Source organism: Punica granatum, chromosome 6 (genome assembly GCF_007655135.1).
Source record: "Punica granatum isolate Tunisia-2019 chromosome 6, ASM765513v2, whole genome shotgun sequence".
NCBI classification, from domain to species: domain Eukaryota; kingdom Viridiplantae; phylum Streptophyta; class Magnoliopsida; order Myrtales; family Lythraceae; genus Punica; species Punica granatum.
Window position 1 is genome coordinate 3,662,661 of NC_045132.1, and position 144,179 is coordinate 3,806,839.

At 38.5% G+C, this 144,179-nt stretch overlaps 6 protein-coding genes and 5 long non-coding RNA genes across 12 annotated transcripts in view; 8 read left to right on the forward strand and 3 right to left on the reverse strand.

The window, feature by feature from the left end:
* LOC116211448 (cytochrome P450 87A3-like) overlaps window positions 1-1,085 on the forward strand; it is a gene marked incomplete at its 5' end in the record, with an annotated part of 1,482 nt that extends 397 nt beyond the window's left edge. The window contains 6 exon segments of the mRNA XM_031545844.1: window positions 1-171; window positions 262-351; window positions 452-530; window positions 645-751; window positions 846-887; window positions 890-1,085. The exon segment at window positions 1-171 is cut by the window's left edge and continues 78 nt beyond it. Coding sequence (XP_031401704.1) covers window positions 1-171; window positions 262-351; window positions 452-530; window positions 645-751; window positions 846-887; window positions 890-982 — 582 coding nt within the window.
* A 7,457-nt stretch (window positions 1,086-8,542) lies between these two features.
* LOC116211450 lies at window positions 8,543-10,337 on the forward strand. The gene is made up of 4 exons (XR_004157678.1): window positions 8,543-8,860; window positions 9,456-9,523; window positions 9,739-9,823; window positions 10,109-10,337. It is a non-coding gene; the product is annotated as an uncharacterized LOC116211450 (long non-coding RNA).
* Window positions 10,338-31,129: 20,792 nt separating this feature from the next.
* LOC116211451 lies at window positions 31,130-35,219 on the reverse strand. The gene is made up of 2 exons (XR_004157679.1): window positions 33,625-35,219; window positions 31,130-33,471 (listed from the first exon to the last, which is right to left on the reverse strand). It is a non-coding gene; the product is annotated as an uncharacterized LOC116211451 (long non-coding RNA).
* A 1,463-nt stretch (window positions 35,220-36,682) lies between these two features.
* LOC116211452 lies at window positions 36,683-42,467 on the forward strand. The gene is made up of 2 exons (XR_004157680.1): window positions 36,683-36,971; window positions 42,173-42,467. It is a non-coding gene; the product is annotated as an uncharacterized LOC116211452 (long non-coding RNA).
* Window positions 42,468-44,700: 2,233 nt separating this feature from the next.
* LOC116211454 (cytochrome P450 87A3-like) lies at window positions 44,701-47,582 on the forward strand. Its single transcript, XM_031545845.1, has 9 exons — window positions 44,701-44,985; window positions 45,183-45,531; window positions 45,622-45,774; window positions 45,976-46,224; window positions 46,320-46,409; window positions 46,509-46,587; window positions 46,701-46,807; window positions 46,902-47,029; window positions 47,143-47,582. Exons 1-9 carry the CDS (start codon window positions 44,777-44,779, stop codon window positions 47,237-47,239), a joined length of 1,461 nt encoding a protein of 486 aa, XP_031401705.1. The 5' UTR covers window positions 44,701-44,776; the 3' UTR covers window positions 47,240-47,582.
* Window positions 47,583-50,766: 3,184 nt separating this feature from the next.
* Window positions 50,767-54,254, reverse strand: LOC116211455. Its single transcript, XR_004157681.1, has 2 exons — window positions 54,168-54,254; window positions 50,767-54,049 (listed from the first exon to the last, which is right to left on the reverse strand). It is a non-coding gene; the product is annotated as an uncharacterized LOC116211455 (long non-coding RNA).
* A 610-nt stretch (window positions 54,255-54,864) lies between these two features.
* Window positions 54,865-57,293, forward strand: LOC116211970. The gene is made up of 3 exons (XR_004157788.1): window positions 54,865-55,029; window positions 55,774-55,841; window positions 56,511-57,293. It is a non-coding gene; the product is annotated as an uncharacterized LOC116211970 (long non-coding RNA).
* Window positions 57,294-73,335: 16,042 nt separating this feature from the next.
* LOC116211075 (cytochrome P450 87A3-like) lies at window positions 73,336-76,631 on the forward strand. Its single transcript, XM_031545276.1, has 11 exons — window positions 73,336-73,553; window positions 73,755-74,103; window positions 74,223-74,369; window positions 74,578-74,826; window positions 74,916-75,005; window positions 75,231-75,276; window positions 75,418-75,524; window positions 75,620-75,747; window positions 75,989-76,065; window positions 76,171-76,181; window positions 76,401-76,631. The coding sequence occupies exons 1-11, from the start codon at window positions 73,336-73,338 to the stop codon at window positions 76,629-76,631; spliced, it is 1,653 nt and encodes a 550-aa protein (XP_031401136.1).
* Window positions 76,632-89,133: 12,502 nt separating this feature from the next.
* On the forward strand, window positions 89,134-92,953 carry LOC116210133 (cytochrome P450 87A3-like). Of its 2 annotated transcripts, none has more exons than XM_031543947.1 (9): window positions 89,134-89,419; window positions 89,792-90,140; window positions 90,247-90,387; window positions 91,193-91,441; window positions 91,533-91,622; window positions 91,980-92,058; window positions 92,177-92,283; window positions 92,383-92,510; window positions 92,655-92,953. In XM_031543947.1, the coding sequence occupies exons 1-9, from the start codon at window positions 89,211-89,213 to the stop codon at window positions 92,740-92,742; spliced, it is 1,440 nt and encodes a 479-aa protein (XP_031399807.1). In that variant the 5' UTR covers window positions 89,134-89,210; the 3' UTR covers window positions 92,743-92,953. The 2 variants fall into 2 exon arrangements, with proteins under 2 accessions (XP_031399807.1, XP_031399808.1); XM_031543948.1 differs by having other exon boundaries at window positions 89,279-89,419; window positions 89,751-90,140.
* Window positions 92,954-110,775: 17,822 nt separating this feature from the next.
* Window positions 110,776-114,496, forward strand: LOC116210134 (cytochrome P450 87A3-like). The gene is made up of 9 exons (XM_031543949.1): window positions 110,776-110,851; window positions 111,230-111,578; window positions 111,685-111,825; window positions 112,588-112,836; window positions 112,928-113,017; window positions 113,361-113,439; window positions 113,552-113,658; window positions 113,759-113,886; window positions 114,019-114,496. Exons 1-9 carry the CDS (start codon window positions 110,847-110,849, stop codon window positions 114,104-114,106), a joined length of 1,236 nt encoding a protein of 411 aa, XP_031399809.1. The 5' UTR covers window positions 110,776-110,846; the 3' UTR covers window positions 114,107-114,496.
* A 21,478-nt stretch (window positions 114,497-135,974) lies between these two features.
* LOC116211077 (zinc finger BED domain-containing protein RICESLEEPER 2-like) lies at window positions 135,975-139,657 on the reverse strand. Its single transcript, XM_031545277.1, has 5 exons — window positions 138,654-139,657; window positions 137,964-138,387; window positions 137,546-137,858; window positions 136,098-136,174; window positions 135,975-135,986 (listed from the first exon to the last, which is right to left on the reverse strand). The coding sequence occupies exons 1-5, from the start codon at window positions 139,655-139,657 to the stop codon at window positions 135,975-135,977; spliced, it is 1,830 nt and encodes a 609-aa protein (XP_031401137.1).
* Window positions 139,658-144,179: the final 4,522 nt, after the last annotated feature.

A 144,179-nucleotide genomic window follows, 5' to 3' on the forward strand; every position in this document is an offset into this window, starting at 1 on the left:
TTCATAGATCAAATGATTGATGGCATGAAGACTGAGAGCTTCTTGTCCGATGATTTTGTCATGCACGTGATGTTCGGGGTCCTCCTTGCAAGTTTCGAGACGATATCATCTACTTTAACCCTTGCCGTTATGTTTCTAATTGAACATCCTATGGTTGTAAAAGAACTAGAGGTATTTTTTTTCTCCTGCTCTCTTTTACATTCCAGTAATGATAAAAGTGGGGATCTTTTCAAGTTTCTTTTTTTGTTTATTATTTGACAGAGAGAACATGAGGAAATACTTCAAAACAGAGAAAAGAGGGAAGGCAAGGTGACTTGGAATGAGTACAAATCAATGAAATACACAATGCAGGTGAGTCCTATTACCGGATATTTTTTGTGTGAGATCTCTGCATACAATGGAGACTCTTTACACAAATTCTCGTGTTGTTGATGAGTCCTTAAAATTGCAGGTTGTGAATGAATCTTTGAGAATGGCAAGTGTGGCACCAGGAATCTTGAGGAGAGCAATCCAAGATATTCACATTAATGGTAATGCATTTCAAAATTAAATGGTACAAAAGGTTCCAGATAGTTGAAACGTTGACAATATTGTTATCAGAATTATCTCTTGTTTGAAATTCTAAAAGTCGAAATATGGCATAGGATATACAATTCCTAAAGGATGGACAATCTTCGTCGTTCCATCCGCTCTGCAGCTCAACCCGGATACATATGAGGACCCGCTTGCCTTCAATCCATCGCGATGGAAGGTAAATTTACAAACTTGACCCAAAACCTTTCTTGAATGAGAAAGAAATCACAAACTAGTTCAATTTCTTAATTTACCCCTTTCATGCTCAACAGGATATTGAACCGAGTGCTATGGCAAAAAATTTCATCCCTTCGGCGGGGGCGGGGGGACAAGAATGTGTGCTGGCGCCGAATTCACTAAGGCATTCATCGCAGTTTTTCTTCACGTCTTAGTCTCAAATTACAGGTGATATATATATTTGTAGTTAATGTCTCCTTCGCAGTATCATTTGCGAAATGTGAGTAAAATTCAGTAAAAATCCAGTGATATGATTTATGATGAGTTTTCCTTTTCCAGGTTGGTGAGAGAAGATGAAGGGAGGAGAGATTACCAGGTCTCCAGTTCTAGGGTTTGGGAATGGGTTTTACGTCAAGATATATAACAAAGATCGTATCTGAGATACATACGAGACGAGAACTTTACAGTTTTTTTTCTTTTTTTGGTTATATAGATGCCTGTGATTTTATACAATTATAGCGAAAGTTAAACAAATGGGCATGAAAGTCCTACTGTTTAGAAACAAACCCGCGTCATGGTTTTGAGTTGGTGAATTGTGCCACCGTAACAAACCCCTTCCTCAACTATGACCTACTTAATATGAGTCTTGTGCACAAATAATGATAATTAGAGGGTCAGCAAGCCGTTTTAGTCATACTTATTTGTAGTACTATATATACATGCATAAGAACGTAATCCTTTCGACCATTTATGAAGTTTGGCTCCATCTTGGCATGTTGGCCCGAGATGCGTTTGATTGTGATCATTTCCATTGGAAACTGTAAGACCCGTGACGCAGCATACAACGCGAGTAACCGTCACAGACCCGTTGATTCGCGCACGAATATCGGAACTACGATCTTCTATACCTGTTGATTATACGAATACCAGGAAATAAGCATCAAACTCGAATCGATCCGAGATTGGACAAAGCACGAAAGCTCTGAATTTTATTGATAATTCAAAAGATGACTCCTTCAGCCCTAGGGCTTACACAAAACTTAAATAGGGTTTAAGAAAACCTAAATTGCATAAAAAGAACTAAACTTTCCTAAAATTGCAAAAAAACACCCTAATTAACATAAATTACCTGTTTGAGACCCTAAACGAAGGAATTTTCCTTAAATATCGAAAAAATCACGGCAAAGCTGTGAGTTTTGCTCCGGAGGCCATTTCCTTCAAAATAGGGTCGTCAGAACCTAATTTTAAGGTACCACGTACCGACTTACCAGGTTTCTGCCGTATCATTCTCCCCCGGATGGAGAGAATTCGCCCTCGAGTCGTCATCGTCCGAACTATCACCTGTGTAAGGAATCAAGTACTTAACATTAAACACATCAGCAGTACGAATGTGGCTGGAAGTTTAAGCCGATAGGCGTTCGAATTGATCTTCTCAACGACCTCTACAGGACCAATCTTTCTAACAGCGAGCTTGTGGTAGTCACTAGCAGAAAATCGATCATTCGTAAGGACAGCCCAAATAAAATCGCCAACTTCAAACTCCGCGTGCTTTCTCCTTCGGTCAGCAACAACCTTGTATTTCATGGCAGCATTCTTCAAATTATTTGCAGAGCTTCATGAATCTCTTGCAGCCCGTGAATGAAGTCAACCGCCTTACCATGAACCCTAGTCTTATCCGGCATGGGGTAACAGATCAAGGGGACCCCGGAGAGTAACATAATATACCACTTGGAAGGGACTGAAACAAGTGCTGCGATTAACAGCGTGGTTGTGCGCAAACTCCACCGGACTTAACTTTTGATCCCAGCTCTTCACGTGCTCCCCTACTAAACCTCTCAACAGATTGCCCAATGACCTATTAACCACTTCTGTTTGTCCATCTATCTGAGGGTGATACGCCGTACTACTAAAGTTCAACTGGGTGTTCACCATCTTCCAAAGGCTCCACCAGAAATGACTCAAGAAGTGGGTGTCCCTATTGGAGACAATAGAGACTGGCAGACCATGCAGACGGTATACCTCCCGAAAATACAACTGAGCAACTCGCACAACATCAGTGGTCTTCTTGCACGGAATAAAGTGTGCCATCTTGGAGAACCTGTCGACGACCATATATATAGAATCATTTCCTCTTTGGGTACTGGGCAAGCCGAGGATGAAATCTATATTGATATCCACCCATGGTTGCGAGGGAATCGGCAGGGGCATGTACAACCCCGCGTTAGTTGCTGTACCCTTGGACACTTGACAAACCTTACAGCGTTGCACGTACTTCTCCACTTTTTTACGAATTGTAGGCCAGAAATACGATGACTGGACCAGCTGCAAGGTCCTGTCTCTCCCCACATGACCTTCTCCGTGTAGCTGTCAGCACCCCATTTTGGTCCACTGGCTCTAGGCTATGACATCAACAAGGCTTCCGACTAGGGTTCCACAACTCTAACAAAAAATGACGAGGGCAACATATGGAATTTTGCAGCATACACAATTGATCCCGAAGAGTAAGGCACGAATTATCAATATTCGAACCGAAGGCAGTGGACAAAGGGGAAATCACGTCTCTGTATCATTTTCTTCGGTGAGAACGACTATCTTCGTGGATCCTAGAACTAAGTTCGATATTTTTAGATCAAGGTTTGGTGAGTTGGGGACATTTCAATGCAAAAATCACATCGAGAGCCCTTTCGAGCAAAAAGATAAAATTCGTGGGAGCTGGGGTGCCCAAACAGTGAATACAGCAGCTCGAGCATGGGATTCGACGCATCAATCATGGTCAATCCTGAACCTAAAAGGGTGAATTCCATATGCTTTACCTAGGAAATCGAGTTAGGTTCAATTTGATGGGTCGTTCATTCCAATATTCAATACGGAGAGAGAGTTATGAATTTTTGAGCACACCATGCCCGAAACTGTTAAACCGGGACAGACTCTACCAATCGGAGGGAGAAAATCCATAAACAATTCAATTCTTCGCGTTTTCGAGCATGGCCAACGGCATTGGATTCCCAATTCACTGGAGATTCAGAAAATCAAGAAAAAGGGGATGCATTTTTGGCTAGATTAGTACAGAATTAAGGGTCTCTTCACAGATAAGGACCAAATTTCCCGGTTCGGGCCCATTGCTAGAAGAAAAATTGTTTCGAGAACTTCCCGAGATCGAACGATCTTCAAATGTTACAAGGATGTGCCCAGCTCATGTATGGATCAAGGAAAAATATCACATAGACCGAAAGGTTCATGAGAAATTCAGGAAAATTCCGGATGTTCGGGTCATCCCATGGACCAATGGTCACAGCTCTGCCCCTCCTGCCCTTTTTCCCCGCTGCCCCCATTTCCTCTTCGGGTTCTTCTTCTCTTTTCTTTTCTTTTCTTTTTTTCGGTGGGTCCAAAAAAAGAAAAAAACCTCCAGCTCACTCTCAGCTGAGGCTCCCTTAGCTGGAAACGAAAAAAAAACCCTAAGGCTGGAGAGAAAAGAAAGATAAAAGAAAACCCTAGAGGCTCCTCCAGCTCGCTCACGCCGCCTCGAGCTCCCTCGGACGACCCCCAACACCCTCACAGAGAAATCAGAGAGCAGCAATCCCCTCTTCTTCAATCTCTCTCTCTCTCGAGCCTTTCCACCATGGCACCGAGCAACAACTTTCCTAGAGCATAAGAGGAGTTAGGTGAACTTCTTTAATCTCAAATGAATTGTTCATGCTTGGGTTGTGTTGTGGAGTGATTATTCGGAATATTGAAGTAGCCTAGCTCAATGTTGACGGTTACATATTAAGCCCGAAGGTGAGGCCGAACTTCAGGATTTTTTTTTTCTCACTCGAATCGGGATGCGTGGGAACGAATTTTAGAACCTGCTGTGACACTTGAGGGTATGGCTGAGATTGCATTAAAGTTTCATTCAATTCATGGCCGATGCACTTGTTTTTGGCTTGGGTGAAATGATGCTGGAGTTATGGGCTGACTTAAGTGATGATCCATGGATGTGTATTAGCATGTTCAACATGATTTTCCGTGATTTAATGCTGCGCGCGTGTATGAGGCTGAGTTATCTGCTGATTGTTCCATTGATTGTGAGTTATTTCATGCAATCTTGAGAATCTTGGAACATATGCATCATATGGGCTGAGTTACGTGGCTCTATGTTGATTATTTCGAGTGTGTTTGACATGGTTTGATGAGATCGTCCCATCTGAATGCTGGATAGAGTTGTGGGTTGATCCTTGGTCCGCACGAGGTGATTCTAACTTGACTTTTGATGTTTAAAGACCAAGCGTGAGTTAGTGACTTAATTGCATGACAATTCTTGTATGAGTCAGATTTTTTTTTAGTACGACCTTGAAATCGTTGTATTATATGCAAGCACGTGGCTGATTAAATTTTTATAGTTACTTGGTGGGGTCATCCTTAATCACTTGAAGTGGGCCTCTGTTGAAGCTAGATGCCTTTGGATTTTCTTTTCTCATGTTCCATGACTTAATAGTCTCTTGAAGGTCGATGTGAAGGACATTTACATGCTGATCATCCTCTGTTGAGGGCCTTAAAGGCTCGATTTGGCTGCTTTCGAGTCACTGGATGAGTCGTTATCATGCTTGGATGTCAAAGTATCGATTTTTTTGGCATTTCATGCCATTTTGGATGTTATGAGGACTTTAAAGTCATGATCACATTTGAATTGTGGTCTTGGAGCTCTTCTTGTTTGTTTCATTCTCGATCTCGTTCATAGACCGAACATTTGGTTTTGCTTCGATTCTCCCGTGTTCGTTTCTTGTTTACATATCCCTTCGAGTCTTGGAGTGAAGAGAAGAAAATTGAAGAGACGAGAATACAATAAGCCGATGTCGATGGGGCTCGAAGACGGTGTGGAGGTCGATCTAGGCTTAGATCGATCCCGACTTGAAGGCCACCTAGGTCCGTGGTTGTCGCGGGATCTTCCGAGCTGATCAATCCCAGGAATCTCCTAGGATAAGGTATAATTCTTCAATCCTAGTGGCATGTCTAGGACTCCCATTTGATGTGATTGCGTGATACCTCGGGAAATGAATAATAAAGTGGGTCCTATGAACTGTGATGATGAGCGGGGCCATTTCAAACTTGGTTTAATAAACTTTTCAAGTTGTCTTAGATCAGTCCTCGAGATTTTTAGCCAAATTTCCAAATCAGTCCCTGTACTTTCAAAATTACTTTAATTCGATTCTTGAGCAATTTATGAGATGTGTGTTATGATCGTGAGTGATATATGATCATATGCGACCGTATTTCATTTTTGGTTTTGATTGAATGATAAATCGTAAGTCAAATGCTTTAGACTTAAAGAAATCGCTCATAGATCCATAATTTCTAATGCAAAGGATACATCAAATGGTTTAATTAATCACTTGGACTTAAAGTCGAAAAATTAATTCTATTGTGATTTTGTCCATATTCGTGTTCTTGGAATATTTAAAATGTGTCTTTGATCAAAATCTCACATGAATCGGTTTAATAATGCAAACTCGGCCTAAAAATAAAAAATTTTAAATTTCAAGACGGTCGGAAATTAGAGTTTACTGGGCGGCCCACTAATGGCTAGTCCGATGACTGGAAATCCGCAAACTAAAGCATTCAACAAATTTCTAATTAACCCAAAATTCTACATATGGGATAATCGAGATGTTAAATTTGGCTAAATTAAATCACTTGACTCCTTTAATGAATTGTACGAACCGATTAACAATCTGTAATCACGTTGACAGTTCAAGAACTGTTAGCCATGCCCTTTTCAAATTCACAATTTCAAAAGCACCGAGATACGTGCAACGTAATCTTGATTTTCATATACACACATATTTACCGATTCGAGAGCGTGACTATCGGTTCTTGTCCTGCCGTAATCTTAGTGTAGGTTTGTGTATAGAATTGGTCAAAACATGGAAAAACAAATTAATCACAAACTCGGCTTAATCAAGCATGGGCAAATAGTCAAGTAGAGGGTTAGGTTCGGTGGGTTTTAGGTGAAAATACTCTTAATATGTAAAAGCCATATTGTCACGATACAAAATAATTTAAAAATATCCCACACATTCAGAACTTGACTACATACATCATGTCTGTCGAGTCCGTTAAAGTAATGCCGAATGGTACATACCCTATCCATCATCCATTTTGTTTGTTTAAGGTAGGAATTGTATGCCAAGATATCTCGGTTAATAATTAGTTAATTCACGTAAATTCGACGATAACAAGAAACTCCATTGTTTGTTTATTTGAGCTTGCTTGTTACATTTTTGCACATGTTTGTTATGCGGATCGAGCCCGATCCTTTAGGACTCGATTCACATTGGGTCCAACGCCCATAACCATCGATCACGGGGTCCAATGCCCCCATACATCGAGTACGCATTTAATTTAATTTTCGGTCTTTTCCAAAACCATACGGTGAGCATGAGTGAAATCATGGCTGAATGCGAACCGACCGGGATTTAGTCATTGTAGCTTGTCATTTATTTATTTGAGAGAACAATGTAAGGGTTTATGATGTTTGTCCTCTTTTAACTTTCATAATATTCGAGAATTTCTTATCCCAAAAAATAATAATAAAAAAAATTCCAGAAATGACACGAGCTGCTGTTGTTTTTGCAAATTTATTCTTAGATTGATTGAAGTAATTCGTTTTGGGCCGTTCGAACGATGGAGCATCGGGCCACAGTGGTCTCTCCAACCAAGCCTCTCCCTTTGTTATTCCCAACTTATTGCATCAGATGCATTCAGCCTTATTTGGACTTAGGTCCGTCAGAAGAACAGGCAGGATTCCGAGCTGTGGTCATGAGTCGCTGTGCTACCGATCTCCTGAACACCACCGACTGATGATTTTCGAGCACTTAGCTCTTAAATAAGCAAGCAAAGCCACCAATCTCACCAAGCATTCAGGTGCTCTGGCTAAACTGCGTTCAGACTCAGATCTGTCAAACGCCTTGTGGGAGTTGTCACAACCCGCAATAACTGCAGCATGCCCTTTTCAAGCGGAGGCTCTTTTGACTATAAGGTCGATACGATCATGTTTCCGACATCGCATCAATCCTCTCGTAAGTGTTGAATAGAGCATGAGAATACAAGCTAACCAACATTGGTTGATTAGTCAAATTCCCATGTCATGAGGAAATTTTCCCGCTGCCATCAATTCAGCATCAGTTTCTGTGTAGCAAAAGGAAAAAAACGACGAAGGAAATTGGTCACTTCCAAAACTCATTCGATGCAATTTATAAACTGTGCTTCATGTGAGTGAATTTAATCTGATTAGAAACTCATTGAAAAAAGTCTAGTGCGAAATTCCAGCAGGAATTAATTTCAATGTAGTCAATATAAGTTAAAAATACCTTGATTAAAAAAAGAAGAAGAAGGGAAAATCGTTCCAAGAGCTGGACCACTATTGACCAAACCTCATTCAAAGCCGTCCCATGATTCAAACTGCTACTTTCAGGTCATTACCTGGTCGAGTAGTATAAAGGGTCGAATTAGTGACTGGTGCCTTAGCTCACTGGTTCAGGTCCCATTGTCGTATCGCTTAGTAAGTCTGTTTGTGCTCCTAGTATGTTACCGTTATTGGCTAAGCACATGTTTCTATCATTTTTCTTCACAAAGGATTTCTTAGCGATTGTGCCATGATATGATGGTATATATGGAGGTTGGTGGGAGACCCGGTATTTTTATTACAAACATGCATATATACTTACATATGCTTTTTTATATATATATATATATATAATACACTTTAGATTGCTGGAGCATGGCATGGACTCCACGTGTGATTTCTTTCCTTTCTTCCTTATTTCTGTTTTGCTTTCTTCCTTTGCTCTGTTTTTGGTTGAGGAAAACGAAAAGAAACAGAGAGAGAGAGAGAGAGAGAGAGGAACATAGTAGAAGGGAAGAGGTGAGAACTCGATCGAGAGTTTGGACTGGATTACGGTAGAGGAGGAAGGAACAAAACCGAGAGGACGACAGGGGAGCGAGAGTTTCGGGGTGACAACAACGAAGAACCAAAGGGATGACGGGCTATGCCGAGAGTATAGGGGTTGGGAAATTTGAACTTATTCCAAGGGTAGAGTTTAGATTGCAATTGGGTAATTAACGAGCTTGCTAGGTATGTATTGTTGAGCTGACGTTGTTCGATTTTCTTCCTTTCCATTCTTTCCCTTGAAATTTGGTAGTAAACGTGGTGTGGAGCAGAGCAAGGATAGGTGATATGCATGAGAATAGAAGGGCATGTATGCTTAGTATATATAGATGGCCTTACATGTACGGTTTTTTTTTTTAGTTGATTGCATTTTCATGTTGTGAATTTAATGGAAATGGGTAGTGGGCTCTTTTAAATCGGAGCAGGAAATAGGATGGACATGTTTGTTAAGCTTGCATTTGTTTCGACAGTTGTTACGTTGTGGAGATTTGGATATCTTTCGCCGGGATATGTACACATGTAAATACATGTATATCTCCTGCTCTTGACTTTTGTTATATATACGTGTATGTCATTTCTTCTCAGGAGTCGGTTTGCTACCTTGCACTAATCTTGATTGGATTAAGATTTTCTATTTTTGTGTGAATTATGCTTGTTAAGTTGAATTTCATCTCGAGAAATTCTTGGATAGATTAAGTTGAAAATAATAAGCACACACACATATATATATATATATATATTTATTTATACTGGATGTTCTAATTATGTATATAATTTATAGGAGCCGAGGAGAATGAGACTATACACCCGGAAGGCTCTACTCGTTGAGTTATCATTTTAGGGGTTTTTGTGTATTTGTAGTATTTTATTTCACTATAGAATGAAACTAAATCTTAAATTAATATATCAATTGTTTGAGTGAGATAAGTTGAATGAAGATAGTATGAGGATTTATTGTAAATGAATTCGATTAATAGTGGTGTGGTGATATTACTGTTTATGGCCATGGGACCACTGATTCGATGAGATACAAAAGAGAGATGTCTAGATTGCTAATTTGGCAGGATACAAAAAGGGACGTCTAGACTTCTACTACCGGAGGATAACGGGCAACCCCCGCTTATGAAAAATCAAATGAAGATTTTTTAGGTATGAGTGTAGTGTCACGGTACCGTCGAAACTTTATTGCAAGAATTGTAACCCTATAGCTATTATTTGTTGCTTAAGAATGAATGTTTTGACTTGTGTAATATTGAATTGGCTGATAAGAGAAAGGCTCAAGGCTGAAAAGTAGTATATATATCATTACAAATTTAGAAGTAAATGATATGATTGTAATTGTTGATTTGAATGCATACTCAAGCTTGATACTTCATTTTATTGTGAAGTTTAATACTCACTGAGATGCAGTTCATCCATGCATATATTTTTCAGATGAGCTAGGAGCTAGACTAGCAGTACGGGAAAATCGTTTTGGACATCGGGGATCAACGTGAAGAATATTGTAGCTAGACCCACTCGTAACATATGTAGTAAGTTCATGTAGTGTGTTATAAATATGTTATAACCTGAAACTTTTATTTAGTAGGTTTATTGAGGATGGTGAAAAGAGTACTATCTTGATATGTATATAGATAATAGAGTTTATTGGATTTGTTACATATATTTTGACTTAACTTTTGATCCCAGCTCTTCACGTGCTCCCCTACTAAACCTCTCAACAGATTGCCCAATGACCTATTAACCACTTCTGTTTGTCCATCTATCTGAGGGTGATACGCCGTACTAAAGTTCAACTGGGTGTTCACCATCTTCCAAAGGCTCCACCAGAAATGACTCAAGAAGTGGGTGTCCCTATTGGAGACAATAGAGACTGGCAGACCATGCAGACGGTATACCTCCCGAAAATACAACTGAGCAACTCGCACAACATCAGTGGTCTTCTTGCACGGAATAAAGTGTGCCATCTTGGAGAACCTGTCGACGACCATATATATAGAATCATTTCCTCTTTGGGTACTGGGCAAGCCGAGGATGAAACCTATATTGATATCCACCCATGGTTGCGAGGGAATCGGCAGGGGCATGTACAACCCCGCGTTAGTTGCTGTACCCTTGGACACTTGACAAACCTTACAGCGTTGCACGTACTTCTCCACTTTTTTACGAATTGTAGGCCAGAAATACGATGACTGGACCAGCTGCAAGGTCCTGTCTCTCCCCACATGACCTTCTCCGTGTAGCTGTCAGCACCCCATTTTGGTCCACTGGCTCTAGGCTATGACATCAACAAGGCTTCCGACTAGGGTTCCACAACTCTAACAAAAAATGACGAGGGCAACATATGGAATTTTGCAGCATACACAATTGATCCCGAAGAGTAAGGCACGAATTATCAATATTCGAACCGAAGGCAGTGGACAAAGGGGAAATCACGTCTCTGTATCATTTTCTTCGGTGAGAACGACTATCTTCGTGGATCCTAGAACTAAGTTCGATATTTTTAGATCAAGGTTTGGTGAGTTGGGGACATTTCAATGCAAAAATCACATCGAGAGCCCTTTCGAGCAAAAAGATAAAATTCGTGGGAGCTGGGGTGCCCAAACAGTGAATACAGCAGCTCGAGCATGGGATTCGACGCATCAATCATGGTCAATCCTGAACCTAAAAGGGTGAATTCCATATGCTTTACCTAGGAAATCGAGTTAGGTTCAATTTGATGGGTCGTTCATTCCAATATTCAATACGGAGAGAGAGTTATGAATTTTTGAGCACACCATGCCCGAAACTGTTAAACCGGGACAGACTCTACCAATCGAGGGAGAAAATCCATAAACAATTCAATTCTTCGCGTTTTCGAGCATGGCCAACGGCATTGGATTCCCAATTCACTGGAGATTCAGAAAATCAAGAAAAAGGGGATGCATTTTTGGCTAGATTAGTACAGAATTAAGGGTCTCTTCACAGATAAGGACCAAATTCCCGGTTCGGGCCAGCTATTGAAGAAAAATTGTTTCGAGAACTTCCCGAGATCGAACGATCTTCAAATGTTACAAGGATGTGCCCAGCTCATGTATGGATCAAGGAAAAATATCACATAGACCGAAAGGTTCATGAGAAATTCAGGAAATTCCGGATGTTCGGGTCATCCCATGGACCAATGGTCACAGCTCTGCCCCTCCTGCCCTTTTTCCCCGCTGCCCCCATTTCCTCTTCGGGTTCTTCTTCTCTTTTCTTTTCTTTTCTTTTTTCGGTGGGTCCAAAAAAAGAAAAAAACCTCCAGCTCACTCTCAGCTGAGGCTCCCTTAGCTGGAAACGAAAAAAAAACCCTAAGGCTGGAGAGAAAAGAAAGATAAAAGAAAACCCTAGAGGCTCCTCCAGCTCGCTCACGCCGCCTCGAGCTCCCTCGGACGACTCCCCCAACACCCTCACAGAGAAATCAGAGAGCAGCAATCCCCTTCTTCTTCAATCTCTCTCTCTCTCGAGCCTTTCCACCATGGCACCGAGCAACAACTTTCCTAGAGCATAAGAGGAGTTAGGTGAACTTCTTTAATCTCAAATGAATTGTTCATGCTTGGGTTGTGTTGTGGAGTGATTATTCGGAATATTGAAGTAGCCTAGCTCAATGTTGACGGTTACATATTAAGCCCGAAGGTGAGGCCGAACTTCAGGATTTTTTTTTTCTCACTCGAATCGGGATGCGTGGGAACGAATTTTAGAACCTGCTGTGACACTTGAGGGTATGGCTGAGATTGCATTAAAGTTTCATTCAATTCATGGCCGATGCACTTGGTTTTGGCTTGGGTGAAATGATGCTGGAGTTATGGGCTGACTTAAGTGATGATCCATGGATGTGTATTAGCATGTTCAACATGATTTTCCGTGATTTAATGCTGCGCGCGTGTATGAGGCTGAGTTATCTGCTGATTGTTCCATTGATTGTGAGTTATTTCATGCAATCTTGAGAATCTTGGAACATATGCATCATATGGGCTGAGTTACGTGGCTCTATGTTGATTATTTCGAGTGTGTTTGACATGGTTTTGATGAGATCGTCCCATCTGAATGCTGGATAGAGTTGTGGGTTGATCCTTGGTCCGCACGAGGTGATTCTAACTTGACTTTTGATGTTTAAAGACCAAGCGTGAGTTAGTGACTTAATTGCATGACAATTCTTGTATGAGTCAGATTTTTTTTTTAGTACGACCTTGAAATCGTTGTATTATATGCAAGCACGTGGCTGATTAAATTTTTATAGTTACTTGGTGGGGTCATCCTTAATCACTTGAAGTGGGCCTCTGTTGAAGCTAGATGCCTTTGGATTTTCTTTTCTCATGTTCCATGACTTAATAGTCTCTTGAAGGTCGATGTGAAGGACATTTACATGCTGATCATCCTCTGTTGAGGGCCTTAAAGGCTCGATTTGGCTGCTTTCGAGTCACTGGATGAGTCGTTATCATGCTTGGATGTCAAAGTATCGATTTTCTTGGCATTTCATGCCATTTTGGATGTTATGAGGACTTTAAAGTCATGATCACATTTGAATTGTGGTCTTGGAGCTCTTCTTGTTTGTTTCATTCTCGATCTCGTTCATAGACCGAACATTTGGTTTTGCTTCGATTCTCCCGTGTTCGTTTCTTGTTTACATATCCCTTCGAGTCTTGGAGTGAAGAGAAGAAATTGAAGAGACGAGAATACAATAAGCCGATGTCGATGGGGCTCGAAGACGGTGTGGAGGTCGATCTAGGCTTAGATCGATCCCGACTTGAAGGCCACCTAGGTCCGTGGTTGTCGCGGGATCTTCCGAGCTGATCAATCCCAGGAATCTCCTAGGATAAGGTATAATTCTTCAATCCTAGTGGCATGTCTAGGACTCCCATTTGATGTGATTGCGTGATACCTCGGGAAATGAATAATAAAGTGGGTCCTATGAACTGTGATGATGAGCGGGGCCATTTCAAACTTGGTTTAATAAACTTTTCAAGTTGTCTTAGATCAGTCCTCGAGATTTTTAGCCAAATTTCCAAATCAGTCCCTGTACTTTCAAAATTACTTTAATTCGATTCTTGAGCAATTTATGAGATGTGTGTTATGATCGTGAGTGATATATGATCATATGCGACCGTATTTCATTTTTGGTTTTGATTGAATGATAAATCGTAAGTCAAATGCTTTAGACTTAAAGAAATCGCTCATAGATCCATAATTTCTAATGCAAAGGATACATCAAATGGTTTAATTAATCACTTGGACTTAAAGTCGAAAAATTAATTCTATTGTGATTTTGTCCATATTCGTGTTCTTGGAATATTTAAAATGTGTCTTTGATCAAAATCTCACATGAATCGGTTTAATAATGCAAACTCGGCCTAAAAATAAAAAATTTTAAATTTCAAGACGGTCGGAAATTAGAGTTTACTGGGCGGCCCACTAATGGCTAGTCCGATGACTGGAAATCCGCAAACTAAAGCATTCAACAAATTTCTAATTAACCCAAAATTCTACATATGGGATAATCGAGATGTTAAATTTGGCTAAATTAAATCACTTGACTCCTTTAATGAATTGTACGAACCGATTAACAATCTGTAATCACGTTGACAGTTCAAGAACTGTTAGCCATGCCCTTTTCAAATTCACAATTTCAAAAGCACCGAGATACGTGCAACGTAATCTTGATTTTCATATACACACATATTTACCGATTCGAGAGCGTGACTATCGGTTCTTGTCCTGCCGTAATCTTAGTGTAGGTTTGTGTATAGAATTGGTCAAAACATGGAAAAACAAATTAATCACAAACTCGGCTTAATCAAGCATGGGCAAATAGTCAAGTAGAGGGTTAGGTTCTGGGTTTTAGGTGAAAATACTCTTAATATGTAAAAGCCATATTGTCACGATACAAAATAATTTAAAAATATCCCACACATTCAGAACTTGACTACATACATCATGTCTGTCGAGTCCGTTAAAGTAATGCCGAATGGTACATACCCTATCCATCATCCATTTTGTTTGTTTAAGGTAGGAATTGTATGCCAAGATATCTCGGTTAATAATTAGTTAATTCACGTAAATTCGACGATAACAAGAAACTCCATTGTTTGTTTATTTGAGCTTGCTTGTTACATTTTTGCACATGTTTGTTATGCGGATCGAGCCCGATCCTTTAGGACTCGATTCACATTGGGTCCAACGCCCATAACCATCGATCACGGGGTCCAATGCCCCCATACATCGAGTACGCATTTAATTTAATTTTCGGTCTTTTCCAAAACCATACGGTGAGCATGAGTGAAATCATGGCTGAATGCGAACCGACCGGGATTTAGTCATTGTAGCTTGTCATTTATTTATTTGAGAGAACAATGTAAGGGTTTATGATGTATATTTATTCATGTAATAATCCCGGTCGGAGAGTGGACGGTTCAAGTGTCTCTTCGAATTTACGGTGTCAAAACGGGCGAGTCGAGTGCAACTCTAAATCATGCGGTAAATAAATAAGATGGCAAGCCTAGAAAGCTAGAGTACCGAAAGGGCGTGTGGGATATAGGCCCACACGTAATAGAACCCCCGAATTCAGAATTTCTGATTCCGTACAAGACCATTGCCTTAGCATACTAGGTGTATCCATACCCCTAGACCCAGGCGACTCACTGGCCCTCGACCTTCGGGTCGTAAACAGATAGTGGCGACTCCTTCTCACGTGCGTCCGCCGCGCGTCCCCGAGAAGGTGGACACTCCCAAGCCGCGTTGCATTTAGGCACGCGCATGCGTGTCCCGACGAGACGAAATTCGGGTGCGCACAGTAGCTGCTGAATAATGTGGGCTCGCAAACTACAATCAGGAATACAGAGCTGATTTCCCCTGAAAAGAAAACCGTCCTGCAACACGTATTCTGTTCTTTCTCCAGCCCGAACTTTAGCTAGCGTCACAGAAAAATAGAGGTCAACTTCAAGCAACTCAGCAAAAGAACTACAACCAGGTACCTCAACCGTCATCTTGCTCAGAATGCTACGCCTCCGACTAAGAGCATCTGCAACGCGATTAATGACTCCGCTCTTGTGCTTTACCACGAATGTAAAATGTTCCAGGTAAGCCACCCATGATGCATGACGAGCTGACACCTTATCTTGGCTATGGAGGTGCTTCAGGGCCTCGTGGTCGATATACAAAATGAACTCCTTGTGAAAAAGGTAATGTCGCCAATGCTTCACCGCCTGCACTACAACATAGAATTCCACGTCGTAGGTGTTGTATCTCACCTTCGCCCCCGTCAGCTTCTCGTTGAAGAAAGCAATTGGCCTACTGTTTTGGCTCAAGACTACTCCAATCCCCACCTTTGATGCATCAGAATGCAACTCAAAGGGCTGCTGAAAATCAGGCAGGACAAGAATCGAGGCGGTTGTCAAACGTTCCTTAATCTTCTGGAATGCCGTTTCTGCCCCCTCAGTCCACTCGAATTTGCCTCCCTTCATGCAGTCAGTTAAGGAAGCCATAATACTACTGAAATGAGGAATAAACCGCCTGTAGAAAGAGGCTAACCCATGGGCCTGACTTCAGTAATGCTTGTTGGTCTAGGCCACTGCTTGACTGCCTCGACCTTGGACGAGTCAACCGTCAAACTATCAGCAGCAACAACATAACCAAGAAAAAGAACTTCTGAACTCATAAAAACACATTTCTTCAACGCCGTATATAGTTTCTCGCGTCGAAGGACAGAGAGGACTTCTCGCAAGTGGGCCAAGTGTTGCTCGGGTTCGGCGCTGTAGATCAAGATATCATCAAAATACACAACCACACACCGACTAATGAAAGGCCGCAGAATCTGGTTCATCACTCTCATGAACGTACTCGGTGCATTCGACAGCCCAAATGGCATTACTAGCCATTCATATAACCCCTCCCTAGTCTTGAATGCGATCTTCCATTCATCTCCAACACGAATCCGAATCTGGTGATAGCTGTTCTTCAAGTCCAGCTTCGTAAAAATCCTGGCACCACTCAGCTGGTCAAGCAGATCATCCAAGCGAGGAATGGGAAAACGATACCTGACCGTTATCTTATTGATGACTCGACTGTCTACACACATACACCATGATCCATCCTTCTTAGGCATTAGAAGTGCTGGGATAGCACACGGGCTCATACTCTCCCGAATAAACCCTTTCGATATCAGCTCCTTCACCTGTCTCCTTAACTCTTCATGTTCAGCCGGGCTCATCCTGTAGTGTGGTTTGTTCGGAAGGGCTGCACCAGGCTGCAGGACGATATGGTGCTGGATGTCCCGCAAGGGTGGTAGACCATTTGGCAGCTCCTCAAGAAAGACATCCTAAAATTCTTTCAGGATCGGTAAGGACTCACAAGACGTAAGACCCTCCTCCACAACCTCCTTGCCCACGAGAGCAAACATAAACTCTGCATCATGCAACTCCTCCTGAAATCGGGCAAGGGACAGCAAGTTGGTTGTGGTAACCGGATTCGCAGGTCCGGGCTCGATAGCATCCCTACCTCTGTTCGGTACTAGTACAATCTTTAATCCCTTATGCGTGAAGCTGTATTTATTGGTCCATTCATCATGGTTCACGCTCCTATCAAAATGCCAGGGCCTTCCCAACAACAAGTGACACGCGTCCATCATGACAACATCGCACCACACAGAGTCCCTATACCGAGGGCCAATAGAGAAGGTAACCAGCGCGTGCTTCAACACACTCACTTCACCTCCTTTCTTCAGCCATGCTAGCTTGTAAGGTTTAGGATGTGGCTCACTTCGTAGGCTCAACTTCTGCACGGCCTCAGTAGATACGATGTTCTCGCAGCTGCCTGAGTCTATCATGAAACGACAGACTTTATTCCCGATGGTGCAGGTGGACTGGAAGATGTTGTTACGCAGCCAGTCTTCGTCCGTAGCTCTCGAGGTCATACAAGACCTCCTTACCACCAGATTGGGCACTCCATTTCCAGTCACAATTTCTTCCTCCTCGTCAAACTCGACCTCTCCATCGCCTCCAGCTACATAAACTGCGTCATCAGACAATTCCTCTTCAATAAACATCGCCCCCATTTTCCCCTTTTCTGCACTCAGATTATCGATGCCCGGGCTCTCCACACTTGAAGCATTTCGCCCCGCTACTGCTCGGCCCAATGTTGGCAGGCCTCATCGGACGTCCAGGAGCAGCACTACTACCGCCAGCTCGGACGGCCCCACCGGTTCCTGCAACGGCAACACCTCCATCGAACACCCCGCTGCCCGCTCGCTTTTGCTGTCTTTCGATAATCAAGGCCTTCTGATGGGCGAAAGACACGTTAATAGGGTCGAACAAATTAACCATGTCCTGTAGCTGCACTCTCAGCCCGCCAATATATCTCGCCACCAGTTGATCTTCGGTTTCCTGAAGCTCGTTACGAGCGACCAATTGGTAGAGCTCGTTAGTGTAATTATCCACCGACCTACTACCCTGCCTCAAGTTCTGCAGGCGTTGGTACATGATCCTTTGAAAATTATAGGGTAGAAAGGTAGCCTTCATCTTTTTCTTCATCTTTTCCCACGACGTGATCTTCGGTTTGCCCATCCTACTACAGATAAGTTTCACCTGTTGCCACCATGCCGACGCCCTACCACGCAACCGAGTCGCCACAAGCTATACCTGCTTGGTCTCAGGTACCCCCTTGAACTCCAAAACCTCTGCTACCGTTGCTACCCAATCTAGAAACTCTTATGGCTGCAAACCCCCTTGGAATTCAGGAATATCGGTCCGAATGCTCGTCTCCTATCGCTGCCTGTCTTCCTCGATTGGGCCTCTTTGCTGTCTTCGTGGAATATCAGCAAAAAAATTCTCCCTTTTCGACTCTGCTTCAGTTTCCTTTCGATCAAGGTCAGAATTCGGATTAGAGTTTATCCGATTCTGATTCTCCATAAGTGCAGCCATCTGCTGTGTTAGCTGCTCCACCATACGATCCAGCCTCCGATCCCTCTGCTGATCCCTCTGATCCAGCTGATCCAGCCTCTGCTCCAGATGTCGCAGATTTTCACGATCATGACCATCTTCCACACGATCCCTCCTCCTAGGCGGCATCGTTGATCCAAGAATGAATGCAGCTTTGATACCAATTGACGCAGCGTACAACGCAAGTAACCGTCATAGACCCGTTGATTCGCGCACGAATACCGGAACTATGACCTTCTATATCTGTTGATTCTACGAATACCAAGAAATAGGCATCAAACTCGAATCGATCCGAGATTGAACAAAGCACGAAAGTTCTGAATTTTATTGATAATCCAAAAGATGACTCCTTCAGCCCTCACAAAACTTAAATAGGGTTTAAGAAAACCTAAATTGCATAAAAAGAACTAAAATTTCCTAAAATTGCAAAATCACCCTAATTAACATAAATTGCCTGTTTGGGGCCCTGAACGAAGGAATTTGCCTTAAATATCGAAAAATCACAGCAAAGCTGTATGTTTTGCTCCGGATGCCATTTCCTTCAAAATAGGGTCGTCAGAACATAATTTTCTCCAGGTACCGACTTGCCAGGTCTTCTGCCGCATCAACTCGACACTTTTTCGAATATATGTACCTATACATACATATGCTATTATATATATATATATATATATATATATATATATTATATACGCGGTTGAAGAAGGAACCAAAAAAAAAAAGGGCCCCATGTGGCTCTCTTCCTCCCCAAGCAACCCATTTCCACCGCCATTGACTTCTCCTTTTCTTTCTTGCTCTGTTTTGAGAGGGAGAAAGAGAGGAAGAAAGAGAGAAAAAAAAAGAGAACGAGAGAATGAGAGAGAGAGAGGAGTGAGTGGAGTTGAGGAGACCCATTAGAGAAGAAGAAGAGGAAGAAGACTAAGTTTGGAGTTCTTCATTTGTAAGTTGATTGTCTATGATTTAAATATTCATATTCACTAGGTTTGGCATAGGTTATGGCTCTCCTTGCATTCATCTCAGCTTGTTCAGGTTTGAGAAGTGTAGTTGCTATAATTTGGTTAGTTTTCTCCTAGCTGATGTCAATTGAGTTGGACATATTGGGAGTTAGTCCTATTTGTTTGTTGGAATGAGTTTGGTCACCCATATGAGCTTAATAATTAAGTCTTGAGGCAGGGGGCAAATGTATTGATTGAATTAGTAGGTTTCTAATGCATATATATGTCTTAGTGAAAATGGATCGTACTAACGGAAATTTGTATGCTCTTTGGCTAAGTTGACTTGTTGTGATTGAGAATCGGGTATGTATGAAATTGATTTGAGAATTTATCTATTGCTTTATTCCGATTCGCTTGTAATTTTGAGTCCCTTGTATTTATATTATTATATGCATGCATGGTGGAAGGTGTATGAGCGTGCTGGGAAAAACACTTTAGAATCCTTTGATTTGTTTTACTTGCTTGAGGATGAGTTCTTTGAATTTCATTTCCAGCCTTTTTACTAACTAGAAGATAGGACAACATCTTTGAAAAACTGATTTTTGTTGGATCTCGAAGTCTTGGTGAGATATTTCATCTTGGGTAGATTTATAGAATTTTAACATGATAAATTATAGAATAAGGTTAGTTATTGTTAAGAAAAAGCTAGCCACTACCCCAGGATTATTTTTTAGCTTAAATAACTTATTTATTACACATTAATAACAGTTGAAACTAGTTAGGTTCCAAGGTTTTCAAGGGTAGTTAAGTCTGAATGAATTTCTTCCTTTCGGGTTCAAATACGATATTGTTTGTCATGAGGAATATATGAAGAAAAAGAATATATGTTATAATTGTTTTCTTGCTACGATTGTGACTTGTAGGAGCTGAAGAGACTGAAACTTTGTGTCTTGAAAGATCAATTTCATTAAATATTTTGGTAGTTTGGTGAGTACTTCATTCCATTGTGAAATGACATATATGCATATATATATATATATATATATATGTTATGTGAGTACTCTAATCCCTTGTAAAATGATGTATTATATTTATATAAATTATATAAGAAACATATTGTGATAATTAGAGATTAAGACATTGGTCTTGCTATGTTGTGTGAATTGATTTGAGAAATATTGCACATTTTATGTTTCATTTTGATTTGAGATATGCAGTGTGATTGTGTATGCTGATTGTGTATGAGATATGTGATGATAACATGCTACCATTGTAATGTGATTGGGATTGTGTTTGTGTATGATGATATATGAGGTGAAATGGCATGGTTGCAATTGATTATGCTTATGTTGTTGTTTAACTATAACCATAGGCCGCTGGACCCAGCGGAATAGAAATGGGGCTCGAACGACTGCTAGACCCGGCGAAATAGAAAATGGGGCTTGAACAGCCGCTGGACCCGGCGTAATAAAAAATGGGGCTCGAATGGCCGTTGGACCCGGCGGAATAGAAAATGGGGTCCGAATGGCCGCTGGACCCGGCGGAATAGAAACATGGGCCTGAATGAGATGTGCAGGGTCACGGTACCGTCCTAACTTGTCGCAAGAAAATGCGACCCTATGGTTATATTGATTGGTTGGGTTGTATATTGTTTGTCTGGTCTGATTGTTGGAGATATGATGATTATGCAATTGTCTGATGTTGTTTTGTGAAAGTCATGTTGTTGTTAAAATTTGATATGTCAAGTGATTGTGTAGTGATTTGTTATGAAACGCTAAATGAATGCATATTTGATGTTTATGCGATATTGACTATTAGAGAAATGGTTGGAAGAGTTGTGTGTATTTGTTAGTAGGACTTAAATTTAGTTACTATATTGAATATAATGATTGTTATAGTATGTATATATATATCAATTAAATATTTATTTAATAATAATTCATTTTGCTTTGGATTAAAGTACTCACTGAGATGCAGCTCACACACTGCATATATTTTTCAGATGAGCCAGGAGAATTATTTTTTGACATTGAGGATCAGTTCGGAGGACTAGGTAGGGATCTTAGTTATTTGATAAGTATTCTTTTTGTATAGAATGTATTTAAATATGTTATGACCTGAAATTTTTATTTAGTTTTGTTAGTGATGTGGTTGAGAAAAGGAAATTGCTCTCTTCTGAGATGTATATACATATTAGAGCTTGCTGGATTAGTTATATATATATATATATATATATATATTTTGGGAGTTTATAGAAAGTTGATTTTAAGTGAATAGTTATGTGATAATAGATATTGAGAAAATATATGGGAAATTCTGCTGAAATTTCGGGTCGTGACAGAGACTATCAGTCGTTCCAGCTAACAACATGTCTCTTATCTAGAGCAACCAAGAATTCTCTTAATTTTTATGGTTATAAGTGGGTCCATGGGCCTAGTATAATGAAATAGAAATCACAATATAACTATTAAAGAGGCACGAGCAGTTCACTGAGTATCGAACCTAAAACTTCTTGGTTATTAGGCGGGGCGTATACCTCTGCGCTACACTATTTTTTGATAGAATTCCCTTAATTTTGATTTGTGCATGTAGGAATGTTACTTCTTTTAGGGACATAATTAAGGAGACCCATGAGCCTAAAATGGAATAAGTTGGTTAAAAAAAAAGTTCCAGGGAATTTGAACGGAAAAAATCGAAATCAAGATGTCTTGATTACAGGTGAGGGTGGTGCTACTGCACAAAACCCTCTTGATTTCTTACATTCATTAACCTCGAAACCTCTTGCAAATTCTGAATACGATATGACCGATTAATATCATAAATTTCGTATGTCAATATATACAACAAAGATCACATCTGAAATATATGAAAGAAGAGAAGTTCACTAGTTATGTAGACTGTTGCATATATTTAAAATTGAGTCTTGAGTAAGGAATAACAGGGTTATGTGAACAAGTCCGTTCTGGTTCACTTGTTCATAAGTAATATACATAGGGGGATGTACGTAATCCTTCCAACCGTTGATGAAGTTTGTCTTCTTCTTTGGCACATAGGATAAATGGTTCTAATTTTGATCAAGTTCCATCCGAAATAGATGCTCTAACAACATATGCCTTTCTCAAAGCAACAAATATTTCCGTACGGTTTCATTCTGAATATGATGTGATTGGATTAAGATCATACCTTCCAATCCGCTGAAAAAGAAAAGTCATACATTTCAATCATTTCCATCAGAAATAGACGTTCTAACAACATATGCCTTTCTCAAAGCAACAAGTATCTCCGTCCGGTTTAAATCTGAATATGATGTGACTGGATTAAGATCATACCATCCAATCTGCTGAAAAAGAGAAGTCACACATTTCAATCCTTTCCATCCGAAATAGACGTTCTAACAACATATGCCTTTCTCAGAGCAACAAATATTTCCGTCCGATTTAATTCTGAATATGATGTGACTGGATTAAGATCATACCTTCCAATCCGCTGGAAAAGAAAAGTCATACATTTCAATCCTTTCCATCCGAAATAGACGTGGCAATGAGAAATGGACGCACGGAATTGAGGATTAATTTAATTTCAAGAAAAATTAGAGAACATCATTGATTGACTTTCAAGGCAATTCTTATTGCCTTTCGCAGGTACTTAGGGTTCTTTAGACCCGAACACTTCAATCGGACACATCCACAAGTACTTGTGAAATTCGATATTGAATCAATTTGGCGTGGAAGCTATACGAGAAAGGATCCTCCCAGCTGATATGGAATAATTTTCCCGGAAAGCATTGCTAGATTGGTTCACCCAAGACTCGCTGACTTCAAAAAGTGCAACTTCTTCGGTATGGTTATTGATTTGATACTCAAGCGCATCCTGATTGAAAGGTTTTAATTTATGTGATTGATTTGCATTGTTTCTGCTTCTCTTCATAGATCAATGTCATCCACTTTTAACTCTTGTTTTCACGCTTCTACCCAGAGATAGACGAGGACCCGCTATATCCTTCAGTCCGTGGCGATAAAAAGTAATTTACGAAAGGACCGACTGTCGTGGCAAAAAATTTCATCCCCTTTGATGGGGGGCACAAACAAGAATGTGTGCTGGCGCTGAATGCACAAAGGCATGCATTTCTGGCGGTCTTTTTGCATCGGGTGAATTATGGGGCGGACCCCTCTTTTTTTTTCATGTCCTTTTTTTGTTTTTGAAGTTATTGCACTTCTTATTCTTTAACTACAGGTAGCATATCTATATCCATGTAAATCTATGCGAATATAAATATAAATACTATATACTTGTATTTTAAAAAAAAATTGTCAAGGAGAGTATGAAACGTTTTCACAATCTCGCAAATTTTAATTTTATGCTATTTTCATAATTTGATTTATTATATTATATATTTTACACAATTTTAATGAATAGGAAAAAAGAAAAAGAAAAAGATTCCATCCATTTATATATTTTTATTAAGCAATTCCAAATTTAAAACTACATTGATTATTCAATTCATAAAAAGAAAAAAGAATCAAACCCTCCCATCTTTAGTTAATTCATTGAGATTGTAATCACTATATCTTTTAAGTGCATTATTAATGTCCGACCTTAAGAAAAAATTTCTTTGAATATTATTTTTTAGTTATTGTTAATATTTTGTTAAATCTTCTTCGTAAAAACATTGGGCTATTTCTTACACTGGTCCCATTTTATATCAACTTTATGATTAATTAAACCAGTCCACCGGCCATTTGGACCTCTTAGAAGTAAGCTCTTGACTTTGAGCTTCACACAATTAAGTTGTATCAAAGGGTAACTTAAATACACCAACATGCGAATATACAAACAAGTACCATAAAGTGTATAAATAATATATTTTTTTCACCCACAAATTTTTCCATTTTTAATAGATCCAACTTTGCCTGACTGAGTGCATTAAATAAATAATTAAGATTCAGGAGCGAATTCTGTAAATTTTTAAAGCATGTATTTTCGATCTACGAAGTTTTTATTTAATATCAACAAAAAATTTATTTTTCACCGTGCATGTGTGACTCGATCGGGTGCTGAGTCGACTCAGAGCCGGACTTAACTCATTCGATGCGCACTATGGTACGCCACTGGCAATTTCAGAGTGGAGCCGTGGCCTTCCCACCCCCTCCCCCACCCCCCAACTCCTTTTTTTGGCTAAGAAAAGGAGACCTCGTCGCTAATATAAAAGGCTTTAAACGGTTATAGTAATCTGAAAATATCTTAGGAAATATATTTTTGCTCAAGACCTATAATGTTATATTTAAGGCGATAGCATGACATATTAAAAATAAGTGCATGAATGAAGAATGAATCAAAAGAGGATGTAGTGCAGTAGCGCATACTTTCGTCTATTGACCTAGAGGTCGCAAGTTCAATACCCAGTGAGACTACCCGTACTTCTTTATTAGTTATTTAGAATTTTTCTTCCATTATATTAGACCTTGAGCCTCCTTTGTAATCGAGTTACAAAAATGAAGAAGAATGAGCTAGCAAAGCCGGCTTCGACTTCCCTAATGGGCATGCTCTCCCTTCATGGTATGGCAATCAAAGTGATTGCTGTAGATGGGAAGGTATTACCTGCAACAATATCAGTATGCTTTTCACGACCCGAAATTTCAGCACCATTTTTCCTAAAATTTCAATAATCCAAAACTTGCTAATATTTCAATATGCTAGACCTGCAATTCTCAAGTAATTATTCCATCAAATAAATCACACATCAAACATCCCAATAGATTATTAATGATTTCCAATTACCAAAAGAATAATTATGCAAAAATTTCAGGTCGTAACGTACTTTCAAGCTTCTCTCACAATAAATTAATTATCTATAAAATATAAAACAAGCAAAACTATTTAGGAAGTCCTCCAAGCTGATCCCCGCTGTAAAAAAATATTTCTCCAGCTCAGCCAAGCTAATCTCTAATTGACGCAGCGAAACTAAAGAACAATTGTAATCTGTTGATTCGCGTACGAATGCCAGAAAATAATCTTCTATAACATGTTGATTATACGAATACCAGAGAATAAGCATAAACTTAATTGATTCAATCAATACCGAATTTGGAAAAATAGAGAAAATATTATCTCGAAATTTTATTCATAAAAAAAACTACTGTCTTTAGTCCTATGGCTTACAACGCTTAAACAGGCTTAAATGAAATTATAGCGAAGGAAATAAACTATTCCGTAAAATAAAATATTTCCTAAAATAAACTATTAAGTAAAATAAACTATTTCTTAAAATAAACTATTCCCTAAAAATTGCAAAAAGCCCAAATAACATAAAATTACAAAAACACCCAAATAACATAAAATTGCCCATTTTCCTCCGCATCATTCTCCCCTGGATGGAGAGAATTCACCCTCGAATCCTCATCGTTCGAACTATTACCTTGATCTTCACGATTAGAGAGATTGATACACTTTTGCTGCTTTCTCACTTGCCACTTGAATGCCTTCTTCTCTTTGCGAACTCTTTCTCTTAATTCTTCGTACATAAAATTTCGTACACCTCTTAGCCAATAAACACTTTCATTGAATCTTTGCTTTCTTGATCGAGTCGCGTGCACTTCGACCAACTTTGGCAACTTAATAACCTCCGAAATCAGCACCGTAAGCATCCATGCATCTTTCTTTACATTGAAAATTTCTTCATCTAGAATATTCTCAATCTGAGCACAATAATGAAAAAGTTTATCACCTCCAATATCCTTTAATACGGATTTGTTGGCAACGAATGTTGGTTTTCCTTGATAATCAAATACAAATTCTGTAACTTCTTCTTGATCTTCATCTAGATATATATCGAAAACTGGATTGGCTTCATCATATGATATGTTTTTGATCCTCCGATCCAATTCGTCCTCCTCCGCAGCATGACATTGATTAGCCGTTCTTTGGGGCAGCATCGCTGATCCAAAAGCGAACATGGCTCTGATACCAACTGACGCAGCGAAACTAAAGAACAATTGTAATCTGTTGATTTGCGCACGAATGCCAGAAAACTATCTTCTATAACATGTTGATTCTACGAATACTTAGGAATATGCATCAAATTCGTTGATTCAATCAATGCTGAATTTGGAAAAATAGAGAAAATATTCTCTTGAAATTTTATTCATCTAAAAAAACTACTGTCTTTAGCCCTAGGACTTACAACGCTTAAATGTGGGAAGAATGGTCATGAGAGGGCTGAATGTTATCGTTTAATGTCTTGTAGTTACTGTGGGAAGAATGGGCATGAAAGAACAGATTGCTATCGGTTGAATGGCTATCCAGCTGATAAGGGAAAAAGAAGAAATGGTGTTGGCAGGAAAGACACAAACTATCAAGGAAGAAGGCAAGATGGATGGAAGCAATCAAAGGCAGACAACCAGCAGAGAGAAGGGGCACGGTCTACTGGATACCTGGCCAATGATAATCCTCTGGTAAGCTCATGGAAAGGGGGAGCTGCAGCCACCATCACTGAAGAACAAGTCCAATAGATTCAACATGTACTGGCCATGCTAGGACAGAACAGAAAGACTACTCTTGAACAAATCTCTGGTATGTCCTTTAACTTGGCTGTGGGAGGCTCAAATTGGATACTAGATATAGGAGCTACACAACACATCACAGGAAATATAAATTGTATGACTGAATCATTCCCAGTTGAAAAGCCATACCCGATATGGGTTGCGGATGGAAGGTCTGTTTACGCTAAGAGAGTTGGGACAGTTCGACTAGGACTTGACTTTCTCTTGAAGGATGTGCTCTACATACCTGAGTTCACTTTCAACCTTATTTCCATTGGGCGTTTGGTTAAGGATATGAGTTGTATTGTCACTTTTTCTTCTGATTTTTGCATGGTGCAGGACCAAACCATGAGGAAGGTGATTGGAGTGGCTAAATTACTTGGGGGACTCTACTGTTTCGGGTGTGTGGCAACTCACTCAGCTCTGGCATCTTTCGAAGAACAAGACTTCGAGAAGTGGCATATGCGTTTGGGACACCCGTCACGGAAGGCAACGTCTTTAATCCCTGCAATAAAACTACTTAGTGCTGAGAATAAGGCTTGTGATGTTTGTTTTAGAGCCAAACAAACTCGAGCTGTCTTTCCTTATAGTTCAAATAAAGCCAAGCAGATATTTGATCTTATTCATTGCGATATATGGGGACCATATCATACCCCTTCTCTATCAGGAGCACATTTTTTCTTGACAATAGTTGATGATTATAGTCAAGCCACATGGGTGTTCTTAATGTGCGAGAAGGCTAAAACACAGCGCAAATTATTCGAATTTCATCGTATGGTGGCAACACAGTTTGAAAAGTCGATTAAGGTGATAAGGACAGATAATGGAACTGAATTCCTTTCAAGAGCAATGCAAAAATTTTATGTTGACAATGGCATTCTCTATCAGACCACATGTGTTGAGACCCCACAACAAAATGGCAGGGTAGAGCGCAAGCATAGACATGTACTGAATGTAGCCAGGGCTTTGCGGTTTCAAGCACAGCTTCCTACAACATTTTGGGGAGAGTGTGTGCTGACTGCAAGCTATTTAATCAATTATACACCCACATCAGTGTTAGGAGGTAGAAGTCCGTATGAGTTATTGTTTGGTCGATGTCCTAACATTGGACACTTGCGTGTCTTTGGATCTTTATGCTCTGCATTATACAAACCGAGGAATAAAGACAAGTTTGCAGATCGGTCCAGAAAGTGTATGTTTCTTGGATATCCCTATGGAAAGAAGGGATGGAAAGTATACGATTTAGCCACGAAAGAAGTGTTTGTTTCACGGGATGTAATTTTTTATGAAGATGTATTTCCTTTTGCTACAAAGGTCAAGGAAAGTAAAGAGAGTTCAGCAAGACCAGTTCCTACAACTGATGGTGGAGATGAGTATTTTTATTTTCAAGCTGAAAGTGGACACCATGACAGTTATAATGATGAGCAAGAAACTGAGTTCAACGAGAGGGGGAGTGATGGTGGTACAACTCAACCGGGGGGTAACTCAAGCAGGGAGTCACAGTTCAATATTGGTGCGCTCTCTGATCAACAATCACAGGAGAGAGTTCAGCCTGCAGACTGTACAGGAAGCAATAGCTCTTCTCATACTGATCAGCTTGGTGGTCAACCATCTCAGCAAGTATTTCAGCATGGAGAACAATTGCAGGAGTCTGTGGAACCTGATGGCACAAGGCAACTGTTGAGGAGGTCAGGAAGGGTAACAAAGATTTCCACTCGGTTGAAGGGCTTGCTGCAACTTTGGGAAGGTTCAGGTACGTGTCCACGTACCCAGTATTGCGGGCATCATACTTCATATCCTGGTCCAATCATCATTTATTTAAGTCTACACCGCAATATATAAGTGACGTTCTGGTAATTAGGATCGATCGAGAAATTTCTTCAAATATATATGGGTGAAATTAGGGTATATATATATATATATATATATATTAACTAGTCAGTGTGGATGGAGTCGGGCTTACGGAAGCCTTCTTGGGTCTCAAAGTGAAGTTGGTCTTGCCGCACAAAGGAGCATAAATGTTGTCGAGGTTAATGCCTTGCATGATATTTGATCTAGCCTCGTGGAGTGATGCATTGCATTGAGGGGATGCATCTTTATTAAGAAATCTGACTACTGAGAAGTTGCAGTACTATGCATGAATTGCAATCCACAAGTTTTACTTTTACCTCCATTGAGCCAGAGGAGAAGGGGCAAAGAGTTCTTCGAATTCTCAGCTTCGACAAAGTAATAGAACAAGGCGCGGCCCTTGGTATGCATCGCCCTTGACATAACCACTATACTGATTAAACTTAACTGGCGGTTGACCAGGCAGACTCACGATCTGGTCATTCTCCTTTAGCCCCGCATTGTTACTAGAAGATCCAATTTCATGGAAGTCAAAGGTGATGTCGTCCACAAGTAATTCCGAGGTGGCTCCGGAACCAGTTATGTCGATATACGTGGACTAGTCAAATAACTTGGCCTCGTGTAAGCTACCGAGATCTCGGTTGGTCCTTGATCCCATGGCCCTTGCCCACAAAAAGAAAGAAAGATAATAAAATTGGAAGGAATAGAATCCTCCTCGTGTTGCTCGTTTGCTCCATTAGAATGTATAGATTTCTTATCTTTATGGTATCGGAGATGGAGAGCAAGAGAAGGAGAGCCCGAGAGGGATCGATTGAGTCGTAGAGGTCTGGGGAGAGTGTAATTTATTGTACTTTGGATGGTGATATATATGGCGATTCCCATTTTATCCTACACATTTTTATTTAGGGAATCCTTATAAGATATGGGTCGATCGCACATGTTAAGTACCAATTTACCATTAACGGATTGTTCTGTAATCCGGATTTGGGGTGTATCCCGTGAAGATCAGCAGTCAAAGGACAGAACATCCTGTCCTATACGTGTGCGGTCTTAATCTGATGAATGCACAAATGGAGCTTGAAATAGTCTCGACATTAATATTCGAAGAAGTATGCATGTATTACAGCTAATATCTTCGGAAAACTCTTCTCAACTTGCTTCATTTGTCACTCTATCCGCCCAATAACAGTGCGAACATTCATTCCATTCTTTTAGTATGATCATTATCATCCATGCCATCATCTTGTGTTCAATGAAAGTATGAACATAACGGGTGAACCTAGATTAATCAGGATCAAGGTGGTGCTCATCGAAAAATCTGAACATCAATTTATGATCTCTATTTAGTGCAATTATTCCCATATTGCAAAAGACTCTGCATTGGATATATATATAACAGGTGAACGTCTATTAGTCGGGATCAAGGTGGCGCTCATCGAAAAGTATGAACATAAATTTATGATCTCTATTTAGTGCAATGATTTCTAGATTGCAAAAGACTCCGCATCGGATATATCTTGGCCGGGAGAATTTATCATGGTTTCCTTTCCCGCTGGCTCTTACGCCGGTGCTTGATCATCGTATCATTGCCCTGGTGGGAGTCCCGACTCACCACACTTGATCCTCTAATCTATTGTAGGAGCTGTGATACCACTTCTAGGTGCTCCAATACCACTTATAGGAGCTCTCCCGAATACTAACTAGTATACTTTGGTTCGAGTGTGGTGAGCCTAACAACAAACTTTTATTAATCACAGAAATATTACACAAATATATACGCAATCACCCACACACACACTCACCCACGCACTCTTTAACTCTTACACTCTCTGCCACTCTCTCTTCCGTGGGTGAATGTCTATGCTTGTGAATACTTACACACATGCACCGGACCCATATATAGGTGTTAATGTTGGCTCCTCACCGACTCAAGAAGGTCTTGTGTGTAACGAATATATCTGTAGGATTATGTCAAAAGACAAATAGAAAATATTATTTTTATCGACAATGAATTATTTTTATCAACAGTGAATTATTCTTATTTTTGTTTACATACTAAAAACAATTGACATATGACATTGTCACGTGATATACATGTTATATACGAGACTTTCTCCTCCCCAGGCTGCTTCTATCTTCTCTAGTTCTAGACTTTTCTTTTCTTCAATTTCTTCTAGATATTTCTAAGTTATTCTACTTTGGTCCTTATACTATATCTAGATTTCTGCCCCTAGATTTTTCCATACAATCCTAGACCCTAATGTATCTATATAGAATCTTGAAGAGTAATAAAAAGTCTAGATAATAATCACTCTAAAGAACTCTCGATTAGTGTCGATTTCTAACACTCCTCTCAACACTAACTCTTTATGTCGAGGTATTCTGCGCTGATGGTCATTTGCTTGAACAAGAGCCACACTAACGTATTTGGGATTCGACTTCCTTAGTCTGCTTGATCTTCTTAGCTGCAGTTGGGGCTGTTCCTTTAACTCCTCTTCTCGCGAAGTCTCTGGTTCTTGTGACCTTCGATACACACCAGTTTTCCAAGGAATCGCCTTCCTTTTAGGCGACCGAATTGGTGGTTATGAATCTTGAACTTCCTCTTCTTCTAGTTGCTCCCCCATCTTCTCTTCTTCCGAATCCTGTCTTGCCTCGGACTCGGGGAAGAATACATGCTTCGAGACCCACCAAGATGAGGATTCATCAAATATCACGTTCCTTGAGACATAGATTTTGTTCGTGTTTGGGTCATAACATCTACATCTTTTTCTCTCGCTGTCATAAAGCGTGAATATTCATTTGACCGCTTTCTTGTCAAACTTGCTCCTCAAATGATCAGACACGAATACATAGCAAACGTACCCAAAAACTCGAAAATGACTCACTGTGGTTTGACCTTCCATAACTTCTGATATGCGAGACGAATCCCAACTTCGGTTGAGGAAGCCTGTTCATGATGTGCGCAGCTGTCTTCATGCACTCCGCCTATAATTTGCTGGGTACATGCTTGGCATGCAACAATTTTTCGGCATACTTCTGCAAGATGCCGATTCTTCTTTTCTGCCACCCCATTTTTCTTTGGGGTACTTGGTTTCGTCAATTGCCCGCGGCTCTTATACTGGCATAGATAATCCGTGAACTCCTGGGATGTATATTCACTCCCGTTGTCTGTCTGCCAAACACTTTATCTTCCTACCAGTCTCCCCTCGACCTTCTCCTTAAACTCCTTAAACTTTGTCAGAGTCTCAGACTTTTCTTTCATAAAGTAAACCCAAACGTACCTGGACAGTTGAATGGATAAGCTCATGCCTCCGATAGATGGTTCATTCACTCGTTTGAACACATTTGAGTGGATAAGCTCCAACGGTTCCTTTGCTATGGCCAAGACTCCTTGTAGGGCAGTTGATGGGCCTTCCGGTACTAGCATCCTGGATAGACTATATCTTCATGCACCTTGAGTTGAGGCAATCCCTCAGCATCGACTTATTCATCATCACCTTCAACTTACGATAATTTACATGTTCGAGACATGCATGTATAAGTCTGCAGTTTTATTTTTCTATACATTGTGTACGTAACTCTTCTCTGCTGACATAACATAGACAGAATTCTTCCGCCTACCTTCCATAATTGGTGTACCGAAAAATCTCATATTCCGATACACTTTCACATCCTTTGTGCCAAACTCCACATAATTGCCGATTGATGTCAATTGTGCCACTGAAAGTAGATTCTTTTCTAGGGACATGGTAGGCATTCCGTAGCTGCAACTTCATAGAGTTGAGCTTTGGAGAAATCTCAGCCTTTCCAATGTTGGCAATTGGTAGCTTGGTGTTGTCTGCCAACACGATGACATTGTTTCCTCTATAGGTTGATGTACTCCGAAGCTTTCTTTCGTCGCTGGTCATGTGGTTGGAACACCCATAGTCGATGATCCAATCTTCGTTGTAATCGACTCCATTGGACTTCGGCACTGCTAGTGCAAGCTGCTCTGTGTCCTTCGCTGCTATAGTTGACGCTGTAATTACCTCCTTTTCCTGGAATTACTCCATCTCATCCTCATCCCAATATTCATTATCTTTATGGGCCTTTATTGCCGTGTTACCTTAAGTAACTTTCTTCATCAATCTACAATCCCAAGCGTAATGCCCTCACTTGTTGCAATTATAGCAGATTAAGTTGGGCCTCCTAGACCCGTACTCTTGGCCTTCACTTTCTTGGCCTCTGTGGTCTTGGTCCCGACGAGCTCCCCCTACTTGGAAGCTCTTCTCATGGAGCGTCTGTCTGTCGTTTCTCTTCTTACTGCTATATAAAGCTTTCTCCTCGCTTTTCAAAGAAATTCCGGCCATTTATTGTCCTAGAGTCTCCTGATTAGCAGGAAGATTCTCCAGGTCCTCCACGGATGGTTGGACTGGCCACCCCTGAACTGCGACAATAAAACTCCTATACTCGGGCCTTAATCCATGAATAATTATCTTTCGCATCCTTCCTTCATTAATTTTTGACTCGGGACCCAACTCCAATATCTTGCAACAAATTGACTTAATCTCAGTGAAATATTGCCATATCTCCTATTAAGGCCCATTAACTCATTCTCTAATAACTGCAATCTCATATCATTCTTCTTCACAAATTTTGCAGCTAGAATATCCCATGCTTCTTTAGGTGTAGTGGCGTACCTGCTATGTTCCAGCATGTCCTCCTCGACTGAGACCTTAATCGCGAACATGGCCTTCCCGGCCTTGATCTTCTATTTCCTAAGAGCGGCGGTATCATCAGTGGGTGGTCTCACTGTCGCCAACGATCTCCCAGATATCTTGGCCCAACAAGTATGACTCCATACACGTTTTTCACGTGCTGTAATCCAAGTTGTTTAATTTCTTTATATTGGCGATTGTATTGTGATGCGAACCCCACGAGACCTGCTGCAAGACCCGACAACAAAGATTGAAAATTGAACCCGGATCGCCAATAGAGGTTAAGAGAGATGGAATACTAACCCGATGGTTATAGAAAACCAAGAACCAATATTATAAAGAAATGGAATATTGACCCGATGATTATAGAAAACCAAGAACCAATATTATAATAAGCTGAGAATTACAAGCATCCAAGCTTACAATCTCGAAAAGTTGCCCAAGAACAACTTAGAGAAAATTCTCACAATATTCTAAAAAAAATAATCCCCTCACCCTAATGACCTAATGGAGTTTATGTAAAGCTCTTCACCATCAGATAATTCCTAGAGAATAAAAGTCAAAACAACAATTCCCAAGCATGGGAAAGAGAAAACAACATAGAAAAGAGAAGACTATTAAATGAAGGTAGTTGGGAGTCTTCTTGTTATTGCATGAGAAGAAATCTGTCACATTCCTCCAAAATTCGTCCAAAATGTAGGTGGCAATAAATGAAGTACCCACTCAAGTCAAATCAGGTATTTTACCACCGAATTTATGCACTTAAGTGTGGTAGTGGGACCCGGCACTTGTTCCTCCATGATTCTCGGGCTCAAACTTGTGATCTGGTCATATTCGAGCTGGACTTGTATAATGTTCACATTCCTGACATGTATCCCCGTCGATGGTTCATCGAGAATGCGTAGCACCAATCCTTGCATGGTCTGTTGAAGTTGCTGGGCACGTGCTCTCGTAATCGGTCTGGTTAGAATGTGCAATTCATCATCACTGGTTCGAAGTCCTTCCGACCTAAGCTTGTTAGTTTGACCCGGAGTCGTATCATATTGAACTCCACCATACTTGTCACTTAGCCTCCTCACATGCTCGCGATGGTCCCATACCAATAACTCATAGTCCCTGACTTGGTTGCTCGCAACATCTCCCCTCGATCTCTGACCGATTTCTTGACTTTGACAGAACCTCATTTGAGTCTCGTTCCTCACCGACTCAACTCCGGTGGAGTCTCCCCTTAGCAGCGATCCCTGACCGTCCTCACTTCAGTTGCACCTCGGTCCCTGACGGAACTCACACTAAGACTAACGTTGACCCTTCCGCGGTATCTCGGTCCCTAATCGACCCGCTCCAATACCAATTGTAGGAGCCGTGGTACCACTTATAGGTGCTCCAATACCACTTATAGGAGCTCTCCTGAACACTAACTCGTATACTTTGATTTGGGTGAGATAGGCCGAACTTTTATTAATTTCAGAAATATTACACAAGTATGCGCACTCTCACTCACACTCACCCACACATTCACACTCTCACACTCTCACACTCTTAACTCTTACTCTCTCTGCCACTCCCTCTTCTCTGTGTGTATGTCTATGCTTGTGCTTACACATATGCACCACACCCATATATATAGGTGTAATTGTCGGTGGCTCTTCACCACCTCAGGTTGCTTCTATCTTCTCTAATTCTAGACTTCTCTTTTCTTCAATTTCTTCTAGATATTTCTAGGTTATTCTACTTTGTCCTTATACTAAATTTGTCCCTAGATTTTTCCTTACAATCTCGTAGACCCTAATGTATCTATCTAGAATATGAAAGACTAATACAAAATCTAGATAATAATCTCTCTAGAAAACTCTAGAGTTAGTGTTGACATCTATCGCATGGCCCGTTTTTCTCATAAACTATTTTTTCGGTGCATTCGCCCCATCAACTATGGAGAAGGGAAGAGATGCCCTCACGGTCGAAAAGCTTTCTTGGGGAGCACGCATTTTCTATATTGCATGACTTGTCCGTCTATCTCGACGGGTTTCCTGACGGTGAGCATACATTTTCTCTCACCATAGTTGAGGGGCCATTTCACCGGGAAGGGAGGAGTGGGTGGGGGCTGGCGTTACTAAAGTTATTTTTCTATTTTTTGATTAAGGACTTTCTACTTCAATTAAGTTTAGATCAAAAATTCATAAGAAAATGTTTAGATTCAAATTATTTTGTAGATGATCTTTTGTTATTTATGATGCATCATGTATATATGATGTTACCTGACATTTTCAGTAAATAAAATTGGTCTGAGATATGGTCCAATATGATAATTAAATCGCGCATAATATATTAATAATTATGGGTAACATCCGGCCTAAAGAGTATCAATTATTCGGTTAACTGAATTGAAAAAATCGAATATCATACTGGTTTTATGTTAAAAACGTGGTTTGAACATATATATGCATACACACACACATATATATATATATAGGATTTTCAATTTTTTTTGAACTAAACCGAATTTATAATTGGGTTATGGTTCCAAAAGAAAATGACGATAAACTCCTCATAATTATCCTGTAAGAAGACGGAATCACCCATGGGAGGAGAGACATCGATCATCGTACCACCGTATGGGCCACATCAATAAGATATCTAAGCATATATACAGAGATCATACGAGGCATATTATCAGGAAAGTGTAGAATATCATCCAGCATCCTCAACAGAACTCATCATAAAAGAAATATTGAAGGTCATCAAGTATATATGATGAAGTGCAAAAGATGAGTACAAATAAAATCATGTAAAACTGTCAAGTATGAAATTACTTCATGACCGGATAACGCTACAATTTGATAGTTATTTGTATATATTGTAACATCCCGAAAATTTTCTTTTATATATATATATATATATATATATAGATTTCATCTATTGTTTATTAAGTTGAAAATTTTACATACATGCACACACGTGTATGTATATGGATGTGTGGGCCATTTAATTTGATTTTGTCACCTCCTCATATTTTATTATCATTATCAATTTTAATGTAATTAATAATTTATTAATGCATATTTATTTGGAAGATAAGTTTTAAGTTGGCTTTGCATGTGTTGGTTTCCTTCAACCATCTCTTTCCACGCGGCTGCTCAATCTTCATCACTTTCCATCGCCTCCCCTTTGCTGCCCTTTATATTCGGCCTCCTTGGTTTACATTTCATTCCATTCTGCCATTGTTTGAAATGAGAGGCAGGCCGAAAGTTTTGAGTAACGGCAACAGAAAATAAAAAAAGAAAAAAAGATTATCATTGTTACGGTGTTTCAACGTTCGGGGATTTGTAACGGTGAGTAATCTATTCTTATATTAGTATTTTTATTATCATTTTGTTGGTATTTTTAGAACTGTATTGTTATGGTTATGTCAGTGTTATGGATTATGCATGTATTTTGTGCGACCCATTACGATATTTGAAAATGAGTAGTGAGATTTTGAGTTGTGTAACTGAGATTGATGGAAGTTGGTGAGTCCCGTGGCATCCTGAGCCAATCGTAAGCTAAGCAGTAGGAAAGAGCTGCCTGAGGTAGAGAGGCTGCCAGTGTAGAGCAGTCACTGTGGTTGGGAGTTGGGAAGGGGCACAGAGACGATATGAGTTCTGGAGGTCTCAACGATATTTTTACGATATTACTGAACCTATGTCATGTCCAGCCAGTTTAGATTGTGGTTAATCACTGGGCATCAAGCTTACCCCCAAAATATATTCTCAACTATTTACAAGTTAAAAATGGCAGTGAATCGTGATATTTTATTGGGACTTTTACTCATTCGGTCGAAATTCTAATTTTTTTAATATTCCTCATTTGTATGGAAATTGATCCATATTAATCGTTTTCCATCTAATAAAAATTTGGGATCTTACAAATGATATCAGAGCTTAGATTTTCGATCTCTTGAGAATGTGAGTTATAAACTTGTTTTTGATAACTTGAATTTCGAGGACAAAATTCTTTAAAAGTAGGGAGTTTGTAACATTCCAAAAATTTTCTTCAATAAAAAAGATTTCAATTTATAATATAAGTTTTAGTAAAATAAAATAGTTAAATAAATCTAGTGTTGATTATAAAGCAATATTAATTATTAAAAAGGTCAATGACAAAAAAAAGCATGAACTTTGACCACTTTTTTCAATTTTGACACGAACTTTATTTTTTGACAAAAAAAGCATGAACTTTGATTTTCTTATATCAAGTTAGGCATCTGTGTCATTTGTCATCAATTTTGCTGACATGGCGGAAAATGGTGAGTACCTGGCAAACGATATCATACTCTGTTAGCAAAAATAATAAAAAATTTCAATAAAATTTAAAAAATGAGAGGGGGTGGTGATCGGAATCGAAGCCCTAACCATCGCAATCCGAATAATCCCCAAGAGTGGTGACCGGGATCGAGGCCCCACCCGTCAAAATAGGGAGAACCTCCAATTTGAGGATTCTCTCTATTCCGCCTATCTACGACTCCCCTGATTAGGTTTGTCGGTGCCCTTTAGGGTCATCGGTGACTCCAATCAGGGGGTGGTGATCGGGATCAAAGCCTTAACCATCGCAATCCGAAGAATCCCCAAGAGTGGTGACCGGGATCGAGGCCCCACTCGTCAAAATAGGGAGAACCTCCAATTTGAGGATTCTCTCTATTCCGCCTATGGACGACTCCCCTGATTAGGTTTGTCGGTACCCTTTAGGGTCATCGGCGACTCCAATCAGGGGGCGATGGCTCGCCCATTCTCCAATCAATGCCTTTCACTTTTTTTCCTCTAATTTTTTAAAATTTTTTGCTAAAGTGACATGACACCATTTACCGCGTAGATACCATTTTCCTCTAAGTCAGCAAAATGGATGAAAAATGACACAAATGCCTAATGTGACAAGAAAATCAAAGTTCGTATCTTTTTTTGTAAAAAAATAAAATTCATGGAAAAATTAAAAAGAAGGGATCAAAGTTTATATTTTTTTGAATCATTAACTCATTATTAAAAGATACATTTGAGTAAATTACACTCTTATTCTTTGAGGTTTTCTCATGTGACGCTCATTCCTATTCTTAGGAAACATGACACTCCTGCAATTTGACTATATTGGCTAACGCTGTTAGCATATTCCATGGGATATTCCGTTAAAAAGAGATGTGTTATTCCCAACCATGCCTCTCCCCTCCTTGTTATTCCCTAATTATTGCACATCTGATAGGTTCTGCTTTTGTTGGAGTTAGTCCATCAGGCAGGGGCGGCTGAACTATTTGGTCAGTAAAACTGCCGCCCCGTCTCTCCCTTGCCACCTGGCAAGGGAGAGATGTGCGTCAGAGACATGCGTGGCTGGAGAACCGACAGCACACGTCTCTGACATGCTGGGTGTCTCTTGGCACAGGCACAGGCAAGCAATTATGGGCTGCCACTTGGCAGCTCGGGCCCCACGCTGCAGCTCATGCCCTTTGATATTTTTTTTTGATACTGTCGTTGTCCCCTCTCTCTTTCGCTTCCTTCCGTTGTCATCTCAGCTTTGGAACAGTGATGCGGTAGAAGAGATGACAAGTTGGTATCTAGAGAAAAATAGATTCTGACTATCTTATGTTAAGGGAAACGGCCTCCGGAGCAAAACTCATCTGTTAGCAGTGATTTTTCGATTTTTAAGACAAATTCCATCGTTTAGGGTATCAAACAGGCAATTTATATTATTTAAGACGTTTTTACGATTTTATGAAAGTTTATGTTTTTTGTGCAATTTAAATTTTTTATGACCTATTTAAGTTTTGTACAACCCTAGGTTGAAGACAGTTGAATTCGGATTTACCAATAAAGTTGCGGAGCTACCGTGCTATTTCTTTCAATCTCAGATTTGTTCGATTTTGATGCCTATTCCTGGTATTCGTAAAATTAACAAGTGATAGAAGGTTATTGTCTAGTATTCGTATGCAAATCAACAGATCGCAATTAGGTTCCGCTGCGTCAAACAGCCTCGCTATTGCCACCCAACTTTAGAGCTCCCATCCCCATTGATCTGAGCGAGAATGGAAGAAGAAGGAGGAGGAAGGAAAATGGGATTCTGGGTTAGATTTGATTTTGGTAGTTAAGGTTTTCGGAATTAGCTGTAGTGCCCTCGATTTAGAGAAGAAATTCGACTGAGCTCCCATGACGAACCCCCTGCCCCCCTGACCTAAACGAATTAGACAGAAGTTGAGGACGGAGGAGCTTCGCGGCGAAACTCAAGGCAGTCCTCCCGCAAATTACTGTGAACCCACTCCATCGCCGAGGAGCTTCTGGTTCTCGAAACCCCCGAACCCACTCCCTCCCTTGAACCTCTACTCCGTCGCTCAATCACTGTTCTCGAAGAAGACACAAAGAAGAAGGAGATAGAGAAGGAGATGGAGGAAGAAGACAAAGGATGGTTTGTGTTTGTTGTTATGTTGATGGCAGGGGAATAGATAGAGAATTTAATATTATTTTTTTAATTATCACTATTATTAATATATGTTAATTATATATAATAGTAATTTAATTAATATAATATGTATGTGAGTCCGTATCAAAGATACTAAAGTAAGGTGTCTCTTTTTTTGGAATTTGTCTCTATCTGGTGTGGCGATGATGTGACAGTGTGGGACCTAGGTTAGAAAATTCAAAATAAGAGATCCACTGGAGATAGTTTATGGCAATGACCTTAGGCTAGACCAAAAGTTAGGCCCCATATTTTTAGACTTGTAAAAGCATTATTAACTATTTTAATTTCTTAATTATAAAAAAAATTCTAAAAATTAATTAAGTATCAAAGCCTCACAAAAAAGAAGAAGAAAGAAAGAATTAAGGACTCATTTATTAAGCTAAATGGTTTTCATTTATGATAAACCAAATGATTACATTCCCAAAAACATATATGATCCAAGTCAATGGAATAATATTGATACAAAATTGAGAGACTTACTAGTAGAAAAAGGGGCCTATTAGAGCGAATAATATAGATTTTCCAAAGGATCAATATTCAAGAGAACAAGCACATCGTAAAAAAGTATTATCAAGAATCACTGCTATAATAAAAGCTCTTGGTAAGAATAATTTGGCCTTTTAGGGGAAAAAATGAAAAGATTTATCAAGAAAGTAATGGAAATTTTCTAGATCTACTTGAAATGATTGCAGAACTTGATCCAGTGATGCAAGAACATGTTAGCTAGACTGATTAAACATGATAAAATTCATAATCATTACCTTGGACATAAAATACAAAATGAATTAATAAATTTGTTAGCAAATGAAATTAAAAATTAAATTGTCAAAAAAGTTAGAGAAGCTTAATATTTTTCAATAATACTTGATTGCACTCCAAATGTAAGTCATCAAGAACAAATGTCTTTTATACTGCGAATTATTGATATTTGTTTAACTCCAATAGAAACTACAGAATTTTTTTTAGAATTTTTAAGGGCAGATGATACGAGCGGGAAAGGTCTTTTTTATATTGTTGTTGATGAAATAAAAAATATTGGACTTGATATTCATAAATTAAGAGGACAAGGATATGATAATGGATCAAATATGAAGGGAAAACACCAACGAGTACAGAAAAACTACTGGATATAAATCCTAGAGCATTTTATACACCATGTGGATGTCATAATTTAAATTTATTGCTTGTGACATGGCTAACTCTTGTACAAAAGCTGTATCTTTTTTTGGAGTGGTACAACGGATATACTCATTATTTTCTTCTTCTACTAAAAGATGGAAGATAGTAAAAGATAATGTACCCAATCTAACTCTCAAACCGTTATCACAGATACGTTGGGAGAGTCGCATTGAAAGTGTTAAAGCAATAAGATTTCAAACTTTACAAATAAGAGATGCTTTATTAAAACTAGAAGAAGTTAGTGAAGATCCAAAAACAAAGTGTAGCTAATTGTAGAATTGATTATTTCTTGTATACAGTACATAAAGATATTCTTTCACTTCGAAGCAGATTTGAACAATCCAAATATATGAAAATATTTTTGGCTATTTTTTTTTGTGTGGAAAAATTGAGATCATTAGACAGTGGAAAATTGAAAGAGCATTGCCTTAATCTTGAAAATCCCTTATAACATGATAATAATTTTGACATTGATGGTTTGAGTTTATTTTCGGAATTATAAGTTTTGAGAGAAATTTTACGATCAGAATATAGGACTCCAATTGACATACTTAATTATATAAAAAAACTTGATTCTTTTCCTATCTCCTATATTGCCTATAGAATAATGTTAACCATTCCTATAATTGTTGCTTCAGCAGAAATAAGTTTTTCAAAATTAAAATTAATAAAATCTTATAAAAGATCCACAATGTATCACGAAAGATTGAATGGATTAGCTATGTTATCAATTGGAAAAGGAAATATTAAGAGAAATTGAGAATAAAAGTTAATAAGTAATTTTGCATCTCAAAAAGCTAGAAAAATAAATTTTGAATAAATTTTTTATTAATTTTATTAAAAAGAAATAAGGCCTCATTTTTATTTTTCGCCTTAGGCCTCGAAGACGCCCGGCCCTGCCATCAGGAGAATGGCCAGAATTCCGAGCTGGTCGCTATGCTACCTTTCTGCTGAACACCACCAGCTGACGATTTTCGAGCACTTAGCTCTTCGAGCAGCAAGCAACACCAACCGATTTCACAGAGTATTCAGGTGCTCTGGCAATACGCCATTTAGACATATCTGTCGCCTAGCAGGAGCTGTAACAACCTGCCATAATTGACTGTGGCATCTTCTATTTTTCAAGCGCAGGCTCTTTTGACTATAAAATCGACACTTTCGTTAATATGACACTGCATCGATCCTCTCATAACTGAACAAAGGACTTTCCGGCATGACAATTCGTTGCTGACTAAAATTGGCGGATTATATATATATAAACATTTTCTGTGCAGAAAAAGCAGAAAACGACAAAGGAATTGGTCACTGTCAAAAGCGCGAGATTAATTTGATGATGTAACTTATAAATTGCTCTTATCAAAGAAAGTATATGGAAATGTGCACGTTTGCGCTTGATAACTAGAAAATTCTCAAATTTAATACTCATTGTGGGTCATTTTGTGTCCCACTATTAGTTATTAGGACTTTTATTTCATTATACTATATCATATGTTTAACTGAAAAAATGAATTGTGCTTCATGTGAGTGGATTTAATTTGGTTAGAGCTCATCGAAAATACGTTGTGGCCGGTGTTAAATTTGATTAGAAATTAGTTTCAGACAATAAGATAAGAGCGTTTCACCATCTTAATAAATAGTATCGTTGGAATAACTGGACCACCACTGAACAAACCTTATTCAAAGCCGCCCAATAATTCAAACTGCTGCATTCATGACGTTACGTGGTCGAGTTAATATAATGGGTCAAAGTAAGTGACTGGTAGAAGAAAATCTTTGGGGAGCCCTGCTTACTTTGGGACCTTGTGCCAGAGTTCGGGTCCCGCTGTCCTATTGGTTCGTAAGTTGTTCATGCTCCTATATATGTTGCCGTTATTGGCTAGGCCTAAGGACATGTTTGTATCGATTCTCTTTCGCAAAGAATTTTCAGCAATTGTGCCCCGATACGACGGTATAAGACCGTGTTTAAATCCTGCCTCATGACTCATGCATATCGGATTCTCGAAGATCATTGGTGCTGGGGGTTGTAAAGAAAATTAATCATGATAACATACGCTTCCGAGATGCAGATAACAGTTCTTCAAGAATGTATAACCATATCACAGGTTTTAATAAGCCAAATCAAAGATGCAAAATAATGTCTTTTATAACTAGAGCCAATCAAAGATGCAAAATAATGTCATTCATATATGGTTTATCAAGACCCTTTTTCGATTATATGGGGAAAGTCGGTTAACTGGTATAATGAAATTGAATTGTTTATCAAGACATTAGGACCCCTTACAACATGATGCTTTGACTTTTAAAGAAGAAAATGATAATTTTCCTAAGCTAATTAAACTTCCTAAGATAGAAAGCTAAGAAATTCTTATAAAACAGGGAACAATTAGATATTTTGCATGAACTTCAACACCCATAAAATAAAATATTATTAAAGAAAGTGTAGTATAGTGGCATATGTCCTCATTTCGTAATCAAGAAATTTCAAGTTTGATACTCGCGTTAGAACTACTTATACGGTCCTTTATTAGTTATTATGATATTTATATTTTATTGTATTAAGTTTACGAATTTTCTTCCTAATCAAAAAGTAAAATACTATTTATTGAGAAAGATGGTTCAGTGTAATATCATTCACCCTTTATTAGAAACAAGTCAGAGATTTTAGATTCTACTATCGACAGCGCGACTTTTGTGCCAATTCATTTTCCTATGCATATCCTATCCCAATGGAGAAGGAAATTCTATTTTATCAAAACAGCAAAAAAACAAAAAAAGGAGTTGAATTAATATAACTTATAGGCTCTCCTCTTAGGCGCTGAAATTTCATCGATCTTATAATAATCTTCGATATAGGTTTTCTATTTTTTTTTCATCGGTGAAATTTATGGTTGCTTTATCGATCTGATCACTCAACAATATGAAACGAAGGAGGAGTTTAAATTCTGATCACTTTATTGTGCGAGGAAAATTGTATTCAATATATAATTGAATACAAGAGGTTATCTAAGGATACTATATCAAGACGATTGATGTATAGGAAATTTTTTTTTACAAAATTTACAATACGAACTAGGAAGGAAGAGCTGGTGTGATCTGCTATATATGTTCATGGCTATTACATGTTTTGTGCTGACAAGAGAGACTTGTCATGGATCGGACTGCAACCCATAATATTCTCCGCACGAGATCAATCCCTTATCGGTCCTATGTACTGAGTTTTAGGACGACATGGAAGTCACTATCGAACTAGTGCAGCACTAGAACAAACTCTATTTTGTGTTCATGCCAATCACTTTATCATGTGAGAAAATTAAATGTGTTGGCCCCACAACTATTCACAGCTTGCATCAGCAGCCAATATGAAATGTCAGCAGTCCCTCCTATTTAAAGAGAGCTTTGGACCTCTAAATTTTCCAAGCCATCAGCTCATCTGTTGAATCTGTCCCATTCCCCTTGCTTTCACTTATCAAGGAATTATAGTATGTGGCCTATAGGAGTATTAATGTATGTTGTGGCCTTGTTTGTGGTTGGCGTTACGCAGTATTTGGTGTACAGATGGAGAAACCCGAAATGCAATGGGATGCTACCTCCTGGTTCCATGGGGCTTCCCCTGGTTGGGGAGACCCTCCAATTCCTCGTGCGTGGCAAGTCCATCGACATCCCTCCTTTCATTAAGACCAGGACCCAGAAGTAAGTTCTTTCCCCCTAGCTCGGTGGATTTGAGGCTATTTCTGTTCCTTTGTAGAGTAGTTTCACGTTGATCCCCATTTGGAGTAATTCCATTATTGTGTCACCTTTTATAATCGTTTAAACTTTTTATAAGTTAAGGGTCGATTAGATTTGGCAATATGGAATCAGTTTTTCTAACCTCTTGGTTTCGGTTTTAGATACGGTCAAATCTTCAAAACGAGCCTGGTGGGCCGCCCCGTGGTAGTTTCCTCGGACCCCGACTTTAACTACTACATATTGCAACAAGAAGGGAAGTTGGTGGAGATGTGGTACATGGACTCCTTTGCCAAGCTCTTTGGTCAGAGTGGCTCCGGCAAAGATGGCTCCTCAGCCTCGACCACTTCGATTGGTCACATCCATAAGTACTTGCGTAACCTGATATTAAACCAAGTTGGCGTCGAAGCTTTACGAGAAAGGATCCTCCCCGACATGGAGGAAAAGTCCCGGAAAGCATTGCTAGACTGGTCCACCCAAGACTCACTGGACGTTAAAAATGCAACTTCTTCGGTATGATTATAATTATTGCTTGCATGTTCAAGCCAGTCTTGATTTCAAGATTTTATAGATTGATCCGCATGTTTTATTCCTCTTTTTTAGATGGTATTCGATTTTACTGCAAAACATCTCTTTGGTTATGATCCGGAGAAGGCTAAAGACAAGAACATGAGTGAGAGGTTCACTTACTTCCTCCAAGGTCTAATGTCATTCCCGCTTAACATTCCCGGAACCGCTTTCCACAAGTGCTTGGAAGTAAGAACAATTATTGTTAACTTACTTGAAAGGCCTCACCAGGAAACTTTAATTTCTCTATGTTATGCAGACTTCACAAAACACTTGGAAACAGTTCACTTAAAAATTATTTGTCAGGTTTTGTGATCCAAGACACAAGATCATGTATTTCATATTCAAACTAATTTTAATTAAGATAAGCTGACTTGTGTTTGTGTCCAGAATCAAAAGATGGGTCTTAAGCTGATGAAGGATCTCATAGACGAGAGACGAGCTATGCCCGAGACACACAGAGGGGACTTCATAGATCAAATGATTGATGGCATGAAGGCTGAGAGCTTCTTGTCTGATGATTTTGTCATGTACGTGATGTTCGGGATCCTCTTTGCAAGTTTCGAGACGATATCATCTACTTTAACCCTTGCCATTATGTTTCTAATCGAACATCCTATGGTTGTAAAAGAACTAGAGGTATGTTTTTTTTTTTCTCGTGCTCTCTTTTACGTGCCGGTAATGATAAAAGTGGGGATCTTTTTGAGTTTCTTTTTTTGTTTATTATTCGACAGAGAGAACATGAGGAAATACTTCAAAACAGAGAAAAGAGGGAAGACAAGGTGACTTGGAATGAGTACAAATCAATGAAATACACAATGCAGGTGAGCCCTATTACCGGAGATTTTTGTGCGAGATCTCTGCATACAATAGAGAATCTTTACACAAATTCTCGTGTGGTTGATGAGTCCTTAAAATTGCAGGTTGTGAATGAATCTTTGAGAATGGCAAGTGTGGCACCAGGAATCTTGAGGAGGGCAATCCAAGATATTCACATTAACGGTAATGCATTTCAAAATTAAATGGTACAAAACGTTCCGGATAGTTGAAACGCTGACAATATTTTATCAGAATTATCTATTGTTTGAAATTTTAAAAGTCGAACTATGGCGTAGGATACACAATTCCTAAAGGATGGACAATCCTGGTCGTTCCATCGGCACTGCAGCTCAACCCAGATACATATGAGGACCCACTTGCCTTCAATCCATCGCGATGGAAGGTAAATTTACAAACTGGACCCAAAACCTTTCTTGAATTAGAAAGAAATCGCAAACTTTTTAATTTTCTTAATTTTCCCCTTTCATGCTCAACAGGATATTGGACCGAGTACTGTGGCAAAAAATTTCATCCCCTTCGGCGGGGGGACAAGAATGTGTGCTGGCGCCGAATTCACTAAGGCATTCATGGCAGTTTTTCTTCACGTCTTAGTCTCAAATTACAGGTGATATATATAATTGTAGTTATTGTCTCCTTCGCAGTATCATTTGCGAAATGTGAGTAAAATTCAGTAAAATAATCCAGTGATTTAATTTATGATGAGCTTTCCTTTTCCAGGTTGGAGAAAGTGAAGGGAGGAGAGATTACGAGGTCTCCAGTTCTAGGGTTTGGGAATGGCTTTTACGTCAAGATATATAACAAAGATCGGGTTTGAGATATATACGAGAAGAGAACCCTACAGCTGCTTACGTAAACTTTTTTTTTTTGGATTATAAGAGATGCCTATGGTCTTATACAAGAATAGCAAACGTTAAATAAATGGGCATGAAAGTCCTGCTAGTTGAAAATGAAGGTGCGACCTCATGGTTTTGAGTCGGTGAATTGTGCCACTATAACAAACCCCTTCCTCAACTATGACCTATTTAATACGAGTCTGTGCACAAATAATGATAATTAGAGGGTCAGCAAGCCATTTTAGTTATACTTTTCTGTAGTACTATATATAGATATGAGGACGTAATCCTTTCGACCATTTATGAAGTTTGGCTCCATCTTGACATGTTGGCCAGAGATGCGTTTGATAGTGATCGATTTCGATTGGACACTATCACTCGTTCCAGATAACATTTCTCTTATCTAGCGCAACCAAGAATTCCCTTAATTTTACGGTTATAAGTAGGTTCATGGACCTAATGCAATGAAATAGAAATCCTAATATAATTAATAATGGGGCACGAGCAGTTCATTGAGTATCGAACCTATAATTTTTTAGTTATTAAGCGGAGACATATACTAGTGCGGTACACTCTTTTTTGATAGAATTCCCTTAATTTTGATTTGTGAATGTAGGAATGTTATTTCTTTTAGGGAATAATTTAAGGAGACTCGTGAGCCTAAAATGGAATAAATTGGTAAAAAAATATAAAAGTTTCGAGTAGTTTCAACGGAAAATAAAATAAAAAATGGACGTCTTGAGTGAGGGTGGTGCTACAGCACAAAACCCTCTTGATTTCTTACATTCACTAACTTCGAAACCTCTTGCAAATTTTGAATACGATAGGACCTATTAATATCATAAATTTCATGTGTCAAGATATACAACAAAGATCAATTCTGAAATATATGAAAGAAGAGAAGTTCATTAGTTACGTGGACTGTTGCATATATTTAAAATTGAGTCTTGAGTAAGGAATTCTGAGTATGATGTGACTAAGATCACGCCATTCAATCTGCTGAAAAAGAAAAGTCATACAGAATTGAGGATTAATTTAATTTCAAGAGAATTTAGAGAACATCATTGATTGACTTTCAAGGCAATTCTTTTTGTCCAGGAGAAAATTATACACAGCCCAAGTTCTCAGCTTTTTCTACGGAATTAGTATTATTTTAAAATTTTACATGGTCTAGCTAATGATCTTATTTCAAGTCAGATCTAACACAAAGTTAATTATCCATAGAAAACGCGATAGGAAATTGACGCAGCACCTCAAATTAATTTCAAAATTACTTTAATTCAAAAATATGATATGAAAAGGATGGGGCAAAAGTGTAAAAAAAGAAAAGTCTGGTGGCATTACATAATTATAGCATAAAATGATTTAAGAGTTTTAGCACCTATTACTTTTTCTCCCACCAAGCAAAGTACTTGAAAATTAAGTTGAAATAAATACACACTCAGTGGAGTTGCGGTACATCTACTCTTATGGCATGAGCCCTCTGGTCAAAGCAGCTCCGCGGGTACTTAGGGTTCTTTAGGCCCGAACACTTCAATCGGACACATCCACAAGTACTTGTGGAATTCGATATTGAATCAATTTGGTGTGGAAGCCATACGAGAAAGGATCCTCCCAGCTGATATGGAAGAATTTTCCCTGAAAGCATTGCTAGACTGGTTCACCCGAGACTCGATGACTTCAAAAAATGCAACTTCTTCGGTGTGGTTATTGATGTGATACTCAAGCGTCTGTTGATTGAAATATATTAATTTATGTGATTGATTTGCATTGTTCGTGCTTCCCTTCATAGATCAATATCATCCACTTTTAACTCTTGTTGTCATGCTTCTAAGTGAACCCAGAGATATACTTGGACCCGCTATATCCTTCAATCCGTGGCGATAAAAGGTAAATTACGAAAGGATCGACTGTCGTGGCAAAAAAAATATCATCCCCTTTGATGGGGGCAACAAACAAGAATGTGTGCTGGCGCTGAATACACAAAGGCATGCATCTGTGGCGGTCGTTTTGCTTCGGGTGACTTACAGGGCGGACCCTTTTTTTTTTTGGCATGTCTTTTTTTGTTTTATTTTTATTTTTCGAAGTTATTGCACGTCTTATTCTTGAACTACAGATAGCATATCTATATCCATGTAAATCTATATCAATATAAACATAAATATTATATACTTGTATTTTTTTAAAAAAAATTGTCAAGGAGAGTATGAAAGTTCTTCATAATCTGGCAAATTTTTAATTTTATACTATTTTCATAATTTGATTTATTATATTATATATTTTACACAATTTTAATGAATAGAAAAAAAAGAAAAAGAAAAAAAATTCCATCCATATATATATTTTTATTAAGCAATTCCAAATTAAACACAACATTGATTATTCAATTCATAGAAAGAAAAAAAGAATCAGCCCCTCCCATCTTTAGTTAATTCATTGATATCATAAGAACTATACCTTTTGAGTGTATTATTAATGTCTGACCTTAAGAAAAAAATTTCTTTGAATGTATTTTTTTGGTTATTGTTAATATTTTGTTAAATCTTCTTCGTAAAACATTGGGCTATTTCTTACACAGGTCCCATTTTATATCAACTTTATGATTAATTAAACCAATCCACTGGCCATTTGGACCTCTTAGAAGTAAGCTCTTGACTTTGAGCTTCACACAATTAAGTTGTATCAATTGATAATTTAAATACACCAACATGCGAATATACAAACAAGTACCATAAAGTGTATAAATAATATATTTTTTTCACCTACAAATTTTTCCATTTTTAATAGATCCAACTTTGCCAGACTGAGTACATTAAATAATAATTAAGATCCAGGGGGGAATTCTGTAAATTTTTTCAAACATGTATTTTTGATCTACGAAGTTTTTATTTAATATCAACAAAAAAAATTATTTTTCACTGTGCATGCGTGACTCGATCGGGTGCCGAGTGGACTCAGAGCTGGACTTAACTCATTCGACACGCACAGACAAACACTTTGGTACGCCAATGGCAATTTTAGAGTCAAGTCGTGGCCTTCCCACCCCCAACTCCTTTTTTGGCTAAGAAAAGGAGACCTGGTCGCTAATATAAAAGGCTTTAAACGGCTATAGTAATCTGAAAATATTTTAGGAAATATATTGTTGCTCAAGATCTATAATGTTATATTTAAGGCGATAACATGACATATTAAAAATAAGTGCACGAATAAAGAATGAATCAAAAGAGAGGGTTGTGCAGTGGCGCACGCTCTCACTTATTGACCTAAAGGTCGCATGTTCGATACCCAATGAGATTACTCGTATTTCTTTATTAGTTATTTATGATTTCTCTTTCATTGTATTAGGCCTTGAACCTCCTTTGTAACTGAATTACAAAATAAAGAAGAATGAGCTAGTGGGTAATGAAGTTAATATTTTTCCATGAAAATAATCCAAAACTTGCTAATATTTCATCTAGACCTCCAATTGTCAATTAATTATTCTATTAAATAAATCACACACCAAACATCCCAATAGATTATTAATGATCTCCAATTACCAAAAGAATAATTATACAAAAATTTCATGTCGTAACATACTATCAAACTTCTCTTGTAATAGGTTAATTATCTATTAAATATAAAATAAACAAGGCTATTTAGGATGTCGTCCAAGCTGATCCCTGCTATAAAAAATGATTTTTCGGCTCAGCCAAGCTAATCTCTAATCCATCTGGAAAAATAATATGCAGAGTGTGACATGCACTTAGTGAGCATAAGAATCTACAGTAAAATGAACTAATATTAAATAAAAATAATTTTTAAACGATTCATATAGGTAATACTAGCATACCTAAAACCGACATTTAATTAACCAACACAGGACCATATACAATATCTACAAATAACTACTAAATTCATTTTTAAACAATCAATTATCTTATAATCACATTATAATATTAGAATTAACCATTAACTTACCACCGCATAACATTCATACACTAACTAAATCAAGCTCTCGCTAACAACACGACGTTCATAGAACAACTTCAGATAACCTTAACAATCATTACATCTATAGCAATCAGACCACACAAACAATATACAACAAAACCAATCAATATAGTTACAGGGTCGTATTTCCTTACAATCGAGTTATAACCAGTACCGTGACCTTGCACCTAAGCTAAAATTTTCGTAACTCACCATAACACTTCTCATAACCGAGCACCACTAATCATCAAACCTCCAACCTAACGTCCATTTTATATCCCGCCGATTAAGCGGTCTAAGAGTCCATTTTATATCCCACCAGCTCAACGATCTAGGCATTAATTTTATATCCCACCAGATCAGCAGTCATACGTCCATTTTATATTCCGCCGGTTCAGCAATCTAGGCGTCCATTTTATATCCCACCGGATAAACGGTTTAGGCATCCATTTTATATCCCGCTGGTTCAACGGTCTAGTCGTTCATTTTATATCCCGCCGGATCAATGGTCTAGACGTCCATTTTATATCCCGCTGGATTAGTGGTCAACCACAACCCAAATCTTATTCCGTTAGGTTCATAAGTCCTATGGTTATAACAATCAAACAATATCAGTATACACAATCCCAATCCCAATCACATTATAATGGTATCATATTATCATTACATATCTCATACACAATTAGCATGCATAATCACACCACATAATTCAAGTCAAAATGAAACATAAGAGGGCAATATCTCTCAAATCCTTTCACCTAAGATAGGAAGACCGATTCCTTAATCTCTACCTATCACAATATTCTTCTTAAATAATTTATATAACCATAATACATCATTTCACAAGGAAATAAAGTACTCACAGAACTATTAAAAATAATTCATCAATTTGAGTACAAGTTTACGGTCTCCTCGATCCATATCCATTATAACCACAAAAGTAAGGAAATATGCAGCTGATAAGCTTACTCGAATGTAGTTATGACTTTATCTCATTCACACAATGAAATTGATAGAATGTCGGACTCGAACTCCACGACGATGGAGTGCCTACGTATCTCGTTTTATCGAGAATCAGGGCACATGTAGTTCTTTTAAGATGAGTTGTGAGTCACGTACCTGTCACTGCCAATGGAAATAAGAATAATACCTGAAATAATATTAAGCAGACTGTTGCTTTCCGATCTTTGCGGCGAACTTAAGCCAACCCCTTCATCAAAGCTATACAACTATCGTCTCTCCTCATTTCTCCTCCTCTTGCTCAAGAGACATGCAAAAGAAAAAAAAAAGAGAAATGAGAGAATCGAAGCAAATACAAATATAGGAACAATGGAATGAGTTCAAGAAAGACTTGACAAAAGTGAGTTCCAAGATCCTCAAATAAACTCTGATCCCGATTCAAATGTCCTTTAATTCAATTCTAGAATACCGAAATGGCATGAAAAGCTAGGGAGAATGACCTCAACGCATATAGGAAGAGACATGCAAAAGAAAGATAGAGAAACTAGAGAATCAGGGCAAATGCAAATATAGGAATAATAGAATGAGTTCAAGATAGACTAAACAAAAGTGTGTTCCAAGATCCTAAAATCAACTCTAATCATGATTCAAATGTCCCTTAATTCGACCCTAGAATACCCGAAATGGTATGAAAAGCTAGGGATAATGACCTCAAGGCATATAGGAAGAGACATGCAAAAGAAAGAGAGAGAAACGAGAGAATTGGGGCAAATGCAAATATAGGAACAATGGAACGAGTTCAATATAGACTTAACAAAAGTGAGTTCCAAGATCCTCAAATCAACTTTGATCCTGATTCAAATGTCCCTTAATTCAATCCTAGAATACCCGAAATGGCATGAAAAGCTGGGGAGAATGACCTCAAGGCATATAAGAACGAAGACAACTTACTATATGCCATGAAAGTGACCTAAACGAGCCTCTACAGGTCTCATTCATGATTGGACAGCATGCAAGGTTATTTAAATCGATCTTACGAAGACCCAAATACAAGTAATCAGGCATCTAGAGGCATCTATAATTTATTCTAGTCTATACTCCAAATCGAGATCAGCCAAACAGAGGATCAATCAACTAAACAAGCACCCAAAACTCAACTTGAGGCTAACCAAATATCATCCTCCCTCTATTAGTCAATTCAGCCACATATTTAGATACAACATAAAGTCATCATGAACATGTAGAATCATCTTAAGTCGGACAAAGGATTGATAGGCAACTCGGCCTACAACTTAATCACTTCCTTTAGTAATCCAAAATGTGTCAAAACCCTCAAATCGGTCAATTCATTATCATATAATACAGCTTGTGCATAAAGCATAACTTCTAATTGAACAAGCATAAATTGATCAAGAGAACAAGGGATTGATATGGAACTCAGTAATACGCAACTTAAATTCGAGATTAAACTGTCAAGATCGAGCTAAAACCTCCTAAATTAAACAAAGAGACATCATATGATTCAGCCCTACTTCAAACCCAACCACGAATCGTCCAAACCGATCTATATTGCACCCGAATTGCACCAAGAACTATCTAATCAATCGACTCAGCAGTCAAGCATGATTTTCAGTCGTCGAAGCCAAGCAAAACCTCTCCAAAACAATAGGGACAGCATCCCATAACAGTCCACGAGTGAACGGTCTAGATCAGAGGTAAGAAATGTCCCTCAGTCCCCTCTTTCGAGGAGGGCTCCGCTGCCGATTGGAGGAAGGGAGCTGCGGCGGCCGCGACATCTCGTTGAGGAAGTGCCCGAAAAGGGAAAAGGGCGAGCTGGAGGCTGTCGGGCATCCAATTACCTGCACGATAGAGCCCCAAGCAAACAGAACCAAAACGGGCAGATCGAAGTTACATAGAGATGGAGAAGCAGAGGAATCAAAGGCGCTAAGAGAGGGGCTGAACTCGAGTTGCCGCTACCTCCTTCCTTTCCTTCTTCTCCTTGTCGCTCCTATTTCGTCCTCCTTGTGTGTGTCTCTGTGTGCCCCTTAAATCCCAAAATTTGATCACAGTAATACAAAGCAAACGGTGGAAAAAGGTTAAGATCAAAGGACATGATTGTGTGCAGTCAAGTCCACCAAATTAATATGGAATAACCAATCAACTAAGCCATCATGTTTGACTCTTAAAGTAATAAACAAGCCCACTTGAACGTGATCAATTTCCACTAAACACATAATTTACTCATAATATCCTTATTTAATAAATTTTGGCATTTCACAATGCCAGTGACTGAGCTCCTTCCTGCTCAGTGAAACACAGACGAGCTGATTGTCGACTAGGCCCGTTGTCTCTTAATGCCTCCATGTTCCTTCCTTTTTGAGGAACTTGAAGTACTCGGATTGGGCTGCAATTATCTAACTGGTCTCACCCTCTTCTCTTTCTCTACTGTGAACACCTATATTTTTCGTACAGACAAACTTATATACATAAATATATACGCGTGCATTATAAGTATATATGCATATGAATTGGGCTTATTAAATGTTTCATGAGCTTAAGCCCAGTGAGCCCATGATATATTTCCTTTTCCTCCTTATATTTCCACCGCCTTACTCATATTCCTTTTCTTTATTTTTTACTGTTGTGGCTGAGTTGTCGAAAAGAAAAGGGAGGAAAGAGGTTGCATGGCCATTTTGTCTGAAACAGAGAGAGAGAGAGAGATTGGAATGAGCTTAAAACAAAATCAAATAGAGGGAGAGGGAGAAGTATCGAGATAGGAAATCCTCTTACAAGGAAGAGCTCGACTTTGCCCTCGGGTTCAATTATCGACCAATTTCGGGTACGTGGTGTGAATTTCGTTTTTGTTCTGTCGGTTGGGATAACTTAAACGAGAGTAAAGGGAAACAGAGAGAGTGAATTTGCTGCAGCTCTAGGTAGAATGGTATAAGAGAGAAGTAAGGAACGGAGTAGAATGGGAATCGGGAAATGGTTTAAGCCCTGCAAATGTGGAACTCAGCTTGCTTGCTTAGTTAATTACTCCTATTTTCTATATATTTTTCACTAAAATTACTCTGTGGGGTCGTCCATGTTGTTAGTAGCTGTAGACTTGAAGTTGTTTATTTGTATTTGGGTTGTCCTGTTAGCAATTTGCTTGGATATTCTTTTGCTTATTCTTGCCTACCTATGGGTACAATGAAGAGTTGGTTGTGAAGATGGTTAAAGCAGGACTGATTTTTACTTCTTTGATGTCTTCAATTGTGTTAGGTTCCTTGTATGAATGCTAAGTTGTTGTTATTATTGGTTTGATTATATCCTTTCCATTTCTTTGATCATTTTAAGGTCAATTCAGTGTGAATTAATGATTTATTATATGAACATCATGCATCTTACACTTTCATCTACATTATATATAACGTGATATGTGAGAATGCAAGGAGGGGAAGTTGTACGGTGTGAATTATCCTTGTTAAGTTGAATTTCATCATGAGAAGTCCATGGACAGATTAAGTTGAAAATAATAAGTATATATATATATATATATATATATTTATAGTGGATGTTCTAACTATGTTTATAATCATAGGAACCGAGGAGACCGAAACTATACACTCGGAAGACTCGACTCGTTGAGTTATCATTTTGGGGGTCCTTGTGAGTATTTTATTCCACTATAGAATGAAATTAAATCTTAAATAATTATGTAAATGCTTGTTTGGATAAGATAAGTTGAATGAAGATAGTATCAGGATTTATTGTAAATGAATTCGGTTAATTGCGGTGTGGTGATATTATTGTTTATAGCCACGAGACCGCTAATCCGGTGGTATGTAAAAAGGGACGCTTAGACCGCTGATCCGGTGGGATACAAAAAGGGACTTCTAGACCGCTGATCCGGCGATATATAAAAAGGGACGTCTAGACCGTTGATTCGACGGGATATAAAATGGGCGCCTAGACTCCTACTGTCGGAGGATAACAGGCAGCCCTCGCTTATGAGAAATCAAATGAGGATTTTGTAAATATGAGTGCAGGGTCACAGTACCATCGAAATTCTGTCGCGAGGATTGCGACCCTATGGCTACTATTATTTGTTGCTTAAGAATGATTGCTTGAGTTATGAAATATTAAAATGGCAGATAAGAGAAAGGTTCAAGGCTAAAAAGTATGTATATATATATATATATCATTAGAATTTTTGAAGTAAATGATATGACTGTAATTGTTGATGTGAATCCATAAACAAGTTCGATACTTCATTTTATTGTGAAATTTAATACTCACTGAGATGCAGCTTACCCCACTGCATATATTTTTTTTCAGATGAGTTAGGAGCTAGACTAGCCGCACAAGATAACCTTTTGGACAACGGGGATTAGCGTGGAGGATTTTTGCAGTTAGGCCCAGTTCTTGTAGAATGCTATGATCATTATGACTTGAACTTTTATTTAGTTGGTTTAGTGATGTGATTGAGAAGAAAATACTTTGTTGAGATGTATATATTTATGAGAACCTGCTGGATTGGTCATATGTTTTTGAAAGATATGGGAAGCAGGTTTTATATAAATAGTTTATGTGACATTGGATACAAAGGAAACTCTGCTGAATTTTTCGGGTCGTGACATCTACCCTCTCTAATTGCATTTTTGTATGGTTTATTACGGTCTATTCCATTCTTGTCATGCCGATCGACAAATGAAAAGATGCATGGAATGTTCTCTACTTTTTTTCAGCAAAACTTGAGCCAAATGATACATTTACCATTGTCATTAGTAAGTTGATTTCAGTGTACGTGTATGCCATCTCCGTTCTAAAAAATAAAAACTAGAAAGACGGGATAACATTAATTCCAGATGGACTAATTGCCTATTGCAGCTGATCATTCTGGTATGTTGTTGGTACCCTCGGGCTACTGGTGTATATTATACCGTGAATTTTCTTGTTTCCCTTGCCTTATTCTGGCAGGGTTTACGAACAAATTGAGATTGAAGAGAGTACGGTTGTTAAGTCTCAAGGTGAATAGCCTAACCCAAGTCCCATCTTTGGATAAGTTGTCATCATTGAATGCACTGTACTTCATCGGGAATTTCCTGGAGAACCTATCCGGTCTTGAAGGTAAATTATGTCTCTACACACAATTAGTGCCATGCCATCAAAACTTATTCTTTTTGATCTTCTCATTTGAGTTCCACGCTAATGAGACATGCTTCATATAACAGGACTGAAACTAGAAGTACTCGATGTTTCATTCAACGATTTGGCTGGAGACAGTCTTTCGACAATCTGGAGCATGACATCCCTGTAAGCCTTGTCAATATCTGGCAATTACTTTAATGGTTCAATATTTCAAGTTAGGTCATATATCTGAAGGATATTATATATGAATATATATGTATTATTGTAATATATTCTGTTGATACATCATTTACTTCTTGAGTTATATGTATCCAGCCCCAATCTAAAACTATGTATCTCATTCTATTTGTACAGGCTTGGGTACATTAACGAGTCTTGAAGAGTTGAATGCCAATAATAATGAGTTCGTGGGCAGCATTCCACCATGCCTTTACAGCATGACCTCACTCTACGCACTCGATCTTCATAGTAACAATTTTGGGGGGAACATTCCTTCCTCTCTCTTTCCTAATCTCAAGTCGCTGGAATATGTCTCTCTTTCTTGGAATGCCTTTGAAGGCTCATTTTCCCTGGCTGCATTATCCAATAACTCTAGGCTTCAAGCTTTTGATCTCACCAGCAACTACCATCATCTGAATATCATGACAGAGAATCCCCCCTATGCTCCTTCAGCTCAATTGAAAGTCTTCCGTTTATCTGGTTGCACGCTTAACGAGCCTCATGGTGTCATTCCTAGCTTTCAGCTAGGCCAGCACGATCTGCAGCACCTTGGGCTCGAGAATAACAACATGAGGGGAGATTTTCTATCTCGGTTATTAGAGAACAACACAGAACTTGAGGTCTTGAGGTTCGCAAATAATGCCCTGTCTGGAAGTTTTAGTTTGAATTCTTCCACTAACAATGTCGCATATGGTGGATCGACATGTCGTCGAATTATATAGATGGTGAGCTTCCTGTCTCTATCGGTTCCTCCTTTCCAAATTTACTGTTCGTCAACATGTGCAGGAATCACTAGTAAGGTGGATTACCTTCTTCCTTGGGTGACACAGAAGCACTATTTTCGCTGGACTTGTCAAGTAATGATTTCACAGGATGGCTGCTGCCGTTATTATTCAGAAGGTGGCAACAACTTGGGACTCTAAAGTTGTCAGAAAATAATTTGAAGGTTCCAATGCTGCCAAGAAATGCCAACTTGACAGACTTAGTCAGTCTATCTCTGGACAACAATCAATTCACGGGAGAGATCTCTCCTGGGTTGCTCAACAGCTCCGGCTTACAATTTTTGGATGTAAGCAGCAACTTGCTGTCTGGAAAGGTTCCTAGTTGGATTGGAGATTTTGAAAGCTTGAAGTATCTTATGTTGTCGAACAATTCCTTGGAAGGTGTTCTGCCGTTAAGCTTTTGCAAATTAAGGCTTAAGCTGTTGGACCTTTCTGTTGGATGCAAATTATCTAGGAGCTGCTGTCCTTTATGTTTTCCATGTGGTTGTGTTAGTCTCGTAGTTAGTTAACTGTTTCTTAGAAGACAAGGCAGCAGTTGTTTAGGTTATTATGTTTGAATTTCGAATTTCAGTGTAGGAGCCAATTTTTCTCATGCAGTTATCTGATGTGCTTTTATTAAAAAGGGATGTAACTGACAGTTAGTGTACGTGCGAAGTTTGTCATCTTTCTCCCTCACTCTCTCTGGGTATTTGCTCTCTTTTGTACTGTCCAATTCTGCAATTCTGCAGGTTTCACTGAATTTGGTCCCGCGATACCTTTAGGTGCGGATGCTTCGATGCTATTGCATTTAAGCTTGCAAAATACATACCTTACAGGACCATTTCCACAGCTTTTTAGAAACAACAGATTGTCTGGGGTACTTCTGCCGTGGATGGGTTCGTTCTCAAAGCTGACAGCACTTTTGCCGAAGGGAAACAACTTCGAAGGTCTTATCCCTCACGAGTAGTGTCAGGTAAACAATATAAGCATAATGGATCTCTCAGATAACCATCTATCAGGAGCAATTCCTTCATGTTTGAAGGATTTGGCTTTTGGAAACTTGAGGGTGCTCGGAACATTTCATACACTTCAATCTTTTCTTTTCATTCTCAATGTGAGATTCGAATTCAACTCCAAGGTTCCGTTCTTTGTTCATAGAACTGAAGTTCATCTCGAAGAGGAGGTTAGAATCATACAGGGGGAACATTCTGGAATACATGTCTGGACTGGATCTCTCCTGCAACAATTTGAGCGGGTCTATCCCACAACAAATTGGGTACTTGAATGATCTTCGCATGTTGAACCTTTCGAATGATCATCTCATGGGCCTGATTCCAAGCACATTTTCCAGGCTGAAGCAAATGGAGAGTTTGGACCTTTCCTACAACTGGATTAATGGCGAGAAACATCCCAGTTGATTGAGCTCTCATTCTTATCAATCTTCAATGTTGCTCACAACAACCTATCAGGACGGACACCTGAAAGGAAAAAACAATTTGCGACATTTGATGAAAGGAGGTACAAAGCGAACATCCTCCTTTGCGGGCTGCCATTAGAAAGTTGCAACGCTTCAGAGCAGTCTCCCCTAACACCACCTATTCCGGATCAAAAGGAAGACCACTCGTTCAGTGATGCCTTCGCGTGCAGCTTTGCAGGATCATATGTTGTGGCGTTCCTTGGAACTGTTTCTCTTCCTCAGCTCCCACTACAGGATTCTCATCTTTTACTATTTCCATAGGCACATCCCCTGTTTTTATTGATAGGCAAAAAAAGTCTGCTGGGTGAGAATTTAGTATTTCTGGAAGTGGCTTTCTGTTTGTTATCATTCTTTTTTGAAGCTTCCCTTCTTCAGATCAAAATGTCAGTAGGTGCGGCATCACAAAAGGCTCATTGTTCTGCTTCTGTATGTTGAATTGAGAATGAACAATATTTACACAAAGATAACGCAGAGCATGAAGTGGACCGCATTGCAAAATTAAATTTAGATAATCTTTGGAGAAAAGGCACCTTCAGATTATTTGATTGCTGTGGTCACACCTATTTAGCCAGGCGGGATAGTCTCTGCAAATACAATGAAGTGCTCATGTCGAGCTTTTCTCGACTTAAAGCCTGGACATTTTTTTTTTTGGCTCAGTAAGCTGTGCTCTTCTTTCATTTAGAACTTCAAATGCCTACAGCCACACAGAGCGAAAGTACAATAAGGCTCAAAGAATCAGGCCTCGTCACTAATCGAGCAAAAAGAAAAATCCTCTTCTGCACCACATTGCTTCCCCTCCTTTTCGCACCCTGCAGTCTGCAATCAATGGCACTCCTGATCAGCGCAAGGTTCCTGTCCTCCGAAGGAGCTAATTGTTAATGAATATGCAAATTTCTAGCTTGCCAAACATAATAAACATGGGCATTCCAAGCAAGCCTATAAATCACATTTGGAAGTGACTTTCCTTTCCTTCCTATAGCCCAATTTAATTCTTCATCCCACCCACCAGTAGTTCTGTTACAGTCACACTTCTGCAGCACGGCTTGCCAAATTTGCCTGCCAAACTCACATCTAAAAAAGATGTGATCCTTGTTCTCCTCTGCACCCTGACAAAGGACACAACTCCTGTCTTGCCCAGAGCACCAAACTGAAATTCTATCTCTCGTTTTCAGCCTCTTTTATTTATTATTATTATTTTTATGTCCAACCAAGATACGAAACTATGCCTTGGTATGCTCGGATAGAACCAGATCAGTTTATGCCAATTCACCTTCTCCTCCTTCCTTCTGAGCTGTTCCCAGGCACTAGTTACAGAGGATTGTCTCCTTTCCCCATTGTCCAGACAATCTAATCATTCCTGTCAGAAGAAGGATCAGGCAATTGTGTCAAAACAGCCTTAATCGCCGCAATATTTCCATTCCCAGAAGGCCTCCAGTTCCATTTGCTTTCTTCTATTATATCACTCACCCAAGCCAGCAATGGCAGTCCAGAGACAGTAATTGCATTTAGAGAACTCCATCTATGCAGGGGACTCCAAGGGTGCCAATTTATCAAACCAAAAATATTTATCAGAACCATCCCCCACCTCATGCTTGATGAGAGGATAGGTCAGGTCCCTTACTTCCAACAGCTTCCTCCAGCTGTAAGAGCTAGCATCAGATGACTTAATAGACCAGAAACTCCTTTCCTTAAGATAATAAGCCTGCACACAAGCAATCCATAAGGATCCTGCTTTAACAGTGATCAACCACAGATATCTCAACATACAGGCTTTGTTCCAAGCTTCTAACTGTTTAACTCCCAAGCTTCTAACTTTTTAACTCCCAAGCCACCCTCTTTCTTAGGCAAACAAATTAAATTCATCCCAATTTACATTTGCTCCTCTAGCCTGAGCTTCCTTCCCTTTCCACAAAAAGGACTTACACTTTTGTTCCGCCATCCTTACCAACTTTTTTGGTAAAATAAAAGCACAATACCAAAAATTAACCATAGAATGGAGTGCAGAATTCACGAGCTGAAGCCTTCCCGCATAAGATAACCTCCTAACTGTCCTGCCATTGATTCTTTCATCAATTTTTTCCATTAGAGGCTTGCATTCTTTATCAGTCAACCTGCCAGGAACAAGTGGTACCCCCAAATATCTTACTGGGAGCAGCTCTCTTCTGTATTCACTCTCACGCAGTAGCAAACTTTCCTCTTCTTTACTCATGCCTGCACAGAACAATTCTGTTTCTGCATGATTGAGTTTTAAGCCAGAATGAAGATAGAAATCTTCAAAGATCTTGGCTAAACCTCTCAAGGATTGCACATCCCCTTTTAGAAAGATAAGCATATCATCAGCAAATCCCAAATCCGTGAGGTGAATTCTTTTGCACTTGGGGTGATAACTAATTTTACCTTCAGCAGCAGTCCTATTAAGAAGCTTAGAAAGGACTTCCACAATGATCACAAAGAGATAAGGGGAAAGAGGATCCCCTTGTCTCACACCCTACTTTCCTTCAGAATAACCTTCAAGCTCCCCATTGATGAATATAGACTATTTTGGTCCCGTTATACATGCTGAAATCCAGCCAACAAACTTGTCTGGAACACCAATAGCCTGTAATACATGCAGCAAGAGCATCCAACCAATCCACTGAGTCAAAAGCCTTCATTATGTCAGCTTTCACTGCACATGTTGGGTTGCCACACTCCCTTTGATATCCCTTTACAAGCTCATATGCAAGCATAATGTTGTCTCCTATTTTCCTTCCTTCAACAAAAGCACACTCATTTTTTGAAATGAAATCAGGAAGAATAACTTTAAATCTGTTCGCTAAGATCTTCGTGACACATTCGTAGAGCATATTGCAGCAGGAGATTGGTCTGTACTCAGCCATGTTCGAGGGATTAGGCACTTTAGGCACCAGAGTGACTGCAGTACTAGTAACTTGTCCCACTAATTTTGAACATTTGAAAAAATCTGAAACTGCTTTAACAAAATCACTCTGGATAATAGCCCAAGAAGTTTTTAAAAAATTGGGATTAAAACCATTAGGGCCTAGGGATTTATTCCCATCCACACTCCAGAGTGCCTTCCTCATTTCTCCTCAGTAATGGGCTCAATAAGAGAGAGCTTCGGGTCCTCTGGAATGGCATATTGAAGAATGTCTTGCAGATCCTGCAAACTGCACCTATTAACATTTCTATCAGGGATACCAAGCAACCTTTTATAGAAATTGACAGCTTCTTGCTTAATGGCTTCCAGTTCTTCAAGTTTGTTTCCTTCAGAATCATAAAGTGCCATAATATTGTTTTTTGTTATTCTAGCCTCGACCATGCGATGTAAAAACCCTGTATTGTGGTTACCCAAAGATAACCAATTCACTCTCGACTTCTGTCTAAAAGACTCTGAATATATTTCAGTTTCCTCTCACTCTCCTTGACTCTACTGGATAGCTCAGAGAAGTGCTCAGCATTAAAACTCCTAAGTATCTTCTTCATGTGCTTCAATTTTCTACAGAGGATACATACATAGGGGTGCCTCTTAATTCGATCTTCTATGCTGCCTCCACAACAGCTGCATATTTCTCATGTTCTGTCCAGAAGTTAAAAATTCTAAAAGTCCTCTTAAAAGTTGGACTCCCATTCAGAACATTAGTTATACTGGGACAGTGGTCTTAAATTAGTGGAGAAACGAATTCCACTTTGGTACTAGGAAATCTTGACAGCCACTGTTCATTCACCATCACTCCATCTAGTTTCCTGGCGATAATACCTTCATCCCTTTTATTGATCCAAGTGAAGAAATTCCCTAAGTATTGATGATCCGGAAGCTCAGCATTACACAAAAACTTCAAGGGTTGCACAATCTGTTGAAGAAGATCAGAAACCCCTTGTGCAGCTTGCCTTGTCTTCCTTGGGGAACACTTCTCTTTTCCACTTTCATTTGGAACCTTCATCAGTTCAACTTCTTTCTCCAATACAGTAAATTGGTTGTTCAATTCAATCACATCCCCTAACCTCAGCTGGAACAGGATACTCTAGTAACCCTGAGGCATTATCAACATTTTTCCATGGGGAAACTTCTTCAACAGGCTTCTTTGGGACGCATTTCTGACTTTTAACATGTTTACTCTCTTTAGCCAGACTAATCTTCCATGGATATTCAACTGCCACCTGAAAAGAGGATCCCTCTTCTGTTTTCAGCTGGTGTAAATCTTCATTCATCTCCATTTCTACACAATTAATCCAAACCTGCCCAACCACTTGGACATCCTTAGGGGCCCTATCCATGCACAAAGGTACTTCCAACCAGCTCGGAATGTGACTCAACCCCTGAGGCGTCATGCACTCAAGCATTATCCCTGTCAGTTTCACCCACACAGGCAGCGAGCAATGTGACAAAGACCATTCCGTAGTATCCAGTCTCAAACACCAGTTTTAGGATGATCAAATAAAATCAATCCATTATCCATCAGCCTAACATCAATCCGACCCTGCTTCCCCCAAAGGAAGTTAACAGTTGAACGAATCTTACTATAGCCAAATTTCTTCTCCACTGTCTGTCCAACCAAAGCATTAGTTCATTTGCCAGCCCCTTCCTCCACAACAGAATTCGGTATCTTCACCACACGTCTTTTATTAAGCAACTCTGGTTTGACAAACTTGATCTCAGCTTCCTTCTTATTTCCAGAAAATAGACTTCTCCGCTTCTTACTTCCACCTTCACTCTCCACATACGATGACTGCTTCTGAGGGCTTCTCTGAAGCATAGGAGTCGAAGATCGTCCTTTAATGGCTTGTGCAGCTACCAGTTCCAGCGTTAGCCCTAGAAATCTCCTCGCAAGTAACAGGAGTAAATCGATGCATCAGATGCACAAATTTTCTCCTCTAATGCCTTAGCGATTTGACAAAAATCGTTAGATCTCAGATCTGCATCATGCAACTCAGCACGAAGGAGCTCCGCAAGAATTTTCGCAAGCTTGGCCATCTGAGAACAAATCGAAATCCAACTTTTCTAATCACTCAAACTGGTTCAGAATGGATCAAATCGGAAGAACACAGATCGAATTGATAGATTTCCGGCCGGAGAAGATCAAGATCAGAATCACAGCGTGAGACTGATGTTCCCGCCAAAAAATCGTTGAAAAGAATTTTTCTCCTCTAAAGCCTGGACATGCAAAACTTGAAAGTGCCTGCTGCTTTCTTTTATGTATTCAAGCCAAAGCAATTCTTTTCCTCTGAGTTTCGACCTCAAGGCATTTTGGAGACGGTTGACAGTGTTTATTTCAAATTTTTACACCACATGACCAACTAATTACCGAATTTTGGCAATTGCTATCACCACTCGAAATTTCATCATAATTTCTCCTAAAATTAAGAATATTCCCTTCCAAATATATATATCTCTCAAAAAACCTATCTATCTCCAAAACATATAATATAATTCTCACATCTCCAAAGGAACTCCTAACATGTTTTTCACAGCAACCCATGAACAACTAAACAAAAATTATATGGTCGCAACTATTCACAAGCATTCTATACATAGCTTGATACCTACTATTTATACACATCTCCAAAGGAACTCCTGACATGTTTTTCACAGCAACCCATGAACAACTAAACAAAATTTATATGGTCACAACTATTCACAAGCATTCTATACATAGCTTGATACCTACTATATGTATAGGTTTAGCTACAAGTCTTCTACACTGATCCCCCACGTCCAAAAAGTCCTTTGATGCAGCTAGTCTAGCTTCTAACTGATCTGCAAAAATAAATATGCAGAGATGAGATATATCTCAGTGAGTATTAAATTTAAGAATAAAATGAAGCATTAGATTTATTCACTTATTGTATTAATATTCACAAGGACAATTACACAACTTGTCTTACAAAACTCATTATAAAACAATTATTATTATATACTTACTTACCAACTTGGAATCTCACTATCCTTCATCAATTCAATGTAATTTAAACTCAACAACAATGTCAATACAACAAATACTAGTCATAGGGTTGTATTCCATCGCGATAGAGTTCTGAGGGTACTATGATCCCACATAAATCATTCACAATATGCTCATATCAAATCTCATGAGCGGAGTGCTGCCTATTATTCTCCGGCAATAGGAGCCTAACGTCCATTTTATATTTCGTCATATCAGCGTCCTGATCGTCCCGTGGCTATAATAACAAACAACATTAACATCATATCATAATCAACCAAACTCATTTACCTTCATCTTTAACGGTTAAAGCATCAAGATCCTTATATTATCTTTATTCCGCTTATCTTGATCAAAATAAACATTTATATAATTAATTTATAATTTAGCCCATTCCATGGTTGAATAAAGTACTCACTGTGCTCTCAAAAATTAATTCAACGAGAAGAGCCTTCGGGTTGTATAGACTCGGTCTCCTTAGCTCCTATCAAATATAGATAGCGTTAGAAAAGTTAAATTATAATATATAAGTATACATAACATATAATCACATTTCAGACTCAATCTGGTCATAACCTCATCATGAAACCAACCTTAATTAAGATCATTCACCCTAATATCACACATAACAGCTAGGAAGTACGAACCCCAATTAAAAGAATAAAACTTTATTAAGAACATTTCAAGTAACAGAACAATTCTTTGCAAAATTCCCACCATAACCAACTCCAAATAAGGCAACACAATTCAAAAGGGCTTAAGCTAACAACCATTATAGCAACAGCACTCAAAAGAAACCAAAACCTTCGATCAGTGGCTAGCAGGGCAGTTCCATGCTCTAATTGAAAGTAAATTAATACCTGTATGTCTTAGCAAATAATAACTTTTAGGATTACTTCATGAACCCAACTCAAGATTTTAACTTAACAGAGTATCAACAAAATAGTTCCATGTTCTCTCTCTCTATGTCCGACTCTACCCATGCTTACTCTCTGTTTTTTTTTTTTTGGCTCAGCCTCTACCCAAGCTTACTCACTCTCTCCTCCTCTCTCTGTTTCGGATAGAATGCCACATAACACCCGCAAAGAATTTAAGAAAAAGACCAAATAAAATAAAAATATTATAAAAAGAAGGGGTGGTGGAAGGTTAAAATGGAAGCGGGGAAAATGAGCTTAATGGTTAAATGGGCTTTAGGCCCAATGAATTTTGTTAGCCCAGATTATAAATACATGTATACATATAGTTTCAACATTATATGCAAGAATATATGTAGGTATGCATGAATTTCATGTACGGTGTCCACAATGCTTATCTGGATTTTCTTTGTTTTGTTCTTTCTTTTTTTAAACGATAAAAGTATTAACCGAAGCAAAGTGGCATCGGCATTGATCCAGAACTATTTGGACCAACACAAGGGCAGCACAAGCCAATGTGCTCTAGGCCAAAATGCGATTAGAAGAAGCGTATGCATGATTCGGGCCAACGACATGTCTATTATTGGCACAAGCATGCAACGAACGGTGGCAATATCCTGAATCTTGGGGATGGCATTGAGGATGTCTAGACCGTGACCGATCTGTGAAGTGTGGAGCATGTTGCCCTGGACATACCTTTATTTATTTATTATTTTCTTTTTCCGGTAGACTGATATATCAATGAGTAGCTAAAATGTGATTAATTAATTCTTTTCAGCGGTACTAAAATGTGATTAATTAATGTTATACAGTGGCCGGCCGTTAGTATAGGAATGTATAGGTTTGGCACACTAGCAGATCAGAAACCTATCAGAATCATGTGCATTCAAACAGTCCTAGTTCTATCAGAACAGTCGAACCGTCCGAGGCTACTGGATGGTTGGGTCATGACTCGCTATTAACCTCATTTAGGAAAGGTCTCCATAAGAATTATATCGGTGATGTTAACTATTATATGTAGCAATAGGGCTACTCCTCAGTTACTATCGAAAAAAAAAACAAAAGAGAACCGAAAAACTATAATAGGTAACATTCAAGAGTTAAGCCTAACAAATGCTAGCAGAAAAAGCCCCTCAATATAGAAGGATTATACTACGCTCATTCACAGAATGTCATAAGCTCGTATATATTGTGTGCCGGCAGGGGCCTAATTAAGAAGCCAATTCCGAACGTCTGAATATATATCACATGCCCAGCTGGTTCAATCCTAGACCCGTCCATAGTAGTCCATGTGTGCGGCTATAGGCCATCATGCAATGGCGAAAGTAGATGCTCTGCCTTTAACCTCTTAAAAGTTCTATTCGATCTATCAAAGACTTGCCTAACCTATGTAAATTATTGTTTTTTTTAATGAGTAATAACAACCTATGTAACGGGCAATTAGTTGAAACGCAGAAGCATTATAATTTTAGTCCACTACTTTTGAATACTTTTGTAATTTTAGTCTATTTCCTCCTCCTCCTCCTCCTTCTTCTCCTTCAATTTTATCCGACAACATTGTTTACTTTTCTGTTTTATTCCCTTTTCCTTTATTATTTTTCTTCATTCGTGTAATTTTAGTTGTTTTTCTATTCCCATCCTCTTATTCAATCTATATATATATATATATATATATGAAAACAATACTCGAACTGAATTCTCACACCGTCACATCATCAAAAATATAAAACGGAGCTATCTTGCGTTACCATGTCATCACTCACAGATTAAGGATATTTTTATATTCTTCAATCATTAACTATGCAATAGAATGTATATATATATATATATATATTATATGCATATAACCAATATATAAGGAAACAAAAATATGTAGTACACTATGTACATTATATATACATTGCCCAATATCTATAATCTAATAAAATTACATATAAAATAGATAACATATGCATACATCGCAACGCGTGCATATATAAAGTTTATATATCAACGTGTGCATATATACAGTTTCCTTATAGTAACAAAGTTCATAATTGAATTTTCACGTCGTCACGTGTTAAAAAATATAAAAATGAAGCTTTCTTGCATTGTCACGCCATCATTTATATACTAAAAAATATTTTTTTATTCTTTTATCAAGAAAATATTTTCATATGCAAGAATATACAGTACAATATATAAGTTATATGTACACCTCCCAATCTATAGATTATATACAACGAAATATAGCCCAATAAGTTATTCTAATTTGCATGGCCATATACATATACATATATATATATATAGATGCCGTTTGCATAGACTATATAACGCCATATACATATATATTTATATATCTATTCGGTTTGCATTATGTTTAGTAACATGAACATTAAAGTGTGTGTATATATATATATACACATATATTATCATTTCCTAACCGTAATACTTTTCTAATCTCTATTCCAGTTCTATTACAGGTGTCGCTTCAATAACCATAAGACTTTTATGATATGAACTTCAGGTTCATTAGCTTTAGTCACTTATTCTTATTCTATGGTCAAATTTTGATTTGTAATGAATTTTTTAAGATTCCACTAACACTTTGGTTCTTCAATTTTTCAATAGCTAGCACTTGACTATTTGAATTTTTAAAATTGAGAATTTGGTCCCTGAATTTTCAAAAACCATAACAAAATGGTCCTTTTAAGGACCAAACTGTTGGAAAAAAATGGCTGAAAGGACCATTTTGTTATGATTTTTGAAAATTCAGGGACCAAATTCTCGATTTTGAAAATTCAAATTAGTCAAGTGCTGGCTATTGAAAAATTGGAGGACCAAAGTATTAGCGAACTCATTTTTTAAAGTTAATTTCAAATTAATTGCTTCGTAAGACTTTTTTGATATATATTCCAATTCCATTGCAAATCTTGCTTCAGCAACCTTAAGACTTTTATGATTTCTAAGCATTGACTATTTCTTTTTTATTCTTATTTTATAATTTAATGGAGATCTTTTTACCATGAATTCACTAGCTTTTATTTAATTATTCTTATTCTTTGGTTGAATTTTGATTGGTACTTTGAAATTTTTAGTGTTAATTTTTAATCAATTGCTTCAGCACTGATTGTTTTAGTAAAATCTTTTATTCTATTTTCACTATGGGTGTTGCTTTTTTTCGATGTAAATCATAGTATCCGGAAATCCAATTAGACTCCGACTAATTTAGTCGAGCCGAGTCAGTCCACTACAAGGTAAAGCTCTCACGGTGTGAATTTTCTGTATTCACAAAGACTCGAACCCGAGATCTTGCTTAAGCTGAATAAGCGCCGAACCGCTTGAATCAATCCACGTTAGTCACTATTGGTGTTGCTTTAGTAATTGAAAATCCTCAATATTGTAACTAAAAAGAAAAACTTCAATATTTCTTTTTTGTTATTATTTTATAATCTAATAATTATATATATATATATATAACTGCAAATTATAAAATATTATGAATAGGCCTTATTTTCCTAAGCTAATTTCTTAAATTTTATTTCTGCTTTTTTGCAATTCAAATATATACTTTCCAATTTTGCTTTTCTAAAATAATATTTTAGATTATGTGATTCCAACCTGGATCTATACAAGGTAGTGGAGGGCAATTAACTTATATTAAACTTATTGGTTGTTACTTTGGCGGAATAAAAACAATATTCCCCTACACAAACTAAATTACAATAATATAATATGATTACAATCAATATAATATTATAACTGATTATTTTAATTGAGAAAATTACAAACATTTCTAATACAATGCGCGGATTACTATCTAGTTATTAATTATAATTATCATGGTGAAGGGTTAGTTTAAAACTTCCAAACGAACATTAATCGTTAATTTACCGAGGTAATTGCTTTCTTTACATCCAATGAGTCTTGTGTAGACCAGTACATCAAGGTTTTCGGGGAAATTTTCTTCTATGTCCGGCATGATCCTTTCCCAAAGAGCTTTGCTCCCTACGGGGACTCAAAGCCAAGTTCCTCATGTACTTGTGGACGTGACCGATCGAAGTGATCGGGGCTGATTCCCCTTCTCTTCCCATGCCTCTCTGATCAAAGATCTTGGCCAAGGATTCCATGTCACCACACCTCCACCAGCTTTCCTTCTTCTTGCAATATGTAGTTGTTAAACTCCGTTTTCAACTAAACTACCACTGGGCGGCCAGGCAGGCTCCCCCCCCCCCCCCCCCCCCCCCCCCCCCCCCCCCCCCCCCCCCCCCGCGGGGAAAATTCGGCCATTTCTGAAAATTGGAGATATCATAGACGCAGTGGTGTTATTATGGGAGTTATAAAATAAGTAAGGGCATGCTTGACGCAAATGGATAATTAGAAACGAGTAAAATGGAATCCTAGCTTGTTTCGGGAAGTCTTTGGTTGGTTTAGAATTGTCCATTCGTAAACTATAACAAATCTATTACATTGAAGTTTTTGGCAAGTTGGGGATCTCAATCTATAGTGAATGAGCTTATTTCATGGTGCGGTATGGAGGGATGTCAATGGACTTGCTAGGATTCAGAAACTGGAGGGTCTCCCCGATGAAGGGCAGCCCTGTGGAACCAGGAGGCAGCCTGCCATTGCACTTTGGGTTCCTCCATCGCTGAGCATCCATTATTGGGTCAAGCCCACCATGGGCAGGACAACAATATACAGCGCTGCAAAAGTTTGACGCGCCATACTGATTCCGGGCAGCTTCGGTGATGGGATAGTTCTGAAATTTTGGGGGTGAGAGTGAGTCCTTTCAATAAGAAGTCAGTAACTGAGATTTCATGCTAACACATGCAAGACTAATTCAGATTGTGCTTAACTAACCCAGTCCAGTCCGACATCAATTCTCACCAGTTCCAAACCTAACTGTAGACTGATAGCACGTTTAAAGGGCTATGGTCTATCTGCTTCTTGGCCACATCACCAATAATATAAATATTATAATTACTTCCAGTACAGCGTAAGTCTATGCTAAATTTGAATTCGAGTCCCAACCAGATCAGTTTGGCTATCTAAGTTCGAAGATGTTCAGTCCTGTTATACACATTTAATCCAAACTACTAGCTAGTTTCTGTTATGTCCACATCATCATTCTATTTAAACAACATTGTTGAGAGTTTATATCCTACGATTCCCACATGGAAAAACTAAGAAAACTCCAATTATAAGAGATTAGGTATCACAACTTACGGATTCGAACTTTTGAGTTGAAGATGGACTCAATTACTTATAAGCACAGTGAAAATTTTACATGGTATCAAAGCGAATTACACTTTCACGTGCTCCTGTGGGCTCACACCACACCAAGCCCAAAGTTTTAGAGCAGCCAAACCACATGTTGCCACATGAAGGCATGTGTAGAGAATTTATATCCCACATGAAAAAATTAAAAAGACTCATATGGATTTATAAGAAATTGGGCACCACAACCTACAAACTCGAGCTTTTACTTCTGTAATACCCGTTTGTTGTACACAACCCATATCTCTTTATCATTTTTTTTAAACCATGAAAAACTTCATTAGAGTAGTAAAATGAAGGTACAAAATATAGTTCTGAAGATCCCAAATGGCAAACCGTGTCCAAGAAAATGAACTGAAGCAAAGATACAGAGAGAGAAGAAAACAAAACGTAAAACGAACAATTAGAGGGAGTAGAAGGCAAACATCACAGCCAACGCACAGGTTCTCATCGAGTTCTCTATTAGAGAAAAGTCCCGTTTCGATCCTCAACTTTAACTGCTTTTTTTTTTTTTTTCAATTTTTCCCTTCATGTTACATTTTTTGTCTGCCTTAGTCGTTTTCTTTATTTGTTCGATTATAAATGGTAACAGGATATTTAAAAAGATCGTTATTGAGAAGCGGTGGGGCTCAACAGTTGCAGCTGAGTGCAAGGTCGTTGGGAGCTCGCCTTGGGCAAAGGTGGTCAGTGTGTTCCGACCCAAGAGAGAAGCATAGATCTTATAAGAACAACTGTCACAGCTTGTGGTGGCCCCGCTACCCTGCGTAAGGTCCCTAACGGTATCATTCGAAGTGATGGTGACCGATTTTAGTCCCTTACCCGTCCAATCTCTTCACTCTCTCTCTCTCTCTCTCTCTCTCTTCTAAGAGAGAAGAATGACAACACAGAAGGTCGTCAAGGACCTCACCTACGGATTGGTTCTGACGTTTGCCCTCCATCGTGCACTTTCTCCTTTTGCAATCTCCCTCCTTATTTATTTGAAATTTTCAGTTGTAAAAGATAACATCATACTACACTTTTTACGGGAGAATTAAACATAATAAGACTAAAGAACTAAATGTTTAACACTGAGAACATGATCTTTTTCTATAAAAAAAAACAGAGAGAGAGATCTAGGACCCAATTAAAAGGCTACAAAAGCTGGGGAATACATTTTCTCTAAATAAAAATTTGATTATTAACTTATGGAAACAGAAAAGCAACCAAATGTGTAAAATGTAAACGAAAAATTAAGGAAAAAGAAAAGTAAGTAAAACTGCTTAAAGAAAACGAAGGAAAAAAAAAGATTAAAACGGGAAATTATCTTAAAAGTATAGTCTGCCCTTAAACACTTTCTCATTTATTGTTGCATGCATAAGCATGAAAGCTCAAGCACTAATCTCTTATTTAAAGGACAACTCTCACTCTCAAAATTTCAGAACCAGGCCAATGTCCAAAACCGCCATAATGTTACTGAAGATGTGGCGTTTCGAACTTCTGTATGTTATGGTCGTGCTGGTGATGGGGTTGATCCACTATTGGGTTTACAAATGGAGGAATCCGAAGTGCAGTAGGAGGCTACCTCCCGGTTCCATGGGACTGCCCCTTATCGGGGAGACCCTCCAGTTCCTCGTCCCCAGCAAGTCCATTGACGGGCTTCCTTTCTTCAAGATCCGGACCATGAAGTAAGTTCTTTCACCATATTGAGTTATAATTCTGGAATTTCATTTATGAGCAATGTCTCTGCGTAGTGATGTTTTCTGAAAGTTCTAATTGGAGAATCGATAAGGGCGAAAAGAATTCATCTATACTTCATGGAACTAGGGGGTGATTTTCACCATAGAACCAAGCGGTGATTTTTATTGTGTCGTGTCTCCCAATTTTAGATATGGCCGGATTTTCAAAACAAGCTTGGCGGGGCGCCCTGTGGTAGTTTCCTCGGACCCTGAGTTTAACTACTGCATATTGCAACAAGAAGGAAAGTTGGTGGGGATTTGGTACTTGCACTCCTTTGCCAGGCTTTTAGATGCGAGAACCAAGGGAAGACATGGGGAATCAGCCCCAGTCGCTCCGATCAGTCACATTCACAAATGTGTGAGGAACGCGATTATGAATCTAGTAGGCAGGGAAGCTCTGCGGGAAAGAATCCTCCCCGATATGGAAGAAATTTCCCGGAAAACATTGTTGGCCTGGTCCTCTCGTGACTCATTGGATGTAAAGAAAGAGATAACTTTGGTAAATGATTATTATTCTCTCGGGAGCTCAAACTAGCCACCTTCACCGTGGTACTTTTATTTGATTTTTTTTTTGGGTGAATGCTTTTATTTGATTATTCAAATATGTTATTTGAGCAGGTTTTATATGGTTTTCTTGCAAAGATTCTGTTCGGTTTCGAACCGGAGAAGAACATGAGTGCTAGCGAGAGGTCCAGTTTCAACCTCCGAGGTCTAGTGTCTTTTCTACTGAGCATTCCTGGAACTAGTTTCAACAAGATCTTGAAGGTCAGAATAAATTCTCGGAGAGACTGTCTGTAGGAATTTTGGTCAACCCAAAGAATTTATAAAAGAGGCAGAACAAATGATTTCTTTTTTAGGAATTACAATTAAGATTTCAATTAATTCCGCTACGTTGAAACTTGAACACTCTCCAATGAACACAAGACGATAGATTATTTTTGTCTGAAGCTGACTCGCGTTTAAATATGTCCAGAATCATAATATGGTTATAAAAATGATGAAGCATCTCATAGACGAGAGACGGGCTATGCCCGAGAAATGCAGAGCGGATTTGATAGATGAAATCCTTGATATGATGAAGACTGAGAGCTTCATTTCTGATGAATTTGCCACATTTGCAATGTTCGTGATCCTCTTTGCAAGTTTTGAAACGATATCATCTACTTTAACCGTTGCCATCATGCTTCTAACCAAACATCCTATGGTCATAAAAGAACTGGAGGTCTGATTTCTTGTGCTTGATTTTCCGCTTCTTCAATGATGATGAGAAAGGCTTCGTTTCGAGATACTTTTATTTTTCCACTTTGACAGAGGGAACATGAGGAAATACTTAGAAGCAGAGAAGATAGGGAAGGTGGGGTGACTTGGAAGGAGTACAAATCAATGAACTTTACAATGCAGGTGAATCTTATTAGCATTGATTTCGATAAATGTAATTTTGGTCACGAAAATAAATATTCCATCAAAATTTTCGGTTGGGATCCCTCGAAGTCTGAACTGCATATGTTTTAGTCAGATAAAGGAGGTCCCAATGTTGCTGATGAATTTGATTGTTTTGGTCTCCATTAATTGAGACCCAATAGAAAATTATTTTGATTTCTCACATGGTCAAGTCTTTAATTGCAGGTCGTAAATGAATCACTCAAGCGTCGATTCAGGAATCTTGAGGAGGGCGATCAAGGATATTCATGTGGGCGGTAATATATTCTATTAATGAATGAAAAGTCTGCGAAGTTGAAGAGCATTCTTTCTGCAAGTTACTTTGAGCAGTGACTTTTGAGTCGGATTTCTGATAAGTCGAAAAATGGTGTAGGATACAAAATTCCTGAAGGTTGGACAATCATGATCGTTCCAGCAGCTATTCAGTTGAACCCTGATACGTACGAGGACCCGCTTTCATTCAATCCATGGCGATGGCAGGCAAATTTCGACTAAGGACCCAGGCTCTTTCATGAATTAGAAGACCGTCACAGACTTTATCATTTTCTAATTTCCACCCATGTCATGCCTGACAGGATTTAGGACCGACTTTTAAGGCAAAAAATTTCATCCCCTTCGGAGGGGGGGCGAGAATGTGTGCTGGAGCCGAGTTCACTAAGGCATTCATGGCGGTTTTCCTTCACATCTTAGTCTCGAATTACAGGTAATACATGCATGGGCTGTATAAATGTTACATTTATGGAAATTACAAAGTACGCTGATTTGTTATTTATGTCTACACTACTAGATAATGGGAGAAGTTGGGGACCTCAATTTAATTTGACCGGATATATAGCACTTCAACAAACTAGATTAGATTAAATAAAGGAAAACAAAGTGTTAGGTTACAAGCAATATCCGGTCTAACGTCAAGTGCATATGACTTGGGAATTTTATTTTTTCAGGTGGGAGAAAGAGAAGGGAGGGGAGATTACCCGGTCTCCAATTTTAGGGTTTGGAGATGGATTTTACATCGAGATACGTAACAAAGATCAGATGCCATACGCATGAAAAGAGAAATTCACTCTATGCAAACTATTGCTTATTCAATAGGACTTTTATTTTGTTGACACTTGGTGTTTGGCAGGCCTCAAAAAAGTGGGCCAGTCGATGCTGCATGTTTTCTAATGATCAAAACATAAACCAGGGTGACGCTATTCATAGATATATTCTTTATTGATTTTGGAAATTGTGTTTTAAGATTGGTTTTATACTTAGTAAGGACGAACCGAGCCGGTAGTGTGAGTTGGATGGATAACAAAGTTTTGAATAAACGCCTACGTGCAGTAGACCTGTCTACTCTCTGATAATTCCCAGTCCCAGGCCGAGGGCATCACTCTGGTGACTAACCCGGTATATCCGGTCCATGAGCTTAAGGTATTTGAGAATGTGGAGCTCAAGGCCTTGACCAAGAATTTCGCATATGAACTTTCCGCCTGCAGGGACAGAGTCTACAGGGGCTGGCTCAATGAGAAGAAGTTCGAGATAGCCGTCCAATTTGTTGGGGTTGTCGAGCGTATCCCCCCGACTGAAGAGCTTGGCAAGTGATAGGGATTACGGAGAGAGAGAAGGAGAAAGGAAGTGAATGCCCCCCAACCCCCCCCCCCCCCCCCCCCCCCCCCCCCCCCCCCCCCAAATCGCAAAAGAGGAAAATACACTTTTCTTGTTCATATCCTACGCGACGCACGGCCTCCACAACTAGTAAATTAAGTATTTCTTGATAAATATCAGATGAATTATAATCTGGTAGATTTTCCCTTATACACCCGCGCAAATGCACAGGCTTGTACCTAGTACGTTATTGTAAAATCCTGCATTTTTCCACAATGAAATCCATAATACAGATTATTATACAAAAACTTCAAGGATTCTATGAGTTTCCTTTTACAAGATACAAAACCAATTTAAAATTTATTACTTTTCAATATTTAAAATACATCAAATTACCTGTCGAGTTTTAAAACAAGTTTCCGAATATAACTCCTTGTTTGGGGAAAAACTCAACCCCTTTAATACAGAAAACACATCCCTCATAATAATCATATAAAAATAATATAAACGGTTGGGAACTTCAATCAAATAACCTTACAAACCGTAATCCTCTTGGGTCTTATTTATTTTCTCAATAATTTCAATTACATGTCAATTGAATATCCCATAATCATTTGTGCCCCGATTAAAGTAAGTTTACGGCCAAGTAAGACATGCTCCTCCAGGTTCGAGAAACCACGTAAAAAGCTGTCCTTTGAAAATCATTCTCCCTGAAATATGTTAAAATAGAGTGAGCTTACATAGCTCAGCAGGTTGAACCAAAATAACCAAGTTAGTCAGAACTCCTCAACAGATCGAGCAAAATTATCTAATGACTCAACCTATACAACAAGGGACAACCAAACAAGAGCTCTCTAATTTAGTTACCACAAACAAGTTAAGAACATCCCTCGACTTATTGAATACATCTGATGCGGTAGAAGAGGCGGCAAGTTGGTACTTGGAGAAAAATAGGTTTTGACGACCCTATTTCGAAGGAAACAGCCTCCAGAGCAAAACTCACCGCTTTGCCGTGATTTTTCGATATTTAAGGCAAATTCTATTGTTTAGGGCCTCAAATAGGCAATTATATTATTTAGGACGTTTTTACAATTTTAGGAAAGTTTATGCTTTTTGTGCAATGTAAGCGTTTTTAAGACCTATTTAAGCTTTGTACAACCCTAGGGTTGGGGGATTGAATTTCGGTTTTATCAATAAAGTTGTGGAGCTACCGTGCTCTTTCTTCCAATCTCGGATTTGTTTTCGAGTTTGATGCCTATTCCTGGTATTCGTAGAATCAATAGGTGATAGAAGGTAGTTGTCTGGTATTCGTGCGCAAATCAACAGATCGCAATTTAGGTTCCGCTGCGTCATTTGGTATCAAAGCCTACGGTTTGATCTGGAACAGCCATGCTGCCCAGGAGAAGGGATCGTGTAGACGATGTTCTTGAGTGTGACAACCTACGACAACTATAACAGAGGATGGAATGGATGGAGCAAATCGTGAATCAGAGGATGGATCGTATGATGGAGCATTTCACACAGCAGATGGCTGCACTTATGGAGAACCAAGATCGGAGAAACCTTGATCCGAATTCTAACCCTGATCGAGAGGAAACCGAAGAGGAGTCGGAAGGAGAGAATTATTTTGCTGATATTCCACGAAGACAGCACAGGGGCCTTGTCGAGCATGACAGGAGGTGACCATTCGAGGAAGACAGGAGGTGTTGGGAGTCGGGGATGCGGACTGAAATTCCAGAATTTCATGGCAGCCTCAAACCCGAGGAGTTTCTTGATTGGCTAGCTATAGTTGAGGAGATTTTGAATTTAAAGGAGTGCCCGAAGACAAACGTGTACCTTTGGTGGCAATTAGGTTGCGAGACAGAGCCACGACTTGGTGGCAGCAGCTCAAATTGACTAGAAGCAGATTGGGCAAGTCAAAAGTTGTGACGTGGGAGAAGATGAAGAAATACTTGCTAGCCAGTTTTCTGCCATATAATTTTCAGAGATTGATGTATCAGCGATTGTAGAATTTACGGCAAGGAACTTGAACGGTGGATGAATATACCACCGAGTTTTTCCAACTTATAGTCCGGAATGAGGTACACGATACTGAAGATCAATTAGTGGCGAGGTATATCGGAGGATTGCGGCTGCAGATTCAAGACACTGTCAATATGTTTGATCCACCCAGTGTCTCAGCAGCACATCAAAGGGTTCTGCAAGTTGAAAAATAGTCCCCACGCAACAGTAATTTCGGGAATTCCTCCAGTATAGGAAGCAGTAGTGGTGAGAGTCGTTTTGGTGGTAGTGGTGGTGGCAGTAGCAGGGTGAGCAGCCCTGGAGGAGGAGCCAACAAAAATACTACCAACACAAACCAGTCAAATAGACCAACAAGTACTGAGATGAAGTGCTTCGGATGTGGCGAGGTTGGTCACAAGCAGTCTGAGTGCCGGAAGACCACTAGCAAAAAGATATTCTTCGTTGACATGGAGGAGGGCGAAGATGAGGATGTGGAGGAAGCCAAATATCCTGAGTTTGATAGTGAGGAGGTCGTCGAAGAAGAAGCCGTGACTAGAGACGCATAAACGGCACTGGTTTTTAGGCGTTCATGCTTGATGCCTATGGTTGCAGACGACAATTGGTTGAGGCATAATATTTTTTAGTCCACGTGCACTGTTCTCGGTAAGGTGTGTCGTTTTGTTATCGACGCTAGCAACTACAAGAATATTGTCTCTGCGGAGGTAGTGAAGAAATTGGGCCTCAAGACAGAGAAACATCCTAAGCCTTATAAACTGGCTTGGTTGAAAAAGGGAGGCGAGGTTAATGTGTCAGAACGTGCATTGGTTTCTTTTTCCATTGGTCTGAAATACAAAGATGCTGTGTGGTGTGATGTGGTAGCAATGGATGCATGTCATTTACTGTTGGGTAGGTCGTGGCAGTATGACCATCGAGTGATTCATGAGGGGCGAACTAACTCATATAGTTTTATGTTTGAAAATGTGAAGAATGTGTTAGTGCCCAGCAAAGAGACGGAGAAACCAACCTTTATGGGTGGAGAAACGAAGCTTTTGTCATTGGCGAGGTTCGAAGAAGAGGTGGATGAATCGCAGTTAATTTATGTGCTAATTGGAAAAGAAGTGGCCGGAGAGGCATTAATTCCAACTACAGCCGCACCTGTAGTGGCTGAGTAAGTGGATTTCTTTCCTAATGAGCTTCCCGATGGTTTGCCACCCTTGTGGGATATTCAGCACCGGATTGACTTGGAGCCAGGAGCGATACTGCCAAATAGATCCCACTACAGGATGAGTCCTGGGGAACATGAGGAGTTGCAGAGGCAGGTTGAGGAGTTGCTGGCCAGGGGACATATCCGTGAAAGCTTGAGTCCCTGTGCAGTTCCAGTCTTGCTTACACCCAAGAAGGATGGCTCGTGGCGCATGTGTGTGGATAGTCGAGCCATTACTAGAATTACGGTGCGATACAAATTTTCAATTCCTCGATTGGATGATTTGCCTTATCAGGTCAGCGGTGCAACAGTGTTTACGAAGCTGGATTTGAAGAGTGGATACCATCAGATTCGCATAAGGCCCGGCGACGAGTGGAAAACAGCTTTCAAAACACGCGAGGGATTGTATGAGTGGATGGTGATGCCTTTTAGGTTGTCTAACGCACCGAGCACCTTTATGCGTGTGATGAATCAGGCCTTGCGACCATTCATTGGCAAGTGCGTTGTTGTTTATTTCGATGATATTTTGATTTATAGTGCTAACCAAACAGAGCATCTCCAGCACTTACGGGCAGTTTTATGTGTGCTTCGCAGGGAGAAATTCTATACTGCCGTGAATAAGAGTGTATTCATGGCATCAAAGGTTTTATTCCTTGGGTATGTGGTCTCTAGGGAAGGACTGAACGTAGATGAGTCCAAGATCGAAGTGGTGAGGCAATGGCCGCAACCGAGGACACTTACTGAAGTTCGCAGCTTCCATGGACTTGCGCCCTTTTATAGGCATTTCATCCCTCACTTTAGTACAATTATGGCGCCTTTAACAGATTGCATGAAGGGTGGAAAGTTTGCATGGACGGAAGAAGCGGAGAAGGCATTTCAACTTATCAGGATGCGTCTTACGACTACCCCAATATTAGTCTTGCTTGATTTTGTTCAGCCCTTTGAGTTACATTGTGATGCTTCTAAAGTGGGCATTGGTGCAGTTTTGAGCCAGAACAACTGGCCTGTTGCATATTTCAGTGAAAAGCTGTCTGGGGCAAAGTTAAAGTACAACACCTATGATGTGGAGTTCTATGCAGTGGTACAAGCAGTCTAACATTGGCGACATTATTTCTTTCATCGGGAGTTCGTGCTTTATACTGATCATGAGGCATTAAAACACCTTCACCGCCTAGATAAGGTGTCCCCACGACATGCCTCGTGGATTGCTTATTTGCAGCGTTTTACCTTCGTGGTGAAACACAAGTCAGGGGTGACGAATCGGGTAGCTGATGCGTTGAGCTGCAGGAACAATCTATTGGTTAATCTGCGTATTGAGGTACCTGGCTTTGACTGTCTTTGTGATTTGCTTGAGATTGATCCATATTTCTCTAATGTTTTGGGGAAAGTTCATGCTGGGGAGAAGTCAGAATTTTTGCTGCATGATGGGTTTCTGTTCAAGGGCAACCAGTTGTGTATTCCAGATTGCAACATCCGTTTGCAAATTATTAAGGAGTTGCATGGAGAAGGGCATGTTGGGCGAGATCGGACGTTACAGCTAGTGCAAGGCTCGTATTTTTGGTCAACCATTCGCAAGGAGGTGGAAAAGTACGTGCAAAGGTATCGGGTCTGCAACGTGTCCAAAGGGACAGCTACCAATGCCGGGTTATATATGCCATTACCGGTTCCATCGTGACCTTGGGAGGATGTCAGCATGGATTTTGTGCTGGGTCTACCGCGAACACAACATGGTAATGATTCCATCTATGTTATTGTTGATCGATTCTCTAAGATGGTGCATTTTATTCCTTGTAAGAAGACGACAGATGCTATTCGAATGGCTCAGCTGTACTTTCGTGAGGTGTATCGTCTTCATGGATTACCAAAGTCCATTGTTTCTGATCGGGATACCCGATTCCTTAGCCACTTTTGGCGTAGTTTATGAAAGATGGTGGATACACAGCTGCAATTCAGCAGTGCTTATCATCCCCAAACTGATGGGCAAACTGTGGTAGTGAATCGGTCGTTGGGTAACTTGCTGCGAAGTCTAGTGGGGGAGCATGTGAAGAGTTAGGATCTCAAGTTGTGCCAAGCTGAGTTTGCCCATTATCATGCAGTCAATCGTAGCACCGGTTTTAGCCCTTTCCAGATTGTGTATGCTGCTGTTCCCGAGGGTCCTCTAGGTTTAATTCCTTTACCTAACAAATCTAAAGTTCATGGTGAGGCAGCATATTTTGTGGATAGCTTGTGAGAGATTCATCAAGTAGTGTTTGAACATTTGACAGCAGCTAATGCCAAGTATAAGCAAGCTACGGATAATAAGCGTCGTTCGGTGGAATTTGAAGTAGGTGATTATGTGTGGGCAATTCTTACTAAGGATCGATATCCAGCTGGGGAGTACAACAAGCTTTCAGCAAGGAAGATTGGGCCGGTAGAGGTTATAGAGAAGATCAATTCGAATGCATATCGGCTTAAGCTTCCTAGCCACATTCGTACTGCTGATGTGTTTAATGTGAAGCACCTGATTCCTTACATGGGTGACAGCTTGAACGAGGACAATTCGAGGGCGAATTCTTTCCACCCAGGGAAAAATGATGCAGTAGAAGAGGCGGTAAGTCGGTACTTGGAGAAAAATAGGTTTTGACGACCCTATTTCGAAGGAAACGGCCTCCGGAGCAAAACTCACTGCTTTGCTGTGATTTTTCGATATTTAAGGCCAATTCCATCGTTTAAGGACTCAAATAGGCAATTTATGTTATTTAGGACGTTTTTATAATTTTAGGAAAGTTTATGTTTTTTGTGCAATTTAAGCGTTTTTAATACCTATTTAAGCTTTGTACAACCCTAGGGTTGGGGGGATTGAATTTCGGTTTTATCAATAAAGTTGTGGAGCTACCGTACTCTTTCTTCCAATCTCAGATTTGTTTTCGAGTTTGATGCCTATTCCTGATATTCGTAGAATCAACAAGTGATAGAAGGTTATTGTCTGATATTCGTGCGCGAATCAACAGATCGCAATTTAGGTTCCGCTGCGTCAACATTCCACAGCAACAACATAAAATCCTCCAAATACTCACAAGCAAAATCGTAAACATGGCATTTCATTTCTCAGTAATAACACCTAACGATCTCATGCTTACAAAGCAGCCACTTTTGTATTTCCCACTCAACAGCCAAACAGAACACAAACAATGGGAATTTAAATCAACAATCATATCATATATGCCAATCTGAAGCAAATGACCAGTTGTAACTAAAGCTGCTTCGTGTGGAATTTTTTGGAAAGTGCTATGCGGCCCGTACTGGAACAGAGGGATAAAATGTCATAGGCAGCTGACCATCAAAGGCGAGTTATTGAAGAAGAATATCATGACGTCCCCATAGGCTGCTGACCAACAAAAATTTCGTAAAATATTGTTTGTAGATGTTGATACTTTAACTCCTGGCCGGTCTTCTCTTATAAATGATAAACTAGTTCATGGCTCTTTCGTTTATAGCATACATATATATACGTGTATATATTTTATTCTTGATAAGGTAGATTGATAACTCTAGGATATAGAGTTATTTAGCATGTCTTTTAGCCTTAAATTGAGTTTAGTTGTCGAGTTTGTTCGAGTTTTCAGTCGTGTTTAGGTTAATTTACATCATTAGTTAGATTTTAGAACTAAGTTAGGTTTTGGTCAATTTTAATAGGAATTGGTACTGATTTGTTTTAATTTTTGTAGGAGGTTGAGCTTGTACCGAGTTCAGATAATGCTGCAGCACTAGCATGGAAGTTATGGCATAGACAAAGACAATGATTGGAGGAATCAGTTGAAGTCATAGCACTCCCGAGGATGCTGCAGCATTGACAGAGATAGAGAATGCAATGAATCAGACGAAGTTGCAGCATAGTTATGGATGCTGTACCATTGACAAGAGCTGTTTGGCAAGCTATAGTTGGAAACCAAAGTCAAAGAAAATCTCCACGTTTAGTCTTCTGATATATCCCCATCCTCAAGATTTAAAGGGAATATCTTTCCTTTGAAAAGGAAGAAGGCCAGAAGATTACATGGAGATATTATATGGTAATTTGAGAAGATCTTGAGAATCTTGAGAATCTTGTGTGGGTGAGAATAAAAGGAAATTATGGGCTGCTAAAGGATGGATCGTTTGGGTAAAGGCTGACCGTTTTAATTCTAGTAATTAGTGATAATTTAGATCTTTCCTCTTGAGAACGATACTCGTACTTGTTACATACTGCTTGTTCAATACGTATGCTTGCATGCTTACTATTAAGATGTATCCTAACATAGATAGCATAATCATAGTTGCAGACAAGTAGAAGGCAAGTGGAAAGCTATTATTAATGATCAAAGACGAGCAGCCTCAACAGCAAAACTGAAGCAGAGAAACTGCAGATTAGGGGTAGGAAAGCGGCAGTTCGTTTCTAATGGCATGTTTGATTTTAGAGTTTTTCTTTTGTTATTTTTTTAACTCTACTTCACTTATCTTCAATTGAACAACACAATTATTAATTTTTTCTTTTTCTTCAATTTTTTTTAAAAATTAATTCATTTTTTTTTAAAAATTAATTCAATTTTTAATACTAAATTCTCTCAACTATTCATTTCTTTTTTCACAATTCAACAACACAATTATTAGTTTGTCTCAACTATTTATTATTTTTTTCCACTTTTTGCATAATTCAATAACACAATCATAACAACTTCAAATAAATATAATTATTTATAGTTAGTATGGAGTGGAGTTAACACTAACTCTATTCCCCAACAAAGCATAAATTAGTACTGACAGGCAAAAGAGAATCCAACAATTCAATCCCATCCCTCAATCCAGTATTCGCTGAAGGATGCCATCTCTAATAACAACGACCACAGTTCCTGCGTACTGCTGCTTCGATAACTACATCCTCTCCGTCAATCCCGAGTCCAATAAGGATGCCCAGTTGAGCTTGAAGAAAATTAAAATAACGGCAGAAGAGGAGTTAGAGAGATCGAAAGTAGCCATAGGCCAAAGGAGCGATTTCTTATTCTAACTGGCTCAGATGAATACATAGAATATCTTGCCTATTTATAGATTTTATAAAACAACAAATGAAGAAATATAATGCAGTGACCAATGGTGAAGATCCAAATTTCACATATTAACTCTAAATCTCAGTGACCAAATTCCACAACTCTCATAAAATATAACCTCAAATTCGAAGAAATATCTAATTTTTCATAATTAACTATAATATAAGTCATGAAGAGTAACAATTTAACATAAGCGTAATAAATACAACTACTATTCAAAATGAATATCCTGAGATCAAACCTAATTACTATTGGAAATATATAAACAATTTTGAAAAGTTAATCCTTGGAATATAAACTAATAAATATTTTTAAAAATTACTTTAACAAAAAATTAAAAGGAACATGTGCATATACAAACAAATTTTAAAAAGTAAATAAATTTATGAGACAAAGAGATTTACTATTCAAAAATTCGATGCAAAATGGGGTAAAACGGCTAGTATTTTGTTATTTTATATCCACTGCTCATGTCCACATCCATGTCAAAATCACCAGCCATATTGTAGATTTTAATTCCATGGATCCACAAATTTCTTTTAGATTTTTAGTTAAAAAGACAGTTTTAATTTTCAATCTTTTAAATTTTTGCTGCTTTTTAAATAACCTTATTTCTCTGTCATTCTTATCCTCAATATTTTGCATTTTTCGTCCTTCCGTACATTCTTTCATCACAGAAGACATTTTCCGTCCACAAAAAAGATTTTATGATAATCATATTAATATGAAAATAAAATAAATAGAATATTTAAAATAAAAATGAAAAACCAATAGGAAAAAGGAAACGATGAGGACGTCGGAGCCACCACCCTCCGGTGGATGACCACTACCTTTTTAATCGTGGTCGCCGAAGACCTCTCTGCAGATTGTCGGGGATCCCATCGGGACAGAGGTTAGCGGCCAGTTAGGCCTCACTGCCAAATTAATATATATATATATATAAATGAAATCATGATCAATGGAAGGAAGAGAGGGAAGGGGACCGGTGGCGGGCCCCACCGCGCCCCTACCCCCATCCCTTCGTCGTTCTGTCGTTCCCGAGCTTCTTCTTTCCTCTTTTTTTCATTTTTTTAATATTTCAATACTATATAACTACTAATTTATTAGATCCGTGTGTCACACGAATTTTATAAAGAAAATTTTATTATAAAAGTTGAAATATGATAATAATAATTGGCATGAACTCCTAGCTTATATTGACAAAAAATAAGTCTAATTTTATAATATATAAATTTTAATATGGTAAATTCATATTGGTAGTAGAAGAATATTTATCAAGAGTTCTTAAATAAGGAATTCATGTAATATATATCATTTCAATTATCAATTCACTTTGTAGGAAAATTAATTTAGAATTTGAATACTTTTACATAAAATTTATAGTTTTAATTTATGAATGAATAATACTTTAAAAGCCTATTGAAACTTTAAAATTTCATTATTTTCTTGTGAATTATTATAACTGATATTTCATATATCAAATTTTATATATCTGAATATTTTTAGATAAAATGATCAAATTCACGTAATGAGAGATATACTTAATTAACTTTTGTAAGATTAGTTATAATTTTTAAAATTTATTAAATCCATTTCAAGTTTATATAGATGAATATTTATTTTATTAAAAATGATGAATATTTTTATTTATTATGATATGCAAATAAGTGATTGAAATATTATTGAATATTTTTTTCTTTATATTCATATATGCATTGATTAGAAATTAACTATTATCATTTAATTTCTATATGGTATATTAATATAGGAATATAGTAATAATTTTACTATTTTATCATAATTTATTAGGGTGTTGTCAAGTTTATATATATATAGATTATTAATGAACCTTTTGGAAATGTATTTTTTGATGGAAAATAGAAGTCATGAACAAAACAATAAAAATGCAAAACGTTGAGACTCATGGGCCAAAGTAGGCTCTGATGCTATATATAACAAGCACCAGCCTATCACTGAAAAATACTGCTAATGAGGTTAGATCTCCCCTCACACAACTAATGTGGAATTGACGATGGGTGGCAAACTCCCCCTTATAGCCCCAACATCGTCATTGGGCTCTTGGGCAGTGGTCCCGACATACTCCTATGGTTTTGGGCTCATGGATAGCCCCTTTTAACACCTATTCATAATCCCACATCGTTGTGGGCCAAAGTCGGCTTTGATACCATATCTAACAGTCACGAGCCCGTCACTCAAAAGCACTAGCTGCAAATGAGATCATTGAGCATTGTTTATAAATGCATCTCTCCCTTGCACATCCGATATGGGATTTGTAGGCTGTGGTAGTATCCATTGTAAATAATATTAAGAAATTTAGAATCAATGGATTAACTTGAAGTCTGGTGTAGATTATAAGACTCAATAATTTATTTTATTTTATTTATTTATTTTACGGAAATGCATGTATTGCCTGCGCAAAAGCCTCATAAGACGTCTTAGAAAAAGAAGACCATATCCTACTTATTTTGTCAATACTGAACCAGTGTTATCAAAACAGAACCCGACGATGAACTGAAAGGGGTATGGGTTTATGGGTTCATGTGTCCAACTGGGTGTTCGATGGGTTGGACCGCACGTTTAATTAAATAAAATAAATATGCATATTATTAAAAAATTATGATAATTAAGATAAAAGTAAGATGATTTCAAAAAAAAATATAAGAATAGTGTAACAAAATATCTATATTTAATATTTTTTACTCCAAAATAAATATTGAATTTTAATAAGTGCTTAAAAGTAGAGTTTAAAGAATAAAAAAGTAGTGGTGTCTTGGTTGGTAGTATACTAGTATAAGAAATAAGATGTCATGAGTTCAAATCCTTATACAACCAAGCAATTTTTACACTAAATAAAAAAAACTCATAAAACCGGCCGGTTTAATAAAATTTTGCTCAAAACCGGCTGGTTTAATGGGGCTAACGATTCAAATCTGCTATTTGAGTTTTCAGGCAAATTGGACCGGACATGGTGCCAGTTCCTGATCCGACCGGTCGAACCGGTCGATTCGGTCCGGTTTTGATAACAATGTGCTGAACTATAATCATTTTATTTTTCATAAACTCATTTATTTATGTACTGGTATACCATAATTTTCTCAAATAAGCGTAGTTCTTAATATACCGATCTAGTTTTCTTTTACTTAAATAATTACAAAGATTCCTCCTCTTCTATAATAGTCTGATAAATTCTGAAGTTATCAAGAGAACACAGTCCGAGAGGAATAAGACAAAATTATGCATTTTTATGTGGCTGATGTCAGATTTTGCTTAGTCCCTCTCAAGACATTGCCCTTATAATAATTAATTAAGTTTCTTGCACTGTATGTTCGTATATCATAAGGAGTCAAGAAAAGAAGAATGCCAAATTAAAGAGTGTCAAGTTACCAAAATAATGGGGAGAATAATAAATAAATAAAAAGGAGTAGGCAAACTATCCCCCCACAAAAGAAAATGGGAAGAGTATGACAAAGTTGTACGTTATATACCATAATTGGACATCATACACTTCGAAAATATTATGCCATGTTCGAATAAGTATGTGTCTTTTAGTCAAACAAAACTGCGGAAACTTTGAATTTATTGGAGCTAAAACAGAAATGACGAGACTTTTTAAGACATACGGGAAATCATAAAAGTTTACACGTAAAAGATAATAAAGGGATGGGAAAAGCTAGTTGAGTAAGGGGTTCTAATATATATATATATATATAACAAAATAAATTATTTTCAAATAAGAACTATTGCAAACTAAGACTAACAAAAGCAGAGATCGGAAAGCCTAGTGCTCGCTCTCGACCTGCAATGAAGAGGTTCCCGAATTTGATAATCATCAATTAGATTTTCAGCATCCTATTTTTTATCTACATGGCATACGGTTTCGTATCATATATTCTCTCTTAGGAAGTTTAGAAAGAGTGGCTTTTGTTTCCGTACCACATATACTTTGTTCAGAAGTTTAAAAAATTACCAATAATTGAGAGTTCATGATTCTCATATCGTCCTCTCCGATTTTGTTAGATTTTACACCGAATATGTTGTATTAAATGAAAGTCATGACATATCACTTTCTCTATATGTAAGTCAATTAGTTAAATGTGTACGTTGGCCTCACCATTTATTCATATAATATGTAATTGAATCAGCGGTGGGGGCATTAGTAACTCCTATATAAAGAGAACTCTCAACCTCAGAATTACTAAAACCATCATTTCACTTCTCTAGGAATAATTCTATTCTCTTCCTATAAATTAGGAAAGCAAAAGTGAATTAAAGTTAGTTGAGGATTATAGGATGGGGCCTTTGGGAGTATTAATGTATGTTATGGCCTTGCTTGTGATGGGATTGATCCACTATCGGGTGAACCGATGGAGGAACCCTAAGTGCAACGGGAGGCTGCCTCCTGGTTCCATGGGACTTCCCCTCATCGGGGAGACCATCCAGTTCCTCATTCCCAGCAAGTCCATTGACATCCCCCCTTTCATCAAGACCCGGACCATGAAGTAAGTTCTTTCACTAGATTCGGGTTGGCGTGCAAGTCTATACAAGGGAAGCGAATCTAGAAAGACTGAACATTCCATTTTTTGCTTATATAAAAGAAAACTTCAAAATTATGGTATTTCCTTCGATCAATTAGGAAAATAACTTACAACTTTCAAACATTTAGTACGGCCAAAATCTAGGGGGAAACGGCCCTGGAAGGAATTTTCATAATTAGGAAGCGATTGTTGTCTTGTAGCTTGGCTCCATTCGATAAAAATTGTGAACCACCCAAAGACTTGCTAAACATGGCAATTCCATTCCATTCATTTCTAATTGTTTTTTTTATACCAGGCATGCCTAACGCCACCGTCTATTGTATATCCGAATTTTAGATACGGCCCGATTTTCAAAACAAGCTTGGCAGGCCTCCCTGTGGTAGTTTCCTCGGACCCGGAGTTTAACTACTACATACTACAACAAGAAGGAAAGTTAGTGGAGTTTTGGTACCTGGACTCCTTTGCCAAGCTCATAGATGTGAGAGGCTTGGGAAGAGATGGGGAATCAACCCCGTTAACTTCCATCGGTCATATCCACAAGTACATGCGGAACATGGTTCTGAGTCAGATAGGAGCGGAAGCTCTACGAGAAAGGATCCTCCCTGATATGGAAGAAACTTGCCAGAAAGCATTGGTGGACTGGTCCACTAAAGAATCATTGGATGTAAAGAAAGCCACATCTTCGGTACGTAAACAATTGCTATTCGCTCGGAAGATTGAACTAGCCTTCATCATGCTAATTTTCGAATAGAATATCATTTTGGGGAACGGTTTCCTTTTATGTCCTGCAGGTCATATTTGATTTTACTGCAAAGCTTCTATTCGGATTTGAACCGGAGAAGAACATGAGCGAGAGGTTTAGTTATATATTCCAAGGTTTACTGTCGTTTCCGCTAAATATTCCAGGAACCGTTTTCCACAAGTGCTTGAAGGTAAGAATATAAAGTCAAAAAACACCGGAAGGATCATAAGAATTTCGATCAACCCAAACAGTTCGGGAAACGGCTTCTCCCACTGCCGTTTTTGGCTCCCTCCCCCCCTCTCCTATATCTCCAATCAATCCCGAATATCGCCACCCACGGCCAATGCCGTGCGTGGAGCAGTCGAAGGGGAGATTGTGCTGCGGCAGCAAGAGCCCACCTTTTCTGCCCATACTCGATGATTCAAAATATTTCTTATTTTGACCAACGTAGATTGGTTCAAGTGGTTTGATGCTTGTTCTGCTTAAGTAATGACCGAGTCATTGTGAATGCAAAAAATTCACGCTGTGAGAGTTTTACTTCTTAGTGTACCTACTTGGCTAAACTGGATTAGTTGGGGCTCAATTGAGACTAGGTTCACAACGAAAAAAAAAAATTCTTATTTTGTTGTTTTCTTTCTTTTTTCTTTTTTAATTTTAGGTTAACTTTAACAAATTGGGGGGTGCATTTTTCCTACGCCATAGTCCAGGGGTTGAATAGTTGCTGTTTTAAGTGCTCAAGAGACCATCTTGAGTAGTTTTTACCTATATATCTTTCAATATTTTGTATTTATAGGCCGAATTTCATTGTATTAGGATTATCCTCAGTATATGATTTCATTTAGGATTCTAAACGTATAAGGTTTACGTTTTCAGAAAAGAAACATTTCCAGTAAGCACTTTGAAAACAGTTTTTTGACCTCTTTCAGAAACAATATTATGTTTTGTTGATATAGATCTATCTAACATATGATAAACTAACTCAAATTTTTATCCAGAATCAAAAGATGGGTCTGAAGTTGATGAAAGATCTCATGGATGAGAGACGGGCTATGCCTGAGAAACACAGAGGGGATTTCTTAGATCAAATCCTTGATGGTATGAAGACAGAAAGCTTCATGTCTGATGATTTTGCTGTGTTTGCAATGTTCGCGATCCTATTAGCAAGTTTCGAGATATTATCTTCCAGTTTAACCCTTGCCCTCGTGTTTCTCACGGAACAACCTATGGTTGTAAAAGAATTACAGGTCCATTTTTGTGCTCAATTCCGTTTCAGTAATGATGAAGGATGGACATCTTCTCTCAGATATATAATATATTTTTTAATTTTTGTGACAGAAGGAGCATCAAGAAATACTTCAAAATCGAGAGCGGCGGGAAGGTGGGGTGACTTGGAAGGAGTACAAATCAATGAACTTCACAATGCAGGTAAATCTTATTAGCATTTCGATAAATGCACCGTGAAGAAGAGTTTTGTTCACCTTAGGCCGATTAAGGCCCCACAAGCTCATGCTTCTAGGAAAGTCCGTGCAAGGCGGGACTTGAACCCATGACTTCGTGAATACTCATTGGGTGTATGCATGTCCTGCCCGCTTGCCCCAACCCTTGGTGGTTAAAGGAATATATATCGTGAAGGGATAAATGGAGTTTTTGGTCCATGGACCAGTCACAAAAAGATTCAATCAAATTATCAGGCGCGATCTCCCTGAACTACTACATAAGATTGAGATTGAACGATGTAATATTTCTCTGAGTGTTCATATTGTCGAGTCTTTAACATTTCAGGTTGTGAACGAATCATTGAGAATGTTAAACGTCGGACCGGGAATCATGAGGAGGGCCATCAAAGATATTCACGTCAATGGTAGCACATTCTACAAATTGGAATAATAAGAAGTTCGGAAAAGTTGAAAACCCAGTTTAGGACTGTTATCAAAATTATCTTATGTTCGAAATTCTAAAAGTCGAGAAAATTGACACAGGATACACAATTCCTGAGGGGTGGACAATCGTGATAGCTCAATCAGCTCTTCAACTTAACCCTGAGACATATGATGATCCGCTTTCCTTCAACCCATGGCGATGGAAGGTAAAATTACATAAAGCAACCCGAACTACTTCATGAATTAGAAATCACGCACGAATATTTTCGTTTCCTTTCTCCTCATTTGATTTTCATACCCCCCAGAACTTAGAACCGACAGTTGTGGCAAAAAGTTTCATTCCCTTTGGCGGGGGGGCAAGAATGTGTGCTGGAGCCGACTTCACGAAGGCATTCATTGCAGTTTTTCTTCACCACCTAATCTCGAAATACAGGTGAAAATACACACACACACACACACATATATATATGTATGTATGTCTATGGTTCTCATTAATTTGCATTATATGATTTGCGGCATTCGAGTGATGTCCAGTCAATGATCAAGTGAATGTGATTAATGAATTTTCTTTTTCCAGTTGGGAGAAAGTCAAGGGAGGGGAGATAATCCGATCTCCAGTAATAGGGTTCGGAGATGGATTTTACATCAAGATACGTAGCAAATAGTACATGTAAAATATATATGAGAAGTGAAGTTAATTGATTTACTGTTTATGCAGACTACAGCCTATTGTGAACTAGGAGTATGACGAATAAGTTTGATGCTTTTAGATTCCGTTGTTCATAATACTATGCATATGACATGTTTGTAATTATTTCGATGGTTTATAAAGCTTGACTTCTTGTCATGTTGAATATGATCAGGTTTCATTGTTAATGGATTATGGGCCGCTTGATCCGTATAAAGTTGTTATGATAATATTGTTTGTACTCTAAATCAGCAGGGACATATCGCCCCCCGTGCCAAGCCTATAGATGTCAAGTTTAAGTTGACTTACATGAGACAACAACATATATTGTTCTTAGAGCAACCAATATCTGGTATTACCTTCAATATAATTTATGCTTATCAATGCAATGAGGCCACCTACTTCGATCTGCTGCTAATTATTGGGGTTACCAGAAGCTTTTATGAAAGAAATTTTCTTTGGGAGTGGCGCATGATCGACTCTTAACTAATCAATGATCATAGGCCTTGGATGATCCCATAAGATGTAGAAAGAGGGAACTGTTTCTGTTTGAGTCGTCCGAGTATGGCAGGTATAAGATATTTTATATATATCATCTTTGTCAAATAGAATGATAATGACGAAAACGAAAGCAAATCGATTATCTACATCTAAGAGTTTATTTGGGAGTGCGGATAGAGGTTTCATAATCACTTTTTGTTATAATTTTAAGCAACTTGGTGTTTGACGAGAGTTTTTAAAACCACGCTTTGAGTCGAAATTGCGGCACACGCCTCTTCACTCAACCGAGCACGTCCAACTGAGTGCGTCCTTTTGCGTCATGCGAGCACGCATCCACCTTACCCATGCACGCATCCTTGATGCACCCTGTGCCTGTCCTTCTACGTGTTCGCACGACGCCTACCAGGCTAGTTCGCTTCCGTACTTCATTGCATTTAAATCGTGAACAGTTCATGTTCCTTTAGCGCTTTTCATTTTCCCATTGCAGGAAATGAAACAAGAATGCGACTTGAACCCCAAACGACCACAATTAAAGACAACGAACACCTCTCGTCCAGTTTTTTGGACTGGAGTCCCAACCCTCCCTCCCAAAGATTGCAAGCAAATGCTCCAACAGACAGAGTATGGCCCAGCCCACCAGCTGCGAGAGTCATTTGCATGGTCGCACCTCCGACCGAAGGATGGTCCCAACCCGCCCTCTGCCGTGTCCACCAACCAGCCACTGGGACAACACGCACAATCTTTCTTAAACTTTCTTTTACTTTCATTTAAACACAATTCCCGAATAGGCTCCCGACTAGACCGAACCCTTCAAAGGGCACTAGTACAGTCCCCGAAGACGCCCTATCGGTTCTGTCGAAGCTATTTGACCTGCTTGTCCTCATGGGACCTGGCTCCTCGAGCCTTCCCTAGGACGACTGCACATGGCTACCCGCACTCGGGGAAAGTACTCCTATGCGGGCCCCAGTCACGGTCTAACCACTCAAGGATGGTGATGACTAAATTTTCGAAAAATGAGCGTCCCCACGCGCGGTACCCCATGGGTCGCATGTTGAACAAGGGGATTTCCCATAGGTTCACTCTACATTTTTTACTGCATACTCCACCACACAATCACCTAATGCATCATTTTTTTTATCATCTTTCACAGGAACACGCCGATCACAAGCGAAAACCGATGCACGGGTTCATACCCCCTCGAGAACTCTTCTCGGGTCCTCTTCCTTATACTTCAACAAGGTGAAGACCCAACCAAGAGGTAAACCATTAAGAAGCCGAGACGGAAGTAATCGAGCAAACCACCCAGCATCGACACAACCACCTCCATCGAAATCGAACAACACCCCGGGGCAAGTTGAGCCACCACCATTGCAAAGGCCCACCAACAGTCGTCAAGCGACAACGAGCCTCGGGACCAAATGTAGCCATCAGCTTCAAAAGCATACCTCTCCAGAAGACACCCATTACTGGAGCCACAAAACACGATCAGGGACGAAGATCACGCTGGGGTATTTTTGTTCAACACCCACACCGAGACGACCTCGGTCACCCCCATGCTTAGGACAATTTTGTATTTTTCTTTTTCTTTTCTTTCTTTCGTAGACGGGGAAAATATCTGTAAAGTTTACAAGGACGAACAACACGTAGTTCGACTTCCGAATGCATAAGACAAGCCTCAAGGTCCAAGTCTCCACGGGGAAAGCACACCAAAGCGGCCTCGGCAACGCGAAGTCAAGGATTTTCAAATAAATACACGGGGCAAAAAATAGACCCCAGCTGCACAAAAAAAACAGCAAAAAGAAGCGGGAAAAACCCGCCAACAAAAGAAACGGGGGTTTGGCTCGGATTGACCAAAGGAGCTCTCGGCTTAACTTTTGGAAAAGTATCTGAGAGTTCCTCTTGATTATTCCGAGCCATGACCGGCCTCCTTGCCCCGATTCAAGTCTTTCCTCGAATTTTTATGTTTTTCCCACATCCATGAAGCTGATATCGTTTTATCGATTCCATAAATAACGTGTTTGTGCATGCTTGTATGTTTAAATGCGTTTTTCAAACTCATGTCGATATCAACTTTGTTAAACACGTGTTATTTACTGTATTTAACGTTTAAGCATGCGAGAAATAGTTGGGTTAAAGAGACCGCTTGAAACCCGTAACGGGTCAAGGAAACCCATGGCTATTCCCAAGAGGAAAGAGCCGAGAGTTCTTTGAGTTCATTCAAGTAAAAAACGACCTCTTTACCTCGGTGAAATCTATTTCTCGGATTTTGTGCAAAATTACAATTTCAATATCATCGCAAATCCCGAATTAAAAATGTCCTTAAAACATTGTTTTAAAGCAAAAATGCATGGATTCATGAATCGGTGACTCTTTCGGGGCCATTTGGGTTCCGAGGGTATTTTGGTCATTTTGACCAAATTATCCTCGACCTTCCTAGACCCGTCTTGGTTGCTGTGTCCTGAATTGTAAGCTTTTTGGGTACTCAAACTCCATTCAGTGGATTAATTCATGATCTGTCTGATTGTCTATAACCCCGCACATTTACTGCATTCGGCAATAATTTGCATGCAATAAATTCACAAACGGGTTAATCGGAATGCTCACATGATTAAACCCACTTGACACAGATAAACTTGCATGAGTTAGTATTTAACGGATAACTTGTGTCGATGAGTTGTCAAACAACGTTAATGCCCTTTTCAAAATTTGTTTATTTCAAAACTCAAAACGCACAGTCCGATGTAGCATGGATATTTAGAAAGGACTTGTGTGTCTCAACTTGAGTTTTTACCTAATTTCAAGTAACTCAGGTCATGATACATAAGATCTTTCTATATCACTTCCGGGCAGATCGACGGTTCTTTGACTTTTTCGGGGTTCTTGCACAACTGTGGAAGATCCAGGTAATTGGTCGACACTGGCTATAAGCCGAGGTGGTCCGCACTGTAATCTTTTCCCTTTTCTGAAAACAATTTTCAAATGAAGGGAAAAATCGTCTTTTCACAAATTAGAGACACCCCTAAGATTAGCTTGACAGGAACATTACAGTGTTAGAATAAGAACGGGCTACCTATTCAGGTGCAAGTTCATCTGCGTAACCTTTTCTTATCTAACTGATAAGTTTCTGTCATCCTATCGTAGACTCGGGTAACTAGAACGATTATCTCTATCATAAAACATGCAAAATTCTAATTAATCCTTCACTCAACCTAACCAAATGATAGATAATGGTTAGGAGGAACTCTAGATTCCAAATCTAGAGTCAAAATACAAGTTTGGCAAATTCAGTGGAATTTCAGTGTCACAATACAAAACAATTGTAAAAAGCAATTCACACCCAAATGAGTTGACTACAAACACCATGTCTGCAGGTCCTCGAAACAAAGCCGAATGCAAAATGTTTTGCACGCGTTTGTTTGTTTAGCATAGGGTATTTGCTTGCAAAAACACTCATGGGTTAATCATCTGTTAACTCACGTAAACTGGGCAATAACAAACACATTGTCCGCTATCTGCATATTGTTTGTTATTTTTCTACTCTTGTTTGTCCATGCAAGTCGAGTCCGACCCATAGGACGCATTGCACTTAGGGTTCAATGCCCTAACCATCAGTCACGGGGTCCAACGCCCTATTCACCGAGAGCGTATGTTGAATTTTAGTTTTCGGTTTTTCCTTAAACTCACGGTGAGTTGAAATGGAATAATAACAGAAAGCAAATTGACTGGGATTCAATCATTTATAATTTGTGTTTTTTTTAGAGCATTGTAAGGATTTTACTTTGTACATTCATTCTATAAAAATCTCGGTCAGTGAGCGAACGGTCCAAGTATCGAACTAATCGAATCGGTCCAATGCTTGCCTAAACAAGAGTATTCCCAAGATCTCGCGATTTCGGTTCACGCAGGAATTCAAGCATTATGATTTGTTGAACGATAACGCAAGATAGTGAATCGATTCCCTGACATACGGGCCTACTTCTTTCTCCGCCTCTCAACCGACATCGTTTGGTTCACCAAATTTTCGGTGTCAAAACGTGTAAGCCGAGCGCAACTTAATTCTTGCAGTAAATGAAATAAAATTGCAAACTCAGCAAACTAGAGTACTGAAAGGGCGTGCGGGATATAGGCCCGCACGTAACATGAAACCCCGAACTCGGACTTTCCGATTCCGCACAGACCAATGCCTTAGTAAAACTAGGTGTACCATTACCCCTAGACCCAGGCAACTTATCGGCTCTCGACCTTCAGGTCGTAAACAAGCAAGTGACGACTCATTCTCACGCGTGTCAGTCACGCATCCCCGGAAAGGTGGACACTCGCAAGTCACACGATCCAAAAGAACGCATACGGGCCCCGACGAGAACGACATTCGGGTCCGTACAACCGGTCCCTGAATTTTTCTAAACACAATGGTGGTCCCGGATCAATTTTCAGGTATTTGGTTGAAAAGATAAAATTTCAAGCCTTACGTGCAACAATCTTAATTTCTTTCGAAGTTTGAGGCAATGCTCAAGATTGAAAGTATTTTTCTACATAATATCAATCATGGAATTTTTCTGAACATAATAGTATTTTCAGATTATTTTTCTTTGATATCTGATTTTAAAGATAGAATTTCGGAAATAATCGAGTAATTACAATCAACGCGCATCAGAGGCTTCAATACCAATTTTATCGAGATTTGGTCTCCATTGGCACAAATCGAAATTCTCATAGAGTTAGTCATTTCTCGATTTTCGCGATGTCGAAATTCTCGTTTCGAAAATACCAACAGATTTCGAAAAATCAATTTTTTCATCTTAAAGACGCCCATAAGAGAGAAAAAAAAGTCAACAGGTCAACAGAGGGTTCAACCCAATGCTTAGTGGTTCCCGTTCCTCCCGCCCTTTCTTTTGCTTTCGTTTTATTTTTTCTTTCCTTTTCCTTTTCTTTCTCTGATCGGTTTTCTTGGTTTTTTTTTTCTTTCCTTTGCTTCTTCTTCCTGTCTACAGCTTTCTTCTTGGGCAGAGCCCACAGAGACAAGGAGACTTCCATTTCGGTGCTCCCTCGATTGCTTCAACCGATCATCATCATCTTCTCTCGCGTTCTCTCACACGCTTCTTCCTCTTTGATCTCCCTGCAACCCCTCCTTTCCTTCTTCTTCCTCCGAGCTCTCTGCAACTCTGACCAGCAAGCAAGCTTCTCGTTCTCTATTTCTCTCTTTCATCAATTCGGGCAGGAAAGGGAGGATAGAAAAAAAAAACTGATCAGTTCACCCTTTCCCTGTCTTCCTCGTTTAGTGCTGCAACCCGTCACCCATCCGAACCCTCTTAACGAGCCCTTTCCCTTTTCTTTCTTTGTTTTTTTTTTTTGGTCCTTTCCATCTGTTTTCAGCTCCACACTCTCTGCAGCTCACCCGTCCCCCTCAACCCCACTCTCTCTCTCTCTCACTCTCCCATTTTCATGCAAAGAAACAGAGAAAAAAGAGAGAACGGGAGGGAGGGACAGAACAGAAAAAAAATGAAAGAAACGGAACCCTCATCTCACTCTCTTACAATTGGACACGCTCCCCCTCAGCTAGGATGTCTCACTCTCCCTCAGCCGTTCACAGACTCGATCCTCAGCTGATCTCATTCCCTTTCCTTCACCTCAGGGACCTTCAGCTCGATCCTTTTTTTTCCCTCAGCAGAACTGGACCATCCCTCAGCTCACTCTGCCTCTCAGCTTCCGTTCCTTCCTCAGTTGACTCCGGTTTCTTCAGCTCACTCCCTTACCGCCCTTGCCCTCAGCTCCCCACAGTCTCCCCTAGATCAATCTCACCCTCACCTCCATTCTCCCTCAGCTCATCGGTCGCACCCACAGCTCACATCTCTCTCCCTCAGCTCACTTTTCCAAAAAACTTTCGCCCTCAGCTTAGAGGAAACGAACCCTCAGCTCACAGGACATTTTTCCCTCAGCACACTCTCTTACAGTTGGATCCTTGCAATCCCCCGCAGCTCCTGAAGCCTCTGCACGTCCTTCCACTTGAAACAGCTGCCGCCTTCACCTCATCCTGGTTATTCCATGAGCGGCTTTCGGCTATCCTTATTCCTCTTCGCGGCTTGCTTCCCCACTAACGCTCCTCCTCGAGCTCCTTGGAGTCCCTGAGCTTCCCTAGGCTGAGGAGCAGTTGAACTCCCACCTGAGCTAAGTATCTTGCTTTGTCTCCCTTTGCACTCGTTTTCTTTGTGTTCGCTTGCATTTGCTGTCGTACCCTTCCTTTCCTCTTCCTTGTAGGTCAGCCCGTGTTCGTTGCAGCCATTGTCCAGTCGTTTTCTGCCATTGTTTGGGTCATTACTGTCATTGTGCCGCTGTTCCTCGCCTGTTTCCCGTTTTGGCAGGTTGTTGCAATTTCCTTGGAGCTCCTGGAGCTGTCGTGGGCATCGTGTTGTGGTCGTTGCACCTCTTTTCGCAGCTGTGGTGAACCCGAACGACCACCTCTTGCCCTTCTCGTGAGGAATTTGGAGACCCGTATATATTTCCTCCCAACATTAGCTTGGGAGAGGTAAACTCATGAACCTAGTAGCATGTCTACGACTCTATCGTATGACTCGGTGCTTGCATGAATTACAATGGCGCGGATTGCGTATTTCAATCAAAATAGCATTGTGCGGACTCGAATTTAATCTTGTTGAGGTCCGCATGTGTGCAATCGATCGCACGGCTTAGGAGTGTCCACCTTCCTGGTGATGCGTTATGGACAAGGGTGAGAAGGAGTTACCACCTATCATTTTACGACTCGAAGGTCAATGGTCGATGGTTGGTAAATTATCCGGGTCTAAACATGATACACCTAATTGTTAAGGCATATGGTCTGCAAAACTCAAGGTTCCGAATTCGGAAGTTCTGTTACGTGCGGGCCTATATCTTGCACGCCCTTACGATACTCTGTTTGCCTATGGGCTTGCCGTTTTATTTTATTTATAGCATAATTAAGCTGCGCTCGTCTTACCCGTTTTGAAACCGTAAATTCGAAGAAAACGGTCGATTCAGACTAAGAACTCGAGAAAAGGAGTAGGCTTGTACATCGAGGAATCGGTTCGCTATCCTCACGCAATAGTTCATCGGATCGTGATGATCGATGTCCCTCGCGAACCGAAACTGCGAAGCATGGGGTTTACTTGTCCTTAGGTAGGTAAATCAACTTGACTGATTCAGCACTCGGATCGTTCACTCTCTAACCGGGATTCTTACATGAATAAATGTACATAATAAATCCTTAAACTGTTCTCTCAAATAAATAAAAATACAAATTATAATGATTGAATCCCAATCGATTCGCACTCAGTCATTATTTCACTCGTGCTCGCAGTGTGATTTGGAAAAGACTGAAAATTAAATTAAGATGCGCGCTCAGTGTATGGGGGCACTGGACCCCATGATCGACGGTTAGGAGCGTTAGGCCCCGTGTGAATCGTATCCTAAAGGATCGGGCTCAACTCGCAAGGAAATAGAGAAAAATAGACACAAGCATATAAAAACAAACAAAAAAAAGATAAAAACAGATGAATACAGACAAGTTGTGTTTTAAATGTCGTGTTTACGTGATTTATCAAGTTATGTATCGGGTTGTTTGGCAACCAAATTCCTACCATAAACAGATAAATGGGATGATGGAGATGGTATGTAGCACTCGGCGGTATTTTAACGGACCCGACAGACATGATGTCTGTAATCAAGTCTCGAATATGTGGGTTATTTTTTAACTTGTTTTGTAATGTGACAATACAGTTATTACAGGTTATTGTAGATCATGGATTTTGCCCAAAAACCCTAGGACCTAATGCCTAACCCACTATTGCCCATTTTTGTCTTAAGCCAAGTGCACGATTAGTCCGGTATTCGTATTTTGAGCTAAAATACCTAACCTAAATACCCAAAACTATACTAGGATAACGGAAACTCATCGGTCGGATAGGGAGGGCTATGCAGATGAACCTGCGCCTAAGTAGGTAGCCCGTCCTTAACCCGATACCGTAATGTTTCTCTTGTCCTAATACTAGGGGTGTCGCTAAATTGCAATGGACGATTTTGCCCTTATAGTGAAAATTGTTTCAGAAAAGAGAGATTACGCGATCCGGGCCACCTCGGCCTGTGACTAGCGCCAACCAATCCCCTGGATCTTTCAAGGTTGTGCGAGAACCTCGAAATAGTCAAAGAAGCGGTCAATCTATCCGGAAGTGATCTAAAAAGAACTTCTACATCCCGACTTGAGTTACCTGAAATCAGGTGAGACCTCGAGTCAGAATGCGCAAGTCCTTCTTAGACATCCATGCCAGATCGGACCGCGCGCCTTGGGTTTTGTAAAATTGCGAGTTTTGAAAAGGGCACTAACGCATGTTTGCAACTTATCGACGTGTATTACCGGTTAATTACCAATTCATGTAAAATTATTAGGGCCAAGTAAATTAATTAGTCGAATGAACATCCCAATTTTCCCGTTTGTGGAATTATTGATTAAGTTAATTAAAATTTTCCGAATGCGTTAGTTTATGGATTTTGAGCCGTCGGAATGGCCATTGATAGACCACTTGATAAACTCTAATTTCCGACTGTCTTGAATTTAAATCTAATTGTTAACCGACTTTACGTGATTAAACCGATTCATGTGGGGTTTCCATTAAAAATGTTTTCAAACACCATGATTCACACGAACACGGCACAATGGTCACAACGAAACTTAATTTTCTGGTTTATCATCCGATCAAAGCCAAATAAAAAATACGGTTGCACGCAATTATATATCAATCATGATTATAATGCATATTTTACGAAGCCGGCGCTACCATGATCGCAAGAAACGCATGCAAACATTCAAGCTTACACAAACATAATATTTAATGGAATCGATAACACGGCGCAAACTCATGAAGGCGGGGAAACATAAAAACACGTATTATCACGTCATATATGCATAATTAACGAGATAAGAACGTATTAAAAGAATATATTTATTGTCGGTCGGGGATCCAAGTGGGACGGGTTGCTATAATTGCCCAAGGACTGAATCGAAATAATTTTAAAAGAACTGGGGCTGATTTGAAAATTCGATTAAAACTCTGGGGACTGATTTGGAACAGCTCAAAAAGTCAGGGAATGCTTTGAAAATTGGTGAAAAGCTCTCTGGACTGATCTGAAAATGTGAAATGAGTTGCAGGAACTGAACTGAAACAGATCGAAAAGTTCTCCGGACTGATTTGAATCGCCTGAAAAGTTCAGTGGCTGAACTGAAAATGCTGAAAATGGTCCAGGACTTGATTGAAATAGATTTGAAAGTTTAGGGCTGATCGAAAAAATGAAAACGGCAGCAGGGACTGAACTGAAACAGTTAGAAAAGTTCTTTGGACTGATTCAAATCGTTTGAAAAGTTCAATGCCTGAGCTGAAAGTGTTGAAATTGGCACAGGACTTGATTGAAACGGATTTGAAAGTTTAGGGCTGATCGAAAAAAAATGAAAACAGTGGCAGGGACTGAACTGCAACAGTTAGAAAAGTTCTATAAAATCGAGTCTTAGAATAATCCCATCCCACATCATGATTCACGAATGCTCATTTTGCGTTATCACCATTTAAACGAGTGATAGTATACGATAATGAGGCCCTAAGCATGCTACTAAGTCAGGATATTATACCTTTCTCAAATCGGTAACGATAGGTGCCCGAATGACTTCACGAACCTCTTGGACAGTGGCTGGAACGGACTGTCTAAGGCAACCACAGCAGGTCACCGACGCCAACGTAGCTCTAGGACTCCAAATGGGGGTCGAGGGGCGGCAACGACACGTGACCAGGACCCGGGGAAGCTCTAAACGGGCATGAAAAGCTTCGAAAAACCGAGGCAGCAATGGTTGGCTGTGCAAACCTGCAAGGAGAACGAGGAGAGAACAACCATGACAGAGGTAAACACCGAGGGTTGAGGATGGTGGTGGCCAAATGAAAAGAAGGTCGGAGAAGTGTTTGTGCGAGCTGTGACAACCAGTGGCAGCAACCACTAGAAAAATGGAAGGAGAAAGAAAGGAAGGGGCTGAGGGGGACGTGCGTGTGAACTGGAGGAGTCAGGCTGAGGAGATGAGTGTGCCTGAGCTAGAGGGGAACTCGTGGGAGGGGGTTTGAATAGAAGGAAGTCAGTGAAAAGAGATGAGGGTCTCCTGGAACAAGAAAGAGAGTGGCAGCTGAAGGTTTCGGGCCGTTGCTCGTTTGACCAAACTGAGGGGAAAAAGAAGAGGAAGAAAGGGTGCAGTCAGTGTGAGGTGTAGTTGTGGGCGAATAGAGGGAAAACGAGCTTCGGGCCTCCTCTGTGAGCTACGGGAAAAGGAGTAAAAATGAGAGCTGAGGGCGAGCGAAGCTAAGGGAAAGTCCGGTTGAACTGAGGTAAAACGGCAGTTGAGGGGAAAGGAAAAAGGAAGAGTTTGAGGGAAGTTGGGTCCAACCGTCCGAGAGTCCGCTGATGGTTGTTGATTCCGTGTGTTTAAGGGAGTCGCGTGAGCTGAGGGGATGGGAGAAAGGTTGCTTGAGCTGCCGAAAAAAAATGATCGTTGCCCCAGGTCCAGGAAGGGAGGAGGAAGAAGAAAACCTCCTGCTCGTGTACCCTCCTCCCTGTCAAAAACCCAGTTGTTCCGAAGAAAAAAAGGAAAAAAAAAAAAAAGAAGAGAGAATGATGGAGTTGTTGGGTGAGAGGAGCTGCTGAAGGAAAGCCTGGTCAGGAGATAGAGTGGAGGAGGAAGGATAGTAGTCGATGGGCATGAGCAGAACAGCCAACTGCAGAAGAACTAACCTCAAGGATTCGACTTAATGGTTAATGTGCACTCAAGTTTGCACCGAGTTTCGGGTTCAAATCCCCTTGGAGCCATCGGAGCGTTTTTGACGTAATTACTCGCTTCATGCACCGCCAGGTTCACAAAATCCCAGGAATTAATCGGGCGAAGCCCGGAGACCAAAAAAAAACTGCAGAAGAACAGAGGAGCAGGATGTAATGCAAAAAAAGGAAAACTGCAGAGCCACCGTCAGAAAAGAAGAAAAGAAAAAAGGCAAAATGGGGGCAAGCATGGGATGGGTCGGAGTTGACCGACCCATCTGACACCTCCTTTTCTTTATTTTTATTTTTTGTACTACTCATTCAAGCGTCTTTGGTGAAGTTCGATTTCTCGAGATTTGTCGACATTTTCAGAATGAAAACTTCGAAATTGAGAAATTCAAAAAATAATCGGCTTTATGAGAATTCCAATTTGCAATGATGGGAATCGAATATCGATAAAAATCGACATTGAGGCTTCGCAACGTGTCAATCATAATTGCTCGATTATTTTCGAAATTCAATCTTTTCAATTGGGTATCCAAAAATATTTTTGAACCACCGTTGCATTTAGAAAAATTCAATGATCGACATTATGCAGAAAAATATTTTTCAATGTCGAGTATCATCCCGAATTTTGAAAAGAATTGAAGTTGATGCACGTAGGGCTTGAAATTCTTGCCTTTTCAATTGGGTTTCCGAAAAATGATCCGGGACTATCATTGTGTTCAGAAAAATTCAATGATCGATATTGTGTAGAAAAATATTTTTTGGCCTCAAGTTTTGTCCCGAATTCTGAAAATTGAAGTCTATTGCACATAAAATCCAAAGACGTCCCCGTAGAGTATTTTTTCTAAAAAATTGTAAAATTAGCGTTATATTAGGAAAATGCCATATTTTCAAAAATCATGAATGCTCGAGTGGTCAGTTGAAAATACTTCACTATGATGGAGTTGGTGGACCTGAATGGGATGCTGACAAGCACGAATCGACTTAATTGTTAAAATTGACTTTTTAAAATCTGGATGTGTAATAAACACTGACTTCACCATGAATTGGACTTTAAAATTGGTTGTATGAGATGGGAACGAATCCACACGAATCGATTTCATGTTTACTTGGCTTTAAGGAATAAAATTGATTAAATACAACAAAACCGGTTTAATTGATTACTTTGACTTAAAACCGACAAATTAAATTTTATTGTGATTATTTTTGCCTACATTTATGCGCTTTGGAATGTTTGAATATGTCCTTGATTAAAACCTCATACGAATCGATTTAATCACAAAATTAGAGTTTTATCGGGGTGGTCCACCAATGACAGTCCTGACAACTCAAAACCCACAAACTAAAGCATTTGGCAAATTTTAATTAACTTAAAATTCTACAAACGGGGCAGTTAGGACATTAAACTTGGCTAAAATAAATCACTCCACTCTTTTAAATGAATTACATGAACCAGTCAATAATCTGTAATCGCGTCGACAGTTCAAAAACTGTTGGCCATGGCCTTTTATAATTCACAATTTCAAAAGTATCGAGATACGTGTCACTCGTAACATTGATATCTAGGGAGTACTTGTATATCTTGGCTTGAGTCTAGGCCCGATTTGAGACGGCTCAAGTCGGGCTATACGAGTCCTCTTTAGACCACTTCCGGGCAGAGCGATCGGTTTCTCGGCTCTTTCGGGGTCCCCATGACCCAAATGGATCCAAGGAATCGATCGACACCAGCTACTCGCTTTCGATTGTCCGTGTCACGTAATCTTGACTTTTTATGCACACACATATTTTCCAATTAAAGGGCATGACCATCAGTTCTTGACCTGTCCACACTCTTGGCATTAGGATGACCGGAACATATCAAATAGGAAAATGGGCAGTTCCCCATCAAAGTGAAAATTGTCACTCGTATGCTCCCTCTTTTCTATAGATATGTTTCTGTCACCCCAGTGTAGATTTGGGCGCTTAGGGAGTTGGATTAGAAGCATGAGCGGGGACGGCCCATTAAAGGTCATCCGATCCCACATGGGTCATGTACAGAGATCTTAGCACCCACGTGGTGTTTCGTGCTCCTATTTCTCTAGGTTTCTGCTTAGAATGGGTCAAAACACAAAACAAGAAAAAAAAGGATTAATCTCAAACTCGGCCTAATCGAACATGGACAGATAGTTAAGCAGAGGTTTAGGTTCCAAGTTTTAGGCAAAAATACATTCCCGCCATAATCCATAAAAGCTACACTATCAAGATGCAGAACAATTTAAAAACAACTCACACATTCGATACCTGACTACATATGTCATGTCTGTCGGGTCCGCTAAAATACCGCCGAATGCTACATACCTTCTCCACCTAACGCGCGATTGTCTGCTTAGGGTAAGATTTGCATGCCAAGATACCCCGGTTAATAACGGTTAACTCATGTAAATTCAACAATAACAAATCCCTTTTTGTTTATCCGTGCTTGCTTGTTGCATTTCTGCACTTGCTTGTTATGCAGGTCGAGCCTGAATTCCTAGAATGTAATGCACATGGGGCCCAACGCCTCAATCGTCGATCACTGAGTCCAACGCCCCCATACACCGAGCGAGTGCTTTATTTTTAGTATTCGGTCTTTTCTAAATACACGGTGAGCCCCGAGTAGAATAATGATTGAATGCAAACCAACCGGGTCCATGTGTCGTAATTTGTATATTTTACTTTATTTCGAGATAACAATGCAAGGATTTATTTGTATATTCATTTGTAAGGACCCCGGTGGGTAAGTGGATGGTTTCGAGAGATAGAATCGGTCGAATCGAGTTATGGATCCTTTAGGTGAGCAAAATCGTACGGGGCCAAGGCCCGGTCCACACGATGAACCGGTTATCATGGTCCGACTGACCATAATGTGAGGATAATGTACCGATCCCCCGACTAGAGCATTTGCTTTTCTCATGGCTTCTTGGTTCAAGGCGACTATTTCTTTCCAATTTATGGTGTCAAAATGCGTAAGATGAGCGGAACTTAATTAAGCGGTAATTAAACTAAAAAATGGCAAGCCTAGACAAGTCAGAATACCGATAGGGCGCCCGGGATATAGGCCCGCACATAACAAAACTTCAGAATTCGGAACCTCGGGTTCTGTAGACCATATGCCCTAGTAATTAGGTGTACCCCGTACCTCTAAACTCGGATAACTTACCGGCCCTCGACGTTCGGGTCAAAAATGGTAGGTGGCAACTTCTTCTCACACGTGTCTGTCACGCATCCCCGGAAAGGTGGACACTCTGAAGCCGTGCGATCAGTTGCACGCATGCGGGCCCCGACGAGACGAAATTCAGGTCCGCACACTTATCAATTCATCTCTCCCTTGCACATCCGATATGGGATTTGCGGGAGGTGGCAGTATCCGTCGTAAACAATTGTAAGAAATTTATGGTGCGTTTGATTTTAGAGTTAAAGTAAATTTGATTTTGATTTTGATTTTGAAAAAGGACAAATGAGATGATATTATAAATTTGACTTAGAAAACGTGTATTTTTGTTGTGTAGTGTGTTGAGTTAAAATCAAAATATGATCCTAAAATCAAACTTACAAATCAAACGGGGTTTTAGAATCAATGGGCTAAAGTGAAGTCTGGCGTAGATTATAAGACTCAATAATTTAATTTCATTTATTTATTAACAGTTTTTTTTACGGAAGCGCGTGTATTGCCTGCACAAAAGCCTCATACGATGTCTTAGCAAAAGAAGACCATGTCCTACTTATTTTGTCAATACGCTGAACTATAATAAATTTATTTTTCATAAACTCATTTATTTATGTAGTGGTATACCATAATTTTCTCAAATGCGTCCGATCTAATTTTCTTTTACTTAAATAACAACAAAAATTCCTCCTCTTCTATAATAGTCTAATAAATCCTGAAGTTATCAAGAGAATATAGTCCCTAATAGAGAAGATTAGCAGAATCATCATCATCAATGCTTGCTATGTACAACTTATGTATTTTAGTCGTGTATATATATAGTTTCCATATCTAGAACTAGCTTCTATATTTAGACTCTTGCATATGACTATTTATTTCAATCAATTTCACCTCACCGAGCATGTGAGGATTCAACCAATTCTTCTCAGTCTTTATGGTATCAGAGCCTCAAATTGGGATAACACCCGTACTATTCTATAATCCTTCCTGATCCTAATCTGTGATTCTTCTCACAATCTTTCTTTCTCACATTCTCTATGGGCTCAAACAAGTCCCCCGGGCCTGGTTCCAGCGCCTCAATACATATGTTCAGAGACTTGGATTCTCAGACTCTAAAGCTGATCCCTCACTGTTCATTCTTCGAGCTACTTATCTTGTCTATCTTCTTGTCTATGTTGATGACATCATCTTGACAGGAACTCCAGGTGCACCCTTTGATTCCATAATTACTACCTTACACCGGGAATTTGCCATGAAGGATCTTGGTCCTCTTCACTACTTTCTTGGGATGAAGGCTCGAACTAATGGTACTGGACTCTATCTCACACGGTCCAAGTATATTCATGATCTTCTCGCTTGCACTTCTATGCTGGAGTACAAGCCTATTAGCTCTCCAGTCTCTTCAGGATCCAGACTTTCTCTTCATGATGGAGATACCTTTCAGGACCCTTCTCTCTACAGAAGTGTAGTAGGCAGCTTTCAGTATCTCTACCTCACTAGACCTGATATTGCCTATGCAGTAAATCAGGTATGTCAATTTATGCACTGCCCAACTACTGCTCACTGGATGGGGGTGAAACGTATCCTCTGTTATCTCAAGGGTACAATTACTTATAGTCTTCATATTCGCCCGGGCTCCATTTCATCTATTCATGGTTTTTCTGATGTTGATTGGGCCGGTAATCCTGATGATCGTCGTTCTGTCAGTGGTTTCATTGTCTTTCTTGGCTCCAATCCCGTCTCTTGGAGCTCCAAAAGCAGAGGACAGTTGCCCGGTCGAGTACTGAGTCTGAGTATAAGAGTCTTGCCAATGCCACTGCTGAGATTTTATGCCTTCAGTCTCTCCTTCAGGAACTTGGGGTTTCACAATGTCATCCTCCGACTCTTTGGTGTGACGATATCTCTGCAATTTATCTTACAGCGAATCCAATTTTTCACACTCGGACCAAGCATATTGAGATTGACTATCATTTTGTACGGGAGCGCTTCATGAGCAGTCAACTCTCTATTCGCTTCATTAACTCCGATGATCAACTCGCTGATGTACTCACCAAAGGCTTATCTTCTACTCGCTTCACTGACATCCGCTTCAACCTTCACGTGGCGAAGTCCCCGTTTGGCTTGCGGGGGAGTAATAGAGAAGATTAGCAGAATCATCATCAATGCTTGCTATGTACAGCTTATGTATTTTAGTCGTATATATAGATAGTTTCCATATCTAGAAACTAGCTTCTATATTTAGACTCTTGTATATGACTATTTATTTCAATCAATTTCACCTCACCAAGCATGTGAGGATCCAGCCAATTCTTCTCAGTCTTTAGTCCCAAAGGAATAAGACAAAATTATGTATTTTTATGTGGCTGGTGTCAGATTTTGCTTTGTGCCTCTCAAGACATTGCCCCTTTAAGAATTAATTTTCTTGCATTGCATGTTCGTATATCCTAAGGATGAAAGAAAAGAAGAATCCCAAATTAAAGCGTGTCAATTACCAAAATAATGCGGAGAATAATAAATTAAAAAAAAGAGTAAGCAACTTAGAAAATAAGAAGAGTATGACAAAGTTTTACGTTATATAACATAATTGGACATCATACGCTTTTGAAAATATTATGCCATGTTCGAATAAGTATGTGTCTTTCAGTCAAACAAAAACGTGGAAACTTCGAATTTATTGGAGCTTAAACAGCGATGATAAGACTTTTTAAGCTTACCCGTAAAGAATTATAAAGGGATCGGAAAAGCAAGTTGTGTAAGGGATTCTAATATGTATAGTATATATATATATATAACTAAATAAATGATTTTCAAATAAGAACTACTGCAAATTAAGACTAACAAAAGCAGAGATCGGAAAGCCTAGTGCAATGACACTCTCTTTCGACTTGTAATCAAGAGGTTTCCGAATTTGATAATCATCAATTAGATTTTTCAGCATCCTATTTTGTTTTATCAACGTGGCATATGGTTTCCTATCATATATTCTCTCTTAGGAAGTTTAGAAAGAGTAGCTTTTTTTTCCGTGCCACATATACTTTGTCCAGAAGTTGAAAGAATTACCAATAATTGAGAGTTCAAGCTCATATCGTCCTCTCCGATTTTCTTGGATTTTACACTAAATATGTTGTATTAGATGAAAGTCATGACAGATCACATTCTTGATATGTAAGTCAGTTAGTTCAATGTGTACGTTGGCCTCACAATTTGTGCATATAATATGTAATTGCATCAGCGGTGGGGGCATTTAGTAACTCCTATATAAAGAGAACTCTCAACCTCAAAATTACTAAAACCATCCACTTCTCTAGGAATAATTCTATTCTCTTCCCATAAATTAGGAAAGCAAAAGTGAATTAAAGTTAGTTGAGGAATTATATGGGGCCTTTGGGAATATTAATGTATGTTATGGCCTTGCTTGTGATGGGATTGATCCACTATCGCGTGTACCGATGGAGGAACCCTAAGTGCAACGGGAGGCTGCCTCCTGGTTCCATGGGACTTCCCTCATCGGGGAGACCATCCAGTTCCTCATTCCCAGCAAATCCATTGACATCCCTCCTTTCATCAAGACCCGGATCATGAAGTAAGTTCTTTCACTAGATTCGGGTTCGCGTGCAAGTCTATACAAGGGAAGTGAATCTAGAAAGACTGAACATTCCATTTTTCGCTTATATAAAATAAAACTTCAAAAAATTACGGTATTTACTTCGATCAATTAGGAAAATAACTTATAACTTTCAAACATTTAGTACGGCCACAATCTAGGGGGGAAACGGCCCTGGAAGGAATTTTCATAATTAAGAAGCGATTGTTGTCATGTAGCTTGGCTCCGTTCAGTTGAAAATTGTGAACCAACCAAAGACTTGCTAAACATGGCAATTCCATTCCATTCATTTCTAATTGTTTCTTTTTATACCAGGCATGTCCTAACACCACCGTCTATTGTATATCTAAATTTTAGATACGGCCCGATTTTTAAAACAAGCTTGGCAGGCCTCCCTGTGGTAGTTTCCTCGGACCCGGAGTTTAACTACTACATACTACAACAAGAAGGAAAGTTGGTGGAGTTTTGGTACTTGGACTCTTTTGCCAAGCTCATAGATCTGAGAGGCTTGGGAAGAGATGGGGAGTCAACCCCGTTAACTTCCATCGGTCATATCCACAAGTACATGCGAAACATGGTTCTGAGTCAAATAGGAGCGGAAGCTCTACGAAAAAGGATCCTCCCTGACATGGAAGAAACTTGCCAGAAAGCATTGGTGGACTGGTCCACTCAAGAATCATTGGATGTAAAGAAAGCCACATCTTCGGTACGTAAACAATTGCTGTTCGCTCAGAAGCTTGAACTAGCCTTCATGATGCTAATTTTCCAATAGAATATCATTTTGGGGAACGGTTTCCTTTTATGTTCTGCAGGTCATATTTGATTTTACTGCAAAGCTTCTATACGGATTTGAACCGGAGAAGAACATGAGCGAGAGGTTCAGTTACATATTCCAAGGTTTACTGTCGTTTCCGCTAAATATTCCAGGAGCCGTTTTCCATAAGTGCTTGAAGGTAAGAATATAAAGTCAAAAAACACCAGAAGAATCATAAGAATTTCGATCAACCCAAACAGTTTGGGAAAGGGCTTCTCCCGCTGCCCTGTTTGACTCCCTCCCCCTCTCTCCCATATCTCCAATCAATCCCGAACGTCACTACCCACAGCCAATGCCGTGCGTGGAGCAGTCGAAGGGGAGATTGTGCTGTGGCAGCAAGAGCCCACCTTTTCTACCCCTACTCGATGATTCAAAATATTTCTTATTTTAACCAACGTAGGTTGGTTCAAGCGGTTTAGTGCTTGTTCCGCATAAATAATGTCTCTGTCTTGAGTCATTGTGAATTTTGGAAAATCCATGCTGAGAGAGTTTTGCCTCTTAATTGACTCGGCTCAACTGGATTAATTGAGACCTAATTGGGCTTCCGGGTACCAAGGTTCACAACGAAAAGAAAAATGTTCTTTTTTTCTTTTTTAATTTTAGGTTAACTTTAACAAATTGAATAGTTGCTGTTTTAAGAGTTCAAGATACCATCTTAAGTTGTTTTTACCTATATATCTATCAATATTTTGTATTTATAGGCCAAATTTCATTGGATTAGGATTATCCTCAGTAATGATTACATTTAGGATTCTAAACATATAAGGTTTACGTTTTCTGAAAACAAACATTTCCACTAAGCACTTTGACAACAGTTTTTTGACCTCTTTCAGAAACAGATTATGTTTTGTTGATATAGATCTATCTAGCATATGATGAACTGACTCAAATTTTTATCCAGAATCAAAAGATGGGTCTGAAGTTGATGAAAGATCTCATGGACGAGAGACGGGCTATGCCTGAGAAACACAGAGGGGATTTCTTAGATCAAATCCTCGATGGGATGAAGACAGAAAGCTTCCTGTCCGATGATTTTTCTGTGTTGGCAATGTTCGCGATCCTATTAGCAAGTTTCGATATAATATCTTCCAGTTTAACCCTTGCCCTCATGTTTCTCACGGAACAACCTATGGTTGTAAAAGAATTAGAGGTCCATTTTTGTGCTCAATTCCGTTTTAGTAATGATGAAAGATGGACATCTTCTCTGAGATATATAATATATTTTTTAATTTCTGTGACAGAAGGAGCATGAAGAAATACTTCGAAATAGAGAGCAGCGAGAAGGTGGGCTGACTTGGAAGGAGTACAAATCAATGAACTTCACAATGCAGGTAAATCTTATTAGCATCACGATAAATGCACTGTGAAGAAGAGTTTTGCTCACCTTAGGCCGATTAAGGCCCCACAAGCTCATGCATCTAGGAAAGTCCGTGCAAGAGGGGGACTTGAACCCAGGACTTCGTGAATACTCATTGGGTATACGCATGTCCTGCCCGCCTGCCCCAACCCTTGGTGGTTAAAGGCATATATAGCGTGAAGGGATAAATTGGACCAGTCATTGAAAGATTCAAATAAATTATCGGGCGTGATCGCCCTGAACTACTACATAAGATTGAGATCCAACTATATAACATTTCTCTGAGTTCTCATATTGTTGAGTCTTTAACATTTCAGGTTGTGAACGAATCATTGAGAATGTTAAACGTTGGACCAGGAATCATGAGGAGGGCTATCAGAGATATTCACGTCAATGGTAGCACATTCTACAAATAATAAGAAGTTCGGAAAAGTTGAAAACCCAGTTTAGGACTGTTATCAAAATTATCTTATGTTCGAATTTCTGAAAGTTGAGAAAATTGACACAGGATACACAATTCCTGAGGGGTGGACAATCGTGATCGCTCAATCAGCTCTTCAACTTAACCCTGAGACATATGATGATCCACTTTCCTTCAACCCATGGCGATGGAAGGTAAAATTACATAAAAGCAATCCGAACTCCTTCATGAATTAGAAATCATGCACGAATATTTTCTTTTCCTTTTTCCTCATTTGATTTTCATACCCCTCAGAACTTAGAACCGACTGTTGTGGCAAAAAGTTTCATCCCCTTTGGCGGGGGGGCAAGAATGTGTGCTGGAGCCGACTTCACTAAGGCATTCATTGCAGTTTTTCTTCACCACCTAATCTCAAAATACAGGTGAAAATACACACACATATATATATATGTATGTATATGGTTCTCATTAATTTGCATTAAATGATTTGCGACATTCGAGTAATGTCCAGTTAATGATCAAGTGAATGTGATTAATGAATTTTCTTTTTCCAGTTGGGAGAAAGTCAAGGGAGGGGAGATAATCCGATCTCCAGTACTGGGGTTCGGAGATGGATTTTACATCAAGATACGTAACAAATAAACATGTAAAATATATATGAGAAGTGAAGTTAATTGATTTACTGTTTATGCAGATTACTGCCTATTGTGAACTAGGAATATGACGAATAAGTTTGATGCTTTTAGATTCCGTTGTTCATAAAACTATGCAGATGACATGTTTATAATTATTTCAATGGTTTATGAAACTTCACTTATTGTCATGTTGAATGTGATCAGATTTCATTGTTAATGGATTATGGGCCGCTTGGTCTGTATTAAGTTGTTATGATAATATTGTCACCATTTTTGTACTCTAAATTAGTAGGGACATATCGCCCCACGTACCAAGCATATTGATGTCAAGTTTAAGTTGGCTTACATGAGACATCAACATATATTGTTCTTAGAGTAACCAATATCTGGTGTTACCTTCAATATAATTTATGAAAACTTATTTGAAGTTAACGGTGGTTCCTCAGCGCGTCAGAAATTTTCTTTGGGAGTGACGCATGATCGACTCATAATTAATCAATGATCATAGGCCTTAGATGATCCCATAAGATATAGAAAGAGGAACCTGTTTCTGTTTGAGTCGTCCGAGGACAGCATGTCTAAGATATTATATATACATCTTTGTCAAACAGAATGACAACGACAAAAAGGAAAGCAGATCGATTATCTATATCTAGGTGTTTGTTTGGGAGTGGATGTAGAGGTTTCATAATAACTTTTCCTTATAATTTTAAGCATATTTAGTATTTGGTGAGAGTTTCTGAAACAGCATTTTGGGTCGAAATTGCGACTATAAACTTGATTTTCTCAAGTAGTTAATAGGTGCTTATGAAATCTGCTTCTACTTATTCTATTTTAAGTATTACTAATTATTTTTTTTACTCTCAGCAGTTTTAAATTAGTTTCTTCCATACACTTTAACTTATTTTGAAATCAAGACTTATTTTTCAGTAATTTTGTTTCAGTACTTCTCCATAAGCAACAACTCTCCCAAACCATACAATATTGTATTTCTCGATTTTTTAAAATTTTCATATTATCCAGCAATGTATGTGGACACCTCCCATAAATACAAATTCCGCTCATACAAATAATATATGTGGAAAATGTTGTGATCTGTGAACATTATATCAATTAGCACCTCTTAATTGAACGTGACATTTTGTTTTAATGGTGTCTTTCTAAAAATTAAATTAATTTTTTCCATAATTCAATTTATTTTAATTCTTCTATACAAAAGCTTATATTTTAGAGAATTGAAAATAAAATTTTCATTTAAATAATCAATGTTTCCTTTTCTCATGCATAATCTATATTTAATTTTAATGATTTATTTTTAAACTAATACTATGCGATTGTATAATGTATATCTTAACATGAAAGTTATGCTTAAACAATTTCTTTCAATTAAAGGTACATAACATCACAAATATTGTAACATATTCACAATTTACTGTATATTTTTCAAACAAGCTTAAATATTAAATTTATCGAACTTAAAATATATTTTATATAACCAATTGCAAATATTAGAATTGAATCGTACATTAGAGTGACTGAAGCTGTAAGTTAACATTTTCTTAAGTTCAATCAATCTTACTGGATCCAGCGATACTAATATGAAACTAAATGATATCACTTCATGTAAACAAAATAAATAAATATATGTTTGATTGATTATTTGAAAATAAATTGAACTGACTCCGCCAATGTGTATATTATTTAATTATGATTTCTCCTTCTACGAGCACTTATCAGATGATAGAACCAATTTCTTAATCCAATTAGATGGTTTCGTATACTATAAAACTCTGGATATATCTTGATATATGAAATTAACAACAAATATAAAAAAGATAGGTTTAGCAAATATAATATATAGGAATATTTTCCAACTTTTCACTAAATGGAATTTGGTAGATAAGTTTTTGAGTTTAGATTATGGATAAAATTAATTAGCTGAAAGAGATAATAGTTTTAATAGAACTTTAGTTTGAAATAAAATTACACAGTGGATGTGAATTTATGCTTATTTCATCTGAAAAATAAATTTTCAAAATGAAAGCAACAAATAAGTTGCTCGGATGGAAAATAACTTTTATAAGAGGATAATCAAGTAATTACAGATTAAAAAAAGATGTCTTTTCAGGTTAAATATAAATTTTACAAGAGATTAGTCGAATTAATCATTTTAAAACTTATTTTCAGTATATATTTTTCTTATTGATTTCAACATCTCATGGATGTACCATCTCTTTAAAAATCGTTAAAATGTGTATTATCCTTTCACTAATTTATTTAAATAATTTTTGAAATTATTAATTTTTTTAGTGAAAATGTCTGAGTGTTAGTATCTTTACTTAGTATGTTTCAATATAGTTTTCAGTTTCCATATTTTTAATAAAAGACAACCCTCTCACGTGCAACACGCGTGAATTTAATCTAGTTAGATGCATGCCATGCGTTGCGCATGGTACAAGTTCTCAAAAGCTAAAACTACCCTTGATCACGATAATCTTTCTGAATATGATAATATCGAGGTAACATTTTATTTTCATGTTCCGTAGGTCATATTTGATTTTGGTGCAAAGCTTCTCTGTGGATTTGGACCGGAGAAAAACACAAGCGAGACGTTCAATTTCCTTAACCAAGATTTAATGTATTTTCCGCTAAACATCCCAGGAGCCACTTTCTACAAGTGCTTGAAGGTAAGAATTAATTCATGAAATAAGCACCAGAATGATCACCAGATCTTTGATCTAAATAAGGTTCGTGCATTTTGAAAACACACCCTTTCAGTAAACAATTGAAAATAGTTGTCTGAACTAATTTGAACACAAGACCATTTATTTTAGATGTCTGACTTAAATTTTTGTCCACATTCAAATGATGGCAATGAAGCTGATGAAGGATCTCATAGTCATGGATGATGAGCTTTTTTCACAAGCTCATGCATCCAAGGAAGTATCTGAAGGAGATATTTGAAGTCATTGTTCAGATCTTAGATTTCAAGTTACAAAGTTAACAAATCATTGCGAATGTTAAATGCTGGACCCGGAATCATGAGGAGGGCCATCGGAGACATTCACGTTAATGGTGGCACATTATATATAAATGGAAATATAAGTTTGGAAATGTCGGAGATGCTGTACATGTGAGATTGTTATCAACAAATTATCTTCTGTTTGAAATCCTAATATTCGAGAAATTGAAAGAAGATATACAATTCCTGAAGGATGAACAATCTTGGTCATGCCAACAGCTCTACATCGATCTAAATCCTGAGACGTCAGATGATCCACTTTCCTTCAATCCATGGCGATGGAAAGTAATATTCCACAAGGGAACCGAACTTCTCACTGAATTAAAAATCATGCAGAGACTTTTCACTTTTTCTCCCCATTTAATTTTCATGCACCACAGGATTTAAATCCGACTGATGGATCGAAAAATTTCACCCCCTTCATGTCTTGATATCGGATTACAGGGGATCTTATACATACACATACATAGTTCACATTTGCGGCATAAATTGTGGAATTCGAGTGAGATGTTTGTCAAAGATCAATTAGAAAGATTTACAAATTTTTTTTTCAAAAATTCATGCCAAGAGAACTTTACCCCTTAGTGGGCCAACTCAACTCAAATTGGATTAGTCGGGACTCATTGGGTTTCTGGATACCAACGTACATGTACCGAATAGAAAATTTTCTATTTTCGCAGGTGGAAGAAAGTAAAAGAAGGGGAGATTACTAGATCTCCAATATTAATTCTTGAAGAAGCGTTTGGCATCTAGATACGTAACAAAAATCATATATAGTGAAGTTTGTTTGTTATTCATACTATTGCCTATTTAAAACGCGTCATATGTACGAACAAGGAATAGTTATTAATGGAATATTTTGGGACAAAATTGAAACAAATATGAAACTATACTCAAAGTGTTAGCGCAAGGGAATTCTGCTTGCGTATATTTTGTGAGTAGGTCACTAGATTGTATATTCGAATCCTCTACTGCTCACGTTGTTGTTGGTGAGACCACCCACATATGAATTTGCACATGGACTGACCTAGATCCATGGATTTGTGGGGGAGTATTCATGACCCCGGAGAGAAGAAGCTTCTCGTTATAAAAAATAAAATCAAACTTTATTATTTTAGGTGTAATTTACTCTATATTGAATTATGCAAATATTTTCTCAAATTGAACGGAAGAATTTGGAAAAATAATAATCTACCGTCCGCCATTTCCTTCCATTCAAATACACAGTATTCAATTAATATAGTTATGATTTTGTGGAAATATCAAACACCGTCACAATAGTTTCGTGTATTGCGATAACTATGGTTACTTATAACTATTTTGTTTGCTCTTTCTCAATCACCATGTCATCATGAAATAGAATAATTCAAGAATTAAAAATCTATTAAAACGCTTTATGTTTATGTTGCAATTCATTAAGGCATAAAACCGAATTGAAATACGAAAATTGGGTAATAATGAGAAAGCGGACACAGTGATCATATATATTATCTTTTAGAGAAGCATCAGTCTATGTTACTTACAATTCAATCCGCCTTCCATTTTCTTTTTCGGTGGAAGTCTCATCTTCATTTGGCATTTATCTCCAGATTCTCGATAAATTGAAAAGGGGAAAAAAAAGAACAACAAAAAAGAATGAAAAGACTTATCTGCTCGACGGTTATAACTCTTCCCTCCCTGTCTCTGTGTATTTAAAAAGATGAGGCAATTGTTGTTAATGCAACAATATGAATCAACCCCATCCATCGATATGTCTTCCAACTCCACCGGAAATTGCAGACAGATGTCCCGAGCATGAACCAATGTCCGTGAACGACCAATTCTCAACCCCTGAGGATGAATAACTGCAAAAATGTTGTTTAGTGGGGAGCGGTGAAGAAGGAACAGATCAAGGTGGAAAGAAACATGACAATCTGTATAGGGGAAGGGGGAGACTCAGAGGGAGTACGGACCGGGAGAAGAGCAGTGAGAGGGGCATTCCATTTTAAACGCGTTGGTGGATATTCATAAAATCCTATTCCTGCAAATTTCCATTCTTCGCGGCAGAGGAATGCCTCTGTCTTGAGGAGATAGCCCAGCAACGGGATGAAGGTACGAACTACCATTTAGAAACTCCGATAACAGGATCGCCATATATGGAGAGTGGTAGAAGAGAAAAAGTGGATGCATGATGGAGGCGGTGATGGCCAAATCAGTATGTTGGGGCAGGGCAAGGGCAGGAGCAGGGGCGGGGTAGGATGTTTGCCCTTATCTCAGCGTTATAGCATTCAGGACCGAAAGGTCCTGACCCTAAAAGTGATGGAAGAACTGCTTATATATGAAAGGCAGCGTTTCTAGGGCATTAAGTGTTAAAATTAATGTTAAGCGGCTAAAGGCATTTAAGTAATTTCAATAAAATTAGAATGGTATTTAAGGAATATCAATAAAATTATAAAGGTATTTTTAGAAGTGAAATGTGGCGAATGGTGAGTTTCACCCTTTTATAATTGGTATATAATATAATAATAATAGATTAACCAAAAAAAAAGATAACTATAAAGTCTTAGGTGGTGTTTGGTATGAGAAAATTTATGTGCATTTCCAGGAAAATTAATTTAAATATCATGGGCCTGTATGATTTCCATATTTAGTTTGAACATGGTAATCTACAATCTCACTCTCACATTTTGAAAAATTCGGAAATGACGATATCATTGTTTGTTGCGTGATCGACCATACCATATAAATTAGTTTGCCGATATTCAATTGCCTATCTTTACTATAAATAAATCAAATTTGGGGCCTAATATATCACAACAGCTCAAAGCTACCATTAGAATATATATGTTTCTGCGCGTTTATGTCATGATCTCTTATGATTTCTTTCAGGGTTTATATATTTTTAATGGTAGGACATCTCGTGTGGCTGGATATTTTATTGCTAAATTAAAGAAGTCAAATTTGGGTTCATTACGCAAAAGAGGCAATCACTCTCGGTGTTATAAGAGAGGTATGCTGAGTTCAATTATCATCAATGGAATTCTTTTGTGTCCTCTGCGCCACTTTTTTATATATTTCTACAAGGCTTGTGATTCTCGTTTGCAATAAACTAGGACAGCTCAAGAGAAGAAGAGTGGCTTTCATGCCATATATATAATATGTAATAATATATGGACGGTTCAGGTTCGGCACACTTATCGTGGAGGGAATGTCTGCGAGGATTGGTTGACGAATCAAGCTCTCCTTCTTCAGCTAGGCTGCCACTTCTTTGCTTCTCCGCCAGTTGGGATTGGTGCTCTTCTTGGCGATGTAGTCGGGGCCTCCATACCCCGTTCACATTCTACTCATTAGCTTCTTTTTTGTTTTCTAAGGCTGTTGGCCTTACTTATCTTACCAAAAAGAATGGGTTTACACCCATTTTTTACATCTAGCGGTAATTGCAGAAGTCGTGAGACACGTGACGAGTAATTGGGCTTAATTGATATATTCTAGCCTAAATTAGGAGGCCCACAATGTGCTTAATTGAGCGACAAGGGCGCAAGCAAGGAGGTTAGCCCGCGATCGAAGGCCTTGATTTCTTATTGAAAGGCCTGAGTATCCAAAAGGGAGGCCAACAAGTTCTAACTAAAGAGAAAATGATAATCTTCAGCTTACACCAAAAAAAGTATGATCATTCAATTCTTTTTCCTTGTTTGATCATTCATAATTCAATCAAAACTTTCTTTAATTGGCTTAAATCTCTAAGACAATTTCTTTGATTCTTCAATTTTGATGGAATCGGAATTCCTTCATTCTTATACTACTACTACATTTGTACTGTATCAAAACAGACCGGATTCAAATATTTCTTATTATTGATTCCTGTTCAAAAGAAAGAATTTAAGTAAAAGATCATATCTTTTTTTTTTATTTAATGAGTTTTTTAATGTTAATGAGTCTGTTTTTATGTTACTTCGTGCTGCGCAATTCCTCTATTTGTGGGATCGTTTTCTCGTGAGAGGTAAGGAAAAGAATTATAGACTGTTACCATGGATTAAGGTTTACCTCTCAAGAGAAAGACTCCTTACTTCCTTTTAGATCCTAGAAGGTTACCGTGGATTAAGGTTTGTGTACTCTGTCAGAGGGTATAAAATCCAGTGGCACTACTAGATACCTAAATTACTATTCTCATTAGCAATTACTCCTGTGACATGCAATATAGCTTTGAAGACATGGGGAAGCTGAAAGTTGAAATATAATTTACCGTAGATGCAACACTTCGACCTGCTACTCTTTTTATGGTAGCTGTTGGATTCTAACTCAGCTATTGCTTTCATTGACTTTTTTTTTCGGTGGATTAACCGGATGAAGGCCCAAACAAAATTAAAAATACAATAGCTAGGTATAAAAGTCTCAAAAATATCTCTTAGCAACAAAGGAACAAGCCCAGGTGAAAATACAGGGGCAAAAAAAACAACATTTCGTGCTAACCAATCCGCACATGAATTTTCTTCCTTATAAGTATGAATTACCGTCACCTCCCAATCCCATGCAATAACTGCGAGTCTCCGATGGAAGGGGACGAAGTAGTGGCACCTCTGCTTCATGACTAGACAGTAATACCTTGATAACCTCATAATCGACTTCTAATATTAGCTTCCAACACCCCATGGACCAAGCGACTTGAAGACCTGAATGTACAGCCCATAGCTCGGCTAGTGACGCGATGTAGTAAAGCCGACGTTTTGCATAAAGCCTATCACCTAGTTTCCATTAGAATCCCTGATAATACCACCCGCTCCTGCCGGTCCCGGGTTACCATGGGTTGCCCGTCTGTATTTAGTTTGAGCCAACCCTCATTCGGCTTATTCCATCGAATCAGATGCCAAAGTTTCTTCATGACTGGAGAGGCTCTCTGGTCCAAGTCTGAAGTCCTGCTGAATCCATAAGCAGTCGAATAATACAACCGGCTTCATCTGACATCTTCTAAAATTACTTTGGAACAACTCCTTATTCCTCAAATTCCCAAAAGCAACCAGCAACCAATAGCGAATTTACCAGCCCATCTCGGACCCGAAGATTAGAGGACAGCCAATCATGAAGAGACTGATGAAAGACAAGAGGCTTGACGATGACGAAACTAACCTGGACCACACCACCTTCGTATAAGGACAATCTCTATAAGTATATGGAGGGTCAATTCCGAAGCGGCATTGCATCTACGGCAGAGCGATGATGCATAAATGTGACAACGAACGCGATTCTCATTTGTAAGGAGCCGGTTGTGGGCCGCCAGCCAAAGGAAGAGTTTCATTGACGTAATTTAAGGAAAAATGTTAATAAAATTCTTTGGGTCATTTATAAGTTAACACATACCATACCGCCGATTTCCAAGCTCTGTAACTTTTTCTTCATCAAGTCAATCTTAGTTTTGTGTATCACCGCTGTGATCTAATGGACATTCCCCGGTACCTTTTTCTTTCAGACGTCCCTTTGAGATAGTGCAATTCATGGTTGCGGCTTCATACAACGCATCCCTCTCTAGTGAAAGCATGTCCATTAGATCACAGCGGTGTCCATTTCATACCCGATTGTTTGATTGGCTTGTCCTAATAAAGGAAGAATACTCTGCATCTAGAAAGCACAACCATAATGTTTTAATGTTAAATTATGCCTAAGTAAAATGTCGCAATATATATAGGTTTAACAGTTGTATATAGAAAAAAACAAAGTATAAAGAGACTTTTAAAAGTTCAACTTGTGTACCCATAGATTTCCTATTTGGGCAACGAAAGAAGCCACCCTGGTATTTATTGGCTCTTTGAGTTAATTGTGTTATGTATAAGACACGCTACTCGAACATGAAGGAAACGAATAATGATGAAAATGAACTTAAAAGCATTCAAATAATCAACTCGAGATGTGGTAAACCAAAACTAAGTATTTCCAAGTCTTCAAAAGAGAAGGGATATGAGCATAAATAAGATGCGGTCATCAACAAATCATGAAGAAGGGATTTGAGACTGCCAAATATTAGAATAAGCCAATATACAATTGATTCTAGTGTCATGTTTATTGGCATCTAAGAATTTTCATAAACTAATATTGAGTTATACTTCCTTTCGAATTACAGAAACTTTAAAATCTACGAGAAGTTTCGGAGAGAATTAAATCCACAATAAATTTCAAAGAACATCACTATATGCTGAGTACACAATCAAAATCAAAATCAAAGTAACTTTAACTTTGAATCCAAACGGCCCGTAAGAACTCGATTTGAATGATTTCATTCCTTTTACTGTCCTATTTTATAATTGGGAAAGCTGCTACTTGTCCCAAAAACATAATGAGGTTACAAAGACTTCTGTACCGATCACTGATAGTGGCTTGGCATACGAAGATCAACTGAAAGGGAAATCACTGAATTTGAAGTTTCAAACAAGTAATAAACAAGTAAATGACCTAAAAAAAAACTAAGGTACATGTGCGCACCCGAATTTCATCTCGTTGGGGCGCACGCGCGCGCCTATGCAACGCGGCTTGGGAGTGTCCACCTTCCCGGGGACGCGCGACGGACGCACGTGAGAAGGAGTCGCCACTTGCCATTTTACGACCCGAAGGTCGAGGGCCGGCAAGTTACCCGGGTCTAGGGGTACGGGGTACACCTAATTGCTAAGGCATATGGTCTACGAAACCCGAGGTTCCGAATTCGGGGGTTCTGTTACATGCGAGCTTATATCTCGCATGCCCTATCGGTACTCTAGCTTGTCTAGGCTTGCCATTTTTAATTTAATTACCGCTGAATTAAGTTCCGCTCATCTTACGCGTTTTGACACCGTAAATTCGAAGAAAACACTCCAACCGTCCACTCTCCGACCGGGATTCTTACATGAATAAATGTACAACATAAATCCTTACATTGTCCTCTCGAACAAAAAAACGGAAATTACAACAATTGAATTCCGGTTGGTTCGCGTTCGGTTATTATTCCACTCATGCTCACCGTGTGGTTTGAAAAGACTGGAATTGAAATTAAGACGCGCGATTAGTGTTAGGGGAATTGGACCCCGTGATCTACGATTGGGGCGTTGGACCCCCTATGAATCGTGCCCTAAAGGATCGGGCTCGATCCGCATAACAAACAAGTGCAAGAATGTTAACAAGCGGACATAAATAAACAAACAATGGAATCTTGTTATTGCCGAATTTACGTGAATTAACCAATTATTAACCGGGGTATCTTGGCATACAAATCCTACCCTAAAGCAAACAAAGTGGGTACAAGGTGTGAATCGATCAAGGATCGCCTCGGGAAGGTATTTCGCATTTGGCATTATTTTTGAGGACCTGACGTACGTGACGTCTGTTGTCAAGTCTTGTGTTTGTGGGTTATTTTTAGGATTGTTCTATGTTGTGACACTATGGTTGTTACAGGTTATTACCGAACATTGATTCCGCCTGTACATCCTAGAATCTAGTGCCTATCCCGCTATTGCCCATTTTTGTTTTAGCCAAGTACGCAATTAGTCCGGTATTTGTATTTTCAGCCAATCCACCCGAACTAACTACCCAAGACTATGCTAGAATAACAAAAACTCATCAATCGGATAGAGCGGGCTATGCAGATAAAGCTGCGCCTAGACAGGTAGCCCATCCCTACCCTGTTACCATAGTGTTTCTGTTATTCTAACCCTAGGGGTGTCGCTAAGTTGCAAATAGACGATTTTGCCCTTGAGGCGGAAATTATTTTCGAAAAAGAGATTACGCGGTGCGGGCCGCCTCGGCCTGTGACCGGCGCTAACCGATCCCCTGGACCTTCCAGGGTTGTCAAGAACCCCAGAAAACCAAAATATCGGTTAATCTATCCGGAAGTGATCTAAGAAAAACTTCCACGTCCCGACCTGAGTTTCCTGAAATCAGGTGAGGCCTCGAGTCAAGACGCGCAAGTCCTTCCTAGACATCCATGTCACATCGAACTACGTGTCTCGAGTTTTATAAAATTTTACAAGTTTTGAGAAGGGCACTAACGCATGTTTGCAACCTATCGACGCGTGTTACCGGTTTATTACCAATTCGTACAAAATTATTAGGGTCAAGTGAATTAATTAATCGCATGAACGTCCAATTACCCCGTTAGTGAAATTACTGATTAAATTAATTGATGTTTTGCCAAATGCTCTAAATATTCGGGTTTCGGAATGTCGAGCCGATCATTGATGGACCGTCCGATACGAATCCTAATTCCCGACCACTTGGGATTTAGAAATTAATTTTAGGTCGATTTCACATGATTAATCCGATTCATGTGAGGTTTCGATTAAAACGAGAAAATAAAGCATTTAAACACGGATCAGGAGCACATTATCACGTCAAGCACAACAAATATGCAAATTTACACAATCGGTGCCGCCATGATCATGATAAATACATACAAGCATACGCAAACATAATGCTGACAAAATTGACAAAAACGACACCGACTCATGCGAGCAAAAATCATACAAAGAGCACGCATCATCACGTTGTATGCAGAATAATTACAAGAACAAAATATTTAAACGAGGCACATACGTAGTCGATCGGGGATCCAAGTAAGTAGGGGTTGGATATTTTTTAGAAAATGTCCAGGGACTGATTTGAACAACTTTTAAAGAGCCAGGACTGATTTGAAAATTCGTATAAAGTTCCGGGGACTGATTTGGAAATTCTGGACAATTGGGGACTGTGTAGGAATTATTGAAAATATCCCAGGACTCCTTTGGAACGAATTTGAAAATTCGGGCTGATCTGAAAGGTAAAAAATTCCCCAAGGACTGAACTGAAACGACACGAAGAATTCCAAAACTGATTTAGAAAATTCTGAAAATTTCAAGGATTGATCTGGGAATATTAAAATGGTCGGGACTTGACAAAAAGTAATTTTGAAATTCGGGACAGATCTGGAAAAATAAAAATGCGCCCTCTGGAATGAAATGAGACAAAATGAAAAGTTCGTAAAATAGAGTTCGGGACGAATCCGGTCACCCACACGACCCAATAACGCTCATTTCACATCATATTTATCAAGCAAACATTAATATTCAGAAGTGGAGCCCTAATCATGCCATTAAGTCAAGAATTTACCTAGTTCGAGAAGTTGCGGGGTGATTCTGTAAATAAGGAAAAATTAAAAAATAAAAAAAACGCCGGAAGTTGGGCTGCTGAGGGAGATTGGGCCGAATAGGCCTGCTGGGCCGCTCGCTGGGCTGAGGTCCGGATTAGGCCTGACTGGACCGCGGCTAGTGGGCCGAGCTGGACCGCGGTGGCCGGGCTGGGCTGGCGTGCGCGGGCCGAGCCGGGCCGATGCTAGAGGGCAGTTGGACCGGGGCCGAACTGGACTGGGCCACGTTGGATTGGGTCGCGCTGGACTACTACTGGCCACGGGCTGGGCTCCTGGACGCGGACCGACGCGAACTCTGCCCCTGCGACCCGGAAAAGAAAAAATAAAACCGACCCGGTAAATGTCAAATGGGGAAATCGTGGAGGAGCAAGTGTTGTTCGGGTGCAAGATCGAGCTGCGGGTCTCGAGCGTGAGCTGGGGGGCTGGACCGTGGGCGAGCTGAGGTTTCAAGGGGGCGAGCTCCGGGTTTTTTTTTCGAGAGAGCTCGTGAACTATCGGTTTTTTTTGTAATCGTCCGTGAGCTGAGGGTGTCGGGGATGGGGGAGCTACGGGTTCGGCTGGATGTTATCGAGCTGAGGGAGAGAATCGGTGAGCTGAGAGTTTTTCCGGGGAGAATCGATGAGCTCCGGGAAATTTTTCGTCTGTGTGCTTCCGGTTTTTTTTTCCCGAGCTCTCCGATCCTTTTTTTCTCCTTTTCTTTTTTCGGTCAGCTGCGGGTCCTTTTGTCCCGAAAAACCGAGAGAGAGAGAGAGAGAGTCGGCGTTTGCGTGTCGGAAATCGTTGGCGTGTGCAGAGAAGTCGCGTGCGCAGAGGAGTTGGCGTGCGGCTCGGCTCGGTTCCGACTCTGTCAGGAGGAAGAAGGAGAGAAGGAAAAGAAAAGAAGAAAAAGAAAAGAAAGAACCAGCAAAGGAAAAGAGAAAAAGGAAGAAGAAGAACAGGAACTTGGGGGGTGTCGAGTCAATCGGTCAGAAGTCGTCTGACTTCTGACCGGTTTTGACTTCCTTTTTTTTTTTTTTTTTTAATTTCAAAATCGACGCGCGTACAAATTTAAAATCTCGTCTTCTTGATCGGACGTCGGAAAAATAATTCGAGACCGCCATCACGCTCCGAAAAATTTGAAGATCGATATTATGCAATAAAATTATTTTCAATCTCGAATTTTGTCCCGAATTTGAAAATTGACGTCGATGTACGCGAAATTCGAAGACGTCCCAAATAGTATTATTTTTTTGAAAACATTATAAAATTGGTGTTAGGTTAGGAAAATATCAATTGGAAGAAGTCGTGAATACTCAAGTAATTAATTGGAAATACTTCCCTCACGGGCGGTAAAATGACGATTTCGCCCCTCTGGAGCCGGTGGACCAAAATTGGGTGCTGACAGTACATCTGTCCAAGTCTAGATTATTCTCAGATTCAACCAATAAATTGAGGTACATGCGTTAAAAAAAATAAAAATTGCACCAAAAATTATGAACTTTGATTAGCATGAACTATTTTGGCTGACGTGGCAAACAAAATGCTAATATGCCATTAAAAATTCAAAAATAATATAATAAAATGGAAAAAAATGGAAAAAAAATCATCAAATGAAAAAAATCATCAAATTATAGACAATAAATAAATTTTATAAAATATAAATAAAATCAGATCAAACAAAAATAAAATCAATCAATCAACATAATTAAAATTATTAAAAAATCAGAAAATTTTAGAAATGTTAAAAATACAAACTTTTAAAAATTAAATTTTAGAAAAGTTAAGAAAAGTTAAGGAAAAAATTTATAGAAAATAAAAAATTAAAGGAATCTAAAAACATTGAGAAAATATAAAATAAAAAACTACTTTAGAAAACTAATACTAAAAATTTAAGGAAAAAAAAAAGCGAAATTCAAGGGAAGATAAAATGAAATCCATGAAAAGAAAAACATAGTTAGAGAGGGAAGTATAATGATTGGGTAATTGTTCCCATTTGATTTTTAAGATTAATTAAAGTACATGTTGAATGTTTAAGTTAAATTTTTGCTTTAAATTTTCAGAGAGAGCTTTTTAATTTTAAAATTTGAACTTATTATACCTACGTTTAACCAAAATGATCATTCCATGATCAATATGCCTCTTTCACTATTTACCATTCCACTCACGTTCTATTGGGTTAATCTTGTATGTAAAACTCCCAACTTCTAAGGAAACATGTTAGACTTTATTGAGGAGGAGGGAGCCGACGTGACTTTCAAAATAGTTGTGTACCCCCCCAATAATCGTGTAAGCTATAGTCTGAGGGGGAAATATTTTCTGATAAAGTTGCGTTGGCTCAATTGGCCTCATGAGAACAATTATCCAATCGATTCATATTCATCTTTACGTATCAGGTTGGTTACTCTCTATTTAGTCATTTTTTAAAATTTTTCCTAAATTTTAATTCGTTTTTCATTGAATTTTTCTTTCTTCTTTTGGAACTTTTATTTTCTGAAAATTATTTTTTAAAAGTTTCTAATTTTTTCCATTTTTCTTAAATTCTTCTTAATTTTTTGTAACTTTTATTTTTAATTTCATATTTCGTCTGAATTTTTAACATATTCCTCAGTTTTCTAACTTTCTCTGAATTTTTATTTTCTCCTGAATTTTTATTTTTTATTTTCTGAACTTTATTTTTAAATTTTACATTTGATCTATTCTTTTGGAATATTTATAAAATTTACTGGGTTTTCTATAATTTTTCTGAATTGTTTAGATTTTTTTTTTAATTTCTTAAGCATTTTAGATTGTTTTTGAACTCTTTTAGTGTCATGTCGGCATTTCATTTGCACGTCAACAAAAATTAGCCAAAAAGGTGACGTATGCTAGAATTGGGAAGAAAATGAAAGTTCATGTATTTTTTAGAGAAAAAATAGTTCATGCTAGATTTAGGAAAACATGCAAAGTTTGAGATTTTTGGTGTAATTTTCTCTAAAAGAAAGGATAAATTGTACTGATAGTCCAAAAAGTTTTACAAATATTTCAATATAATATAAAGTTTTTTTTGCTACTTGATGGTACAAAATGTTTCAAAGTTATTTCAGTATAGTACAAACCGTCATCTCGCCATTGACGCCGTCAAGCCGTCCTTTATAAGATCTGTAAATTTTACACCATCATGTAATTTACGTAAAATATTTTGTAGTATTAAGTTACAATTTCAAAACATTTTACGCCATCATGTAACATCTCACAAAAACTGATTTTTTACCATCAGGGTCGACTTGACGGTGTCAATGGCAAGATGACGGTTTGTACTATATTAGGACAATTTTGAAACATTTTGTACTATCAAGTAGCAAAAAAAATTTATATCATATTAAAATATTTATAAAACTTTTTGGATCACCAGTGCAATTTATCCTAAAAAAAAAAAGTAAATCAGTGATTGTATGACCCAAATATAAAATGAAAAAGAAAAAATCTAATAGGTAATCAACTTAAGTTGGAATTTGAAGTGTACTCCACACGCCCAAATAAATCACTGATTCTTTGACCAAAGATGTACAATTCCAAGTTTGGCTACTGTCAGTCAATTTTAGAGTCAAGTCAGTTAATGTTAGAGTCAAGTCAGTCAATTTTAGAGTCAAGTCCACGCCCTTTTTCTGCATTCCAAGACAATGGCATAGCAATTCGAACAATTTTCATATCAGTTGTCACCAAATAATAGGGTCAAGGTAATAATAATCTTCTCTTCGACCCCTTCGACGGGGGGACGCTCTTCTTCTACATTACCAGACAGCGTAGCAAATCAAATAAGACATTTCATATCAGATGTCACCAATTAAGAGGGCCAAGGTAATAATCTTCTCTTTTCTGTTCCGGTGATTTCCGGCCGGGCACGTGTGGTCCGTTATATTTTCACCGGGATGTTTATATGCTTTCGGTCCAGGTTCGACAATGAACCCACCCCCCCACAACAACTTGTGTTCTTATACTCCCTTGAAAATTAGAAAGGCTTCTACGTACCTTCGGAATTCCGATGTGCATGGATTCTTCAAAGGCTGGCGGTCGCTCTTTCCGTCTATATGTCACTGTGAACTTGGTACTCAGGCACGAGGCAAAGGAAGTCAAATAAGGGGTTAAAGGCCCAATTTGACCCTTCGATACTTATATCACTTGCTAAAAATGAATTCGTTTTGAGATTAGACCGCGTGTATATTTGAATCGTCGTTGGCGTTTTAATGTGTCCTTGACAGAATACACGACTGAGTCAATTACTTGCCCTCCCTGGTTAGTTCTTTCAAGGGATTATTCCTCCTATCCATATCATGCATGAGATTATATAAAAATAATTCTTCCGTTATATTAAAGTGTGCACGTGGCACATAGTCAAGACCAAATTAATTTTTTGGCGTGCCGCGGAAGATGCTAAGAAGTTTCCTAAGCAAAAGTTTGCCCTTCGAAAATTGTATTATCGCGGAACGTTGTACCAATCCTGATGAAAGAGAGAGAGAGAGAGAGAAAAAAAAAAAGTTCGAATCTCATGAATTGCCCTCTTTGCGAGGACTTGGCTTCTCACTTTCAACTGAGGTCTCTAATTGTCAACGGCAAATTTCAAAGGAAGGTTTGGACTGCAATATCATATGCTATCATATGATCTATTAGGTTATCTAGGAATGATGCAAATCTTAAATGCCAAGGATATTGTCTTCGACGATCTTGTGGAGACTATCTTCTCTCGGTTATCAACATGTTGTTGAGGCCAAACGTTCTGATACCACTTGTTGGGATCTGGAATTACCACACACAGGATTTTTAATAAAGCACAGGAAGGACGCCAAGATATATCGTGGGAAATCTTCATAATGCAGAAGAAAATACCACAGAGACTCATGGTAGGGATTCTACCATGTAAACATTACATAGACACGGTCACTTATCAGACCCAACAGTAATTGGAAGACTACGAACATTTCTCTTCGGGGACTCAACCCTCGTCTTACTCCCCGAGACCCTTAACACCCCAAAAGATCCAATACCCAATTACTCAACCCCCTTTACCCGTACTCTCTCAATAGAGAACAAAATCTTACAAATTCCTCTCACTGCACAAACACTCCCACACTTTCTTCACACTCTCTCTGTCTCTTATGAGACCTTTGAGCTTCTCTTGGTGTGCCTTGAGATATTTTCAGATTAAATTTATATATCAACAAGGATTTATTGCACAACATAGCCTAACGTTGACGGATATTCTTAGATTTATCCCGACGTCATTTTTTTACCTGAGATATCCTAACGTTGTTATTTTTGTTTCACCAACTATCCCCTAGGCTAGATGGTGACATCAAATTAGTAACGTTAGAATACCTCCGGCAAAAAATCGACGTTGACATGAAACTAAGAACATTTGTCAATGTTAGGCTATATGGTGCAATATACTCTATCAACAATTATTAAAATATATGAACGCTGATCTGCAGAGTTCTTTAGAAGGGGATACGTAGATGGTCAAATAATAAGGAGATTTGTCCGCCAATCCTTTGGTCTACACACCCCCCATTGCTTGGCTCAAATGGAACATTGATGGCTCTTCATTCTATGGGCTATATTACTTGCATTTTCTCATCTTCTACAGGCATTATTGGTTCTAATCTTGCTGAATTGCTTGCCATAAGGAAAGCGCTTCAATTTTCTGCTTCAAATTCCTCGCTTTTGGGATGTTGTCTCATCATTAAATCTGACTCTAGAATGTTATCTCTTGAATCAATAAGTCTTTTGGTTCCCCGTGGAAAAATCAGAGTATTCTCATCGACATCCAACTCTCTTGCCTTTCCTTTGGTCTATTTAGGTACTAAAACATTCTGCGAGGAGTGGAATTCTTTTGCGGACTACCTATCCAAATCGGGAGTAAGCAGACCTACAGACTTTGTTACTTGGCTGTGATGTTTGCCTTCTACTCCTTCTAATTGTTTGTTTTACTTTTTGTTTTCTTCTTTCTATCTGTATCTTTGCTTCAGTTCATTTTCTTGGACATGGTTTGCCATTTGGGATCTTCGTAACTATATTTTGTACCTTCATTTTACTTTTCTGATGAAGTTTTTCATGAGTTATTAAAAAGATAAAAGAGATATGGGTTGTTGTACAGCAAACGGGTACTATAGAAGTAATTCATCATAGTAATTACATAAAAGTATTCATTATCACGTAATAACGTGTGTAACCCACTCTGATACCATGTAAAATTCTCACTGGACTTATAAGTGATTGAGCTCATCTTCAATTCAAAAGTTTGAGCTTCTAGGTTGTGATACCCAATCTCTTATAAACCCGTTGGATCTTCTTAATTTTTCCATGCGGGATATAAACCCTCAACAATGTTCTTTAAACAGGATGATGATGTGGACATAACAGAAATTGGCTAGTAATTTGGATTAAATGTGTATAACACAAACTAAACATTTCGAACTTTTGTAGCTAAACTGATCTGGTTAGAACTCGATTCAAATTTAGCATGGATTTCTGCTATAATTACTTGGACGTAATGTATATAAATGAAAACAAAGTACAAGCTCAATTCTCACGCCGTCACATCATCAAAAATAAGAAATGAATCTCTTTCGCTTTGTCACGTCATCGTTTATGTATTAAGGAATTTTTTTTATCATTAACTATAAAGTAGAATATGTATTATTTGCATATAGCCCAACAAAATATATACAAGATAACAAAATACGCAGTAGACTATTACATTAGATGTTACTCGGGAAATTTTTTATATCCTTTTATGATTAATATGAATGTGTATACATAATGAAATCTAATTAGTTGTTTTTTTTGAAAATTATCATTAATTAGCTACTATTTAGGAAATTTTTTATATTCTTTTATGATTACTTCTTGAAGAAAGCTTGTACACCGTCAAGAATTTCAAGATATAATTTAATATAGTCCAACATATAAATTATATACAATGAAATATAGTCCAAATTATATGCATATATTGCATATATACCGTTTGCTTATATATATATATATGTGCATATATATGCCGTTTGCAAGATTATGTATATAATCTATATATATGTGGTTTGCATATATAGATTACATATATGCCGCCTGCATATATATGCATATATAGATGGCAATTGAATTATATTAAAAAATATATGTAGATTATATATACCGATTTGAATATTCTAATCTTTATATATATATCCCACGAAGAATTAGAAATTGAACATAATGCTTGGATCTTTTAAAGAAGGACAACATTCTCGTATGCAGCATGAGCAAAGGTAACTATGACCTCTCCCTCCAATTAAACTTGATCAAGTGTGTTCTAGGCAAGACAAAATTCATGCTCACATGCGATTATAACTGATTTTTATATTCTTTTATGATTAATTATGCAAGTATATACATGATGAAATCTGATTAGATTAATTATGCAAGTGTATACATGATGAAATCTAATTAGCTGCTTTTCAGAAAATTATGATTAGTTAGCTGCTATTTAGGAAATTTTTTATATTCTTTTATGATTACTTCATGAAGGAAGCTTATACATCGTCAAGAAATTTCAAGATATAATTTAATATAGTCCAATATATAAATTATATACAATGAAATATAGTTCGAATTATATGCATATATTGTATATATACCATTGGCTTATATATATGCATATATAGATGTCATTTGCAAGATTATAGATATAATCTCTATATATATATATGTGTGGTTTGCATATATCTATATATACATATGTGTGCAGTTTATAGATTATATATGTTGTTTGCATATATAGATTATATATATGCCGCCTGCATATATATGCATATATAGATGCCAATTAAATTTTATACAAAAATATATGTAGATTATGATTTGACTCTTCTAATCGTTATATATATATATATATATATCATCCGAATAATCAGAAATTAAACATAGTGTTTGGATCTTTTAAAGAAGAGCAACATTCCGGTGTGCAACGTGAGCAAAGGTAACTATGACCTCTTCTGCCCATTAAACTTGATGAAGTGTGTTCTAGGGAAGACTAAATTCATGCTCACATATGACTATAACTGATTTTTTGTTAATTTATCTTTTCTATTCGTAATTTTGCAGATTTTAAGGCGCTACAAAGATTTATTATATGATGAAGAATTGAGACCTGAAAAAGATACATGAAAAATATAGTGAGATTAATAAAATTGTGAGATGTTGTGAACACAAAGATTAACAAACTCATTAATTTTGACATGATTTTCCTTGAAGAAGAGGTATGTTTGCACTTTTTTACTAAATATATATTTTCTTTAATACAAAATTTGTTTATTTATTAAATTATTACTTATAATGAAATTAGGGTTCATTAGTGTATGCAAGCTTAAGAAAGTCTCAACCAATTTGTTTCGTGAAGGAGACTTATACACTATCAAGAATTTTAATATATAACTACAGCTTCATTGAAATACCGTCTAATAAATGTTGATGTAAAGAGCTATATGTTAGTGGATCAGTTTTGTCCAATCGGCATGAGTGGAAGACTAGTATTGCACTTTTCTTTCTTGGATAGCATTCTTATTCCCTTTTATTATTATGTTTGAAAAATTCAAAAATATTTGTTACCATATAAATTTAAATAAAAATAAGTATGATTTTTAAAATGTTTAAAATAATTACAACAATAATTTCTCGGAAAAATAAAATATTTGTCAAAATATAAGTTTAAGATATGATAAAGATCGCAGAATTATGTTTTATTATTTATATAGCAACCAAAAAATTATAACCACATATTACAATATAATTAATTCAATATTCATGTAAAGGAAATTAATATATTATTATATTTAATATTCATAACATTTAATCGACATTGCGCGGGAATTCATCTAGTCTGAATTATGTGGCCAAGAAGCAAATAGACTATAGCCTCTAAAGGACTGGACTGGGTTAGTTAAACACAATCTGAATTAGTCTCGCATGAGTTAGCATGAAATCTCAGTTGTTGACTTCTTATTAAAAGGACTCACTCAGTCTAACAACTCAAAATTTCAGAACTATCCCATCACCGAAGCTGCCCTTATATTGCGCGTCGAACTTTTGCAGTACTGTATGTTGTTGTCCTGCCCGTGGTGGTAGGGGTGGCAATTTGTATCGTGTCGTGTTTATACGTGTCGTGTCTAAACGGGTTCGTGCCATCAAAGTTATACGGGTCAGGTTTCGCATACACGAACACGACACGGTTATATCCGTGTCAACCCGTACACGACACGTTTATACCCGTTTATTAAATCGTGTCATAACAAGTACACGTATACACGACACGATTATAACCAGTACTTGGACACGTTAACACGACCCATTTATCCGTTCAATCCGGTTACCCGGACACGTTAACACGATCCGTTTATCCATTTAACCCGGTTACCCGGACACGGGACACGTTAACCCGAGAAGAAAAAGAATGAGAACAATAACCTGTTTATCCATTTATAACCCGTTTATTGAAACAATGATACACCTAAAAAATTGGAAAGTGACTAGAACAAAATCATTTCCATACTAATCTAATCATACAAAATTGAAGCTCCACAAAGTAATGAAAAAGGCATATAGCATTTCACAGTAATATCTAAAATATTTCTCCTGAAAACTCTGAAAATCCTCCAATCTCTGAAAACTATTCTACTCCATGTTCATAATTATCCATACATAATAAAACCTAAGAAACTCCCAATCTGCCACTAGTAGGCAACAACTTCAAATATACCACTGAAAAACACATCAAATATTATGTCAGCATTGAAAATAGAAATATTTCATTAGATCAGCTGACAATAAAAGTTCTTGTCATCTTGCGTTGCTCAGCATAATTCCACTAACCAAACCCAAAAACAAGGAGACTACATCTTTTCTCATAAAGGAGGTTGGGGTGAAGGCATTCCCTTGGAACCTATTGCCTGCAAATATGAACTCAAAGCATGTCAGCATGATAAACAGACATAACTTGAATCAAAAGCATAAAGTGGAGATGTAGAATTCAAAGGGCAATAGAAATTTCCCAGTTAAAGAGAACTAATAAGCAAAATCTCAAAATGCTGAACAGAATAATAGGAGGCAAACATAAACAAAATAAATGCTTCAACCTCCTAAGTATACCGACTCTACTCTTCCTCAATTCAGTAGAGAGTTGAGCCTAGTTTATCATGGTTAGCAGCTGTTGAGCCTCAATCTGAATTTCTAAAGCCACAGAGGCTGAAAGTAATTGTAAACTTTGCAAGCACAAAATACAGCTTTCCAGCATAAGGCAATCGTCTATCTTATAACTCAAATGCATCCACTTGAGAGGTAAACAAGAAGTTCTGTCTGGAATCAGGATACGTTCGGAGTGAAGGCTCACTCTTTCTACGAGTGTGAATTGAATTATGAGTATGCTTTTTGTGCATGGCGGATCATGTTACGTATTCAACAATAGAATTACGCAAAGTCAATTCAGCAGCTACAAACTAATCAAAACTGTGACAATGCCTCTTGAAAAGCGAGGAGCTCTATTTTCCTTGTACTCTACCAGAAAAGAACGGTAACCTGATGAAACTAAGAAAGAGAATTTGGGCACCTGCTTGATTTTAGCTTCTCATCAAATGCCCAATCAAGAGCTCTCTGGGCATCTTCAGTCTGTGGCGGATGCTCGGGGCTGAAAAAATACATGTCACCCTTGCCGAGTAATTTAATAGACTCTTCCCGCACCTTGAACAGAGTAATTCCATTCGCCAATAAAAACTTAGCTGCTGAACTAGTTCTTGCATAACAAAAATGCCAAAAGAACTACCATAATTATTAGCCATATAAATCTTCACCACCTTATAGGTTTGTATGCTAAAGCAATGAACCAGAGCACCAGTAATTCACTTGGCATTTCCTTGACTTGTAGTGTAATATACTAATCAAGCAGTCATGAATGCAAAAGAATTTGAGGTGTTCCATCTTATGAACAACAAACTTCAACAAACAAAATCCAGACAAATACCACAAAATTCCAATTAATTCTCCCCAAGAGATATTCCAATGAAAAAAATCAATAAGAAGCAGTAGAGCTCTACAACTCTTACCAAGAGATATTCCATTCCATGAACCCGTTGATGTTCCTAAGAGGTAATCTCTCCCTTAATTAACCACTGTATTGGATCCTTGAGTTGATGGCTCATCGCTAATATTTAAGTTCATCACATCCTCTGTGAGTTGATCCATGGAAATCCTACAACCATCTACATTCAAAAAAGAGAGAGATTAACAAAAGAACTTTAGAAATCAAATATGAAAAGTAAACTTACCAGCTAATCCATAAAGCCAATCTCGAGAGCACATGAGTGCTTTCACAAGGTCGGGTTTCAAAGAACTCCGATATTGATCGAGAACACGACCTCCACAGCTGAATGCTGCTTCGGAGGCAACCGTGGATACGGGAATGCTCAAAATATCACGAGCAATCCTTGCAACTGTCGGATAACGTTGGGAGTTAATTTTCCAATACTCAAGAATGTCCAAGTCCGTCTTTCTATCGCTCCTTGTCTCATCTAAGTACTTTTCTAGCTCAGACTTTTTCGAAGATGCTGAATACACATTATCAGCATAATCATCAAACTCCTGATAAAAAATTAAAAATAATAAACCAATGACAAACATATTCCAAGCGAAACTGACAACTAAAAATATTGAAAAAGTAATACATAATATCATTAAAAATTTTACCTCCAGCATATCCACGGTCTCGGACTCTTGATGATCCGGCACCACCTTCTCTTTTGATGCAGATGATCGACCCACCTTCTGACGTGCTATATATTCATAAAATGAGAATAATTTGTCTCGAACAGTTTGAAATTCTGAAGATTGACTACCATATAACTTTCTGTAACTCCAATCCACAAACTCAAGTTTATACCTGGGGTCCAATATCACCGCAATCGATAAAATCACTGAAAATTCATACCAGTACTTTTCAAATTTCATAAGCATCCTCAACGACATTGCTCTCAGATCTTCATCTGTCCCATCACTATACTCCTTGAGCAACACATATGCTTTGAAAGTAGAAGGAAAGTATAGATTTGCGGTTGGATACTTACTTCCAGAAAACAAGTAAGTGAGGTAGGACACTCCAGTGACATCTTGCCTGTAATCTCAAAGAAAACCCCCAAGAACTTCTTTATCTTCTCAATCTTCTGCCACTCCAGTGAGGTAGGACAATTTGTATAATTGGAATCACTTAACTCTAGGTGGCAAAATGCACGATGATAATAGAATGCACTGTCAAGCATAAGAAATGTTGAATTTCAACGAGTAGGGACATCTTGCCTCAAGCCTTTCTTCGAATTCAAAGACAAGAGTTTCACACATTCAAGAAATTTTTCTTTTCTAACTTGAGACCCCTTAACATACTTGACACTCTCCCGCACTTTGTCTACTGCAACATCAATTTCTTTTAGTCCATCTTGCACAATCAAATTAATGATATGCGCACAACATCGTTGATGAAAGAATTCACCTTTGGCTAAAATTGCATCCTTCAAATTCAAATGCGATCTCAACAAGCCCACGAAAGTGTCATTGGCGGAGGCATTATCCAAAGTAATAGAAAATAATCTTCCCTCAATACCCCACTCAGCCAACAAATAGGTAATCTTATTGCTCATTGCCACACCAGTATGTGGAGGTGGCATCGGGGAGAAATTCATAATCCTCTTTTGCCAACTCCAATTTTTATCAATAAAATGTGCGGTCAAAGAGAGATACCCATCAGTAGCAATAGAGGTCCACAAATCAGATGTCAAACAAATTCTACCACTAGCTTCCTCAAGCAAGCTCTTAACTCGTGACTTCTCTTTTTTATAAACTTTCAACACATCAGCCCTTGCAGTGTTTCGAGATATAACAGGCACACGCTCACGCAAATATGAGAATACAGATCTAATCGCAGTATACTCCACAAAGGCAAGAGGCAAATCGTGCATAATAATGACAACAATCAATAACTCACGAAAATGTTCAGGATCAAATGTAGCATTTCTCAAAGACATATCATGATTCATTAGCAGCTGACCAACATCTCGTGTGTCCTTACGAATGCATCTTTCACTATGCTTTTTCAAATTTCCTGTCCCATATTGACTATCACAAATAAAAATAGAGCCACACTTCTTACACTTACAACGGCTCTTACCATCAATCGACTTTTCTGCCAACTTCTCAAAGAATTGCCAAACAGGTGATGTCAACCTTCTTTTTCGCTTGCCTTTCGATGCCCCTGCCTGAGTTCCTATTGCAGTGTCTTGACTCTCGTCTGCATCAAGCTCCACTACATCATCATCTTCATTTATCGTGGCCATGGATTTTTCCTTCCTAGAGGATTCCAAGTTCACCTCCAAATTATTTTCTGAACTCATTATCCCTAAATAAAACAAACAATGAGAAACTGGTTAAAGTCCAGAAATACTTCAATTTACAGTATTCATCAATATATCTAGAAAGCTCTGTGCTGTAAATAGGTCCATCAACATATCAGTTGCATTAGTGTTTTTTCCTTCCATAACTCTACCATAAAAGATTTTTCATTTACAAGCATATGATCAAAACAACTAGAGGCCCCACTCCATCAGATTAATTATGCACAGATACATTCAAGCTGAAGGACACAGTATCAAGACGACCATTCAAACTTTCGAGATCCAGTATAGGCCTCAAAAACCAGCTTCTGACATGTTAAAAAATGGTTATGTTAAAGAAGCTAGAGGATGCTTTCAACAAAGGAATCCCAAATATCTTGAGCCAATAGACGATAACAAATAGAACAGCAATAGGAGAAAACAAATGAAGCTAATGGGGTTTCAGGGGATCATTAAACTTCCACAAATGGCAGATACAAAATTCTCTACAGAGGGCAGATACAAAATTCTCTAAGAAAAGCCTGGATAACCCCTGCTCGCGATGAATACGCTGCAAGAAAGGATCAGTAAGATCAATACAATCAGAGGCATGTACTTGTGTGTAGTCAAAATTCCTTCGTACTTTATCGTTCTCTTTCAATGGTCCCATGAAATTATAGATATTTAGTCTCATGCATTGTTGTATCCTCTACCATCAATCCGTCAAGTTCTTCTGGTTCGGGCTCTCCCACGGTGCAATGGAGTAAGACTACTATCTGAAAATAAGATTGAGACGGGGAACCCTTCCCATTGTTCATCGAGTCCGAGCTTAACCAGACGATGTCCCTGTTCTTCTAAGGGGAAGAGAGGGCAAGAGAGAGAGAGAGAGGAGGTGGAAAAGAGTACCTTGAGCTTGAAGTAGAGCTGCAGAGGGGGTCACTGGAGCCGGAATCTCCAGACGGAGAAAAAGCAGAGCAGGGCAGAGCAGTGGAGAAGGAAGATGAAAAGCACGGGAGGAACGGTGAAAGGAAGGGAAGAGGCCAGAGGGTCGGGGTCGGGATCGGGGTCGAAGTCGCGCAAAAGGGAAGAGGCCAGAGGGTCGGGGTCGGGGTCGAGGTCGCGCGGACTGCGGAAGGGAAGAGGCCAGAGGGTCGAGATCGTACGAACTACGGAAGGGAAGAGGCCAGAGGGTCGGGGTCGGGGTCGAGGTCGCGCGGACGGCGGAAGGGAAGAGGCCAGAGGGTCGGGGTTGGGACCGTCGGGGTCGAGGTTGAATGAAATTAGGGTTTGGACTCTGGAGGATCTGGATGCAATGAAGGTTTGAAGGAAATGAAATTAGGTTTGCGAATTGGGAATCGGATGTTAGGGTTACATAAAGGATATTTTGGTCAATTCATATACATAAACGTGTCTAAACGGGTTACACGATTATAATAACACGATTAAACACGTTTATTTAAACGTGATTAATCGTGTACAATCGGGTTACACGGGTTCAACCCGGTAAGACACGCTTATTAATCGTGTATAAACGGGTTGGACCCGTTTAACCCGAATATCAAAAATACCCAATCCGAACCCGTTTAACTCCGTGTCGTGTAATCGTGTCGTATCAAATATTGCCGGCCCTACGTGGTGGGCTGGACCCAATAATGGATGTTTGGCGATGGAGCAACCCAAAGAGCAATGGCAAGCTGCTTCCTGGTTCCACGGGGCTGCCCCTCATCGGGGAGACCCTCCAGTTTCTGAATCCTAGCAAGTCCATTGACATCCCTCCTTCATGAAATAAGCTCTTTCACTATAGATTGAGATCCCCAACTTGCCAAAACTTCAACATAATAGATTTGTTATAGTTTACGAATGGACAATGTTAAACCAACCAAAGACTTCCTGAAACAAGCTAGGATTCCATTTTACTCGTTTCTAATTAACCATTTGCGTCAAGCATGCCCTTACTTATATTATTATAACTCCCATAATAACACCACTGCGTCTATGCTATCTCCGATTTTCAGAAATTGCCGAATTTAAAAAAAAAAAAAAGAGAGAGAGAAGGAACCTGCATGGCCGCCCAGTGGTAGTTTCGTTAAAAACGGAGTTTAACAACTACATATTGCAACAAGAAGGAAAGCTGGTGGAGGTGTGATGACATGGAATCCATGATCAAGATCTTTGATCAGAGAGGCATGGGAAAGATGGGGAATCAGCTCCGATCACTTCGATCGGTCACGTCCACAAGTAAATGAGGAACTTGGCTTTGAGTCAAGTAGGGAGCGAAGCTCTGCGGGAAAGGATCATGCTGGACATAGAAGAAAATTTCCTCGAAAACCTTGAGGGACTGGTCCATACAAGACTCATTGGATGTAAAGAAAGCAATTACCTCTGTAAATTAATAGTAAATTGCACTGGTGGTCCAAAATTTTTTACAAATGTTTTAATATGGTACAAATTTTTTTTTTTTGCTATTTGATGGTACAAAATATTTCAAAATTATTTCAATATAGTACAAACCGTCATCTTACTATTGACGCCGTCAAGCCGTCCTTTACAAGATTTTTAATTATTGCACTATCATGTAACTTACGTAAAACATTTTGTACTATTAAATTACAACTTCAAAACATTTTGCACTATCGCCATTGACGCTTGACGGCATCAATGGGGAGATGACGGTTTGTACTATATTGAAACAACTTTGAAACATTTTGTACCATCAAATAGCAAAAAAAACTTTTTGTATCATATTGAAACATTTGTAAAACTTTTTGGACCATTAGTGCAATTTACCCGTATAATTAATGATTAATGTTCGTTTGGAAGTTTTAAACTAACCCTTCACCATGATAATCTATATATAAACAATAGTCGAACTAAATTCTCATGCTGCCACATCATTAAAAAAAACAGCAGAGCTCTCTCACATTGCCAAGTCATCGATTTACATCGAGAAAATTATTATATTCCTATAAAGGAAGGAAATATTCTCATATAGATTGTTTTAAATTTGATTAATTAATTATGTAATGATAGAATATATAAATTATATGTATAGGGAAAAAAATATACAGTAGAATATATACATTGTATATTCATCGCCTAATATATAGATTATTTACAATGAAATATAGTCTAATAAGGGCATCACAATAATTTACGATATAAATTATATAGTCTATATTTATTATTGCGGTATTTTAAATATTTTATTTCCTTTTATTAAATTTAGGCATATCTCTTTAATTGACTATAAATAAATGTTTTATACTACTCAATGTTCATAAAAAAAGAGTTCTTCAACAAGTAACAAACGGTAGTTTCTCAAATGAATGTCGTTTCTCCTCCTTTCTTTCTCTACACTCATTTTTTTAATGAATTATCATATGCAGATTTTCTCCTCTATGATTGAATCTCCCCAAGTCCCAATCCAAACTTAAGTGGTAAGGATTTGATGGACCCTATAGATTCAATAAATGATAGGTTCTCGAATGAAGGTCGTTTCTCCTCTTTTTTTTTGTGATGAATTGTTACATGCGGATTTTCTTGACTATGTTTGATAAGAATAAATGGTAGGTTATCGAATGAAGATTGTTTCTCCTTTTTCATTTTTGATGAATTTTCACATGCGAATTTTCTCCATCATATTCAAAGCTCCCCAAGTCGCACTCCAAATTCAAGTTGTGAGGAATTAGATGGACCCTATAAATGCTAGCCTACAATGAGATGGCGTCTCACCTACATAAGAATTTTTGTGTACTAGAGGTGATCCATTTTTTTGTATATATTTCTTAGGAGTTTTGGTCAACAACTTTACTTTTCATTAGGATTTTTGTTACGATATCGATAACTAAATCACATGGAAAAATATAGTATAAACAATGACATATTAATTATTTTTTATTATTTTGTCCAAAATAATTATTTTCGTAGAATTATTGCATTATTGTTTATTAAGAATTCAAAAATTCCTTATTTTAATATTTAACTATTTCGTAAATAATTTTCTGACAATAATGAGATACTGCATAAATATATTAAATATCAATGTTTGATATTTTGAATTGATGATTATTTTATCTTATTTGATATTGTATAGTTTTGAAAAATCTTGTTTTGCGCCAGACATCATATCCAAGAAATTGAGATTTAATACGTATGATGTTAAAAATATATACTATTCCGAATGTACACTATCCATTAATATTGAATACAAACATATATTATTTCTTATGATTTTATTTTTTATAATCTATAGTAATCACACACACATATATATATATATATATCAAACTTCAAGTTATAAAATATTATGAATAGGTCTTATTTTTCTAAGCTAATTTCTTAAATTATGTTTCTTCTTTTTTCCAATTCAAATATATACTTTCCAATTATTTTGCTTTTTTCTAAAATAATATTTTTGGTTATGTGATTCCAACCTAAAATATACAAGGTCGTGGAGGTGCAATCAGCCTATATCAAACTTATTTGTTATCACTTTGGTGGAATAATAGCAATATTTCCCAACACAAACTAAATTATGACAATA

Coding starts and splice junctions, on each gene's coding strand:
- LOC116211454 (XM_031545845.1), top strand. CDS start 44,777: ATGTGGCCTATAGGAGTATTAATGTATGTTGTGGCCTTGTTTGTGGTT. Junction 46,410..46,508: donor CAATGAAATACACAATGCAG/GTGAGCCCTATT, acceptor TTAAAATTGCAG/GTTGTGAATGAATCTTTGAG. Junction 47,030..47,142: donor GTCTTAGTCTCAAATTACAG/GTGATATATATA, acceptor TTCCTTTTCCAG/GTTGGAGAAAGTGAAGGGAG.
- LOC116211075 (XM_031545276.1), top strand. CDS start 73,336: ATGTTACTGAAGATGTGGCGTTTCGAACTTCTGTATGTTATGGTCGTG. Junction 74,370..74,577: donor GTTTCAACAAGATCTTGAAG/GTCAGAATAAAT, acceptor AAATATGTCCAG/AATCATAATATGGTTATAAA. Junction 75,525..75,619: donor TCAATCCATGGCGATGGCAG/GCAAATTTCGAC, acceptor CATGCCTGACAG/GATTTAGGACCGACTTTTAA.
- LOC116210133 (XM_031543947.1), top strand. CDS start 89,211: ATGGGGCCTTTGGGAGTATTAATGTATGTTATGGCCTTGCTTGTGATG. Junction 89,420..89,791: donor ATCAAGACCCGGACCATGAA/GTAAGTTCTTTC, acceptor TCCGAATTTTAG/ATACGGCCCGATTTTCAAAA. Junction 92,511..92,654: donor CACCTAATCTCGAAATACAG/GTGAAAATACAC, acceptor TTCTTTTTCCAG/TTGGGAGAAAGTCAAGGGAG.
- LOC116210134 (XM_031543949.1), top strand. Junction 113,659..113,758: donor TCAACCCATGGCGATGGAAG/GTAAAATTACAT, acceptor CATACCCCTCAG/AACTTAGAACCGACTGTTGT. Junction 113,887..114,018: donor CACCTAATCTCAAAATACAG/GTGAAAATACAC, acceptor TTCTTTTTCCAG/TTGGGAGAAAGTCAAGGGAG.
- LOC116211077 (XM_031545277.1), bottom strand. CDS start 139,657: ATGAGTTCAGAAAATAATTTGGAGGTGAACTTGGAATCCTCTAGGAAG. Junction 138,388..138,653: donor AAAGTGCGGGAGAGTGTCAA/GTATGTTAAGGG, acceptor TTGAGATTACAG/GCAAGATGTCACTGGAGTGT. Junction 137,859..137,963: donor AGACCGTGGATATGCTGGAG/GTAAAATTTTTA, acceptor ATTTTTTATCAG/GAGTTTGATGATTATGCTGA.